The 141911-nt window shown below is 43.4% G+C and overlaps 8 protein-coding genes across 8 annotated transcripts in view; 5 read left to right on the top strand and 3 right to left on the bottom strand.

Moving 5' to 3' along the window:
• LOC137910124 (myoferlin-like) overlaps positions 1–7123 on the top strand; it is a 23863-nt gene extending 16740 nt beyond the window's left edge. The window contains exons 33-53 of the mRNA XM_068754550.1: positions 1–151; positions 341–442; positions 529–690; positions 798–963; positions 1049–1125; positions 2377–2388; positions 2480–2578; positions 2666–2794; positions 2916–3071; positions 3161–3252; positions 3325–3495; positions 3602–3750; positions 3925–4064; positions 4146–4234; positions 4349–4444; positions 4662–4803; positions 4910–5009; positions 5121–5314; positions 5912–6021; positions 6170–6317; positions 6539–7123. The exon at positions 1–151 is cut by the window's left edge and continues 8 nt beyond it. Of these exons, the coding sequence (XP_068610651.1) occupies positions 1–151; positions 341–442; positions 529–690; positions 798–963; positions 1049–1125; positions 2377–2388; positions 2480–2578; positions 2666–2794; positions 2916–3071; positions 3161–3252; positions 3325–3495; positions 3602–3750; positions 3925–4064; positions 4146–4234; positions 4349–4444; positions 4662–4803; positions 4910–5009; positions 5121–5314; positions 5912–6021; positions 6170–6317; positions 6539–6577 (2524 nt within the window). The 3' untranslated portion in view covers positions 6578–7123. The remainder of the gene's footprint in view (positions 152–340; positions 443–528; positions 691–797; positions 964–1048; positions 1126–2376; positions 2389–2479; positions 2579–2665; positions 2795–2915; positions 3072–3160; positions 3253–3324; positions 3496–3601; positions 3751–3924; positions 4065–4145; positions 4235–4348; positions 4445–4661; positions 4804–4909; positions 5010–5120; positions 5315–5911; positions 6022–6169; positions 6318–6538) is intronic.
• LOC137910126 (alanyl-tRNA editing protein Aarsd1-like) lies at positions 7005–12707 on the bottom strand. Its single transcript, XM_068754551.1, has 17 exons — positions 12588–12707; positions 12355–12468; positions 12079–12145; positions 11880–11978; positions 11467–11556; positions 11244–11306; positions 9684–9812; positions 9313–9472; positions 9154–9211; positions 8927–9077; positions 8674–8790; positions 8355–8485; positions 8187–8253; positions 7986–8077; positions 7837–7891; positions 7668–7762; positions 7005–7583 (listed from the first exon to the last, which is right to left on the bottom strand). The coding sequence occupies exons 1-17, from the start codon at positions 12620–12622 to the stop codon at positions 7445–7447; spliced, it is 1662 nt and encodes a 553-aa protein (XP_068610652.1). The 5' UTR covers positions 12623–12707; the 3' UTR covers positions 7005–7444.
• Positions 12708–13762: 1055 nt separating this feature from the next.
• Positions 13763–18458, top strand: kat7b (K(lysine) acetyltransferase 7b). The gene is made up of 15 exons (XM_068754463.1): positions 13763–13780; positions 14689–14839; positions 14919–15167; positions 15319–15401; positions 15491–15574; positions 15686–15784; positions 15882–15992; positions 16051–16062; positions 16111–16302; positions 16756–16845; positions 16924–17064; positions 17153–17246; positions 17541–17687; positions 17802–17908; positions 17991–18458. The coding sequence occupies exons 1-15, from the start codon at positions 13763–13765 to the stop codon at positions 18090–18092; spliced, it is 1680 nt and encodes a 559-aa protein (XP_068610564.1). The 3' UTR covers positions 18093–18458.
• A 51267-nt stretch (positions 18459–69725) lies between these two features.
• On the top strand, positions 69726–72808 carry dlx4b (distal-less homeobox 4b). The gene is made up of 4 exons (XM_068754473.1): positions 69726–69753; positions 69898–70263; positions 70973–71166; positions 72197–72808. Exons 2-4 carry the CDS (start codon positions 69951–69953, stop codon positions 72452–72454), a joined length of 765 nt encoding a protein of 254 aa, XP_068610574.1. The 5' UTR covers positions 69726–69753; positions 69898–69950; the 3' UTR covers positions 72455–72808.
• A 4757-nt stretch (positions 72809–77565) lies between these two features.
• Positions 77566–80188, bottom strand: dlx3b (distal-less homeobox 3b). Its single transcript, XM_068754428.1, has 3 exons — positions 79686–80188; positions 78773–78957; positions 77566–78463 (listed from the first exon to the last, which is right to left on the bottom strand). The coding sequence occupies exons 1-3, from the start codon at positions 80026–80028 to the stop codon at positions 78149–78151; spliced, it is 843 nt and encodes a 280-aa protein (XP_068610529.1). The 5' UTR covers positions 80029–80188; the 3' UTR covers positions 77566–78148.
• Positions 80189–93892: 13704 nt separating this feature from the next.
• Positions 93893–115492, top strand: itga3b (integrin, alpha 3b). The gene is made up of 25 exons (XM_068754955.1): positions 93893–94062; positions 103422–103546; positions 104481–104563; positions 104954–105203; positions 105400–105498; positions 105721–105925; positions 106740–106933; positions 107247–107335; positions 107424–107560; positions 107783–107869; positions 107959–108026; positions 108190–108335; positions 108726–108872; positions 108989–109086; positions 109210–109378; positions 109543–109617; positions 109711–109790; positions 109937–110014; positions 110140–110242; positions 110528–110704; positions 112086–112214; positions 112621–112734; positions 112961–113059; positions 113155–113280; positions 113984–115492. The coding sequence occupies exons 1-25, from the start codon at positions 93893–93895 to the stop codon at positions 114149–114151; spliced, it is 3216 nt and encodes a 1071-aa protein (XP_068611056.1). The 3' UTR covers positions 114152–115492.
• A 165-nt stretch (positions 115493–115657) lies between these two features.
• ace (angiotensin I converting enzyme (peptidyl-dipeptidase A) 1) lies at positions 115658–136779 on the bottom strand. The gene is made up of 26 exons (XM_068754954.1): positions 136770–136779; positions 129864–130087; positions 126173–126334; positions 125991–126078; positions 125039–125182; positions 124714–124905; positions 124214–124311; positions 123902–124071; positions 123353–123576; positions 123118–123262; positions 122462–122560; positions 121726–121848; positions 121429–121634; positions 121092–121228; positions 120816–120974; positions 120546–120633; positions 120169–120312; positions 119724–119915; positions 119037–119134; positions 118448–118617; positions 117989–118212; positions 117766–117910; positions 117501–117599; positions 117143–117265; positions 116785–116975; positions 115658–116189 (listed from the first exon to the last, which is right to left on the bottom strand). The coding sequence occupies exons 1-26, from the start codon at positions 136777–136779 to the stop codon at positions 115996–115998; spliced, it is 3849 nt and encodes a 1282-aa protein (XP_068611055.1). The 3' UTR covers positions 115658–115995.
• Positions 136780–137643: 864 nt separating this feature from the next.
• On the top strand, positions 137644–139847 carry abi3b (ABI family, member 3b). Its single transcript, XM_068754880.1, has 5 exons — positions 137644–137778; positions 138281–138448; positions 138564–138746; positions 139427–139490; positions 139525–139847. The coding sequence occupies exons 1-5, from the start codon at positions 137644–137646 to the stop codon at positions 139845–139847; spliced, it is 873 nt and encodes a 290-aa protein (XP_068610981.1).
• Positions 139848–141911: the final 2064 nt, after the last annotated feature.

The raw sequence follows: 141911 nt of genomic DNA, 5'->3' as shown, positions 1-141911 counted from the left end.
CGAGCTGCTGGGCCGCAGCCTCTGTGTGCCGATGGTGAAGTTGAACCCAGGCATAGATCAGACGCCCAAACTGCTGTGGCATCCCATAATACAGAAAGGTCTCAAGGCGGGGGAAGCTCTTGTGGCTGCAGAACTAATCCTCAGTGACAAGGTTTGTTCTGACATGCATCACGACCTTACCAGCCGATCATTGGTCGATTGACAGAGTGGGGTATATGATTTATTTTTCATGTCAATATATTAACGATCCCCTCACGTTTATCACAAACATGGATAGCCACACAGTCTTTTGGCCTTTCACTTAAATGTAAGCATAATCCATCCTCCCTTCTGTCTTTAGTCTGGTGAGTCCGAGCTCCCCCTGGTTCCCCCAAAGAGATCAGAGAACCTGTACATGGTCCCTCAGGGCATCCGGCCCGTGGTGCAACTTACGGCTGTGGAGGTAACACGGGACCCGTGAGGCTGTTGATCTGAACCGACACAAATGGTAACGTCTCTTAAAGTGTGTGTGTGTGTGTGTGTCTGCAGATTCTAGCATGGGGCTTGAGGAACATGAAGCCGTACCAGCTGGCATCGGTGTCTTCTCCCAGCCTTGTGGTGGAGTGTGGCGGCCAGAGGGTGGAGTCGGCCGTCATCAAGAACATGAAGAAGAGCCCGAACTTCCCCAGCTCTGTCCTCTTCATCAAAGTGGTAACAGCAAGTTGGGGAGTTTAACCTCGCAGAGCGGGGTTAGGGTAAAAGTAATACTGCTGAATATGCGCTACTCATAGTACTACTCCTTTACACCCTCCGTTCAGCTCCTTCCAAAGGATGAGATGTACACGCCTCCCATTGTGATCAAGGTGATTGACCACCGCCCATTTGGGAGGAAGCCTGTGGTTGGTCAGTGCACCATCACTCATCTGGAGGAGTTCAGATGTGACCCATATGTCATCACTGCAGAGGGGGCTATGTCTTCCAAAAGTAAGGAGGCTAAAGGGACGGTCTTCTTATCCAACTTGGGCAGAGACAAAAATCTCTGTTCTAATGTTGTCCTTAATCGACTTAGTGGCTCTGATGATGGCTTCGCCTTCCAAACATGTCGCCATTAATATGGAGGAGTCGAGGCCCCTGTTGGAGACGCAGGTAAACTCTCCCACTTCTCACTAAGAAGTGCAGGATTTGACAATTTCAGTCAAATTTGACAAACTTTATTACTCTGGCTTTCAGTTCATGTACAGCTTGTCAGCTGCTGTCAACAAACTGGCTTCCCCTGCCCCCCACTTTGTATGTATGGTTACTTGCTTGTATTTTAGCTCTCTAATTACAAAGCTTGGCACCAAAGAGACCAGAAGGCTAAGATCACTTGACCCACAATGCAGTTCTTGACCAACGTCTCTTACTGCTCCACTGCAATTAATCGACACTGAAATTGTCACAATAACTGCACTTGTTTCTAATTGCCTCAAAATTAATGAGCACACTTAATCATTCTTTTTTCTTTTCTTTTTTTTCACCACTGGGGTGTAACATGTAAATGGGAACTATTGGGTCCCCAGGATGGCAACAAGATTATAAATGTTTTAGCTGGTTTGTGCTTAGTTTATTTTCTGGCAAGATTTACCTGAGAAAATGTCATTCTGCATCCACAATGAATGTGAAGTTGCTGCTAGCAGCTAGTTAGCCTAACAGCCTGTATTTAAACGTGTGCAAAAGTCAAAGGGTAGAAACATGTTTAGCAGTAAAGGTGGCTGTGAGACAAATAAATAGAATCTTTCATGCACATTTCGAGCGTTAAGTAACTATTTGTTTGGCCTTTCATATAAACTCTGCTAACCAGCTGGCTGTAGCTTCATCTTCACTGCAGATGTGAATGAAACACATTTTCTTATTTAACTCGAGGTAAGAAAGGAAACAAGCCCAGAACTCTAACCCTTCCTAAATGTTTGCATTGTCTGGAAACAGTATTTATGAGGAATCATTTTTCTTTCTTTTTTCTCGATTGCCAAACCGTAAAAATCAATCACTTGATAACCAATGCAATGTTTCAAGAAAAGTAGATCTGAACCTCCTGAGTTATTATTACTAATGTCAACATTGAGATCAATACGTCGGTCACCATTCAAAGCGATGCCTCATGATACTGTAAGCGCATTAACCCTGAAGGTGCCAGAAGCACAGTTCTCTGCATCCCCTTTGTTTCGCTCTCGTTTGTTAGGTTTGCTGTCGATCCTCAAATTGCTGCTGAGACTTCCTTATCAACTGCCCGTTTATAATCGTTTGCCACCGTGCCAATATTCCTGATGGATTTGTTTGCTTGTGTGCATTAATGTTACTGCCGTGTGTATTGATCCTTCTCTTCATTTTGTGTTACACTTGCATCCTTTCTCTCCAAAGCAAGCAGAGAAGGTGAGAGCAAATTAAAGCATAAGACCAAGAAATGCTGAAATGCAGAGAACCGTTCTGCATGATGGTTAAAATGGTGCATTTCAATTTTAAGGAAAAAGAGACGGTTGATTGGTGGAGTAAATTCTACGCTTCAACTGGAAACCAGGAGAGATGTGGCCCTTATCTCAGGAAAGGATATGACACCCTCAAAGTAAGCTTGTTTTAAATCTGCCTCCATCCAGCGTATGTAACTTCATGCTTCTGTCCCAAGATGTTAATTTATGTTTTCTAATCTCAGGTGTACGACTGCGAGCTGGAGACGGTCCCAGAATTCAAAGGGCTGACTGATTTCTGCAACACTTTCAAACTGCAACGAGGCAAGAATGAGAGCGGTGACGACGACCCCACTATGGTCGGGGAGTTGAAGGTAATTCAGAACTCATAGAATATAATAATTCTTTATGGTCAAGATTTCATACTAGTATACGAGTAGATCTACTAAATTGTAAAATGAGCCAATTCTCTTGTGTGTCGTCTAATGTCTGCAGGGTTCATTCAAGGTGTATCCTCTTCCAGACGACCCGGGTGTCGCTCCTCCTCCTCGTCAGTTCAGGGAGCTCCCAGATAGCGGCCCTCAGGAGTGTTTAGTCAGGATTTATGTGGTCCGTGCCATAGACCTGCAGCCCAAAGACAACAATGGCAGCGTGAGAGACGCCCATATTACAGCACGTTTCAGCGCAGGCTGGTCCGGTCGGCCCGTTCTGCTTGAACATCCGTTTTCTCTCCTGCTCAGTGTGATCCGTATATTAAGATATCGCTAGGAAGGAATACGATTGACAGCAGAGATGAATACTTGCCCAACACCACCAACCCTGTGTTTGGAAGGTAAACGCTATGAAAGGAAAAATCTGAACGACGGAGAAAATGGAGACCTCAATTGTCTTTGCTTGTTTTCAGAATGTTTGAGACGACGTGCTTCCTGCCCCAGGACAAGGACCTGAAGATCTCTGTCTTGGACTACGATCTCCTGAGCAGTGATGAGAAGGTCGGCGAGACAGTGATTGACCTGGAGAACCGCTTCCTGTCCCGATATAACTCCTACTGTGGCCACCCTCAAACCTACTGCATGTATGGAACTCCTTGGGGGGGGGGGTCAACATTCTGAAAATGATGTGTATTTCTGAGATTTTTGCATGTGAGATGAATCGGTCTTTGATCTCTCTTGGCTTCTTAGCTCTGGTGTCAACCAGTGGCGGGACCAACTGAAGCCGTCTCAGATTCTGGAGAACCTGGCTCGTATGAAAGGCTTGTCCAAACCCAGGTCTGAAGACAATGGTGCATCGCTCTTCTTCAATGGCAAAGGGTACACGCTGGCTGAATTAGGTAATAAAGCAGTGGAAATGATCTGATTGATTTGCTGCGGCGACCCCTCACAGGACGAGCTGAATGAAGAAGAAGAGTGTAGTTGTTTCCAGGCTTGGCACACAGTGGATGTTGCTGCCATGTCTAATTTGACTGCTGCTGAGTCCAGCTAAGAGGATACGTTATCACTTTCAGAGAAAGACAAGGAAATCCATGAGCATTTGGGTCCGGCCTCGGAACGCCTCTGTCTGCATGTGCTCAGGAAGCAGGGGCTCGTCCCTGAACACGTGGAGACCCGAATCCTTTACAGCACCTTCCAGCCTACTCTCTCTCAGGTCAGCTCACGTTGAACATGCACACCCGCGTCCACGCCGACGCAGTTGTTCTGGGATGACCTCGGTATTGTGTTCATTTAGGGAAGCCTTCAAATGTGGGTGGACGTCTTCCCCAAATCCATTGGCATCCCTGGACCCCCTTTTGATATCACACCACGCAAGCCGAAGAAGTAAACGCTGAGTAGCTCTTTGGTGCTTCATTCCTGTGTCGCATTTGATACCCCCGAGTTAAAAGTGTGTATGTGTGTGTGTGTGTGTGTGTGTGTGCACGTGTGTGCGCTCAGGTATTTCCTGCGTGCCATCATCTGGAACACCACAGATGTGACTTTAGATGAGACCAGCATCACAGGAGAAAGCATGAGCGACATCTATGTCAAAGGGTACGACTCAAAGTGTCAAAATGACACTTTCAAAAAGAAAATATTTGAATTTTAGACTTTAATTTTGACGCGTTACTACCACGTTAAGGCCTAATTTTGTCTCTGATGTTGTTTCCCATTTGTAAAATCCTCTTGTCTCATTCACATTGACTTATTTAACTCTTTAAAAGCTGTATGGTAGAGGGTGAATGCTTACCGCTGCGGTTCCTCTTTCCAGCTGGATGACAGGAATGGAGGAGGACAAGCAGAAGACCGACGTCCACTACAGGTCTCTGGATGGAGACGGCAACTTTAACTGGAGGTTTGTCTACGACTTTGACTTCCTACCTGCCGAACAACTCTGCCTCGTGTCCATGAAGGTGAGGATTGTCTCAGCCAGTCGGGCCATTTTAATGCTGTTCAGATTGGAACAAAGAAAGGCCTGTTTGTTGCTATAACATTCTTACACGCGTTCTTTTTCGACAGGAGCGCTTTTGGAGTCTTGACAAGACGGAGTTTCGGGTTCCTCCCAAGTTCATTGTTCAGATATGGGATAATGACAAATTCTCGCTGGATGATTATCTAGGTGAGAAGTTTAATTTCAAATGAAACGAGGACAATATAACCTGCTTTGAGTGCTTGTCTTACCCGGAAACTAGAATTCTAAATCTTGACCATTCTAACTCTTTGATCTCAGGCACACTGGAGCTGGATTTGTGTAATCTTGTTGCTCCAGCGAAGACTCCGGAGAAGTGCTCTCTGAAAATGATGGATAATTTGGAACTGGTAGCGCCAAACAAGACTGATCACACAAAGTCTCTGTTTGCTCAGCATTCAGCCAGAGGCTGGTGGCCCTGCTCCATCGAAAAGGATGGAGAGAGGGCGCTTGGAGTAAGTGTGGCTGAAAGTATAGCCAGAAATAAGAGAACATTGACTTAAATTTGCAGCTTTCAGGACTAATTATCAGCTCCAGTTTACAAAGAATGACTCAAAAAAACGAGTCTGCATTTCCCCCTCAGATTTGTCTTTGTCTGTAGAATAACTCTAAAGGAGACATATTATGAAAAACCCGCATTTCCCATGTTTCTACACTATTATGGTGGTTTTGGGTCCTTATCAACCCAAAAACAGCTAAATAAACAATCAGGTCGATCCTGCATGGTTTGCGGAGTTCTGTAATCACCTACTGAAACGCGTCTGGCAGAAATCTCGCCCCCTGTGATGTCACAGAGGGAGACCATGCACATGTGTGCACGCAATGAACTTGGAAATGGTTAAACTCCCCACATTGCAATGCTAACAAAATCCATCCTTAAGTTTTATGGAAATTCATTCAGTAGCTTTTGCCTAATTCTACTGACAAGCATGGGTGAAAGCAAGGACCGCCATGGCAGGCCCAATCACATGGCGATTCTGAAAGTGTCTGCTCTTCATTTTGTCCATGTTGCTGTATTTTGCTGCTTAAAATTGTTGGTCTTGGGTTTTCAGGGAAAAGTGGAAATGACCCTCGAGATTATGAGTGAAGCAAGTGCAGAGGAGAGACCTGCAGGAAAAGGCAGGGACGAGCCAAACATGAACCCCAAACTGGACCTCCCCAAGTACGAACGCCTTATTTTACATTCTGCAGATTAGAGTTCTAAAAGCGTCCTTTTATATATTTAGATCAATGACAGTGAATGGAGGAATGTGCAGTTCTCAACCGCATGGACTGAAATGCGTCTTTCTTTTTCTCTCTCCAATTATCAGCCGCCCAGAAACATCCTTCTTCTGGTTCACCAATCCATGCAAGACCATGAAGTTTCTTGTATGGCGAAGATTCCGGTGCATCTTCATCGTACTCGTCATCCTCACCATAGTGATTCTCTTCCTCGCCATTCTGCTGTACTCTCTACCGGTAAGGGAAATCTAGGAATCTTGGTCACTGTGAAATTATTTACTAGTATGACCCTGAACTCAAAAAAGTTGGGACAAGTGATGAACTGAGAGCGCATGCGCTGGTTCCAAATACTGAAAGGTTGAGTAGATCCAATCATAGGAGAGCTGGTGACGGCAAATCCTGAGGCTGTGTGCTTTATGAGCTCTGATCCAGTCATGTCATTCTTTTGCTTTCTCCAGAACTACATCTCAATGAAGATCGTGAGGCCACTCCAATAACTGCAGAGGAGGAGCGGGAAAAGAACTACAATGACCACGAGATCACACTAAATGGACCCGACTGCCAGCCCGTCTAAATGTCTCCCTGTTGCTTTTGCTAGTCTACTTAAATGGGAAGGGGTGCTTGCATGTTTGCCACTATATGATCTCATTTTACCACACGCACCTTGGCTGCAGCGGAAAACCGCAGCACACTTGTAAGCGTAGATTTGCTTCTAAACCACCGCGTTGACACTCTGATAAGGAAATACTGACTCCCTGGAGAGCTTTGTACAATCCAGCGCGGAAGTGTTGTAATCTGAACACGTTTGTGGGTGAAGAAATGGGAGCTGTTGAAGCTGCAATTTCATGTTGGATTACAAATCATTCTAACAGGATTCTAATATTTTGACACGATGTATTTAAAGGAGTTAAGTCCCACAGTATGTATTACAGGGCTACTGTCCTTTATTGTATTTGTGTACAAGGGTTTCTATTTCTCTGGTCACTCAATGTGAATTGTGTCTTTTCTGTATATTACAAATATATTAAACGTGGATGAACGAGCGTTAGTGCCTGCTTGATCTAGGAGAATATACCTATGTTGACTGTAAAACAGAAGTGAAGATCTGAACAGCGGGTCCTTAAAAGGATGTCTTTATTTTAATGGGGCTGATTACAAAGTTTCCTATCAGCTGGGCACTCTGCAGCCTCCACAGAAAACAGCCACAAGTGATGCTGAATCGATTACAGTACATAGAATAAACGGTATGTACATCACATGATGAACCGAAGTCCAAACTATACATTTCCCCTTGTATTGATTTCTTGATCATGTACCACAGCATAGATTCCCACCATGTAGCAAGCATCAAATCGTTGCTGTGCTCATTGGTCCTCTGAGGCGAGCCGCTTGCAGCGCTGCCGCAGCAAAGCCTCTGCCTCCCCTCTTCGGGCCAGGCTGCCGGCTTTGCCTTGGAAACGTCCATTTTTTCCAGCGCCCTTTCCTTTGAGAATCTCCAACACCCTGTGGCGCCGGAGAGATGCGCGTGATCAATCCACCTTAACGGGTCGTACAGAAGAGGATAAATACGCAGCGGTCGCGTCTTACTGCGGTCCCAGTTCGGCCACGGGTCCGCTGGGTCCAGTCAGTAAAAACAAACCGGGTCCCTTCTCCTCTCCGACAGTCAGGAAAACCAAAGTCTCCTAAAGGGCAGCAACAAGCAGGCTTCACAAACAGTCATCCGCTAACACCAACAAAGCAGCCTGGTTAGACTCACCTCGGTGCTTAATTCGCTGGCGAGTATATTCATGAACTCATTGTCACCATCTTGTCTGTCGGGAGAAAGAGACCCCCCCCCATTGTCTTTCTATACAATGCGTTGATTCTAATGATAAGGTTGTAAAACGCTGTGATTGAGAGGCTTACTTGTGGAGGCTAAAAAAGTTGCCACTTTGGGGGTTGTTCTTAAAGTTCTGGGCGATGAGCGAGGCCGTGTCTCGTAGCAGGTTCAGGTTAGTCTGTCCGAGAGATTGACATGATGGTTAGAAGGAATCTGCAACGAGTTAGGCAGCAACAAACACACCGTAACGCATGCATGTCTGAGCATCACTGATGTAACGCTCTTACTTTCTGGAGGAGCTTCACAGATTTCAGCAACTTCTCAACAGCCTCGACGTGTTGATCTGGCCCAGTTCTGTCAAAGAGTGAAAATATATATATTTCCCCCCCCCCCTACTTCGAGTTCCGGGAAACAGCCGAACGTGCATTAGTGACATTTGGATGCTTCCGACTTACTGCAGGAGAGACACCAGACATCGCTCCGTGCCGTAGCTCTTCTCAGCGTACTTCATCACCCTGTTTCCCACCAAAAAGACGAGGTTGGTTTTGTTTTTCTTTCCTTTCTCGGTTCTCAGCAGCTTTATTACCTAAAGACCGGAATACGAGAAAGAAAACACGAAAGCAGCCATTTATTATAATCGCTTGAGATACATCTGATCTTCTGAACGGTGTCACGCATTGTCTGAATGCATTCGTGAATCCAGAAAAAAAAAAAAAAAAACCAAGCGTGTGCCCTGCTGACTTTAGTTCTATGAACTTGTGTGTGAAACTGAACCTGCAAGTCACTGAGGTTGGACACGTGTGTCCCGCAGCACATGTCGACATCTATACCCTCAATAGTAACGACGCGAATGGGCCCTGCATGGTCCTCTGGCAGCCCTCGACTCCTCACCTGGTTCACACACATACACACACACACACACACACCTGATGTGAAATCTCTTCTGATCAGGTGACTGCATTTCTGCGTCAATGCTCGCATAGCCAAATGACTATTTTAGCATCAGTAAATACGTCGGGACACGCACCTTATCCACATCCTCGATGGAGAGAAGCTCGACGGTGACTGGCACGTGAGCTCGGATCTTCTCATTTACGGCTTCCTCCAGCATCTGGAGCTGAGCAGGCTTTACGGAGGTCGTGTCAAGTTCAATGTTGCTTCTCTGACGGCCCATTTCCCTAAAGATTCAAAAGAAGAGGTATAAACACGCACATTTAATGCTCACAGGTGAAGTGCTCTGCAGAGGTGATATACCATGATGTGGTCTTGTATCCAAAGAATTCTTCTGCCAAAGCTGAGATCAAATGTTGGCCTAATTCAGGAAGAAATAAACACTTAGAACAAAGCATAAAATAATGATAGTCATGCATCCATTGTTCAAGCCTCCAACCCCATTTGTTCGCTGTTCCTCACCCGAGTGTTGCTGCATGTGGTCAAACCTCCTCTCCCAGTCCAGCTTCACGATCACCTCCTGACCCTCGTGCAGAGGTGAAGTCACAAAGTGCACGGCTTCGGCTCCCTGCCTGATCACCCTCAGAACCGGGGCATCCGCGATCAGCCCATGGTCATCCGGCTGAAGGAGGCCAACACAAGATCAGAGCAATAAAGATGTCTGAAAAGTACCCGATGGGATTATTAAAGCATTCTGATTGAGATGTGTGCTTCACTTGGGAGACAAATTATTACATCCATTCCTACCTTTCGTTACTCAACTGTTTTATTTCTAAACAGAGTTTATTTAATATATTTGAGTTATTCTCTCTCTCTCTCTCTCTGCAGCTTACTTGACCGCCGCCTTCGGGGAATAAGATGGTATCCTGGAGCCTAACGTTGAAGCCCTTGAGAGTTTCTTTCTTCCCGTTGACCTCCTGCGTGAGCTCAGCTGGGCAGCAGGTTGCCACCGAGGTAACGAACTAAGAGGAACGCAGGGAAACGCGTGAATAACCTTTGGGCGCCGCATTGTGACAATGGATTAGAAACATTAAGATGATTGGCTAAGATAAGTTTACACCACCGGCTACTCCGCTTCTGCACCGGAACAGCCCACATTAGAGTCGTGTTAGCTAACAGATAGCTAGCTAGCACTCCAGGCACAGTGAGCAACGTCCTAATAACTTCAGCCAATGGCGACCATGCGCAGCGATAATGAACTGCCTTCGAACAGTTTCGTACCTCTTTCATATAACAGTCTCGCTGGCATTGAAAAGCCATTCTGGAGAGTTTTTAAGAGATAAATCAGAAGAATAGCTTTATACGGAAGTACCGGCGCACGCCGACGCCATCTTAGTACGGCAAGCGACGCAGTCCAAACTAAAGTATTGTCGACTTTGAAGTTCAAACGTAGAATTTGTTTTTCGCAATACAACAAAACAGCTTTTACGTGTTTATTTTACAGTAATCTGTTGTTTGCATTAGATTAGACGTTTTCTTCCGGATCCAGGACGTTTTGAAAGGATTCTTTATCTTTCAGAGATGGGGCTATTTTTGCTATATGTACATGGAACTCCACAAAAAAATGGTAAGGGTGCTTGGAGAAGAAAAAAAATACAGTTTCTGACAGGATCACTGAGATATCAATGATTGATCCGGATTCTGTCTAAATTACGGATACTATGATCCAGGACAAGAAGAAATAGGGAACCTTTTGAATTTTGGTCACTGCAATGAAACAAATTAAGGTTCAAATATGCAAACAACGAAATATACTGAAGACACCATAGAGTCAGTAGAATGCCAACGGATATGTTATGGGCCTTCATCCAGAAGAAAACCAGCATTACCAAAAAAGTTTTTTTTTGTGAATAACTACTGAATTAATTATTTTCAGTCCACTTGCTAATGGTAGGTTATTCGTTAATGCTGATTTACTGCCATCTTCTTTAGTTGCTGAAATAAAAAGCCAAATGATTTCTGACTCACCACCTTGATCCATTATAATAAAGGTTTTCTGATTTTAAGTTTACCAATTAAGCCTCAAGGCTCCTAGCACCTTATCGTAAGATTGCAAACAAAAGTGTTAAAATATTTTTTATTAGAATCGACAATAACAAATGTCAGTATACAGTGTCAATAAAGAATCCCATAGAAAATATCACATACATTGAAACAATATATTGGACATAATCAAACCATCAGTAAATATCACACACGCTTCAGCAAACATAGCGATTCGGCATTCTGGGCAGTAATTTATTCTGGTGGCAACCACAAGACAGCGTCTTAGTCAGACTGCAGGTGAAGAAAGGAAGACAGGAAGGAAGAGAACAATTTCAGTATCCAAATGTTCAATAAAATGAGTTTTTTGTTTGTTTGTTTATTTAAGAGTAGCCAAAATCTACACTTACATCACTAAGATCGCACATGTCTGGCGCTTCTCCTTTATTACTGGCAGACATTTCTTGGATCATCTAAAAAAAAAAAGGAAAGCCAAGTGCACAGATATATGCATGAATCCAAACCCTCAAAGAAATAATGAGAATATCGCAAGGCAACAAATTACATGCAATTTTGTCCTAGAACATGATTGAAGTATGGCTGACCATTATTAAACACAATGTTTGTACTCACATCTACATATCTATCATACTCTTCCTTTCCGTCCTCTTCTTCATTCTCCCAGTCTCTCCAGTTATCAAAGTCCACTGCAATCCAGCTGGGCTGTAAAAGCAAAGAGAAACATTCCATCTTTTTAGGAAAGTAAAGATGAGAGGGGACGCAGCACCCACATGCGTTTACATTTTAAGATGCAGGATGTCAAAACTATTCTTTATTTATTATATTATTAGGTCTGTTTTTCCTTGTGCAAATGACATGATTAAAATGCCATAAGACTTTTCAAGCATATCACCATTGAGTTTGTGTACCAACATACACAACATAATATTAATAACGAGTCCTGAGATCATTTGAATTTCTAGAGATGAAATTGGGGTGCTGTAGCATTGTTGAAAATGTGTACACATACATACACACGAACGTACCTTAGCTTCATCCTTCTGCAGCCGAGGCCATGCATAATTGGGCTTCACCTTCCTCAGCAAGACATTGATGGTGCGTTCATAAACTCTCTCTCTGGAGTCCTTAAAATGTGTTAAAGGAATAAAGAACACATTTTAAAATGATCGTTTTATAGGAACACGTGTTCAATTGTTCTCATTGGGTCTAAAATTGGAAGCTTACATGGATCTGTACTTTGTCAAAGAAGTGCAGCTCATTGTAGAACACATCATCGGTGCTGTTTTTGCAGCTGTTAGAAGGGTAGGGCAGGGTTGTCAATGTAAAAAAAAATATCTTCAAACTAGAGACAATGTGCAATATTTTACAGTGCAGACAGATTATCAGGTCAGACCCTAAGAATTTCACATAAGTTTCATTAAGAGTGTAAAACAAAAGAGATTTACAGAGCAGGAGGTTTCAATAAGAGAGAAATAAAATACCTTTTGTGTTTAAACTCACCATAAAATCATTTTGTGTGGCTGGATATCCACCTGGACATCTTTTGGTTTCTGAACCACAAAGTTTATGGTGACATATTTCTTCCTGTCAAACCATATTGCGTGTGCCGGCTGGCTTTTATGACACAGAGAAATTGTCATGGTTATGAATGAAAGTCATGATGATTTATTTGTCTTCAAATGTGAAAATAACTGAAAGGATTAGGGGGAAAATGTATATAGGAAATTGCTTACCTTTCCTCAGGTCTGAGAATTTTGGGCTTGTTCATGTTGACTCCTGAAAGAAAAATTCTGATTTCTTTAACTACCAGACTGCAAACCACATGTGCCTTCCTTTGGGCGTGCTGTAATGCTGTGACCAGGACCCCGGGGCTATTTATAGAGCAGTTGGTATCAGCTGCTGGGAGATTTGCCTGCCACAGCCCCTTGTCCTGCCCGATATAGTTTGTCTGTGGAACTCTCGGGAAAACAGATGCATTTTCTGGGTTCTCCAAAACATTTCCATTTTGCACAGTGAATTTACCCAGTAACACTATTATGCTTATTATATCGGAAACAGATGAGGCCAAATTATCCCCATAAAAAATATGATGTAATGTAGCATTTTTAGTGAAATCCAATTTTTTATGTCTGACCAAAAATATTGTGATGCAGGGCATGAGTAAAATAAATTCTAAGGTTTCATCACTACCATTGCAGAAGGAGCATTGATTCACCTCTATTGGCAAACTGTATGCCAATTTTTGTTTTGTAATGTACAATATTTGAATGAAAGGTTTTTTTTATGTCTGGTTGTACTTGTGCTTAGATATCCCCATGGTATCTGTACATTTTGTTTCTATATTTGTTATCCTGTTCAATAAAAAAAATCCTCAAGTTTGACCCGGAAGTACCGGAAGTAAACAAATGGTTAGCACAGCAGCATTGCTAACAAAAAAATGACAGCATATTCTTATTCGACTCTTTGGGTTCTCCTCACTAAGGCATAGGGTCTCTCTAACATACGCTGCTTTAGCTTTGCATCTTAATGGCAGAACTCTCAATGAATCCCCCTGTTAAATCGCTACTGTTTGAGATATGCATGTAATTGAAACCGAGGCAGAATTTCGATTACAATTTCGAATGTAATTTATAATAGTAACCTCGCCAATCAAAAGGGTTTCAGAGTGCGGAACTACTGTTGCCCCCTGTTGTTGCAGGGTGCTCTTTTCACCACTGTACCACCGGAAATGCAATTCTCAGCTCGGTCTGTGCAGGCAATGTGGCGCGAGAGACCCTGGAAGCGCTTTGCTACTTTCAGCTAGAAAAAAATCAACTAATAGTTTCCTTTTAGATTTTTAGCAAGAATTTTGGACACGCTTTTGTTTGTGACATCGAGCACACAAGAGGCACCGCTAATCAAAGTAAAAATGCCTCGTCGAAGACAGGTAAGAACAATTATAGGTCAATGGTAACGTTAGCTTAGCACCGATGTCTCCCACACGACTGGGGAATGCTACACAATATGTCAGTCACTGATCCGACAAATTATCATGTCGATACTGTTCATACACCCAGCCTACCTAACAGCATTAATGACCAGATCTATTTTCAATTAGACGAGCCGTCATATTTTTGCTTTTATAAACATGGAAATATAAGTAAACAAACCCCGAGTGAGTAAACTTCACATTCGTTATTATGAAACATTAATACTTACAGGAGGTCCAATCTGTGCCGAATTTTCTCTAGAATCTTAACGGTTTGTATTTTGCGATAATGTTTGTAATGGACACAAGTAGAAAACCCAAAGCAATTAATTTGATCTTGAACTGTGTGAATTGCAAACGAATGTTGGTGCAACAGTCGATTAGCCGGTTAAACTGACAGGTTAGTTTAGGTACTGTAACACGCGAAGCAAACGACAACAACAACAACAACAACAACAATAATAATAATAGGCTGCCGAAGAGCTAGCCATGCTAGCTGCTTTGCATTGTAGCTACTGCGGTTTCTTGCAAATATCACACTGTTTGATGTGATGAAAACTACCAAATTCTCATCAATGACCGCTGTTAGCTGTTAGCAGAGCTCTGCTACTATTATCTCACCAGATAATCTCAAACTATGAGCTGTCTGCGGTCCCCGGCATGATCGGAGAGCTGGTTGTTAATCCAGTTAATAACAGCTCTTGTTTTAAGAGCATCGTGTTAAGCATTATTTTAGTATTATTATCATTATTGTAAAACATGAAATCTCTGATTTTTTTTGTATGTTGCTGACGCTCACTGTAACTATTTGTCACCTTGTGGAATGTTGTCCCGGGGTCATAGCTGTGTGATTTATTCCCTGACAGAGACATATGGCTGGGAGTGGTTCAGATGGAACAGAAGACTCTGACTCCTCTGCTGAGAGGGAACAGACCAATAGTTCAGAAAGTGATGGCAACATTACCAAGAGACAACGTCTCACCAGAGCCTCTACTCGCCTTAGTCAAAGTTCTCAGGGTGAGTCAACATGTAAGGGACATATGAAACATTTAGGGTGTCTAGGCTCAGCCGTGACCTTTGACACCTGTTATTTTAGATACTCCGGACTTGAAGCGCACGGCCGACCACGATGAATCGCCACCGTTGACGCCCACAGGAAATGCTCCCTCCTCTGAGTCTGAGCTGGACATCTCCAGCCCAAATGCCTCTCATGATGAGAGTCAGGCCAAAGATCAGACCAACAGAGACTCTGATAAGGACCTCTCCCACCGACCCAAACGCCGCCGCTGTCATGAAACCTACAACTTCAACATGAAATGTCCGACGCCAGGATGCAATTCACTTGGTGAGGAAATTTCTATGCACAATTCAAAGGGACCCCCCCGATTGATCATCTATTGCAACACAGAATCGAATAGTTGTCACTGACATTCTGTGCAATTATAATCCGTCATTGCGATGAGATAAATTTATGCCCCTTTCTAAATTTTTTCCAGGGCATCTTACAGGAAAACATGAACGTCATTTTGCCGTGTCTGGTTGCCCTCTTTACCACAATCTTTCTGCCGACGAATGCAAGGTGACTGTAAATGTTTCTATATTTTATGTAACAGTCTGCCATTAGGTGCGATAAGGAAAAACAACCTGGCTATTTACTCCTCTATTTAGGTTAAGGCCATCAGCCGTGAGAAACAAGAGGATGACATGAAGGGGCAGGAAGAAAGTAACTCCCGCCACGCAACTCGTCATCAGGTATTTGCTTTGTCTCGTGTTTGCAATATATGTACAGATTACAATTTCAGTTGGTATTGCGTAGATTTCTTATTGCCATTAAATATAGTAGTCTTGTGTTTTAAATTTCAGACACCAACTTCGAAACAGAGCAAATACAAAGAGCAGGTGGCTGAGCTGAGAAAGGGGCGGAACTCTGGCCTGCAGAAGGAGCAGAAGGAAAAGCACATGGTACATTTCTGGCTCCACAACTTGCAGTTGTTCATTTGCTGACATCCATTCTGCATGCAGCCTTTTGTATCTGTTTCTCTTTCTCTCCGGTCCGCAGGAGCATCGACAGACGCATGGCAACACCAGAGAGCCTTTGCTGGAGAACATTACGAGTGATTATGACCTGGAGCTCTTCAGAAAAGCCCAGGCCCGTGCCTCTGAAGATCTGGTAATGGGACTGCTCCATATCTCCATCGGTGTCACGCTTGCATTACATTTCTACATAGAAAAATAACAGTGTTGGCAGGATAATAACACACGCTACCACCTCGTGCTCCGTCCTGCAGGAGAAGTTACGTATCCAGGGTCAGATCACCGAGGGCAGCAACATGATCAAAACGATCCTGTTTGGCCGCTATGAGCTTGACACGTGGTACCACTCGCCCTATCCTGAGGAATATGCGCGCCTGGGCCGCCTCTACGTCTGCGAATTCTGCCTCAAATACATGAAGAGCCAGACCATCCTCAGGCGACATATGGTGAGAGTCTGCGTGTGATAAGCCATTCATTTAAAAGCAAAGATTTTGGATCCTTTTTAGAAGAATGTGGTGTTTTTTCCTGCCATATATGGCAGTAAAGGCGGAGTCTCTGGGTTTGGACCGAAGCTATTTGACGACGCCACATCGGATTGGTTTCATCAAAGAAATTGTGTTGAATTTATGGACTTTTAGTAGAGAATGTTTAGCAGATTTATTAAAAATAACTTTCTCTTTACTATTTACTATTATGTAATCTGTAGCCAATATGAGTTCATGATTACATTCTAGGAGTGGGTGCTGCTTAATTTAGTAATTATGAATTTGAGCTTGGCTTTTGCATAGAATCATGCATTATGTTCCTCAATTGTGTAAATGTAATATAATATTCATACCTACTGAGTGTTTTTCCTTTAAAGTAAAAGTGATGGGGGGTTTTTTTGTGTGTTTTTTCAGGCCAAGTGTGTGTGGAAGCATCCTCCAGGAGACGAGGTGTACAGAAAGGGGGCGATATCTGTGTTTGAAGTGGATGGCAAAAAGAATAAGGCAGGGAGAGCCACAGTAGGAATTCCTACTTCCTTTAAAGCAGCTGTACTAACATAATATGTCCTGTGTCATCCCCAGATCTACTGCCAGAACTTGTGTTTACTTGCCAAACTCTTCTTGGACCATAAAACCCTGTACTACGACGTGGAGCCGTTCCTCTTCTACGTCATGACTGAGGCCGACAACACGGGCTGTCATTTAGTGGGATACTTCTCCAAGGTAAAGAGGAAAACGGGATTAGGGGTATGTGTAGGTATGAGGATTCTATGTTCTGATCGTTGTTGATTGTATTCATTTATTTGTTAAGGAAAAGAATTCCTTTCTCAACTACAACGTTTCCTGTATCCTGACGATGCCACAGTACATGAGGCAGGGCTTCGGCAAAATGCTCATTGACTTCAGTATGTGTGAAGTTCTCTGATTCCTTTTCTTTATTCATTTATAAGTGATTAAACTGAGCATCGATAGTCGGATTCATCTCTGAAGCAGAATCTTAAACTTTTATTCTGCCCAGTTTTCTTGCGCTAAATGATCCTTCAGTTGATGCTTTTGTTTCTGGTCTTACATGAAATGCAGCTTATCTCCAATATAAGATTCAATTAAGTCATATTTTTCCAGGACTTGTTTGAAGATCATATAAAGTTTTTTTTTTTTTAAGTGGGCCCTAAACGTAGTTTTTTTACTGCTTTCTTGAGGCTACCTGCTGTCCAAAGTGGAGGAGAAGGTGGGCTCGCCAGAGAGGCCTCTGTCCGATCTGGGCCTCATCAGTTACCGTAGCTACTGGAAGGAAGTGTTACTCCGATACATGTACAATTTCCAAGGCAAGGAGATCTCCATCAAAGGTGAGTGAGAAGGCCGGAGTCAAGCAGGCTGCAGACTTGGTGGTGGAAATATATTAACGCATGAAAAGATTGAACGAAACAAAACACTGGCTTTTTGTTTTGCTCGGTTCTCAGAGATCAGCCAGGAAACCGCCGTCAATCCGGTGGACATTGTGAGCACCCTGCAGTCCCTGCAGATGCTGAAGTACTGGAAAGGAAAGCACTTGGTGTTAAAGCGGCAGGTAGGCCGCCGTTACTTTCTTTATTTTTGTTTGAAGGATGACTTGATATCTAAATGCTTTTTAACCTTTGTCTCCCTTCCAGGACTTGATTGATGAATGGAAGGCCAAGGAGATCAAGCGAGGCAACAGCAACAAAACCATCGAGCCAACCTCTCTGAAATGGACCCCTCCCAAAGGGACATGAGCGCCAAGACCCTCAGGCTACTGCATGAATTCACCTCCAGCCTCATTTAGCCACAAGTAGCCTTGACCTACAAACTGTCAATAAACAATAGTGTTTGTTCTCACGTCTTTTTACCCAGAATGCTTCTGACTTTACATTTCTCTTGCTTATATTTGTATCGCGTTCCACCTCCAGCGATTCTCGACTCTGTCGGACAATTAGCAGCTGAGAATCTGTTTTAGAACCATCTTAAGTCTGCTAATCGTTGAATGATTAACGTTTTGCTCAGTGTGTGGCGGATAACATGAAAGGTTTGCTTCCATTGTGCAAAAAAAACAAAACCCCCAAAAATATCTTGCAGCATTTTTTGTCTGTTTTTTATTAATTCAAGAAATGGGCATTATAAAGATGCCATATTGTTGGGAGGGGGGTGGGGGGGTTAATACAATAATCATTAGCATGAATTAAAAGCCACAACAGGGTGTGTTGAGTGAGAAATGGTAAGGCCTTTGATGTGACATTGTATAGATCTTAACATGTACTTTTCTCTTGCTCCGTCGGTACAGGCTCGGGACCCATTCCTTTGATGCATCTGCAAAATGACAGAATCAATCTTTTTAATTTGCTGAAAATATTTGACGACCACTGTAAGAATGCACATGGAATGAAAACAACCTCAGGTTTTTCTACCGGTAGTCGGGCCTTGCTTGGGGGGGTTTCTCTGAGACATCGATCGCATTGGCTGCGGGCGGAATGATCTCGGATAAATGTTCTGTAATAGAGTATTAGAAGTCAACATTTAATGGACTGTCTTTGTATTTTTACAATGTAGTTTTGTTGAATGTGTATTTGCAGGTTGATAATTTGAATATCAGTAAAGCTGCCTCGATATTTTGAAGCGAGTTATGCTTTTGTTTTCCTGGATGTTGTGCTTACCGTCGCTGGAAATGCTTTTTCCCATCAGGCCCACGAATGCCTCCCCCTTATTCTCTACAAATAAAGGAGCTGTTTCAGGGTTGTGATATCAGATATAGTAAAAATGTGGTGATACAGGAAACTGGAATTAACAATATCATATATTTTATACATATTATACTCTTTTAGGCATAGTAATTCAGAGACTTAGATTTCAAGTCATGCTACTTACCGGTGCACGACTATTTACTTGAAAGAGTTTCTTATTGTTTTGTTTCTGCGATAATACTTTATTCTTATGAATGCAGATATTCAGATTAATGATCACCAAAGCAAAAACATTTAAGCTGCGTGTCGGGGCCGGGTCAGAACAACCTGAGCGTTTCCCCATGAGTCCATAGAAGCGAAGGGCTTTAGATCTTTTCATCAGACTGGCCATCGGGTGTGTCAGACCCGTCTCCAGCGAATTGACCTGAGAAGAAAGAATCCACCATTTAAAAAGAAAGCATTGAATTTCATAATTTATATATATATAAATGCCTACATTTTCCTCACATTACAGCTTAAAGCTGCCATTTCTGCAGCAAATCCAAAGAATTAGGGTAGTTGTGAAAGATATTGGAATTCTGTGAAATACAATTCAGCTTGTTTTCTGCATCGTTGTTTTGTTCAAAAGCTTCATTTTACAGATTTTATTCAATTTTATTAGTTTATTTAGTTCATCATATATTTTATTTTATTTTATGCAATTTTCTGTTTAGAAAAGAAACCCCATTAAACATTAACTCTTTCAGTGCCAGCCATTTTCAGCTCAGCTCCATGCCACAGTTTTCGCCAATTTTGGCCGATTTTCCAATTCCCACAGAATATTATCTATGACTAAGCAAACACTGAACATATCAAATGAAAAAAATCAAAGTCTCTTCTTTCATTAGGAAACATAAGTGTGTTCCTACCTACCGTTCCGGAGTTATTGGCCGTTGAAGAGAGGCAGATTTCAATGTCAGGGTTGGCAGTAAATATTTGGGTTATAAAACGTCTTTAGACGTTATTGGCACTGAAAGAGTTAAACATAATAATAATAATCTGTCCACAGTGTGACTTCTGATGAAAACATTAAATCACAGGACCTTACCTGCCAGTCCAGAGGCAACCCACTCTCCTCCACCCCAGAAGAGGACAGAACCTGACAAGTTTGCACTAAAGCACAAACAATCACAACAACAAGTTGCATCTTCCAGGAATCCATTTTTGGGTTACAAGGTAATACTTCTTTTCTGTGTCGTTTCGGTCGAACTTGTATTTTGTTTTGCTGGAGGAAAAAAATCTGCTAATAATACCCTGCCGCTGTGGTCCGTTGTTACTCTGTTTATGCCCACCGTTTACAGGGTGTATTTATACCTCTTTAGACCCCTCCCCACCAGACAACATTATGTACTTGCATTTGAAAATGTATTTCATATTACACAGTGTAAGCCTTATTTCTCACCTGCCAGTCACATTAAATATCTGACAAACCTAAGGTTCAATCGCTTTCATTGATCATGATTTATTCCTTTGTCCTATGTTTAGACTTTGGATATTGTCCAAAGATTTACAAGCAGCGTCACAATATAAGAGAGTCTCTACATGTTCAAACAAAATTAAACCATAACTATTTACATTAGAGAAGGTCTCCTTCCATCTCCAGTTTTATTAGATATCTGATTAAAAATATTCTTTGATGTGCGCGTGCATCTTTGACATCACCGAGGGTGATGGGCGGGATGTGCGGGCGTATCAGGTGCCGGTGTGATGCTCTGCAAATATAAATCGAAATGTACACTTTGAAGATTGTGGTTTAATGGTTAGTTAGTGGGCTTGTTGTTTTTTTTTTTTTTTTTTTTTATCTAGGACAACACGAATGCGACCTTTGACCTTTGGTCCTAAATTAAAATACTGAATGTTAATAGCACTGATGGCCAGAAGTCATGGAGACGATGCAAAAAGAAAGTTAACCTCCAAAACGTAGTGAAATATTTTATGCAACCTAAACTGAAATATTGTGAAATTGTTAAAAAGTTATTTTCCTTATTTTTTTTCTATTAATATTTTACTTTTTTTATTACTCAATGTGTCAGTAGGGTCAATTATTTCCATCGTGTCAGATAAGCACACTGTTATTAAACCTTTTCATGATCTTAACTTGCTCAGCCATTTGAACGCTCTGTTTCATGGAAAGGGGATCTTTTCTCTCCCCGCTCACATTCTGGCTATAGAAATGTCTGGAGAGGTAATTACTTGGCAATCTGTGTGCTGTAAGGACGCCCCACTTGAAACAAAGCTGACACACATCAAATGCTTTGATGAATACACAGGTGCTTCTAAAAGCAAAGAAAAGCCGGGGACAATTACGCCTGAAAGGCAATTAGGCCTGAACAACATTATATGCACAGTCTGCGCCACAGCAAACGTGGAGTGCTGAATCAAAAGAAATCAGAGGCACAGCATCTGCATATGAAATGGTTCAATCACAAAGAGCTCGCCGTAATGACACGGCAGCTCCGCGTGATGCAGGATCTGCACATCTCAGCTCTGGCTGGGGTTGAGTCTGATGCATCAGACGATACGTCTCACTTCTAGCATCTTCCCAGGCTTGTCTGACACGTCGCACAAACATGGGTTCAGTTTGTTTTTGATTACTTTATAGCTATATAATGGAACATTTACTAGTCAGAATAATCTCCATCCATCCATCCATCCATCAATTACAAACTTGATTTGGGGGAAACTGCAGAATGTTGCAAAGGCGGGAATGTTGTACGTAATCGATTTGTGTTATGAAATAATAACAACAATGAATAATTGAACTCCTCATACATGCATGCATATATATTACACAGGGTGGCGCTAATTCACTAAATCTGGTGAGGATCTGTTGAGAGCTGAGGGCCTAATCTCCTGTTGACAGATTCTGTGTTATCAGATTGTGGTGAGTTCAGGCGAGACGCCCAATATCATCACCCTTTAGACTGACAGAGTGACTCTAAGCCCCCCCCCCCCCCCCTGTTAGACCTGCTATCCTCCTGTCATCTTAACATCTTAACGCTGACAAACGAGTCCATTCAAAGGACCAAGGAGGCTTTTTCTTTGGTGTTGAAGAAAAGTAAAGAAAAGAGAGTAAAGGTGTGTAAATACGTTGTTATGTAAGTGTTGGACACGAGATCTCCTCCAGACATGTTTAAAGATGCTTAGAAATACATGTCTGGTGTGTCTGATGGAGAATGTTAATGAAAATTCTAAATGTTAAACACGTTTTTGAACAGGCGAGGTTTTGAAATATTCGTGCCTTGACTGTGTTATATTATAAATTGACAGAGTTATAACTTTCAATTCAATTCATTTCATTTTTATTTCTGTAGCACCAGATCACAACAGAAAGTCATCTCAAGGCACTTTACAGGATTAGCAGAGAAAGACCTGCAGGGAAAGACAGAACCCAACTTGACCCACAAGAGCACTTTGGCAACAGAGGCAAGGAAAAACGTCCTTTTATTAGGCAATAACATTGGACAGAACCTAAGGCTCATGGTGGACGACCATCTGTCTGGACCGGCTGGGGTAGAGAGAGAGAGAAAGAGAGAGAGAGAGAGAGAGAATGACAGGTAGGAGGAGAGTCAAAAACAAGGAGATGGAGAGAGAGAGAGAGAGAGCAGGAACAGACAAAAACTAAATGAATAAAATGCCAGCGATATGGGCATCAGTGTTGAGGGCCACAGGTCCAGGTTCTGCAGCACCACGGACAGAAGGACCTGCAGAAAGACAGAAAGAGGGACAAAACTTTAAATGATTACTTAAATCTAACCATTGTCTGTAAACATTTGTTGCTTACTTTTCACCACCTCACATATGCCTTCCCTTCTTTTATTTTTGTGTCTATTGTGGGATTGCATCAAGTCGTTTTTTATTTTTACTGCGTGTGACAGGACGCATCTCATCCGACAGGAGGCGCTAGTGTCAAACTAATGAAATCCTCAGTGAAGATATTTGAAGCAGACTTCAGAGTCCTTCTTATGAATATGTACACTGGCTGGAATATCCAAAAAAAACCCAACACAAAGTTCATGTACGGCCTTGGGAAGGGGAAACATGACGCAGATTAGGATTTGTCTTTAATTGTTTATTCCTTCTCTGTTTTTGACTTGAAAACGTTGTTAAAGGGACAGCATGCAATATTTTAAACAGCTGTTGTGTACTTATGTGGCACACAGTGAATTGCTGAAGCTCTTTGTAATCAGTTCAAAATACAATCTGTGAAATTAGTAAATTCTTTTTGCATAAATCAAGAACACATTTGACGTTTTACTAACTTGAATTTGAAAAGCTTCGAATATTCATCGCACTGCTTCAAGCAAGTCGCTATTTACTCATTGTATTCAATAAGGTGACACGATTTGCATTCTCATTAAAGCTTTAGACACCAGAATAGCTCACAAATTGTGACACGGAAGGCACCATTGGTGCGACGGCAGGCGGCGTGAACTGGAGGACTATAGCGATGTAAATAATAAATCAGAATGCATTTCAGGGCTTTTCATTATTGCAGTGAGTCTGGATGCCTCCAAACGCTCTTGTCTTCTGAGTTGTTTTTCCCGTTTGGTTCCCTGTGGCTCTTTTGTGTGGTTTTCTCCAGAGTTTGTCAAGGCTCTCTGAAAATGAAATACTGCTGCCTGCTGTTGCATGCAAACTGGGCAGACTGGGGGCTTCAGGCGGCCGAGGCTGTCTCTGAGACTGACTGGTTTCAGGGCATTACCCACGCCATGCAGTTTTGGAACGAGAGCAGCACGGCATGTGTGTTTTGCATGCTTCCTCTTGACACGCATTGCCATGTTGACTCCAGTGGGAGTGCACTGCAGATCTTATTATATAAGTCACGTCCCTGCCCACACACTCAGATACTGGGAAGCTGTGTGGACGTCTTTTAACATCTTTTTAGGGGTGATGTCAGGTGGCTGCTTCCTCGAGCAAGGGCAGGGTGCCGGCGGACTTGCTTTGACAGGCCTGCGTTGCAGCAGCCGACTGTAGGTTGGGAAGCACATCACAATGTCTCGGGGCTTGTGAGTCAGTGCTAATGACTGTGGGACATGTATAGTAAATGAGCCTCATGTCCTCAGCTACTGTTCTGGCACTGATTTCTTTCAATTCATTTGCTAAAATTAGGTTGACTAAATTGCTCATTTGCTCTAGCTGACAGAGCGATCCCTTTCCTCTCGGCTCAGTCTTCGTGCTCAGCTACATTAGCTATAGCTGCGTGTTATAGCTTCATATTTGTTGCACAGACGTAAATCTTTTCAATTAAATCTGTGATTTAAGTGTTTCTACAATGATCTAAAAACATTTTGTTTTTAGTGGTAAGCAGTTTGATGGTTGGATCCATCTATTGCTTGCATTATTGCTTCTGTTGGTTCTTCGGTCAAAACCCACTGATCCCCAGAGGCGCATAACTGACTCCTGTTGAAGACGTTCCTGTTTGCTGGGCTCTTGTGGCTTTGTTGACACCCTCAGCCAATGGCGAGGCCCAGTTTGGTGAGACGTGCTTACTTTGTCGAAGAGCCAATCACCAAATTCATTCCCAAAGCCTCAGAGGTCCAAAAGCCAAGTGCATAATTGCTCCTTAAATCAATCTACACATTTTGTGGTATCCATGCACGCAGCAAAAAGTCAGCCTGGAACCATTTATTCACATGAAACGTCTGTCCGTGGCGTGTATTCAGAGGCGGATAAATGCTATAGTGTCCCGTCGGAGATTCCGGTGGAATAAGAGTCGATGCATTAAATTATGGGCCTGTGGTTTACATACATTTTACATTCGGCCTCGTTCAATTCATCCAATTTGTTCTGCCTTTATGTGTATTGTTGTGTTTTGTGGCTCTGAGGCCACACAGCTAGAACTGTGTCTGTGTCCCGGCTGTGTGTGTGTGTGTGTGTGTGTGTGTGTGCCGCGCCCCCCCCCCCAGGACTTTACGAGTCCTCTTTAATATATATACTTCTCTTCTCACTGTGTCTCTCTATTTGGACTTCTCTGTCCTTATCGCCTTCCTCTTTCCCTCACCCATTCTGTCTTTCTCTCAAAGTCTCCTCTCCTCCTCCTCCTCCTCTCCCTGCTGTATTTGCAGGCAGCTTTAGTGCCAGACACCCTGAGGCAGCGGTAGCGCCAGCGAGTCTTCCCACCTCTGTTTTTGTGGTGGGAGATGACATGTCAAAGCTTTGAAGGGCAGGGGAAGGGAGGGAGAAGGGGAGGAAACAGGAAGGGAGGGAGGGAGCACATCACTCGGCGTGGAGGAAAAGCAAGGGACTCAGAGAGAATGTCATGTGGCCTGCAGTCTGCCCAGATATTCTCTCTCTCTTTCTTTCTATGTGGGCTGGCAGACATGGCAACAGGAAGCAACCCCCTTTCCTTCCTCCCTTCATCCTCTTCTACACTCACTCGCTCACTCACTCACTCACTCACTCACTCACTCACTCACTCACTCCTCCGCCTCCCCCTCCACACACACACACACACCTACATACACACACGCACACACACCCTCGCCCTCTTTTCTGGTCTCTCTGTCTTACCCACAGGCGTACCCAAGCATCATAACTCCCTCAGGTCTGAAGTGTGTTGAGGTGTGTTCAGGTGTGTTCAGGTGTAAACTTTGAGTGAGGAGCAGGCAGAACGTGTTTGAGATCAGCTCCTTGTGTATTACTCACCTGAGGAAGGAAAGCGGTTGCATTTCTATACATATACTTAAAGTACGCATGCCCGATGCCTCTGAACTAAATGCTCTACAAACACTCAACACTTATTTGGGCTGGTCTGCAGGTATTTAACATTTATTTTTCCTCTAATGCCGGGTTTGCGTCCTAAGCTGTGTATCTGTGCCGTGGGATAAACACTGAGACAGACAGGAAGGGGCCACAGAGAAATGATTCCCCGCGCTGCTGACTGTACGGGTATAGTATTTAAGGCTCACAGAGAAAACTAAAGACTCACTGCCGGTCAAAATAAAATGATGAAAGGAAAGTAAAAGCCTTCACAGGGGCATCAAAAAGGTTTCCGCCGTCTTTGAAATGAGCGTCTGACGGCGCTTCAACCGTACCTGCCTTTTCTTATGTGGTTGTGCTTTCCTCACTCGTGCGCTCTGAAAAGGAGACAGGGACTTTGTAGGTGTTTTTCAAAGCGGTAGACGATATGCCATCCTGTAACCAAAGAGCACACAAGCCACAATTTATGTCATCTTAAATTAGTGCGTGAGTTTGTTCTGCTTCCAAATCAACAAAGTCAACGCAGGATCAGACAAGGGTAAATAAGTTGTAAATAAAAAAGGGTAAGTTGCCATTTCTGGCTCAGATGAGCTCACTAGAAGCTGTGTATATGTGTGTGTGTGTGTGTGTGTGTGTGTGTGCTTGTGCTGCTATATGACGCCGTATATCTCTGTGTCTGCATGGATTGTATCACTGCAGGCCGGTTTGATATTTCAAGTCATTACCAGCGTCAGAAAGGGAATAGATTACAGGGTACAGCAGGAATAACACACTCTATTAGTGAGACAAGGTGTTATTATGCCTCTGGTGTCAGGTGAGATGTCGGCGTGAGTCGTCTGTGTCATGCTCGTATTTGCTAGATCAGCACGCCTTACACTGTCACACATGAGTATACAGTAATTCAAAACACATTAACAAAGAGGCATCGATACATTTTTTTGCAGTGTGATTATCTTGTTTGCACTTTTAGAAATCTTGGACTTTACTGATCAATTTCAAGAGTTTCAGTAAAATAAAGTGCACAAAAAGGCATTTCGATGCATGTGGGCGTGGAGCTTGTCATCACAGCGCAACATGTAATCTTGCTATTGTTTCGATGGACTCACAAACCACTGCTAGACATCATTCCACCCCCCCCCTTCCCATTCAGATTAGAAAATGTCTCTCAGAACTCCTCGTTGTAGAGTTAGTGTGTTAAAAGCATTAAGAAAAGGCTCGCAGCCGCAAAACGTGAATGAGCACATAAAATTTGCCTTCCTTTTTTTTCTCCCCCCCCTTGCTCTTTCTTGTTGCATCTAAATTTTCCATGCCTGGCCTCCCCACTGCTGAGAGTGCTGTTCCTTGAAGCCGCAGTGTATTTTGAAGCAAGGTCGGGAGAGAGCCCGTGGCTCCAACATCAGGCACAAGACTCCCAGTGTTCCACTGTTCGGCTTGCTCTGGCACCGGCTCCTGACCAGAGAGGTCTAGCAAGCCACAGTCACAGTGTGTGTGTATGTGTGTGAACATATATAGCCCTCATCCCCCACTCCTAACTTCTGAGCCTATGTAGAAATAGCATTAGTTGCCTCTTTTATGGGCTCTCCCATATAGAAACTGTACCTAGGTGTGAGTCAGAGAGAGGCTCGAGCAGTTTCTTTAGGAGGAATTGTCTTTTTTTTGTGTGTCTTTTGTCATAACCCCTAATCCTTACCCGTCTCATATGCACACAATAAAATACACATGGAAATGAAGAGGAGGAGGGCGCAGGGGAGTTTGACAAATCTGAACACACAAGCAATTCAGGGGAGCTCCTCTAAATTGGTTCCATACCTCGGCTGACAGTGGTGAGGTCATGCCTGATAGAACGCGTATAAGCTGGTGATTCTGACAATGCTCAAATTTCCTACTTTGCCTGCTGCTGTCATTACAGGCCGTCGCATAAAATGTCAAGTCTTCTTGGGGCGTATATCTTCAACCATAGCCTGCTCTGAAAGACGGACCTACAGCGTTTCACTTGAGCAGTTAGAAAAAGGTGGAACGGATTAGACCTCGCATCGAAACCTCACACTCAATTAACACATATGGATCTGCCATTTCATCCTGAAGGCTCTATGCATGTCAATGGAAAGTCCTTCGCCTGTCTTCATCCTCAGACGGAATATCCACCCGGGGTCTGGAAGTCTAGGACGCAACATGCAAAACCGCAGCGAGTATAAATAAATGGCTTTATTCCTCTCCGTTCTTTTGTCTGGTCAGGACGCTCCGTGGAGCGCCTGCCAAGTTGAGCATCTACATTTGGGTTTGGCTGTTCCCCTCTCCCGACAGCTCAGCCCCGGCCAAACCACAGGAAAAGGAAGCGAAAGGTCCTCTGTGAAGGGCTTATAAAATATTGTCCCGGGTAAAAGTGGCTGATGTGAATGAGAACAGTCAGGCTCTCCACTCCAAACAAAAGACCTTTGAAGGAGAAACGTGGGGTTTTCTCTGTTGCTTTTACGACCTTTGCTTCCCAAACCCTGATGGTGCTGTACTTTAGTTTAGTCATACGTGCTTTGAGTTTTCTGGCAAAAAAGTGTTGTGCATGAATGGCCGTAATAACCTCTGAGAAAAGCCCTTGTCGTGGGCGTCCATCCGTCTTGACCCGGTTGGGTTGCGAAGGAGAGACAGAGACAAGGACAGGTAGGAGGAGAGTCAAAAAACAAAGAGAGGGAGATACAGTTGCTACTGCTGTTGTGCCCCTGAGCAGGACATCTAGCGGCACCACTGAGACGGGAACGGCTGAGTTGCTTAGTGCGTAACTAATATGTGGTTTATATGGACATTTCTGGAAGATATTCAGGAGAGCATTAGTAGATGAAGAAAATGCTAAATGTCCATCTCCAAAATTTTGCCTCCTTGAAGGATGGTTAACAGTGTGCCTATTCCAGCAGTCACTTTTCTTTCAATTAAACATTCATCTAAATAATTACAAAAGCCCTCATATACATGTACACAACCTCATTTAAGTCAACGCCAAAATTCTACCTTTCCATTTTTGTACATGCTCCAGTCTTCTACCAATGGTTGAAAATATAACAACAACAACAACAACAACAAACAAACAAACACCAATCTCACAATGCTCATAGAAAGTAAACAAAAACAAAAACTCAAATCCATCTTTTGTCGAGATTCATGGGAAAATGAATATTTCCTTTGTGTATAAGGACAGAAATGAGGAAATCATGAGTCCAGCCCTTCACTCTAAACCCATTCTGGTTTTACTGGGTTCTTTCCTGTCACAGAAGCAACCTTCCCAACACTATCTGTCAAGTCGTTTTTGTGCAATGCGTCTTGCAGACAGATAAGCAGACCAATACTGGTGAAACATTACCACCATGGCAAAGATAACACGTTCTTTACAGCATCAGTAATGAGATACAGTCGTCTTATTGACTTTGTCGCTGAGAGCCTGACAAGATGGAAGGAAGGTGGGAAGTTAAACAGCAAGTCAAAACTAAGACTTCTTCTCTTTCAGAATTTGTTCATCAACCTCCCAACAAACACGCATATTAAAATCAAACAAGGTCATTTAAACTTTAAATCAAACAGTAACACAAACCAATCTCCTCCTCCACACACACAGATGCAAACCAAACACACAAACATGCGCCACACACGCCTTCCCACCCACTGTCTCCTGACAGTGTCTGTGACACGAAACAGTTGCACAGTCTCGTGTGTTGATCAGCATTTATCTCCTTGTGAGCGTGAATAAACGTGCACGTACCTACACACCCGTGTGAGGAGCAGATGGGGAGGCGCATTGGATGAATGGCTAAATGTACTGGTGCATGCGGTGTATGCACGCACAAGGTGTGTGCGAGCCAGGGCTCGGTGTGCCATTGCGATGTTTGCAGAGGGCCATCTGGTCACCCCTGCCATGCCGTCGTCCCTCTGAAGTGCTGTCAGCGTGGCCGCTGTGGTCTCCCGTGGCGACTGAAGGCTTGCTGCACAGCACTTTCGGCCTAGGCAGTCGACCTCAGAAAAGGAAATTTGGGTTGTTCAAATGGAGGGGTTGCTCCCAAGCTATTTACAGAGCCCTTTACCGGTCCAGCGCCACCCACGATATTCCATATGAGAGCCTAGTGTGTGTGTGGTGCCTGTGGCGTAGTGTGTTGGGGCCTGAGGGGGTTTGGCAGGGTTAGTGTGTGTGTGAATGCAAAGTGCATTTATGAGGAAATGCAGCCTTCGTATTTATGTCTGCGGACATGTGTGGCATGTCATTACATACAAATACATGTCTTAAATGCTCCAATAAAACGCATGTCAATTACAACCTGCAGCCAATAAAATAATTAGCAACTGAAACAAATAATCTGCATCGTCTTTGCCAGATGAAGTTGAGAGCGAGACTCTCTCCTTCCTGCTGCCTCGAAATAAGAACTTAAAACTGTAAGTGCATATTCGGTGAATCACAAATCATCAATCACCTGTTCAACGTATGGCTTCTGTATCTCTCAATGGTGCATTCTGAAGTTGTGAGTGAGCCAAAGCTCTTCTAGCCTTGCCTCTTTAAACATCTGGGCTGAAATGGTTTACTGATCGCGAGCGGAGCCTCAGATTAATGAGAAACCTGCCTGTAGGAAACTTTGGTTCAAGTGAGATCATGGGCATTTCTCTTCCGATGCCCATCAAATGAGCTCAGCGGTTTCCTGGCTGCGCCTCGCAGATGTGGGGAATAATGCTGAAACGGGGCTGCGGGTCGAGACAGAGACAATCAGTGTTGTCTCAATAAACCCCAAGTCGTCTACTGGATAGAAACACGACTGCATTCATTGATAATTAGGAGAGTCAGTAGATGGGAACACGTTCACAGAGACATCGTGGGCTATGAGGGCCAATTTGAAATCAAGGCGAGGAAATGTGTGTCATCTTGTTGATGTATCTAAGGAAGGTAAGCAGATACACAAACTCAAACACGCCCACAGGCTGTGGACGGTCCAGCGCCACCCAAGGGGAGACCTCCGGCATTTCTCTAAGTCTCCCTATGTCCTGAAAATTAGGTTAAGGTTATTTTAGGCCGACCCGCTCCAAAAGCAAATTACAGTGCAAGAAGATGGGGTGGGGGTGTTGGGGGGGCTGTCTACCATGTAATTTTCCTGTTTCTCTTTCAAAGGATGAGGTATTCCTCGAGGAAGCCCTGTTAAATGAACAAGCCGTGACCCTACCTCTGCAGCACTCTTTTCTGACGGAGCACGGCACGGATGGGGCTTTAAGGTTTTAATGCTGGGGACTGGATGGAGCTGCGTCGCATCGTGCACCGGTTCAGAAGTGGCTTGGTTCCGCGTTCAAAGGGAAACAGCAAAAAACACTTTTGATAATGCGTTGCATACCAGATTTAGATGGCATACGATTCCCGGGCAAGTCGCTCTGCCTGATCGAAAGAAACCTCATCTTGAATGAAGGCCTTTCCTGTCTGAACAAGAGAGCTGCCTTTTGAAGAATGAAGATGATCACTGCTTACTCCTAAACTGTTCCTCCAGACGTCTCAACCATAATTATGCCATTCTGGGAGAATTACAGGTACCCTGGCATTACTTATAATGCACACTTATACACGCTCACCTATTCTTTATCAAACTGCTGCAATCCTGTCTCCTCTTGTTTAAAGTCTGTAAACTGTTCAGAAAGCCATGAAAGTTTGCGACTTTGAACTTTGCCAGCAGCGCCTTTCTGGCTACAACTGTGCATTGAGCGCTCACGCTCACGCTCACTTACAACCATAGAGGTTGAGGCCAATGATTGACTATTGACACTTATTGTACTACTGTCCAATGATAACTCCCCCTGTTGAGTCTCCCAGCGCATCCTCATCTACAAGATCCAGGACGGGGCTGTATATCCTTCCTCCGAGTTTCCAAAGGGCCCATGCAGTCGTGTGGAGAGGGGGGGGGAGGCGTATGAGCTGCAGTGCGGCTTGCTGGTTAATTATGGGTCGTCGAGCTGCAGCTCGGCTGGCCTGGGCGGGTGTTGGAGCCAGTGGGTCTGGCACAGGGAGGTCTGGCCACAGACCCCGGCGGTGACGGCATGAAGTCTGGGACGAGTCAGAACACCAGCCCAGGGTTTGGAGCATTCCTCGCATTCCCTCCTCCCATGGCTGCCTGCCCGTGTGCGTATGTGTAGATGTGGATGAGACAGAGACACAGGGAAGGAAACGTGTGACGGATGCAGTATGTGCATGCTGTAAAGGACACGAGTGGATGCTCTAGTCTACATGCTGGCTCTGTGGAGTGTGCATCCCAGCTCATAAACAAGGAACAAGAGGTCTTATGATATTTGACTGTGCAAAGAGAAGCTTGAAATGACTGGCAAAGAAACAAACACAATTATTTGATGAGCAATCCTGGAATATATTTTACAACCAGTCTGCCATACCTATGATAATATCTTATAGGCTTGCTTAAAGCAGCACAGGGCTCAGTTTCATAGATAGTATTCCCCATTTGAGGAATAACCCAGCAGAGAAAACAAGGGACAGACACAGTATTTATAATGACATTAATACACATTTAAAAGAATGACTTCCTGCAATGTGATCTTTGCTCAATAAGCAAGCTCCAGCACACCCTTATGCCCTGAAACTCACGTAGATTCACATGAGCTGAAGTTACTTTGACATGACGTGACAGATTATATATATATATATATATATATATATATAAAATCACTTCAAATATCTGACTGTGTTGCAGGATGTATTTTCATGTTGTCGCATGAAATCAGGGTAATGAGCTGGTCAAATGAAGACGTATGATAGATTAAAAAAAAGTGACTTTTATAGCACACAGATGCTCATTTTTGTTGTTAGAGTAAAATACACAAGCACTGTGAACATTTGTGTGTGTGTGTGTGTGTTTGTGTTACTCTATCTGTGCGTGTCAGACAGACAGAGACAGAGCGGTAGTCAAGACAAACACAAAATGTACATATTCTGAGAAACAAATAAGGGCTGATGCATCACTAACTTTTGTTTTATTTGAATGACCCACTTTTGGTGTGACAAAAGAAAAAAGCAGCAAACTGCATCTTCTTTGAAATCAGGTTTGAGGAATTTATCAGTTGAGGCGAGTGATGAGGTCGAGTCTTATTCTAGTGGAGTGCTTCTCCCAGCAGGTGTTTAAAAGCACTTTTAAAGCATTTTTATGTGTGTTCAGAGAAACCAAGACACAGACAGCTACGACAACACGGAAGTCTCCACACAAAGAACGCACAGATCAAAGGTGGCTGCATGTCAACGGCTGTGTGTGCACAACTGGGCTAATTCTTTACATTCAGCCATTTCTAACTCGGTCCTGTCAGCTCACCTGCACGCATGTAATAAACATGCCATGTCAAATGTATCACAGTGTCATTGTCAACGCATTGGCGTGTTGGCATTGTTTCATTCATCTGGAAGTTTCACAACTTAAAGACAGTCGTGTTCTTATTTTTTTTAGCTCCTTTGATATTGCTTAAAAAAGCATTAACAATGAAGGAACCTCCTCGGAGTGTCTTCATGCATCAAATTCGAATCCGTGCCGCTCGACCCAAAGGTAAAGGGTTTGTTCAAAAATAGCTCCAAAGTCGGGGAGAGGGCCACCAAAATAAGTCCTTTTCCTTTCCCCCCCCACACAACCTTTATTTTGACAAGGCTGGGAGAATAGGGTATTTATATATGGGACTGTGCGCTGTGGTTTCTCCACAATTACAGAGTGGCAGTGCTTAGACTGGGAGGCGTGCTGGAGGTTTATGGAGGGGGGGGGGGGGCATGAGGGGACCAGCTTTCTTGATCGCTGACAATCTGACGTATGAAATACCAAACATGCAGAAGCACAATTCAGAACACAAAGAATGAGCACGTGAAGACAGACAAACTGCGCCGTCATCAGATGCCCCCGACGAGGAGCGGCATGCAGACGTATTTTTATTGGAATTAAAAGAATAAAGTGGATTTTTCAAGGTTGAGCCAAACCTACATAGCCCCAAAGCTTTGCATTGCAATGAGGCTCAGTTTCAGTGTTTAGAAGGTGGTCAGTAATGTTTTGAGTGGTTCTGGCGTGGGCCCGAGCCTCTCTTTGTAGATTGGTTGTGATATAAACAGGGATCTTCTACCAAACGTCTTGCACAACCGCTGCTAGTCACGTGGGAGTTTGTGTTTGTTTCACAGATGCCGTGCTGAATCAGGCTTCAGCCTCTGCGGGGGTGAGACAAGGGGGGGGGGGAGCAGGGGGTTTGTGGTTTCACCAGGGAGTCTGGTAAAACCAGGGCGGTGGCTGAACCTCCTTCCTTCCACACAACATCCACCCGACTCCCCCAAAACTCACGTGACCGGAGCACAAAAATAAAATCACCTCCTTTTCTTATCTCAAACTTGCCAGAGGTGTTGATTGAGGAAGATGGCGCTTCAGGCAGGAAACAGGGATGGCTAGATGACCTTGTGTACAAGGAGAGCGTGTGATCTCACAAGCAGTTACATGCGTATACGAGAACGACGGCAGCCGAGAGAGAGCGGGATTAATTAAACACCTCTTTAACCGTCTGCAGCGAAACGAACTGGAGTCCTTTTGATGAGGACTTAGACTTTTATTTTCCCTGAACATCATGATTCTTCAGACTTGCTCATACCTGCCTATATGTCAAGCTTGGCTTTGAAATGCAATACATCTGCGGGGCTGTGAACGCTCTCGTCAGCAGGCAGTGCTGAGCTTGTTGTGTCCCGGCGCCAGAATGACAGATAGGTACAAATGGAAAACAAACAAGCAGAGCTGGTGCTGACAGATTCCTTTATATTGTTCTCAGGGCACTGACACACATTTCATAGTTCGGTACAGTGGGCTCAGTGCGTGTCGGCCGTGTTCGGCCTTATCCGGTTGACTCTTAATCATGCTTTGAATATTCGGGCTTCCAGGCTCGTTCTTGTTCCCTCCTACACCTTGGTAGTCGTCATGGTGACAAAACAAATAAATTCTTCAAATGTGGTATATCAAACACAAAGCATTGCATGTTTCTCCACTTTGAAGGATGACATGCCCCCCCCCCCCCCCCCCCCCCCTTAAGTGGAGACAACGTTGTGTATTGTGGGTTTGTTTGCATTTGTGGTTGATAGTCTTAGGGAATATTGTGATGTACACAGTGTGGTTTCAAGCATAATAGGGAATACATGGGAGAATGCTGTGATGTCACAGGCGCAGTGAAATGTTAAAATGCTACCGGCTAGCCAGTGAATGGCTTATCCCTAATAGTTGTCGACAACCATACCCACACATCTGCATAAATGTTCTCAAGGAACTCCAGGATCAGTTTTCACTCTTTTTGACGCACAACAGTGTTTCAAAGTCACCCAATACAGAAGAACGTTGTTTATGTCATTCCCAATTACAGGAAGCTTTCAAATCCTTTCCTTAAGGGAAAATTCCAACACAAACACAATGGAAATACTCTGGGGCAAGTCAAATTCCTTCATTGATAATGATACTTAAAGGCATTGAGACAGGATTTTGGGGTTTCTCTTTGTAAATTCATGTAAGTGTAATTCATGTGTGCCTGTTGGGTCACATTCCAAGGAGAAGGCGTTCTGATAGATTTACTTTGAGCAAAACTATTTAAGTAAAACAGAAAATATATTATGCTAGAAAACGAATTAGCCTCTAGGACTGATATATAATCACTCATTCATTTTCTTAATCGCTTTATTCGAAATCTGGGTCCCGGGATCTACTGGAGCCTCCCAGCAGGCTACGGGTGAGAGGCGGAGCAAACCGTGGACAATCTGCCGGTTCATCGCACAAGGACAGACAACCATTCCCACGCACACTCACGCCTGTGGGCAATTTAGTGTAACCAATTCACCTAATTTGCATGCTATTGGTGGTGGGAGGAAGCCGGAGAAACCCGGAGAGAACCCACACAGACACAGGGAGAACGTGCAAATTCCTTAGACAAAGGCCCCAAGTTGGATTTAAACCTGTGACCTTGCTGTGAGGCAGCCTCATGGGTACCACGGGTAGTGCGGTTAGCAAGAGCTAATGTAGCATTGCCAGTTTCTCCCTCAAGACCGGATACATTCTGTGTTGCATCAGGAATGGCATCCGGCGTAAACATTTAGCAAAATGAAAAATGAAAATCAAAGAAAATAGATATAGACAGGGACTATATCGGTAGAAGGATGCTGAGGATGGAACTGCCAGGGAACAGGGTTAGAGGTCGACCCAGGAGAAGATACATGGACGTAGTGAGGGAGGACATGAGAGTGGCTGGTGTTGGGGAGGACGATGCAAAGGACTGGGTGAAGTGGAGAACGCTGATTTGCTGTGGCGACCGCTCACGGGACAAGAAGTAAGTACAGTAGTAGTAGTAGTAGTAGTAGTAGTAGACCTTCTTGCTTATAGATAAGTATTATTTATTTTATTTTCTCCATTGATTGATTGGATATTAAAAATTCAGACAATAAAGAAAAATGCTGTCACAATCACCCATAACTGCTTTAACACATGAAGCAAAGTACTGTAAAAGAGTAATCCATTACAAGAAAACTGATTACAGTATGCAAATTATCAACAATATTTGCGCTAATAGGACCTTTTTAAAATAAACCTTTGAATTTTTTGGTGTAAATTGTAATTAGGGCATTAAAATAATAGAATCATTCTTGTCTATATTGTCAAATAATGTCTGGTGGTAAAATGTAAACTATTTGTTTCTCTGAAATGTAGTGGAGCAGAACTATAGAAACGAGTTCAGTGCTTGTCTCAGTTTTTGGGAAAGATTCTGACACTTATATCACCATCTTCATCAGCATTGGTTCTGCTGCTTTCTGCTTTGTCACCGGAGACGCATTTAAAACATTTTTATTTTCTCTGCCTCTTCCTCTTCTCTCTGCACCCAGTGGCAGATCAAATAAGAGCTGCTCCCATCACCTGTCAGAGGAATGCGCCAGCACTCCCATCCATCACCAGCTCGACTCGAACAGGCAGGGCTGCGGAGCAGTGCAGGCCCCTGAGAGCCCCAGGGCCAGAAGCACCTTATGGGTGAGTCCACCGGGATGTGCGTGTGCGTGCGTTTTAGTGCGCACGCACAGATCAGCACGCAGCTCTGCGCTCATGCATGTTTACGAGGCATCGACGCAGCCAGTGGCCTCATCACATGACCCAACATGTTGTGCCCTGTGATGTCTGCGGGTTAGACTGGGCGTTCCGGCAACGTTTGCCGCCAACCTGGGAGAAAGAGGAGGATTTGGGCATGTGTCAACAGGCATACCTGTAACCTGGGAGATGTGCCCCGCAGGCACCTAGTGATTTTCTCATGATTGTAATGGCCAGACGCAGACGACAGAGCTTGCAAAAGTAGACTCCTCAGCAGGCCTGAGGTGGCTTAGCATGGCGTCAGACACGCACACAACTGCATTCCAGCGTGATGCCCTTCACGCAAAGGAGGGGACGTGCACCTACTGTATGTGTGTGTGTGTGTGCTTATGAGCAAGTTTGTGTTAGTCTATCAGAATTACTGTTTGTGTTTGTGGCCACTGAGGACCAGTGTCATGGTAGCGATCAGGGAACAGAACACAGGTCCAACCCTGAGAACCGGAGGAACCCGTGTAGACGTTAGGGGCCTAACGGAGTCTAAGGGGCTTAGGCCTGACCCGACACAAACACTTACCCACTGTGTCTGCTGTCTCTGTCGCTGTGTACTGGAAAACAAGAGCTTTGGTGGAGACGCTGGATGGGGGGGGGGGGGGGGGGGCTAGGCTGCTCCCCACGCCGGAGCTTTTTGTGCTCAAGTTCACATCGAAACGAAACGATAGCACATTACTCACAATATTCCTCTTGTATTTTCTCTCTCCCCTGTCCTCTCCTTGTCTTTTCTCTGAAGTGCGCCCTAACTCAAAGCAACAACAAGGTGGCCCTAAATGTGAGGTGAAGGGGTGTGTCTGTGTGTGTGTGTGATAAAATCTCTGTCAGGCTGGAGACAAAAGACAAGCCTCGCGTGTGAGACTACAGGAGTTCTTCAGGTGGCGCCTGGCTCTTCATCACGACTCAAGCAAACGACTGCCATCACCTGTCACGAGGCGCAAGATGAAATGCGCAAGATGACGAGAGCAACTCCTACGGTTGCATTTCTAACGCCGCCACACCCGAAGCCTTCTCTGTTTGATCTCTGTTGCCGCTGTTACCTGTGTGAGCTGCGGTGACAGCCGAGCGGCGCTAGCATATTTCCTTTGTTTGTCAGTCTGTGCGTGCGAAGACACGATGACATACTTGTAGCTGTCGTCATAGGACGCACAATGTAGTCCGGCCAGTCAGCGTATTTTGTAACAATTCAGAGTCCGATTAGCAATAGCATCTTGCTATAATTGCCCACTTTCTCCTGCCTTTAATCTACATTAGCGCTGCCTTAGCGCTTCCATATCGGCTCGTGCCAAACTGAGGCACGCACATATGATAATTAAGATTAGCTGCTTGCAGACCCTAGGTTGTCTCTTCTTGACCGAGTTGTGTAACAGTAATAGCAGGGTTCCTCCACAACTAGAGATAGTAAAGAGAGGAACCTCTAATTGCCCAATTATCAAGGGAAACCTGCATTCCAGCAGGTGGTGAAGTGAGCAGGGATCCACTAACTGTCACGATGTTAACTGAGCCATGAGCCACTCATTAGCTTCTGACACTACAGTACAAATGACTGGAGCTCAATTTCACACCATCATGTGCATGAATGAAACTCTGAAAATAGGAAACAAGAAAGTTGCAGGATTCATTTACCGTCCAATTGTTTTGGGTGTTGTTGTTTGTTTGTTTGTTCATTATATTACAACAGCATCATACTTACAAATGCTCTGGCACACAGGAGCAGCACCCTGGTTCCTCTTGCACAGTGGAAAGAAAACCAACACCTGCCATCCCAACAAGGTGCAGCCAGTTGGAATGTGTGTGTTTGCAGCTTATACTGATCAATATAAGAATATTGCATGTCTGTTGGGCTTATTATATTGATTGAGGGAGGGAGGGAAGTACATCAGGTGATAAATGTATTTTCGTGTGACCAGTTTTACATTACGCGTCATCTATTAATGTAAAAATATTCCTGTATGAGCTGTATAAAATATGTTAAGGATGGGGGTTTTAGTCATGACAGCTAACTTGTTACTTCTGCCAAAGAGGTTATGTTTTTTATGTGATCCCAAGAAAGAACACCACACATTTTAAATCAGAATTTGATTCAGTATTTTTTTTTTCTGATTTCTTTAAAATGTCTACATTTTTAAATATTTTCCCTCATCGCTGTAAAAAAGTTACGAGAATGAATTCCAAGAAAGTATGGGAACAAGATTCACAGGAGTTAAACCGCTGTGTAGGACTGTGTGTTCTACAGGGATGACAAATTAAAAAGGATTTTGTGAATGTGCACAGCCAAGTGCTTGATTTAATCATTTAATTAAACATGTGTTAATGTCAGTGTGATAATCTACATGTACTGGCTGGTGTATAAACACATTTATATGTGTCACGTGAGCTTTTAGAAAGCGCTCAAACCAGTTTTCCTAACAAGCATTTTGAATTATTCAGCCACCTTTTCCTACAGTATCCCGTCAGGCCATGCGGTGCGATGGGCCCCCTCAGCTCTTGTTTCCAGCCCATTGCTAACTACCTCTACATTTTCACAGCATGCCTGTCTCCGTGAAAACCACTAATGAAGTACTATCTATTAGGATAACAGCAAGAGCAGGATGCTCTAAAACACTGAAGCACATTGTTATTTCCAAACTTCTCACGGGTGACCTGGTGTGCAAATGTGTCCGAGAAGATTGCCTGCCGCAATGCCACTTCTGTCATTACCGTTCTCTTTTGGTTAACTCCCCTAGCATGTGATGGATTCAGTTTCATGAATAGTTTTCAGTTGTGCCTGTTTCATTCGTATAATCAATCAATCAACAGTAGCACCTTCAGATGCCGGTTTTCCATCAAAGTCCACCATCAGTTCTTTTCACTGTTTTCTGCAAGAGGCCGGCTAGATGGCATTACCATTGAACTGACCATCGTTAAATTGTCCTGGGAACAAATAAAAACCACACCTCTGATACATTTTGAATTACATCACAGCAGTATGGAAGCACAAGATGAATATTTATCTTTTCATTGCTTCTTTATTCCCATAATGTGTGTGTTGTAAAATGCACTGTAACATCCGTGTAACTGCCCTTTCCATCCCTTTGATGTGTGTTTGACAGACGTCTTTGTGAGCTTGCTGCACTAGCTTACTCCTTCTGTCATATTTTAAATCTGATATTTTGTTAAATCAAAGACTCTTGACAAAGTCCATATTTCCCCGAGTATGCATTTGGATCTGAAGCCGGGAGTGCTATCTCATAGCTATGCCTATTGCAATGGATGATAGGGATAGTGTTTGGGTGACAGGATCTAACACAACTTTGTTCTAGATCACAGGTCGTGCAGAGATCCAACCCTCTGCCTTTATTCAGTCATGCATTTAAAAGCTGTGCGCGGGGAAGAGACAGCTCTGCTTCCACTGTTATGGATGTCGCATTTATGATGGAGGGAAAAAAAGAACCTTCTGATGACCATGGAGGAAACGTGGAAAAGTCAAATAAAAAGCACATTTTCACTCAAAATTCTTCACTGCAATGATTCCTGCTGACCACATCATGGTGCCGTTTATGAAGGTGGGGCATGCCTAATTAAGTGTGAAATAGAAGATACCATACCATCCTGTTTCGTGTATTTCCCGGACAGTGAACTCACACTCTTGATCAAATCTCAGGCCCCTTAATGGAGCCTGCTGACTATTTCTCTGTGTACCATCACTAGGGGGCAGTGTTGAGCCAGCAAGCTGATAGAGGAGAGTGGTGAGGGGTGAAATGAATTCTGTCCATGCAGGATGTGCAATACCGGCTGGATGTACATACAAAACATTATCCCCCCCCAAAAAAGCAGACATGAGTCAGCTTACTGTATGCATCTGTTTTTTTTTTGTTTTTTTTTGCCTGAACGTTCTCAATTTATCATATAAAAGCAGCCATGCAGGAATCCGTGTTCCCCTCACACATCCCAGCCTTTCCAGAATGAGTGAGCCCATTGTTCCCTTGGGCCTCACAAGTGACTGGGGTCACTGTGTGTTGCTCCCGATCTCCGAGGCTTACCTGTCACCAGGTATAGCCCAAAGGACAGGCCCCTGTTTCTGGTATAGCGGTGACAGGGGGACAAGGGAATACCTCCAGCAGGACCTTGTTTCATGATCAGATGATGACGAATCGGCTTGGTCTGGATTCACAAGTGTCGATGGAGGCTGTCAGCTCTTTTTTTTTTTGATGGGTGGCAGACCCTCAAAAAACGCATGGGAAATGATTAACATCAGAAATCAGGGACAGAGCAAACATCCAAAGGTTTCCTTATTATGTTATGCAATATTGTTCGTATCGTGCCTGTGAATGTGCAGCGCGCGTGCTGTTTGTAAGATGTCTTTAAACAGTTTGAAATGTTCTGACCTTTTGCACACGTTCTGTAAACCGTTCTGTCTCAGTCATTCTGGAGTGGAGACATACCCGGCTCTTCTTAATGGCCCTTTGTTCAACCTGCGGGCTTACAGGTCAAAGGTCAACTGCACCTGAGGCCGATTCCCACAAACAAAAGCTCTGTGTTTACTGGCACCCGGCCACCACTTCCCGGTCTCCTGCAGGGGTGGAGGGGCGGTGGGTGCGTGTACGCAGCACAGAGGCGATGACATATGATATGAACACCAGGCATCTTTGTGTTTACATGTGCAGTTGCGTGTTCGTTAATACACAACTTCTAAAAGCTCACAGAAGAATCCAAAACAACACAACTCATGTTTTCACGTTAGTACAGTGCAGCCTGAGCTCACAGGAAAGCTTTTGTTGTTGTTGTTGTTGTTGTTGTTTGAAAGTGTTTGCTTTCTTGTCTGATATATATACAAAGAGGCACCCTGTGGGGGTTCCACTCGGGTGGTGTGTTTTAGTAAAGAAAGCAAAAGCAGGTTTTAAACATTATGCTCCCGCCACCTCATTATTTAAAAAAGAAATCAACAAATCAACCCAGAGATTTGAATAAAATCTGGAAAGATAGGATAGCATTTTCAAAAGATTAAAAAACCGGTGTAAGTTTTGCTGCAATCTCCAAAGGAAATTTGCTACATTGAGCACACATATGGCAAAGAAATAATCATAACCATTCTAATTAACATCTGTGACTGCTAAAATGATAAAAGGAAGCAAAGCCTCAACAATTCCCTGCTCTTCCTGCGTCAGAGGCGGCCATTCCGAACTCCTCTGGCACCGAGTAAAAGACAGCAGATGGGAATCTAAGCCGCCACATATCCGCCCACGGACGGGAGCATAAGGAGACTGCGCTGACCAGATTGAACGCTGAGATGGAATAAAGGAACTGTCGGGTGTTACGCGGGACCGGGCGGCGGCGGCTTAGCTGGGAGGCACGACTGTTGGTACAGGGGGGAGGGGGTCCTACCTGTCAGGACATGAGCAGGAACAGGTGAACCCCTGTCCCCAAGGCCTTACACACACACACACTCAGGTCGGCCCCCTCCACCTGTCACTCTGTCACTAACACTGGGAACCAGCAGGGTGCCTCCCATCATCCCTCCCTCCCTCCTTCACTTCCTCAGTCCCTGTTACACCCACTATTTCTGTCCCATCCTACAAGCTGCTTATTTTCATCAGCTGATGGCCACAACTTGATTTTTTTATTTACAGTTTAACAGATAAAGGCAGAGCTAAAGTAATTCAAATCAAGAAAAGGAAATTCTACCTCTGTGATGCAATAGTCACGTCAGTTCTTCTGCCCAGTGCGTATCACGTTCTATTTCTTAGTGGTTTGTTTGGGGCGAGTTGGAAGAGCCGCTTTGTTTGCCTGAGAGGTGACATATGTCGCCTTTCAGCAGAGTGAACCGACAGATAAACGGCGACGACTCATCTCCAAAGGAGGGAAAAAATGTGGCAAAAATAATCTTCTGGAACAAAACATAAAGAAAGAAAGGATTTAACAAAAAAAAGAAAAAAACAAAGCAAGCGACATTCAAAATATCAGATGTCAGGAAGAATAGCTGCAGTGCATCATCAATCATTGTCTTTAGCTTTCAGCGCTACGTGTGTGCAAGATCTCTGAGAACTATTTACAACCTGATTTTGATTTAACAGAAAGAGTTAGTCTGTTAGGTTCCGAACTGTGTGACTTAATGTCTGAAGTCAATATTCTCTAGATGAATATTGGCCCACCATTCTTTTAGCTTGTGTAGTTTACTTTGATTCAAGTGCTCTTGGAGCACTATCCATAGTGATAGTAAAGCAGCTTAACAAGGACACATGTACCTTGCATGGATTTCATGCAAGCCAATCTATATTATAGACAGTAAAAGCAACAACAGGATCTTAATGGCTTGAGTCTCTGAAGCAAATGCGTAAATAAAAACACATACTGTATAGAATTGTACACACTGGATGAAATCTAATGTATTAGATAGAAGGTTAAGAAGGTTTTCATTCGAAAGATAAAACCGATACTAGCCTCATATCTTTTCCCTTGATCACTTCAGGCTGGATTGCATTTCCCATTTGGCAATGTGAAACTCAAAAACCGCATGGCACTTAATCAATGATGCATCTGCTCTATAGCCAACAGTTAATGACTGAGGTTAGCCTCAGTCATAGGTGTGAAGGGGTGCAGCTTATAGGTGTGAATTTGTGTAACTATGTCAGCCCTAAGAAAAAGAAAGCATGCTTGGTTAAGTTTTACCGGATGAATACTTATTCAACTAGTAAATAATGCCTTGGTGGAGAGACGACAAGCAGTGAGTCACTCTGTATTACAATGTCTGAATCACAGACGGCTGCTGAAGCCTGTTGTGATGAGTAACGGCCGAGGCTGTTAGCTGCATGCAAAACATCTCAAACTTCAACGCTCAGCCACCAAGTGCAGCCTGGATAAGCTGGAGTTTTCTTTGCCAAAATTGCAGAAAGGATACTGTCTTTACACTTTTTGACAGAGTGGCTTTGAACCTTCTCACAGCATTATGATAATGCCTGCGTGCTTTGTGCAGCTATACCTGTGGGGCATGCTGTTTTACACGGCCTTCCAAAAAATAAAAAATAAAAAGCTTCTGTGGGATTAAAACAGGTTGGATGCACACAACACGCTGCTATTCCCCTCGGGCTAGAGAAGAACGTTTTCCACTCTCTGCTCACACTCCACACTAGTCACGCAAGCAACGTCAGCGATAGGTGCACACACACGACACGCACTCACACACATGAAAGCACACAAGATGAAGAACTCACGCTTAATAAAATGAGTCAGAGGAGCAGCTCAGGGCAATGAAGTCACATGTTGTGCAAGGCTGTGCTTGTGGTGTGTGCTGTTGTTTCGTATTCAAAGGAATTCTTGCGATCTTTTGAGCTCTTGACTTTTTGGATTTGAACGTGCACTCTGCTGTCAAAGGTTCTGAGAGCCGGTGACAACTTTGAATTAATTGGCAAGTGTGTATTTTCATTGCAAAATTAAGCAATGCTGTATTGGTGCAACGATCAGTTGACACAGATATTAGAAAGACATAGTAGCACACCAACAATGACTTTTCACTTCTGTGCCTTCTACTTCGGCTAATGGAGGTGGTGTAAGAGCGCTGCAGAGTATTAATAAGTGTGTGAGAGACAAAGGCAGAGAGGAGGGCCTATTCAAGCATGCGTGATGAATGCTTCAAAACAGGCTGCAGGGCATTGCTGAATGACTGAAAGCAGAGACCTTCACATGCACACACTCGACAGTACACATACAATCCAGAATGAATAGATGCAAGCGCTCCACAAATCCTCCCCCGTCCGTCTCCTCGTCCCGTTATGACATTGTTTTTTTCAGGGGGGAACCTCTTGACAAATACAGTCGACTGCAACAACTCTGTTTCCAACCCATCACTCAGACACAAAGTGTCAGCCTTTTTTTTTTGCATCCACCCACTGCCACTATTCAATCTGTCATAGACTTTTTCCAGGATGTGTGTGTATGTGCTCAGCATGTGTGTGTGTGTTCGGCTAACTAGACATGAAGTAGAGGTTTGGGTGGAGGTCAGGATACTGTCTTCTCTAAGTCTAAATGGCCTTGGTTGCACATCTTATTTTCAGCTGCCAGGTGTGGGCCTCAGCCCATCTGAATTCCCCAGCAGTGTAAATGCTCTCAGATGCATGGGCATGGCATTTTAAATATCCAGGGGGTAGGATGTGCTGCACGGGGTCTTGCAGTCGGGGTGTTTGTGCATCTGTGAGGGAGACAGGCAGAAAGAAGGAGCCAGATGGAAAAAACAGAACCAAGGACAGACTGTATGTGAGAGTCACAGTTTGATAACTCACAGTGAGGGCGGAGACTTTTCTCACAACAATAGAGATTTTGTTCTATGATGGCAGCAAACTGTCACTGCCACTCAAAACACGCGGTGTGGTCTTCGAGTCAGGGACGATTCTGGGAAGGCGTTTTGGGGCCTCAGCCCCGAATGACAATATGACACGTACGAACGCAGAGCCTTACAGAAGTGTTCAGCCCCAAAGTGAAATCACTGTTAAACTGATTAGATATGAAACATCTACTATTTTTTAACATTGCTAGGTTTAAACAGGATTAATTATATCATGATGTAGCTGCAAAAGACAGATTAAATTGGAGAAAAGTATGCAATGTAATAAATTAATATCTGTTCTACATGCTTCATATATATCCAGTACCATGAATTAAGAATGGACTGATAGCAATTAAGAAATGGTATGACACATAATCAAATCTTTCCCAGCCTGTTCCAGTAGATAGCACGGTTGCCTCACAGCAAGAAGGTCACGGGTTCAAATCCAGCTTTGGGCCTCTCTGAGGAGTTTGCATGTTCTCCCCGTGTCTGCGTGGGTTCTCTCCGGGTTCCTCCCACCACCAAAAACATGCAACTTAGGTTCAGGTCGTTATTGGAAAAGATAATTAGTTCTCAATTAACTTAACTGGTTAAATAAAGGTAAAAAAAAAAAAAAAGGTTAAGGCTTTGTTTGAAGCATAAATTATAGATGCAAGGGGCTATAATGTCATTAAGTCCAGCAAGGTTGTGTATAATCTGTTTAACTCCTTAGCTGGCATGCTAATATCAGATAGCTGCTTTTTGATTCAGAGACTGCTGCAATGTGGAGCTCTGTGGGTTTGACGATGAAGAAACAACAGAAAGATCAAAATAGAGTGAAATTAAAATCATGACGGTGAGAAGTGAAAGCACAGAAACAATGCTTAAGCATTAAAGCTGATTTTACCTGCAGTGTGTGTGTGACTGCTGACTGTTCAGGATTCACTTTTCCTATGGTGATAATATTAATTAATTATGACTATTATTATGTTCAAGGCTGCCGGGACCATTTCGATGAGTTTGGGTGTCTCTAAAAAGGTTCTAAAATCAGACAGGCTTTGAACATCACGCTCTCGTAATCTTGAGCACTTGCAAACACTCTGGAACTCTGCTGGTTCTGATGCCCCACACCATCTCTTCAGTTCTAGTCAATGTGAAGAGACAATTCTCAGCTCTGAAGTGCAGAATTTGGGTTCCCAGTGGTTAGAATATTTATGGCATGATTGATGAAAAGTGATGTGTTTTCACTATTCGGGCCTTCTGTCTCTCCCATTATAGTTACCGTATTTTTTGGATTATACGTCGCTCCGGATTGTAGGTCGCACCAGCCAAAAAATGCATAATTAAGAAGAAAAAACCATATATAGGTTGCACTGGAGGATAAGTCGCATTTTTGGGGAAAATTTATTTGATAAAATCCAACACCAAACAACATATAGCACAAAGAACATGTTAACACGTTTACCAAAATATCAGGTTTTATTCCGAATCACGAAATCCAAGGAAATCTTCATCCTCGGTGTCACTTTTGAACAACTCCCCCAACTCGGCAGGTAGACAAGACGCCGCTTCCTCTTCTACGTCGCTTACATCAGACTCATCGTCAGTTGCAGTTCCAATTATTCCAGCCTTTCTGAATCCCGACAGGATGGTTGCGGTTGTCACTGAAGCCCATGCTTTGTCGATCCATTCAATGACTTCCAGGAAAGTTGCATGGCGCATTCTCCCGGTTGCCGTGAAGCTGTGCTCTCCATCCGTCATCCACTGCTCCCACAGGTTACGCAAAACTGCCTTAAAGCTCCTATTCACGGAGATATCAAGTGGCTGGAGTATTTTGGTTAAGCCTCCAGGGATGATGGCAGGTATGGAGTTGAGAACTTTTTATTTATTTTTTAACTGTGGTGTGATGTGCGCTCTCATGCTATCCATCACAAGCAGAGCTTTGCGTGCTCTAAAGAAGCCATCCGGTCGCTTATTGTAGCACTTTGTGAGCCACAAGTTCATCATTTCTTGATCAATCCACCCTTTCGCGTTCACGGCGACTTCAACTGAGGAGGATTGGATTTTTGGCATGGTTTTTCGTTTGAAAATGACCATCGGTGGCAGTTTTGATCCGTCTCCACAACATGCCAGCACCACTGTGAAGTGTGATCTCTCATGACCAGTTGTAACGATATTCACACTTTTTTGCCCTTTCTCTGCAACACTTCGGCCCATGGGGATGTCAAAAGTGAGGGGGACCTCGTCCATGTTAATAATATGATCCGGTGTCACGTTGTGATCACTTACATGCTTTTCAATGAACGCGCGGAAACTGTCAACCTTGGCTTGGAAGTCCGCTGGCAGTTTTTGGGACAGTGTCGTCCTAGCTCTGATAGAGAGGCGTTTGCGCTGCATGAAGCGGTAACACCAAGAAGGTCCTCCCGCAAAGCCGTTTATATTCACCTCCCTGGCAACCACTTGGGCGTGGAGACGCAACTGCACCGTTGACAAACCTCTCCCAGCAGCACGTTGTTCAAGCACCCATGCGTGAACTCGTTCCTCCAACTGCGGCCACCTAGCTTGTCGCCCGCGATTAGCTTTCTTTGTTTTCTTCCTTTCAGTAAGCGTAACCTCCGCTTTTCGCCAGTCCCCTACAAGTTTTTCGCTCACTCCAAACTTTCTTTCTGCTGCTCGATTGCCGTTTTCGGCTCCATATTTCACTATCTGAAGCTTGTAAGCCGCGGAATATGACTTTCTTTTCGGCGCCATTTTCAATCAGCCCTTCTAATTTGTGTTTTTAGATAACAGGTGTGACAGATAACTCTGAACCTCCAGAAACCGCGACAGATTCTGACGGGTCACAGAGTTCCCTGTAACACCTGTTATAGAAATGTGTAGGCTACTGTCTCTGCGCTCACAGATTTTGTAAAAAAAGCATATATAAGTCGCTCCGATTTATAAGTCGCACCCCCGACCAAACTATGAAAAAAACCGCGACTTATAATCCGGAAAATACGGTAATTCCAAAATAGTTACGTCCAGCTCAACCAGTGTCGCACGTGAGTAGAGCCACTGCAATACAGAGCAGCTTGGTTCATATACAGTGTGCAGGAAGTGATTAATAGTGAGAGATCAAAGGCTGTGGACAGGATAAACACTCCCTCCCGGGACCCTACTCCTCCGGGGCAAACAGCACCACTTCCTCTTTTTACAGATTGACTGCTGCCTCCACGGCCACAGCACAGCGCACACATTGTCACCACATGAGGCTCCGACTCACAATTCAGACACTGTGTCTGTGCAACAAGAAAGAGAGAGAGAGAGAGAGAGAGAGATATACAGAGATAGAGCGAGAGAGAGGAGGGGTGATATGTTTATATGTTGTGTGGGGGGTGCGTGCGTGAGTCTTGGGAGCTGAGGCAACATCTAAGCTAGAATTCAGAGTTAGAAAATGATTATGTTGTCCAGACGCACCAATCAGTTGAGAGGCTTGGATCCAACTAATTAATCCGCACCGTGTTCTCACTGGTGCACAGCTGCTGCAGCGAAGGGCTGCCAGTGGGAGCTGATTGTATGACCCGAGCAGCTGCAGGTGTTACCAGAGGAGAGTGAGGACAGGAAGGGAAGGAGACTATCATTGATGGAATCAATCAGATGATGGAAAGCTTTATTTGTCATTGTCAACACAGTACAAGTACAGTGCAACATTGAAACACGATAATATCTGGTAACTTATGCGAATATGACTAAAATACTACATGCAATGCATTTTTGTAGCATGTGTGCACTGGGCAAGGACTGCAGGCGATGAGATATGTTTCTGTCCGTGCAAAAGTAAGAAAAGAGGAGAAACAGATATGTCATGCAAGCGTTGCAGATTATGCTTTGGACAGTATTGCATGGCAGTGACCCTAAACCCGAATAACCTCTTTTAATTACTGAAATATCTTGATTATACGTGTCAGACGACACATGTCAAAAAAAAGGCCTGCACCGCTTATGAAGGCACTTTCATTTAAAATCTGGTCTATCTATGTCAATATCAAGGCATTCCTTGATGAATCAGGGACTATCATGCCCCCCACCCAAGCTTACGGTGAAACGTAACCTACTTTTGGGCTCAATGGATGGCAGATCACAGCCCCTCAAGATTTAAAGGAGTCAATTATCCTCAATTGAAGCCTGACAGGAAGAACAAATACTTCATAAGTGGTGCAGGGGTCTTTCTTCTCTTGGGGGTGGGGGGATTGATCCATTGACAGGGGTCCGCTGGAATGGCAAGCTCGTTCCATAGGCAGGTAAAGGAGCCTACAGCCCATTCTTTGAATAACAGGACGATGGGTGAGTGATCATAGGTTGTGCATGCAGAGAACCAGTGAGTAAAAATAAAGGCTCTGACCTTTGAAGCTCTTGTTTCAGGGACGATGTCTTTGTGTTGTGTTTGATGACGGCTCCGGCAGCCTTCGCTGCAGAGGTATAATTGAACGCCCAATTCAATGTGCGGATGTGTTGCTCTTTATGTTGGCGCTATCGGGTTGGAAGATATTACCCATAATTATTATCATATATAGAGATATATACACAATTCCATGTTCTTTCGGCCTGCCAGGTTTTCCTCATAGTCACTCAAATTTGTAATGTGTTGATGATGGAGTGATTTTGACAAGAAGAAATAATTTGTTACACAGATTTTATGTGCATGTTGTCCCTGACACAACAAACGAGACTTTTTCCACCACACGTCTGCCAGAGTCCAGCCTCTCATCCACATATCGGTTACAAATGAGTCTCATTTAGAATGATAACCAGAAAAATGCACATGTGGCTTCTAGAGAGAGACCCACGTTTGGCCCCTCTGTCTGCCATTAAAAAACATTTAATCTGATAGAATCATTTGTCTTTGTATCTGAGGCCAGGCAAGTCCAAGGGCAGCTTCTAGCATCTAATTGGTTGTCACATCAAAAGAGGTGAAAGGTCAATCTGGGACAACCTTTGCAGGTTCTTTGGTGCCAAGTTCTGTTTGAGAGTTGCCAGGTGTGAAAAGCTTTTTCTTGTTGTTCTTGGGCTTGAACATCTGCACCGGACTTCAAGTCAGTGCAGAGACACAGATTTGTGCTGATGCATGGGACTTTCTCCTGAAAACACACAGTAAAGTATAAAAAAAACACGTTCATGGTGAGGAGGGGGGGACAGCAATCAACCATTTCTAGGCTTTGCACCAAGGGTTTGGCAGCATTCTTTTTGAAACATGTGTGTATTATTCAATCTTGCCAAGTGGACAGCAACTAACATATTTTGTTTGCTGAAGCATATATACAGTTTACTTCTTGGGCTACACAAACTATATATAGAGCTGCCATTGATAACTTTATGTAGAGTTCTACCTAAATTCTTTACAAGAACTTATGTTCCCTTATGTTCACCATTGTTCTTGAGTAGTAATGTTAAACCTGTTGCGTTAGTAGAAACCACAGAGGTAGGCTGTAGGTAATGGGTTCCTACTTTCAAACTTAGGCTGCACTATAGATATATATATATATATTTATTTATTTTTTATTTTAAAAAAAAGATTATTATCTCGTCCACCCGCACGGTGTCTCCTTCAAGCTCGGCCCCTCTACCAGCGGCCCGGGAGTTCGAGGCTTCCTAGGACTGCATTCTTCTGGATGGAGATGCCGGACGTTGTTTCTGGTATCTGCTGGAGCCGTTCACCCAGCTTGGGGGTTACTGCCCCTAGTGCCCCGATCACTACTATCACCACTGTTGCCTTCACGTGCCACATTTTCTCCAGCTCTTCCTTTAGTCCTTGGTATTTCTCGAGCCTCACATAGTGGCGATGGATAAACGTCAGAAGACAGCAGTAGTGATAGAGATGTAGCAATCCCGAGCGATAGCAACATCAGGAAGAAAGAACACAAAAAGTTTTATATATATATATATATAGTAAATGCATGCTAAGATTTAAAGATTTATCTTACAAACAGCTGTATGGTGGCGATTAAACCACAGCCAATATTTAGGCTCCTCTTATGATATAAATAGACAATATTTGCTCACCCTTCAAGAGCCTACCTCTGTGCCTGACCCCTAACATAAACATATCATGGCCCCTTTCCCCACTGGCCCAAAGGGGTGCAGGTGGTCCACGTGGACACCTCTATACGGGCTCTGACCCAGGTTCATAGGTCAGGCCCCTGAAATGACGGCCTTCCTCGCCGCCCATAATTGCCATGTTTATTTTTAGTCCACACTGGGCCGTGTTGAGCTATTAAAAGAAACATGAACATGAGGCCGTTTGCTAATTACTGTTGGGCCAGCAGACCCTCACTTTCCCTGATTGCTGCCATATGCTAGCCCACTCAGAGAGGAGAGTCTCATCTGTCACCTTCCCTGTCTCTCAGTGGTTTCGCTGTTTATGTAGTGGAACTGGACGGCACTTTGCTCAAAGTGCGTGTTAATAGAAGCACATGCTTTTACAGCTCAAAAGTGTAAAAGTTCACTTTTAATGGAAAATCTTCTCCACAAAGCCGCTATATATGGGATAGATGGTCTGAAACAGAAGTCAGTCTCAGAGCGTTGATTTCTGTCGTTGCTCCGAGTTCATTTAATGGGCCAAACAATCATTTCACAGGATACACAATCAGAAGAAGCAGATAGTTCTCAGGCAGCCATTGCTGGCAAGTATCAGTACATCTGGTTCAAACGGTCGAGGGAGCATAAGTAATTGGGTCGATTTAGACCTATTTGTGGTCAAAGGGAGGTTAAAATAAAACAGCAGAGGTAGCCACCATGTTGAAGCTGTGAAGTTTACAAAAATCGGGAATTGAAGGAGGAAGCTTTTTGGGTGGATTAGCAGATGGGTTTGGACAAAGCGAGTGCATGCTTATGTTCATTCTTTGAAACTGTTGAGGGAATGTTGACATTTGATATGGCGATTAGAGCTCTGTTAGTGAGCTTGTGCAGGTAAACGTTCCATTTTTTACTTAAAAATGTAAATTAACAGTGAACTATTAGCTGCCAATGCATTAACTTTGACTCTGTGTTTGTTGATTGTTTTGGTTGAAGGTGCGAGAATGACACTCCAGTTGATATCCTTCTTTTTCATGCTCTACTAAACTAAACATCTCCTTCAGTTGGACCTTTCCTGATTTCTAGCTTCTTGTTTCTCACTGCTCTCTTGTCCCTCAATGCCAGCTAATGTTGCTGGTAACACATGTCAGTGATGAAGCCGAGGCTGTCATTGAAGGTGTCTGGATAATGTCACGCACTACAGGCCCGCCCGCCTCGTTCTTCATTGATGGATTGAGTTTCCGCCCCACATAGATGCACACAAACCTGCAACTTCCTGCAGAAATAAATCACCTACTAGAGAAAAATTGGTTTTTCGCAGGAGAGCAATGCATTATGTTACTCAGGCATTTTAGGTTGAGATGATGTCATATCATGTTTCTTGCGCAAATAAATAACTTAAGGAATGTTAACGTGAACTCAAGGTTGTTTGTGCTCAATAACCCAAAGAAAGCTTGCATTGTGGAAATAGGCCTCTTATTCATCAACAGATCCAATTCATTGTCACGAGTGTTAGTAGTAATGCACTATGAAAATAACATGTTGCAGCGGTGTTATTAACCGTTACAAAGAAGTATCATTTTAGGATTTCGTTTGCAGATTCACATTTACTATATCAACTAACATCACTCAACCACCCAACCACAAATCAACTATATTTAATCATCAAATGATTTACGAGAATTACCCGAACAGCTGCAGGTTACAGTCTTACAGATAAGAGACAATGCGTTGAGGGTAGCAAGTATAGGGAAGGTCAGAAGGAGCTGCATTGTGTCTTTGTAGATCTAGAGAAAGCCTATGACAGGGTGCCCAGAGAGGAACTGCGGTACTGCTTGAGGAAGTCTGGAGTGGAAGAGAAGTATGTCAGAGTAGTTCAGGACATGTATGACAGTTGTACGACAGCAGAGATGGGTGCAGTAGGAGTGACAAGGCAGTTTAGTGTAGAGATGGGATGCACCAGGGATCAGCTCTGAGCCCCTTTTGGTTTGCCATGGTGATGTTTAGACTAACAGAGGAGGTGAGACAGGAAGCTCCTTGGAATATGATGTTTGCAGATGACATTGTGATCTGCATTGAGAGCGGGGAGCGGGTAGAGGAGAATGTAGAGAAGTGGAGGTCTGCTCTAGAAAAGAGAGGAATGAAGGTGAGCAGGAGTGAAACAGAGTACATGTGTGTAAATGAGAAGGTCCCTGCAGGGGGGGACAGTGAGGTTACAAGGAATAGACGTAAAGAAGGTCGAGGACTTCAGGTACCTCGGGTCAACAGTGCAGAGTGATGGAGAGAATGTGGAGAGAATGTGGAAAGGAAGTGAAGAATCGTGTGCAGGCAGGCTGGAACGGGTGGAGGAAAGTATCGGGTGTGCTCTGTGATAGGAGAGTGTCAGAGAGGATGAAGGGAAAGGTCTACAAGACGGTGGTGAGGACAGCCATGATGGACGGCTGAGAGACAGTGGCTCTGAGGAAAAGACAGGAAGCGGAGTTAGAAGTGGAGGAGATGACTTTATCCACTCTGTTCTTCTTCTTTGACTCATGCACGAGCCACAGGTAGAGGACGTACGGAGCGCAGACACAGGGAGAGTGAACGTGCCCCTGATGTGACGTCACAACACTGGGAGATTCAATACTTTCAATACTTGATTACAGAACTACGCAAACTATGCAGGATTGACTGGATGGTTTAATTTCACAGTTTTTGGGTCGGGAATGACCAGAAACCATCAAAATATGAGTGTAGAAACTTGGGAAAAGTGATTTTATTTTCATAATATGTCCTTTTTAAAGTATAGTGTTTTATATTATATGTCTTCGATTTTTACATCATATTTAGGAACTGTATATATTTGTTACAAACTTTTTGCACATTCAGACCAAGCTGATTGCAATCGATCATAAAGGGATATGATGCGAGCTGAGATTTCATTACCTGGACTTTGTAATAACGGCTGCTAACCTGTGTTGTTATCAGGACTGTGAAACGTGGATTTGTTTTCCATCTCAGTGCTGGAATCTCAGCCTTTCTGCTTTGTGAAAGTTTAATTGTGGAGATTTCACAGCTTGTTATGTTTTGGTTTGGTCTGCTCAAGTGATGTTGATCGCCTAAGAAGATTTTGTTTCTGCTTTTGCTGCTGTTTGTCTTTTCACTCCTGTGGAACACGATGATATTTTACACGGTTGAGTTAGCTCTGAAATGTGCGGTACAGCTGTACAGCAGAACTTTCATTACATAACTTTTTTTCCCTCTTTACATGGGGTGTTTTATATTTGAATATGTCAATCCTCTGCACATATATATTCATTTCTTCTTCTTTTTTTTTTTTATGAAAAAAAGCTAACTTAATTAGGTTCATGGTTTGTTATTTCAAATATATACTATTCAGACTAGTTTTAATTTATTGCAACAAGGAACAAATGTCTTTGAATAGCGATGTGTAGATGAACACAGCATGAAAACACAATGACATTTCAGGCTTGCTGATGTTGAGCAAGCCTGTGTTCTTCCATGTTTACAATCATTAAACCAAAATATTGAACACAATTATATTTTGGCCTGATGATGGCGCTAGATGAAAAGTCTGCTACTTTTGAAGTAAACCGAGACCACCAAGGAGCACGATGGAACACCATGGAAAGTTTTTCCAACTTACAGCTACTGAAGTCTTAAACTCCTCCCCCTTCTGCAAGAAGGACAATGTAATAACTGGATGCCCATAACAGCACCAAGGCCTTCATCATGGGGTGGGATAGTATATTAGTTTTCCATATTGCTGCCAATATTACGCTCGAGGTCATTCTCAGTGCTACTTTTATTTTACTTTACTCTCCTACTTAATTTATTTTATTTTCTATTATTATTCTGTTGGGCACTGTTTTTTGTTTTTTGTTTTACTACTGATGCGCTTTCTCTTTCATTTTCACCTATACCTTATAAAGATTTTTTATTTTGCATTGTACTGCGACTATTATTTTAGGCAATCTCTTCTGCAAGAATTTCTTTCAGGATTAATATAGTTCTAGCTTATTTCTTTGTTGAAAACAGATCCGTGTGTCATTATTGTGCATGCTAATATTCAAAAACAACAACAAGACTCTTGAGGCTTCAGTAAAAATGTCGTGCTCCCCTTGGGAAAGGTTCATGCCGTGCGATTTGGGCAGTAGCTGATCCACTGTTACCACCCTGACAGCTGTTGCAGCGCGGCAGACCATCTGATGAGCACCTCAGCAGCGTGAACGCACCTGATGGCGCTCCCTGTGGGTCTGTTCTCCCCGTGGAGCCTAGCAGGCGGCTGGAACAGTGGTTTCGGGACGGGCTCCAAGAGCAATACGGAAGTTTACGGAAACCGAGTTTGAAGGCGAGGCTCATAAAATCACCAGAATCACACTATATGCTGGCTAACAGTCTGCAACCACTGAGGAGAAGCCTCTTTAATGAGGCTGAGCTCAGTTATTCATAATGGACGGCTCAGTAATAGAAAACCGCTGTGGTGCAGTTGCATCGGTTTCACATTGTTGAATAATAGCCAAAGCAGTGAATCACAAAAAAAAGCATTCAAGGTTGTTGCAGTGCAGCAAGAAATTCAAGACCTCAGGTTTCCAAATCCAGTTCCTTTATAAAAAGAAAAAAGAAAAAACTTAGACTCCCATCCAACTGGGATATACAGCCTATTCCAGTGGACACTCCCAGTTTCTCTTTCACCTCTTAATCTTCCTGAGAATCCAAGGTAGGTAGGACTCTTGGGTGAAGAAGGTCACTATGACCCAGCATTCTCAGCTTGGCAGGGGGGCAATGGTGGGGTTGTAATGGAGGCAGGGTGAGCTAAGTCCAGGGGAGGTAACCGAGGCCGGTTTCGTCTTTAGCTTTTTGTTGTCATTGTTGGCCGGACTTAATACTGCATTCCTTGTGGCTCTGCAGCGAGTGTGTACCAGAGAACGGGAGCAGTGAGGGGCAGAAACGACAAATCTCGAGCGAAACAATAGAAAGTGACGCCCCTGAGCTCTGTTTGGGACTCGAGGCCTTCAGGGCTTTCAGCAGAAAACTGCATGACAATGACAGTAAATAGACAAAGGACAGGTGAGCGACCCGAGGAGACAGATGCAGCAAACTCTGAACTTACCTCTGATTGTTGTTGAAGCAAAATATGAGTGAAAGAAAATAAAAAATCCATTTAATATGTTTATTTATTGTGGAAGTGAAATTTTCCTTGAGATAAATTTGTCAGGGTTAACATGATTATTTTGATAGCTCATCATTTAAATGCTCACATCCCAGATGTTAAACCTTTTATCTGGTCATCTTAAAGCACCTGTTGAGCAGTAGCCTCTGAAAAATGCATTTGTTTGCCTGACACATCTTATGCAGAGGTAATGGGGTCAAGCATTGGGGATCTGATGCCTCACTTATACCTCCCTGTCTTTTGATTTGTCAGCTGTGATGCAGAGACAGCGTTCCCATCAGTACAGGCCTACCTTCCTCGTCCGAGGCTGCTTTTTAAACAGGTTACGGGTAAATGGCTTGTTTTTCCCCCGAAGCGTTCAGTCACTAAAATATGGCTGAGTTTGAAGTGTCAGCCGCTACGCGGCCAGAGAAAACGATACATGATTGGATATGAGCGTTACCAGTCACACTGGATTAGGTAAACTCTTAAAAGAGAAAGAGAAACAGTTACTCGGCAGCCTGGCTGCTCTTAAAAACCTAGACCAACCCCAAAGATTTCAGGCGTTTGTTATCAGAAGCTGCAGAGGAGGAGACTTTCTGCCTCATTCAAAAAGGGAGAATTGGACGTCGTATCCATCAGATAACTCTTTTTAGTTTTAAGGGTCAAATCGCAGAAGCATTTGGCTCTGCGTGCTTCCCGACAGGGGGATTTCAAGGCTGGCCCGAGGGAGCAGATGTGGAACGAGATCCAAGTTAAAGTGACCAGCAGAGGAGGCGGACCAGGAACAGAGCCCAGCTTCAAACTCTATCATGAGATCTCGTCACGGACTAGACTGAGGGACAAACCCACAGGAAGTACTTCAGCGCAGATGGCAGTCATGTCGACCACAAATGAGCTGCAGCGACTTATAAGGAAATCTTAGAGCAGACAAGACATTTGGGTCAAGCTCACTGCTTCATCTGAACATTTGAACAAGCAATTCAGTTTCAGGCACAATTTCACAGAAATGTGATTATGTGTGATGGATGTTACTGATTTATTGATTCACCCAAACATGCCTTCAGCACTTCCGTGGTCTGATATTGAGCCTGTGTGCTGTAGCGCAGATATTTCTCCCAGTGTGCCTACAAATAATGTGACAGATGTGCTTATGGCAGATAGAAATGTGGATTTGTTTATCTCAACAGATGAGGGGACGCACCGTTTATACAGGACCGTTCCACAGTCCTTTGTGGTCACCGTTTTACATCATACGTTACTCATATGGGATGACTAAGAAGTGATGGTGTTTGATTTAAAAAGAATATATGAACTCTTACGTTTTACATCTATCCGTGATAGAGAAAGAAAATACATTCAATCCAATCTACAAACCTCTAACTGCTGTTCCAGTTTTTCCAGTGTGATTTCTGGTCCCACGTGAGGAGTTTTACTTCACCCCTGCTGCTTTATTGAAACCCCTGCTGTCATAGCTCACAAGCAGAAATAAGTGATCAGTAATTGTTTTGTGGTTCTGGGGCCCATAGAATCAATATTATGCCTCCCCAGCAATAATTTCCCTGGTTGATTTAAGCACAAGTTCCCCCTAGGCGAGTCATCAGGGCCAATTGAGACCTGGGGAGGGCCAGCGCAGGATAAGGTTGGTTTTTAAATGGGTTGTGGTGCAACAAATTCCCCACTGAACGCTTTCGACATGAAACAAATGGCAGCAACATAGAAATTACCATGGTAACTAATCTAAAACCATCTTCTATCAGACATTTTTATATATATATATAGTGTATACACAAAACATACAATCAGATAGCCGTCACCTGTTTACTTCCTCTTAGTAAACAGTGAGAGCAGCCGGTGTGGGAATGATCTGAAGCCTGTGTGAATGCCCTGGGCTCCCATTCACTCTGCTTTCTCACCTGTCATTCAGGGTGTCCCAGCGGCTGAAGAGGAGCAGAGGAGCAGCTCAATTATGACATTATGGTGGGGTGGGTGAACAGCAGTCCCAGTTGTTGAGATAAAGAAAGGAAGAGAGCAACAATTCCCAATGGGAAGCAATCCACCACATACAGAGACTATATTCCGTCTCAAGCAGGGAGGGACGTCTAAGATGGCAAACACTATAGGGAATAATTGTTTTAAGATCTGTTCCAACGGTGAATACATGTTGTAAAAGGTTGTTTTTATCCTGTGATTTGATTCAGTTGGATTAATGTTTTCAAAACCTTGAGGTCCCAAAATGTAAATTGAGCTTTAATTCTTCTTTTGTGCTCGTTATTGCCAGCAAAAGTCATTTTTGAGGACATTTTCTTGATGCTACTTAGCAGTATGGAGCTAGTTGATCCTGATAGTGAGTCAGTGGACGCTTGGGAAACTTAATGGAAATGTGGGATTGAGGGCGGATTGACCTCTGATCATATAATAATCACCATAATATGCCTTTGACAGTTTTCTTGTTAATGTTTTATGGTACACCCACCAGAAACATTGCTCATTTCTGACATGTTATATAATGAAATTGAGGCTTTGTGTTGACTTTCTGGTGACGTATTTAGGAGAACATGACAACGGATGCATGTCTGTGCAAGTGGGGACGCCACGACTATGAATGATCACCAATGGCTTGTAGCAACGCATGAAAACAGTAACAAACAACAGACCAATATCGCATCGAGAGTAGCTCTGTGAAGCTTCTTGATAAACAGTGATGTACATCAGCACACTAGTATAAACACGGGGCCAATGCATGCTGCCGCTACGTAGATAGAATAGCATGAATGTCAGAATATTACTGTAGAAGCTGAATATGTTGAGGATGTCTTTTCATAAACCCAGCATTGGACAAATGCAAGATTTTGTTTTAGGATTCTGTACCAACTGTCATTACTTCCAAACCACAGAAGTCCCCCCCCCTCCCAAACTCAAAGTGACACCACAGGAGGTCAGATGATGATGAACGTCAGGGGAATTCATTCTCTGAGATTGCCAGAGACTCAGCGTGTCCGGACCAAAGAATAGATCCGCATCGACAGGGGCGTAATATCTTTGTTTTTAATGTGGGCTTAGATTGATAAAGATGAAGGTCTGGTTTTTGCAGGCCAGTGTATTTGATAAGACAACCTACTGTGCCACATTTGACACGATTGCTGACTATTCACTATTACAGGTATACCAGTGTTGCGTCCAGCCGAGGAGAACCTGAGCATTCATTAAGACTCCTCTCTTTGCTAAGTCCGAAAGACAACCACAGCATGAGCAGTGCCAGATGCATTCATTTAATGTTCTTGTGTGTAAAGGTCTGCATGGTCAAAAAAACAAAAAAAAGCAAGCAAAGTTATTTAATCATTAAAAGTACAGGAAAGAAAATATAGAAAAGTTGCTAACTTCCCAACATAAAATGGGAGAAATAGGGAATAACAAAAAGGGCGTCCCATCATCTCAACTGTGGCATTATGTGTATAAAAATAAAATTAAATCTAATGATTATTATTTACATGCATATATGTAATATGTTATATTCAAATTCCACACGTGACTTCTGCTCCTCCTCCGGCTGGGCAGAATTCCTGTTTAGTTCCACTCCATCCAGGTGTTTGTGTCTCTCGCGCCGTTGCCTCATCCTCTTAACCTGACATCAAAGCATAGGTGTGTTGCTCCCTCTCCACGCTGAGGGGAATGTCATGGGAGAGTGACCCTTGTGAGAGGTTGGGCCGGCCCCAGGACGAAGTGGGGCCACCTGAGAGGGCTGGCCAGTGCATTCCTCCCTTTCTGTAAAGGCTGAGTGGCCTGATGCACTGTGAGAGACAAGAAGGCGTACGTCACAAAAGTTAAATCCACGTGTGCCTCCAAAGAATATTTGAATATTTTTTTAAGGAGCAGGACATTTTAAAAGGAAAAGCTAGACAGGAAGACAGAAAACACACATATCCACGTTAGCTACTGTTAGGACAGGTCATCCAAACCGAGATGTGTATGCCGTGTCCTCATTCGGTAAATGTTGTTACCATGGAGTTCTTCATGTGGATAACAATAATAAGCCTGTCTCTGTCAGGACAGTCAGTTCAAGTCCTTTTATTTAAGGGTCAGCTTGCCTGGCCTCTGCTCTGTCCAGTTGCATACCTGAACTGATGCGGTAAGTAATAAAGTAGGACCTCTTTTGATCTGATGCCCCACCCAGAGGCTTCTCCCTCTGAGGAGACAATACTCTAATTCATTACTGGACCTGCCTCTTCAAAGCTCAGCGACTCTGCACTGGGAAACTCTAAACGTCGGTCCCAGACAGGCTATTTTAAACGCCCACTCGGCCCCTGGGCACGTAGGTGTTGGCTGGATGAGTCCACCTAAGTTACGGTAGCCTGCACATACCCCCCTCCCTCGCCCTGCAGCACCACACCTATCCCCCTCAGGTAACCGGTGGATTATTGGACACAGGTATTTCTGCATGTTGATCATAGGAAACGTCAGCCCAGATCTGCAGAGACACTCCAGTTTTCCATCAGTTGCTTGCTGCATGGTGGCCGTTTGTGTTTTCTAAGGTGAACTTCAAAAAGATGACAGCATTTATGGAATAACATGGAAATACAAATTAAACTGAATTCACTGCATCAGAGTGTCTTTCATCCTTTTATCTCGTGTATTCAAAGCATCACTTTACACTGGCATGTGTTTGTTGTTGCGGCGTAATCCCTTGTTATGACTTCAAATGGCCTGAATGGTTGGTTGGCCACTCAGGAGGCCATTGAGCCACTTGACTAAAGACCATGTAGTCGGACTTATTTGGGAACGTGGATCTGTTGTCGGCGTTTGCGTTTCTTGCTGATCCCTGACTTAATCCTTGTTGCCCATAGATATTGTTTCGGCATTCACTTCAAGGCTGCAACAAATAAACGGCTTTGTGTGTTTTCATTCCTTTAAGGTTTTTTTTATTTGTTTCCAAACTATACAGTTAAAATTTGTCCAAGAACACCAAAGATGAAGCCCCCTATATATATATAATGAAGTGCCCTTAATAAAACTTGATACGCTGAAGATCAGATCACCCGCCCTGGGTGGGAAGAAGCATAAAGTCACAAAACCCTAAACGTCTCAACATCTCATTTTTCTTCTCCGCTCTTCCAGTCGCTGTCTCGCCCCCCTCTGACGCTGCAGACTCACCACTTGCCAAGTCTGATGTCAGCCCACTGCACACACAGGGTCCCCGAGCGAGTGTACGGTTTCTGTTTTGACACCCGTTCTTAATTACACATGTAAATGATTGATCACTTGGACTTGGCAGCTGCAGCAGAGGTGGAAGTCCTTGTTACATGATGGCGTTTGCGATTATGTCCAAGTTCAGGACAGTATCTGTGGCCAGGAACAGAGGAAACAGACACCTGCAATGGCCCGAGAGCTGGGAGATTAAGTTCTGAACACCCGCCATTTGGACCGAAGGCTCTTCCTAGTAGCTGTCCTTGAGGAGCAAATTGCACAGGTGCAGCTTGGATATCTGTGGCTCTTTGTTTGGTCTAATCCCACGCAATTTAAAGCAAAGCTCGCTGCCCGCGCCTTCAACTGACTCTGTGACACCCCAGGGCCCTGGCTGCTGAAAACAGAGCTCAGCTACTTTTGTGAAATGTGATTTGGCTAATTGATTTTGGAGTGGCCGGTCTACCTTGCCTGGGGAGGTGGGGGGGGGGGGGGACGACACCACAGGAATGGACTGTGCTGGAAGCTGAGGGTGCTTCCTTTATGCGTACAGGTGGCGAAATCAACCTGCTGCTCCTATTGCACCGTCCTTTGAGGTGCAAAATGATGCTAAATACAAAACACGGACTTTTCAGTTCAAATCGCTAATAAAATAAACCGCCACCTAAAGCCAGAAGCCGTCTAATGCTTTCACAGATGGGGCAAGAACCTTTTTTTCCCGGTTCTGCCTGGCGACAGCTGCTGGTTCGACCGTGCTTTGACTCAGGTATGGAGCCAATCTGAAGGCCAGGAGGGTTTTAACCCCAATCTTCTCTTCACAGCCTGGCACACATGGACTGTGCAGCTGCAGTCGCCATTGATCTACAAGGTTCGCCTGGATGGCTGACTGGAGGGAGATAGATTGGCGGGGAAATGGCTTAATTGTTCTCACTCTCGCTGCTGGAATGCAAATAGCCCTCCACTGCTGCCCTCCTCTGAGAGGAGAGCCCCACGATGAGAAACCAGGGCCCTACTCGTGGTGGCGAAGGCTAAAATAATAGATAAAACAGTCGGCTGAAATACAGGGAATCACCTTGGCATGGTTTTCTATTATTTTGCCATGTCCTCTGCAACAGGTCATTTTCATTTTTAATAATTTTGCATTGTCTGTTTTGTCTTTGTCAAATTTAAGAAAGATTGCAACCGTGCAGCATGCCTTATACCATTCATCAGCCACAGGTCAAACAGCGACACAGGTGATGACTCATGTAGAAAAGGCGGGAGATGAAAGATTTAAATGCTGAGGCATATGTATCCTGTCTGACTTTGGTCACCGCCTAAGGTCGCTCTTTCATAGCGATCAATCGCGGCCAGGATCTGATGGGAGGCTGTTGCCTCCGACGACGGGCTTGCTCAGACTGAGACTGTCTCCTCATCTTGACAGAGCACTCATATGTCTCGCCAGACATCCATGCTGCAAGTCCATGTAAAAATTCTATTTGGGTGTTTCGCCTGCTTTTATTCCTGTTGTACTTTTAATTTAGAATTGAAAGTTATGATGCAGGGCAAAATATGCAAACAAGCAGGGAGGTGGAGAGGGTGTGTTCTGGTGCAGTTCAAAGACAACATAAGCGACTCTCTGAGACTTTGATGTTTCTTGGCAGGCTTCAGACAGCAACTGACAATCTGATGATCTGGGAGGCCTTTCAAAAATCCCCGGCCCATCCTGGCCCCAGTTGTCTAGCCCTGCAGTGACAAACGCTTTAATATGACAAGGTTAAACACCTGAAGCAGTGAAGCAAAATGGTCATGACGAGGGTGGGGTCAAGGGAGCACACTTAAAACGCTCGGCGGCTTCGGAGCTCTTCTGTGACTGTTTGCTTATTCATGCTTACACAACAGGTATAAGCTCCTTGTTTATGAATTTACTCAAAGAAGCAAACATTTAAAAGTCTGTATGGATTGAAGCAGAAATTAAAGCTGCTGTAATCAATATTTTCATGCCAACAGAGCATTTGTATTGTTCTCTAAACCCCATACAGGGACTTCTCTGCTGTTCCCTCCAGCTCTACGGGCACTTTTCCTCTCTTTTCAGTCATTAATTTGTTTTTGTGGTGCACGTCTTTACTGTTTTGTTTCAGTCTCACGTCTTTTATAGACCACTAACAGGTCTTCAGGGGGGACGCGGGGGGTATACAGAGAACTTAAACACAACTGCAAACAGTCCTGAGCACTTTGGGCTATATATAATGAGGGACAATGAAATTACAGCCCTCAGCAGGTCAAATCATGAGAAAAATGAAAAAAATAATTTCCTTTCCATATACATATATATATATATATATATATATATATATATATCCTGAAAACTCAAATCCTTCTTCTTTTTTTTTTTTTACATTTCTCTAGTATAGGATTAAGCTAATTGTCACATGTTCATAGTCCCACGCTTTATGCTGCACAGATAAACACACACAGTGTACACATTTCTTAATATGAGTTTTACAATCATCAATCAGGCTGAGTGCTACTGGGACACTGTGTTCAGTTGTCATTCACAATGGAATTTAACACTTGTTGGCATATAAACGAAACTAATTTGTGCCAATTTGATCCTGCAGGGAGGAGCTGTAAAGACAGCGGTGTGGCATTATCATTCTGTCACCTTTGGCATCTCAAACCTTTGCTTACTGCTGTTAGCCTGCACAACCTAAAAGGGTGTTGCCAATATACCCAAAGGGCAGGTAACTTCAGATGGATAATCCCTGGGCCTGGTATACCGGTCTTTTCAGGATCATCTTAAACTGGCAACCCTGAGCCATGCGTCATTGTGTGTTGATTGGCTGTGCATGTGCAGGTGTGACCCCCCATAAGCGTGTCATTGTCCGGTATGTTTGGCATTTCTACCACCGCCTGTCATCTTATATTCCGCCAAGACGGAGGGAAACCAACGTTTACAAATTGGATATACCTTGAACTCTACCACATGTCATTTTCTCCCCAACCTCCAAGCATTTTAAATATGCATTCTCGTTCTCGTTAAATCATGTAGCCTTCCCACTGGCTTCACAGCCACTGTGAATCTGGTTATTTCATTGTGCTTGAGAAGAATTATTGCATGAATGCATTGTCTTTGCAAACTTTACCCTTCATTTTAAACGGCCTCATTAAATTCCCATTTAAATCCTGCAACTAAATAACATAAGCTTCCTCTGATGCCTGTAAATACATTTTCTGGCAGTGGATGATGCCCCTCCCTCTGGCTTTGAACTTCAAGCTCCCCTACATCTCAGCCAGCCGGCTGGGCAGGATTCTCGGAGACAACTGTCTGCTTGGCTCTCCTCTCGTCATCCGTGCCTGCTTGTTGTTTTTCTTCGCACCTCCTCTGACATTGGGCAGTGGGCACAACTTTAATAGTGGAAAATCTACAATATTTTTCTCTCCCCCCCCCATGTTGAGCTGGTAAGTCTGGAATGTGTGTTTGGGCAAGACACTGAGGAGTGTGAAAAAACAACAGAGCTGTAAACACCATAGGCCCAGACTGGCTTCTTTGTTCCAGATGTGGCGCAGACGCTCTTTATTAAAGCCGCTCCAGCTAAAGCTCTTGCATGGCTGCACCCAATTCACTGTCCCACTGCTTGTCTATCAGCTGGACTCTGGCTACATATTTATGAACGGACTGCTGCGTGACTCTTCACGCGTAAGTGCGCATGTTCGATTTGGTACCGAACGCGCATTTTAACCAAAACCATGATCAGGGGGGAGAAAAGTCAAAAATGCAACCTTTTAAAAGTATGAATCCGCCTCTATAAATAAATCCGCCTCTATAAATGGCGGATTTATTTAAATCCCCCCCCCCCCCCCCCCCCCCCCCCACACGTGAAGTTCAGGTTACACCAGAATAGCTTCTGCGCTTTTTACAGTTTAAGGATTCCAGACGGGTGAGCTCCTCCTGCCAAGGCCCAAACATTCAACCAATCAATTACAGTTAAGTCTAACAGTCGGCGGCAGGAGGTGATGTGCTGTCATCCGCTGTCTGGTAACGATCATGCCATCGATGAATTGAAAGCCAAAAGAGCAGAAACATTTTCCACGCATTCGCGATCCGATCTTTTTTTTTGTTGTTGTTGTTGTTGTCCCTGGATTTATTGTTTTTCCCCGCCTGCCACAACCAGTTCTCTAAACATGGTGTGGAAAATGCGCCAATACACGTGGACAAATGTTTGCTTTTAAGTCAGTATAGTCTGATTACATATTCTAAATAGCCAGTGTAAATGATATTCCATATGGTAGCATGTTGGTAATGAAAGATCATCCAAGAAAAATATTTATATTTAACTCTGAAAATAAATATTTCAAACTGGAATAAAAAAGGCAATTTTAACAGAAACGTTTTACTCAATGAATGCGTATAGTTATACTTTTACTATAGATGTACAGAATTCTGATTTTCCTTCATTTAAAATTATTCTAAAACGTTTTTATAATGGATGATGATGATGATGATGATGATAAAGATGAACATGAAGATGAAGAAGTTGAGGATGATGATAATGATATTGCTTTAATTTCGATTTATTTTCTTTACTATTAATCAAACTCTGAACACAATCAAAAAGAGAATGAAACAGAATTTAAACAAATAAAATTACGAACATAAAGCTCAATATTTTCACACAATTTTTAAAATATCAGTTGTAGCCTATATTTCAATAGAGAATAAAATTAAAGTTAAATACATTTCTGGAAGTGGAAAAATAGAATTATAATGAATTAAATCTTAATTACAATTAGCATTAGAAATAGAGAAATGTGGTTGAATTCCTGTAAATCATCACGAGAAATCAGTTGAATTTACAGTATATCTATGCAATAATATTTGTTTTTTTTATCTTATTTAAAAAAAAGTCATGAACGCAACTGTTTAAACTGCTGGATTAAAAGCATAAACAAAAAGAATGAATTAAACAATTCAGTCAGTTTATTTGACATAAATCAGATATTAGCATATCATAGAAACAGAAATTAGAAGAATAGGAGCCATCGTAATTTATCCAAAATAAATGATTGACAATGAAAATTGCTTTTTTTTTCTTATTTACATTAAGACACATTTGTCGGTATGTCTCAGAGACTTCACATACATGAGTGATGCTGATCATGTAAACCGGGTGAACTCCTTTGACTCCCAGAGTCTGCCAGAACTAGTACATCCCACACATATCAGCAACAACAAGGCTGCACTTGAGGAATGAGATGCCGACCCAACAGATATTTTTTTCCCTGATGGCGCCTTGAGGAAAGATTAGTCTGTTCATTCTAAGCATTGCTCAGGCTTTGCTTTGGATCCCCTGTCTTCCCTAAGGCAGAAAAAGTCACAGAAAAAATATAGATCCCAACGTTTGCTTTAGCTCTGCTGACTCAAAGGAACTGAAAAAACAGCCACATGAGGTAACAGACACCAGTTTTGGGTTCATAACGATATCAACTTAATCCGAATTCCCATGTAAACGCAGCGACGAAGTACAGCGTGGGCTGAATATCACATCTCAAAGTACAAAGACATACATAAAAAGTCCATATGCATCATTGAACCTATTATGTGGTTTGCATCTGGTTCTAAATTAGCAAAAGATGATTTTCTTCAATATTTCCCTGTATATCACGCATGGCTTTGATTCTGCGATGAATTTCCGGTGGGATAGTTATGCGAAACCACAGCTCAGCCTCAGACCCATCACAGGGTGCTGCAGAAATTGGACATGTGGGTCTTTATTCGTATATCTATTATGTCGTGAGCTGAGCCCCACGGTAATAAATCCTGGCATCTTGTCAGAGTTGTGGACTGTCAGTGGAAGTCAGGCCTCAGCGTGGGCCCCAGGAACAGAGGGTTACTTGTGCAGCATGAGAGGATCACAGCTGCAGCATTTGCATGCATATGTGCTCCTGGCGTGTGTAGCTGCCCAGTAAGCTTGGCGGATTCACCTGGAGTGTGTGCTAATGTGCCAAAGAGAGAGAAAGAGAACACGTCAAGAACACGCACCTTTGTCAGACACGCCTCTTGCAAACGCATGCTCCAGGTGCAGACGCCAGTAAGTCTGGGCTCCTTTCAGGACTGTGGCTGTTTTCGAACATCGCCCGTACTTCGCGTGTGTTTAAGGACAGCCGCAGCGAGGACTCATCCCAGCCTCATGACTGCAGGGCTCTCCTTTGTTCTTTACCCGTAACACAGACATAATTACAAGCCTTAAAGTGCCTCCTTGTACTGCTTTCTCTCACCCTCACCCTTTCCTCACACACCTCTTCTGCACAAACCATGGATTTGCATGGTCTCAGTCTTCTGTGTTCAGCTCCTGAAGTGTTTGCAAGAGTGCTTCACATATAGTCATCGGCCTCTGTGACTTCAAAGCCTTGCATTTTGTGTCTACCTTAATCCGGGCCACCCTTCTCATGTTTATCTGCCCAAAAAGTGCAGCATTTGTCCACTGCTGTCGTGGAGGTTGTTTTCCCACTCAACAAGGATTCTTAAAGCAACACCTGTTCCGATTGCAACCAAAGTATCAATGAGTGACAACTTCAATTACCATATTGGCCATTGCTATAATGTTGCAGTAAATTCCTCATATAGTGCTACTTTCTGTCATGTCACAATTTCCTGGTGAGGATTTCCAGCTGCGTGGTCTCATGTGTAAAGTCAGACATTTTCCCAAATATGAAACTGAGCTCACGTTTTTTAATTGTTTTTATGGAATTTCATTTTTTTGTATGATAATAATTTGTGGCTTTGTTATGGTCAGATGTTCTGCTGAAGCCTTTGGGGAATTGAGCAGCCATACAAAGGACTCCTGGCTTCCCAGTAGTTGCAAGCAGGATATGGGACATGACCAAAATGACAGGGTTGGACAACAACTCAGCACAAGTCCCTGCCCATCAAACACTTATTCAACTCAAGCGGAATCTGCATCAAGCCATATACTCTTACACACTATCTTACATTTCATTTTGAAAAAATGACATTACTTTTTTTTTTTATTCACTCTTTTCTCCTGTAATGTTTCCCTCCACCTGCAGAAGCGTACGGGACAGCTTTGTTTGACCTGCGGTCACCATTTCCTCCCCCACTGCCTTTATCCCACATGGCCCTTGTGAGTTCTTCTGACTCTACAGTCTGCACCCAACCACTTCCTCTTTTGGCAGGTTTATGCTTGCTTCATTTTACAACATTTAGTCAGAAATAATATGAGTGGCATGTGTACTGAGTATTTCTGCTTCATATGAGAGTAAAAATAAAGGATCTTCCTTCAGGTTCACTGAAAATGTTATTCTTATATAAGAACACTTATTCACCCTTGTGTGTACAATACAGTAGAATACAGTAGAATACAGTATAGTCTTTAAAACGGGAATTATAACGTGTTAGACAGAATGCTTAACACTGCATGAAAAAAAGCCTCTCGATGTACAATTTAAAATATATTTCATTTGTGTGTGTGTGCGTGTGTGTAAGACGGCATTAAAGCAGCAGCATTTTAAATAGGCAATAGAAATGGCCTATTATATATTTGCCTTATTTAATAGCCTGCAGGATTGAGAACAAACAGATTACTGAACAGACGAATTAGAAATTGTGTGTATTATTAGAACATAATTAATGTTACATCTGACTTTATTTGCGCTACGGATAAGATTCTGCTATTGGGTCAAACCTCTATTCAAACTGCGTTTGTCGCACTAACAGCCGCGTCACGCGCGCAATTCCTTTTATTAGGCTTCATCTGTAAAGTTATCAATATTCTTCCCAAGAACACACACAGAACTCAATTATTTTATAAAATAATAATAATAACACTAATAATAATAATAATCTATAGATTATTCATTCTCCTTTTAGATATTGTTATGAAAATGAAAATAATTTATATTCTGCTATTTTAAACCTTTTAATTCCGTGATAGACGGAGGCCATTCTAACACCAGCAGCAATCGAATGAGGGATTCTTTCAGTATTCGTGGAAGGAGGTTCACGGTCCCGGAGCTTATGTTAATGAGGCTCCGGTTGAGCTCCGCTGACAGCTGTGCTGCTGACGACCAATCACAGAGCTCGGAGATAGAAACCGGTTCGCTTGACGCGCTGCAGGCGGGAGGTGTTAGAGGAAGACATGTCAACTCCTCCAGTGATGTAAAGAAGGATCCAGTTCGCTTTTATTCGAGGTTTGCCTCCTTAACGATTGTGAACATGCTGCGACTTTGATACTAATTCTTGCGTGAAGACGTTTTTTCCTCCTTTTTTTTTTTAAAACGAGAAATGCGTTGGACTTAATTGTGATTGATTTTGTTTTCCTCGCTGCCCGACAGAACTCATGAGCCCCTCTTCAGAGCGACGGGTTGATGGGATCGCGCATTAGCTAATGATGTCTATGGGTTTTACGCATGACAGCCTGAATGCCTCAGATCCCTCCAAATCGGCCTTTCTCGAGTTTGGCCACGGACATCCGGCGCACCAGCAGCATTCCTCCGGACTCGCTCACATTTACCCGGTCCACGCCTTGCACGGTGCTGGACATTCCCAGCACGAAAGTCCCTTTGCAGGCAGCGCGTCCTATGGCCGCTCCCTGGGCTACGCCTACCCCGGCGCAGTGCACACTCACCCCCCGTCTGCCTACATGTCCTACCATCACAGCAACAGCAGCAGTCTGGCCCACAGCAGATTAGAACAATCAGGTATGTGCATGGGAACATTTAAAAGAGTTAAGCTTTTGTATAAGTAATAGCAATACATGTCTAATTTTCCACCATGTTCAAGCGCAATTATAGAAGTTTAATGCGGTTTCGGCCCTAAAACCTCTGCGTTCTGTCAGAGATGTTCCCTCTGATGTTCTATAATGAGGGCAGATTGCCTCATTAGTTTTATTAACCATAATTTTCTGTGGCTGAATCAAGTCATGGCCCGTTGTATAGCCCGAGCCCATGTGTTAGGGACTCGATCTTTTTTTTTTTTTTCTGCCTTGATTTTACGCACAATAACAAAACGGTTCCAGAACAAACCAGTCCTTTCATGTGTGGGAGTTGTCTCACTTTTTTAATGCGGCCTTTGTTATTAAAACCTTGATGATAATATGAATTAGTGCTGGTGTCTTCAATGACACGTGAAATGAGAGTTAGTTTAATAAACCTAATCAGAATGTTAAGGTTTGATTAAACGTATTATGATAAAAACGCATAAGTTACATTCTGTCTTTGAGGCCCTGACACTCTGCTCTGGCCTCCACACTATAGTTCTAATTATTAACGGAACCATTTATTCTGTCGATTTAAAATGGATAAATTCTGCTGTAACAAAACATCATTTTGTGTTGACCTTCAACCTCAAGGGATAAAAAAAAATATGTCATGCCTTTAATTTTTTGTTGTTGTTTGGTCGATCTGCAAGGTCGCGAAAAGTCAATGGTGATTGAGAACAGGAACCCGCGCGTAAATGGCAAAGGGAAGAAAGTCCGGAAGCCTCGGACTATCTACTCCAGCTTGCAGCTGCAGGCTCTGCACCAGCGCTTCCAGCAGACCCAGTACCTGGCCTTACCCGAACGCGCCGACCTGGCGGCCAAACTGGGACTCACCCAGACTCAGGTGGGTCGACAATTGTCCCAGCAGTTCTGAATGGAGCAAGGGAAGCGTGCTGGGTCTAAGATCCACACACTCGATCATTATTATAGTTGTGCACAATCATTTTAAAGTTATTCATTAAAACGCGCATGTCATCCATATCAGTGGCTTTTCATTTAGAACTACAGAATTATTAGGTTTTTTTTTTTACTTAATTTAATCACAAAACAGATTGTAGGTATATATGACCATAGAAAATGAAACCTCTTATCAGCTGTGTTATTAAGGATTTCGTCTCATGTGACAGGCCAAATATGTAATTCGACCCTTTAATGAACGGTTTATTTGCTGTATTCATTCATTTCATGAAAGTATTTCCTATGATGGCTCGAAGGACTCTCGACGAATGAAGCGTGGCTGCGGTATCAATATTATTCTGAAAAATAAAGCAGAAGTCAAAAATATTTTGGGGGTATTTTCACTTGTATGTGTCCAGATATTTCAGAGACAAACAGTTGCGTGTCGGTAAAAACGTAATCTCAAATGAGGAGAGAATGAAGCTTTAGACAAAAACAGAGGAACCAATAGATCGGATCTGTCGTCGTGTAACGCACCCACGCACTCTTCTCCTAATCCCCGACATGCGCTGCGTGTTTATAGAAGGATCCGTTAGGCTTTGTCATTCATTTTATGAATAGTCATTATGAGTTTTCCCGTCTTAAAACATCTGATATTATTTGAAATCAACAGGAATTAGTGAACCCAAAGGGAACGCGCTTTATTTCTATATTTTTTAGTCTTTGAATTGTTGCTGTCACGCTCAGCCTGCAGAGATCTATCTTTTAATTGATCACTCATGAGAGGCTGGATGGCAACGCGCCAGTCAGAGTTATGAGGAGTTTTCTCTTTTATTGCTCCCAAATGTACCTCGGGCAAACAATGAAAAGCATTTGATTATTAAGGTATAATGTCGCATTAAATGCCCTTCATTATCTTAATCGTTGCATTCGAATGTTAACCGCACATGACATTTATTTACATTTTTCCTTTTTAGGTCAAGATATGGTTCCAGAATAAGCGATCCAAGTATAAAAAGATTATGAAACATGGCAGCGGATCAGAGGGAGAACATCTCCACAGCACCAGCTCCATCTCCCCTGGCTCGCCCGGGTTGCAGCAGCTCTGGGAGGTCTCCATGGCGACCAAAGGAGGCCAACTGCCCCCAAACAGTTACGTGAACAGTTTTGGTCACTGGTATCCAAACCACCATCCTCATCAGGACGTGATGCCCAGCAGGCCTCAGATGATGTGAGTGGATTGCAGCGGCACGGCGTCGTGCATGAGAAGCGCACTCGCAGACGACACTGAACTTGGTCTCAAGGCGTCTTGTCAGAACTGATTTGTGTTTAAGTTTTTTTTTTAATGTGGGACTTTCATATATTTTTATGTGAGTTTTTAATTCAGCTGTCACTGTAAAGTTCGCCCATGCATCAAGATTGCTTTTAGATCCGCACCTCACGGACCTGCAGTTTAACAAGACACTCCGGATAAAGGCATTTATAAAGAATGTTTTGTGTGCGTGTTCATTAGAAAACGAATTTCAGCTCAGATTATTTGACATTTGAAACATTTAGAACTGATTTATTTCTCCAGATTGCTGCTCTATCAGGTAAACATTTTCATTGTTAAATATTTTTTAAAGACGAATACGTGATTTTCTCTTTTTTTTTTTTATTACACTGTGAACAGGCCAACATGGAAATCAATGACACCAGAAATCGACTGGTAAATGTGAACGCTTTCCCGATCAGCATACGATTTACAATTTTATTCAAAATATTATTATTATTTTTTCACATGATTAGAATGGTACCTTGGAATTTATTTGCAGAACACGCTCATCCATTTCAGAGAAAAAGGATAACATGGTGCACAAGGGCATGCGGGAAAGCGCATTTACGCACGTGGCGGTGAGGTTCAGTGTAACTTTTACGCATATAAGCGAGTACACCACGTATACTTCCCAATTAATTCATTGAATATTAAAGGAAAATATGTGTAATTTAACCAAATAATCATTTCTAATCATGTCTACAATTATCTGCATTCTGTAAACGTTTTTAACTTCAAAAACGGACAGCATCGAAAAGTGTTTGACGCAACACATCTCTCTCTCTTTCTCTTCCGACGCATGCTCTGGGGAAAAAGGACGTGCAAGTCCGATCCCGTCATGAGCCGCTCGACACTGGAAGATGACAAATGACCGCACATTTCCTGTAGCAAACTGCGACTGATTTATAGTTTGTCTGCCCTGATTTTGGTGCTTACACGGGTTAAACACACAGAAACAGTCGTGGCACAAACTTGGCTGATGCTCTTGGTTCAATTATTTGCTGGTGTCTGATTAATGAAAGCGAATCACGCGTTATATCATCCACTGACTCCACTTTTCCCCTTTTCACGCGTCACCCGGCAGAGCATGGTTGTCTGGCAAACATTAGGGTACAATTTGTCTGATGTCACACACAAGGGATAGAAAAACGACATTTAGTATTTTGGTGGAGGCAAGTTCTCCTATAACCAATTACACATTTTAAATAAAATACAACATGCTTCTTTGGCAGGTGCGATGTAATCTTTAAAGGTGGAATCTTCACCGCAGACTTAAGCAGAGGTTATAGCACACATGCAAAAAATAATAATAATACGCCGAATACCAATTCATTACTTTTTGGAATGAATGGATGAATCGGGGATTTCCCTTCTTGCTTACAATTTTCATTGCTGCTGCTTCCAAAATGTTAGAAAAGACACTCTGGCTGCACCTTTTACTAGTAATTCAAGTTTCCATGGCCCCCGCAACACCAACGCACAGTCATACAGGCTACAGTCAGTCCTGACTTACCTCATTCAGAGATGTTCCGCCATATTAAGAGGCTTTGCAGTGGTGTTTCTCTGAAGAACAGAGACACACCAGAGCCTCTGGTTTTCATTCCCCCAAGATGATCTTGTTGGAGACATGGCTTTGTATTGAATTAGCATTCCCTTCTTTAAATATAAATGTATACATGTATCTGCAGTCTTGTGCCCTTTTGTTCATTCCTGGTGATTATGTGCTTTGTTAAAAATGAAAACCCTGGGAAAGAGGATGCAAGAATTGCTCAACCATGTGACGAGGCATCAGGGAAAATTATAGGCAATTAGATTAGAATAATGGCTGGAGGTGTTGGACAGACAGGAAGACCTTTTAAATAATGGCTAATTATCATGCAAGCAGATTGAAGGGAACGTGAAAAGGCTTCCAGTGTGATGGACAAGCGGAAAGGAGTGGACGGAAGGACGGGAGATGGGTTGAAGGATAATGATAAAGGCAAGTCTGACTGTATCAATGGCGAGGATCATTGTAGCTATCAGAAATGAGACGTCTGATGGGTTTTAATTGCAGGATAGCAAATATGAAGGAGAATAGCTTGTTATTAAATCCCACTTGGTTTGAATGAGCAAGCAGGTCTCTGGGGTGATTATTGTTATTAACTTGAGTGCGCTGACGTCTCAGATAATCGTGAGTCGCTTCTCTCTTAAAGAGAATGAATGCATGATTTGGTTTCATTTGAAGGAAGGCTTGGCTTAGTTTTGAGAATCATGCATGTAGACACACACACACACACACGCACTTAAAAGGTTGAATGAACTGACATTAAAATGAAAACAACACATTTAAGAAGACTTTCTTTTTGTTTTGTTTTGTTGCCAGTCACAGTTTCACCGTTTTCTTTCTGATGATCCACCTGCATGCAGAATCGTTCATTTTATCGGTCAAAAAGAACTTCTGCAGCACCAAAGCGCTAAAACGATTTCCAGGATGTGATGACTATACTGAAGCTCCACAGCCCGGTCCGGCCCTGGCCTGAGGTCATCCAGGGTTCACAAGTCCACAGCTGTCAAGGATGCCTTTATCCCTTCAGGTCATCCCTGCAGTTTACAGCGAAATGGAGAGCCTGAGTGATCCCTAATGCAGCTGAAGCTGGGCCCAGACCAGGGCAGAGTGTAAGACAGCTGCTGGAGGTCTTTGCATGGGTTCAGTTCTCCGACCTTCTTTTCAACTCATACTCCTGCACCCCAGAGACAAGTTCACTGTTGATTGCTGTAGGGGAAACAGAGAGGGTCTTATAAAGGCCTGGACACCAGCTCTATCTGGGGTGCTGTGATGTTGTGCCATGCAGGATCACATTCAAGTTCAACAGTTCACCTCCATGGCTACTTAAGCTTGTTGATGTTTCAAGACGACATATATGGACACATCGGACAGCCCACACACACAAGAGTTGCCTGTAGCAAACATACGTTTGTCTTCGGCCTGAGTGTTTCCCCTGACAACCACAAGCAAGGGCCACACATGCTGAGGGAGCCTCCGAGGAGCTGACATGCTCTCTTGATGAGATTTCATTGATATTAAAAGACAGTTGTAATCGCGTTGCTTTAGTCGAATCAGCACAGCGCACTGAAATGATGAGTGATGCCATGGACAACTGGTGTTGAGTTCAGGGAAATAAACTTAAAGGGACGTGAGGTGACGCTGAAACACGTTTAATGTTATGTGGTAAAATGGGAGTAAAAGAGCCTTTTAATTAAATGCCACAGGTGTCAAAGAAAGCATTTAAACAGCAACAAAAGAAAGGAAAAATGTGATCTTAATTGGCACAAACTGAAAAGTGAATTATTTAAGTAAATAATTCACTTTTCAGTTCATTCTGTGTGCACATAATTATGATAATAAATTATTTAATTTATTATCAGATTATCATGTCATTTGACAGATATGGCCCCCCCAAAAAATCCAACTGAATTTATTTTAAATAAATCAAATACTTAGAAAACATTTTAATTTGCTCATTTTAATTTGGGTCCCTCAAACAGGTCTGTCAGGCATGTATGAATTTATATTCTAAATACTAAAATAAAAGAGGGTGAAAATATTTGAACACAAAAACACATAAAATAAATACATATTCCAAAGAATTTGCAGGATTTAAATTTCACCTCCCAAAAGCATTTGGGCCAATTAATCTATTGAATATATTTGATGCTAATGCCATTGATTTTATATACCTGTATATCAAATATTTCACAATCGGTATATATTTATGGATGATTGTGACATATTTGTGACATATTTGTTACATATTTGATGCAAATCAATTGGAAGATGAGTCAAAATATCCATTTACGTCAGATGAACTCACACTTGACACATTAAGTCTTGAGATGAACATTTTCACTGAGCCAATGGCGCAGTAAAGTTTTACACTGTAACACCTTCAGTCCTTAGCGCATACCATTCTGGTTACTAAAAGCACCAGAAAGGCCTATAAAACGCTATGAGAGGGGCCGTGGGTGCATTTTCTCTCAGTGCGTAATAACGCTTTGGTGGTCCATGTGGACGAGATCATCATTCCCAGTCTGTATCAAGTATTTCTGCAGCATATAACACTGCCATTAGTTAATACAGTAGTTAAGGTGAAGATTGGTTGCTGTTTACATTTTAGTTCATATAAATTCAGGATCGCGTCTCCAGGTTTCACGTGAGTCTGTTCGATTAACCGCAATTAAAAAGAAAAGGTGTATTTTATATCGCACATAATGGAACATTGTGAAATATTGGGTAAATGGTATCGAGCGCAAATGTAAAAGCTGATAAAACGTTGACTAAAATGAAACACATTATGAATAAATTAAGAAAAACATAACAAACGTGAATGTTTTCCTACATGCAATGTGCACGCGAGATCCCCTCCGACTGCGCCTGGATGTAGAGTCAACACCCCTCTGGGTGTGCGTGAGTTTGTGCATGCGCGCTGAATTGTCTCTCGCTATCAGGCAACTGAATGGTAATAAATCCGAGAGACTCCAGCACGTCTGTTTGTTTGCCATGCACCTCTTACTGCAGTGCTTTGCACGCGGCGCGTGGAAACAAACCACATGGCGTCAGTTGAACCTGCTCCACTAAAAATATTTTTTTAGACAGTAGTGAGTTAAATAATCATTTGATAGTTAAGTAATGACCTTAACAAAACAATGTCTTACAAGAGAAAACTGGCTAAGACGCGCCGTTGTTCCAGGTTTCCAAGTTTCTCCAGGTTTTGTGGACTAAAATTCTAAAGAAATCATTGGAATAAACAATGAAACAACATAAATATAGTGGTTATTATCACAATATTATATATTCAATCAGACGAGTCATTAATTTGAATATGTAATTAGTACGCATTACGAATAAAGCTGCTTCTAGTGAAAGAAAACTTTATTCAAGACATTTTCAGGCAGCAGGATTTTAATCCTCTACATTTGGTCGCGCAATTCAAAGAGTCGACTGAAGAGTGTTTAAAAATAGGATGGACACACAACATGCAAGTAACACCTTTATTCAATTGACAAAAAGGCAACAAGTGGACTAATTACATGAATATGATGCAGATTGTTTTGGAAGCGCATGTCGTCGTCTCGTTTCAAACAGATATGATCATAGTGGTTCTGTATATAAACACATATTTACAGCCTTCGACGCTTTGTACAAATCCATATAAATATGACCTGAGTTTTTCCTTGACGCGCTCCCCACTAGCCCGCGTGCGTAATTTGAATGTAGCATGGATCAACTGCACAGTTTCAATGTCTGGTTCGCGGTTAGGCTACGAATTCTAAAAAAGAAAAAGAAGAAAAAAAAAATCTTTGCATATTCATTTAGGAAAGGAGTTAAGAAAATACAACAGAAGCGATAAATAATAATAACACAAACAAACAAAACAAAAAACACGCGCCAGATGTCCGTTATGCTGCAAACAAGTGATCAGAAATCCCGTATGTGCTTCGAGAATGGAAACCCCAGTTCTGAAACGTTTCTTGATCATCCAAAAACCAGGAACAACGTTTCACTTCAGGCCTGCTGGTCCACTCAGCCGTAGCGCAGTAGAGTCAATGCGCAGAGACCCCGTTTGGATCAACAGTGTTAATACACGGCTCCCACGCTTTGCTGTGGGACTGGGTGGTGTACGGTTCCCGGAAGCTGTAGATGCGATCCCTGCTGGTACCAGTGGTTGTTATAATCCTCCAGGTATGGCGGCGACGAGCTGTGCGTCGGCTGCGGTGCTTGAGGTCTGTTCATCGAGGTGTTTTGAGGGGTGCTGTTCTCCCACACTGCGGGGGAGGCCGGGGAATTGCAGGCCATTGAGTCGCTGGCGTTTGGACTGTGATCCAGGGGAAGCTCGCCGTTTTTGTACAGTTTCTTGAACTTAGATCTCCGGTTCTGGAACCATATTTTTACCTGGGAGAATTAGAAAGTGGACATTAAATCAACGGTCTAAATGTATGTGCGCAATGTCGTTAAAAATATATCCTGCATGCGAGTTGAAAACACAGACTTAAAGAAGTATATTGCAACAACACATTTGCGTATTTATAATGTTCATTTAATTTAAATCGTATAATCACATTAATCAAACAGAGAAAAAACAGAATCTACTGTGCGTAATTACGCATTGGCGACTATTTTTTATTTTATTATTTGTCATATTGGAGTGGCCTGCAAAAAAAACACTTGTCCGTTACCAAATTACCAGGTCAGGCAGCTCACCTGTGTCTGAGTGAGGCCAAGCTGAGCCGCCAGCTCCGCTCTCTCGGGAAGCGCCAGATACTGCGCCTTTTGGAAGCGCCTCTGCAAAGCGGCGAGCTGGTAGCTGGAATAGATCGTCCTCGGCTTGCGAATCTTTTTTGGCTTTCCATTTACCATGCGCACCTCAGGCTCTGGCTCTTCTTTCACTAAAAAATGACAGCATATTAATACACCATAGAAGGAAACACTGGATGAATAACGAGTTTAACAAAATAAAAGTGACATCGTAATGACAAAAAAAAAAGATCAAATGGAAATTGTGTTTACAAATGTTTAGCCATTCAAATGGAGAGAGAAGGCTGAAGAAATATATGACTTTTCACTCCAAAACCGTCCGGCAGGATCATTTAATTTAGCCGGATTTTCCAGCAATTGTAAGGTTTTGATAAGAGGAGTAATATTAGCTGAAACATTATCAAACCATGATTGTTTGTAAGTATAGCTGTTAATGGTCGGCCTCCTCCCATACGGCCTGTTAACGCACAACCACCGTAGCTTCGTCTGAAGAAACAATATTATGTTTTATTGATATCTACATAATAATAATTATTATTATAATAATTATAATAAATAAAATATACAGACGGATGAATGATCTCTTGTAACCGAGACGCGTTTATGAACACACAGATGCAGTAAAGATGCAAGTTGAAGCCAACACGTCACATTGCAATTTGTTTTTTCCTCCAATTTGTGTCACAAATTCTCCCCAAAAGCAAAATAAAAACCTGCACATATGTTCAATCCATTAGTAAATGCCCGCGTTGTGCTGTCAGGGCTCTTTGTGACACTTTATCAGTCTTTATCTCGAGGCGCAGGTAACATTGCCCCCAAACAGGACTACAGCTTCCCTGGTGATGATCTCATCATTTACCTGAGTTTGGAGGCGAGGCCTGCAGGTGATCTCTGTTGTAATGTCCGAACTGTCTGTAGCTGTTCGTGTAGCTGTATTCGGACTTGGTGACGTACGCTCCAGCGGCTCCCATGCCGTTCAGATTGAACTGATGGTGGTAAGAGTTCATGGGCTGTCCGTACGCTTGGCTCTGGTAGTATTCGTGCTGGCCGTGGGCCGTCTGTCCGCTGTAGTAGCCCATGTCTGTCACCGAAGATTCGGGAAGAGTTGGAGAGTCCTTGGAGTTCGGATGGCAACTCATAGATCCTGGAAGATCGGTCAAGATACACGCAACTTTCTTTTCATAAATCTGTCCGGTGCTCATGGTGAAAGCAGCACCTCCAGAATAAAATAAAAATAATAATAAAAAGCTCCACCGGCGGATTGTTTGTGGAGCGCACAAAACAAAAGGACTAATGCGTGTGAGTGCTCTTTGGACGCACAGCTTTGGAAGACCTGTAATCCCGTGAAGCTCTCCCGGCTGCAGACTCTTGCATGTGGCACCGGTGGGGCTCAGTGGCACATAGTTATAGAGCGCTGGGATGGACTCTGGCTCCTCATTGGCTCCACGTCCACGCCACTGCACCCCCTCCCTCTAACACCCCCCCCCCCCCCCCCCCCCCCCCTTGCGCTCCAGGCAAAGTCGCGGTGAAACCCTTGTCGCCAGTCAAGAAGCGCACGCACGCACGCACGCATACCTCAGCGCTCAGGGTGTTCTCTCTTTATATTTGCATTTACCTGTTCACTGCGTAAACACGCGGCGCTGACGGCATCCGGGGACTGTCTGTCCAAAACACGACAGCTTTCAGGTCCGGTTATTATCAAACGGCTCCGGTCACGGTCTGGAACTGGGATCAGCATAGGTCACTTAATGCAGATCTAGTGAGATCCCACGATGCATTTTACGCAGCGTTTTTTCCACCGGTGCCCACAGCGCCCACTCCATTCAGCCAGTTGAAACGTTGCCAGCCCAGCCTCCCACAGACTCCTGTTGTCATTCAAATGTGATTGAAGAGGGGAACTTCACGTGAAAGAGATGGAATCGATAGGTTAAAAAAAAGAAAAAAGAAAAAAGACTCGTTAAACTGAAATAGCCAGCGGGTGAATTCTGCTCCACGGTCTCTATGCGCGTGTGCGTGAGTGCAAATTCTGTCGACACAGTAAATAAGTTATAGAAACGTAGCAGAAAAAGTCTGCTGGATGTAAAACATTCCGTTGTGAGTATTTTATCGTGAAAAGTTGTTATTGAACATTTTAAATAAAATTGTCTTCAACAAAACACGGCTTGCAGCGCCCCCTGTCGTATTTATCGCACATCAAACTTTATACCAGAACAATACAATAATAAAAATGTACACAAAGGAAGACATGTAGCCCACTTTTTATTGTTTACTTGAAATTATTTAGATTTGACTCCTTTTTTATTGTGTAACGTTTCACATCTTTTAAACGAGACTATTAAAGTTGCACATTTTCCTCAGTAGATGCTCATGTTTGACAGACGAGCGCCCTCTTGGGGAAGATTACTGTAAGCACGATCATGAAGTTTGAAAGAGACAGTTAACCACTTTCTTTAGGGGGGAAAAATTAGCTTATTGTGCTTGAATATATGTTTAAAACTGAAATAAATAAAACTATTCTAATGCAGATGATAACTGAGGAAATAGGCATTAAATCACTAAATGAGTAAACACACACAACCAAAATGAATGAACAAATGAACGAATGAACGAATTTTATTGCGGTTCACTTACAATAACTTGCCCAAAACTTTTCATTTTCTCCCTTCTCTTCAGGACTATGTCAGTAAACAATACATTTTTATAGCAATCCAATTCTTTAGGAAATTACGATATATATATATATATATAAACTGAAAATACATACATACACACATATTATCTTCTAACCTTATAAACAATATTTCCCTATTATAATTTGATTTTACATTTTTTCCAAAACATTCACAGAACTATTTGTTTTAATTTTCTATGAACTGTCGTTCCACCCTTTAACACTCTTTACTGACACATGGTGATTTTTTTTTTTTACATTTGTTCTTTCTCACGAAAATGGTTGAAATCATTATTTTTTTTATTGATTTCAGTACTGTCGTTTTGAAAACGGCTTTCATAAAGCAATGAAATCTGTCCTCAGCCATAATAGTGTAGGCGTTTCTGCTGGTATGACATGATTTAAAAGGGATCATTAGTTATAATTCTGTAGAAGCCGTAATGAACAGCAGATGGCGCACACTGTACGTGTTAAATCTCAACGCTTGTGTGGACAGAAAAACTCTACTGACACACAGCCAGAAAGGGGGAAATGCATGAAATTGGGCAGAGGAAATAAAATTAACTTTCTGTTGTTAGTCTATGATACCGATTTTTGCACGATTTTCATTCCATGTTAATGATAGTAATCGTCTTTATGATGAGATTTCATAATCCCCTGAAAATGCAGAAAGGATTCAATTATTGTGCCCATGTAAACATTCAAACAGGCAAAGTTTGAGACATCAATATGAATGAAGCGACTGTTTCAACATATCTTTAATCAGATTTAACACATAGTTTGTGTGGATTGTTTGCTTTCAGGCTGCACCCATGAAAATCCTCCATGTTACTGCAAAGACCAGACTTGCTATTTGTCTTTGATCCACACATTTCTTTCCACACCCCAGACAGAGACTCTCAATTGTAACCTTTATGAACAAACCCATAAACATATGGTTTATAGTCTGATATAGTCGCTCCTCTGAATCCCTAAAGTGGCTCACATTCGGGGGGGTTTCCATCCGAGAATTTGTCATTTATCTCTGAGTGTAAATCAAACCTGCATGCATTCAAATGAAGCCCTACAGTCCGCACCTATGAACAATCAAACCCTCACAACACAGCAACACGAGGCCGATTTCAGTATCAGGGTTTGTGCCTTTCTAATGCATTCTGTAAAAGTGGAACAGCTGGCTCAGTTCCAGCTCGGGACAAAAGCTCAGACTGCTGAAAAGCTTTGATAATTACTAACAAGGAATCCATCCATCTGATCGCTGTGAAGGGGAAAAAAAGTGCATGTATATCTCTTGCTTACAGACGGAGGTGTGTTTCCTCAGGGAAACTAATGGTCTTCCCATTTTTAACATCTAAAATCCTCGTAAGAGCCATCAGTGTGATTGCGGAGCCACTTCGGGTCAACAAGAGCAACAATTTCACTGCTTTGATGGGACTTCAACGTATGAATCTCCGCCGCCGGTATGAGATGCACTTCCCTACATATTTCTCCCTGCGGCTGTTTTTTTTCAATTTCAAATGACCTGCTTCAACATTCCAGATTGAATTGACTCTAACCTACGTTCTCTTGTCCTGTTACAGAGTCAACATATGTGCAAGTTGTGGAGATATTACTGATAGGAATCCAGATTGTGTGGAAAGCTGTTCCAGGCTGTAAAAGAGATGGAAAAGAGATGGAAAAGAGTCACGTTTCTGCAAGACTGCAGACAAAATCCTATGACTAGCCATTTCATTTGAACCTGCCTGCCTGTGAGGACATCAACAGTGAAGCCTCCACACATTTAATCCAGTTCTGGGAATCCCCATAACTCTGCATAGCATTTAATTAGGAGGCCACCATTCACATCGCACACAACTGCTTCCTATACTCCCTCCTTCGCCATCAATGCAATTTAATCTCACTTTGAAAACTTCAAGGCAGCAGCGTGGAGATCCTCGAGATAATGAAGCGCCACTGGCTAGTTTGTCCAGATCTGATTGAATGGCCGGCTCACTCAGGGAGCTAGGACTTTCTCACGAGTGGGGGAGCTGGAAGTGCAGTGTAATTCTCTCTCTCTCTCTCTCTCTCTCTCTCTCTCTCTCTCTCTCTCTCCGATCCTCGCTACGTTCTTTCTTCTTCTACTTGTCTTTTCATGAGTAAGCTCTTGCTGGATTATAAAGGGACATTATATTTACGATGCATTATCCAAACAATGGGTTAAAAGTACAATATCATAGCACAGAAGAAAAAGTCAAAGTGAAAAAATTACAGAGAAAGACCTCCTCTAAAAATGGCCAAAAGCTCAGCGCTCCCATCCCTCCAAACTAAAAATACTGGACCTGATCTGGGATTTCTCTGGAACAAATTATTCCTCTCAGCTCCCAGCAGTGTTGTAAGTTGGCCCAGCAACATGGAATCGAGACATGGCTGTTCTCAGGCTGCCTCACATCAGGACAGTGTGTGGTGCAGACATGGTGAAGGTGTGTGTGTGTGTGTGTGTTTTTGTTCACTTCAGGGGACCAGAGAAAAGAGACCAGGTAAGGCCTGAGTAATGTTCCCAAAGGTCCACAGCTGTCAAAGAATTCAAAAAACTAATGGAAGACACATGTTGCCAGATGTTAAAGGGCATGCCCTCCCACATGCATGCACTCATGCACAGAAACATATATTCAAAACACCTTCTAAACCTAAATGCTCCCCTGCAGGTCTGTTTCCGCTCACATATGACCTGAAGAACTCCCTGGGTCTAGCACAGTTGGCCATCTGCTGCTTTAAATGGAACAGCAATGATGCGTCTCTGTCCCTAGTCACGGCCAACAGCCTTCATTTGCATCCTAGTAGGTGTAAAATATAGTTCATCTTTAATGTGGATTTCTATTTTTGTGCTCGCTTGCGTTTGTTCTGTGGCTGGCATTGCACGTATGTTTTCTATCATTTTAGCATCAGCTGCTGTTCTCGTCCTCTGCACCAAAAACAAGGTGAATTCCTCTCTGATGCCATGAAGAATCTGATTTGCAGCCTACATTGCATTATTTCAGATGGAATAGCAAAATATGATGAGGATTAAATTCAGTAATGAGTAGTTTTTTAGCCATAAGTGCTGGACAAATCTATGGCATGGTGGTGTGATTGCTATCACTGTCATTTCACAGCTTAAATGTTCTGGGTTCTAATTCCTTTCTATGTGAAACTTGCATGTTCTCCATATGTCTGCATAGGAACCCTCGGGTGTTCCTTCCAGTCTAGAAATATGGAATTGAAGAGAATTAGAAACTATAATTTTTCCAAAATGTGGACATGAATTAGTGGTTTGTTGGTCTTTCTTTTGTTGGCCCTGTGAAGAACTGGTGAACTGGTGAACTGTCCAGTGTGAACCCTGCCTCGTTCCCAAAGTCAGCTGGGATACGATCCAGACCCTCGTGACCTGCAAATATAAACAGACAATGAATGGGGCGGATGGTTTAAATCACTAACAGATAAAGACTTCAAACATTTAAGGTAAGTGGTAAACGGTAATGGTGAGTTAAAACATACAAGTCTAAATAAATTAAGTGATGGAGAAATGTTAAACGTGCTTATTGCTTAACAATAAACTGATAAGGAAACTATAACCATCAAGTCTGTGATATGAAGTCATTGGATAATGCTGGATAATGGGAATGCAATAGAATTCTTTAAAACGCATAGAAAGACACAATGGAGATTCCATGCATCCTCCATCAAAAGCTGTGTCCCATAATCGCTGGTCTGCAGTCTGTTTCTGCACTCCCTTGGTATCCACACCACCCGACACCGTCTGCTGGTCCTCTCCATCTCGTCCACTCAGCTGGCACACACAGCGCACACAGCACAGGGGCATCCCTACAAGTGTCTCGTCCTGGCAACCCCTAGTGGAACTGACAAGGAGGCGGCTATTCTCCAGCTCCGCTTTGCCAAGAGTGAATGAGCAAGAGCGGCCGGTGGAAACGGCTGTGCAGGGAGCGATCGAGAGAAAGAGGCTTCTTTCATTACGACCTCTTTGTTGGCCCTGCACTCAAATGTTGGTGTTCGCTATATGGCCACTCTCTGTGTGGGCCTCAAAGCCAATGGTAAGCGCCAGGCATGCTGATTAGAGAGATCATATGCCTGTATCTATCTAAAATGTAAAGTAGTCCGAAGCAAAATTAACAACAGATGATTATGATATTTGCAAATAGCTCAGTATCCAAAGACCTTGATGGAGTCCCTGCTATCCCACACTTTGTCTTTACCCTTTGTTGCCATGTCTTTTGGTCTTATCACTGAAGAGCGTCTACGTAGCCGCGGTTACAGCTGGAGTCTCCTTGAATTTGTTGGGCTGAGATGTCGTCTCTCAGGATTCCAGCAGGAAGCTCCACCCTGATCGTGTTTGTTTAGGCTCGGACTAAACTGTACAGAGGACTAGATGAAACTATCCTATCTGGTGATTACCTCTAAGTCTGTAGGAAGGATGACACCCGTTTTCATCCCAATATTATCGAAGGGATTTCCTCAGGGTTCTAGCGAAATGGTCACAGTCAGCGCCAAAAGGCTTTAACGCTAACTGTGTGGCTTTAGCACTGTCTCTGTTTCATACAAGAACCATAAAGATCTTTATTCCCACTGAATTGATTGTGAATCTCCTTTGTATAGGTCTAATTTAAATGTAGTCAGATGCCTTTGACTGGAAATCTTTAGTCAGCAGGAAAATCACAGGAGTCTTGTGTAAGACATCCGCCTAGTTATTAGGTGGGCTTGTTAACAAAGCGTAGTGAGCTGTCATTTTTCTAGGCATGCCTGAGCACGGCAAATTCTGGGAGTTTCCATCCTTCCCCGTTTTGCTCCTAAGTTTACACAAAATCTCCACCGTGGTCTCTCTTTTCGATCTCATAACCGTGCAGTCATAACGCTAAAATCAAATCAGGACGAACGAGTCAATCAGATTGTGAACATCAACATTTGGCCCCAGGAGGAGATTGTCCACCTTACGTCCTCTGATACGGATGTACTTACCGTATCAGTGACAGCCCCACCAACAGATTCAGAACCAGTAGAAGCCTACTTGTACGAGTTCCAAATGCTCGAGGAGTATGCAGATTGTGTAGTATTGTGCTTTACGCAGTGAAAAATAGTCATCCATCACATAGTTACAGATATTTATGGGTAAATTGCTAACAGAAGTTAGCAAAGGAGATGGGTAAACCCTTAAAATAGGATGGACTAGAGCAACTAGGAACATCTCAGGTGCAATACCTACGTTTTTTTCGCCCACTGTGTTACAGACCACCGTGTGCAGGACGGTGCCCCCCCCCTCCGGAGAGGCCCCTTGGGATTTGCCTTACTGTTGAGTCCCTACCAGTGTTCCTTTGCTAATGAATGGGCATCTAATGATCTGAGAGGGCCATTCAGTTGAGTGGAAAATGTGCAGGTCTGTAGAGCACAGCTCCATTTATTGTAGGAAACAAAGAGCTTGGCTCTGAATTCACACACAATGAGGAGGGGGGCGCACACACTCCGGAATGAGAGCTGGCTGAACACACACATGCAGCATGGATGGCCTCAGTAGTATCCCCATGGTCTAACACCAGTCCCTTAATGAAGGGCTACCTGTTGCTGCTTCAGTAAACAGTGACCTTTAGAACACATGCAGAAGCCTAAACTGTACAATGTGTTGTTTTTCTACCACCAATCCGGTCTGAACCATCTGCCACACTCACAACAAACATCGACATGGACCACAGCTTAGGCTGCTGAAAACCAACACACATGCCTTTAATATAAACCATCCTTTATGTTCCTGCACTCATTTTTGTTTTGGGGGGGGGGGGGGGGGGTCATGCAAGCTCAGTAATAAACAAAAGGGCACCATGTGGTTTCAGAGGATCTGCTGCAAACAACCGATCAAATGGAGACAGGAAAAGAAATCCTCCAAGTGTTTATAGGAAGTCTACGGGACGGCTGGTGAAGATGCAGGGGCCGGGCAACCAGACAGGCCATACGTTACACAGACAGGAAGGAGGCTCTATGAGGAGCGCTGTAAGTCATATCAACTCCGTTTACCACAGGAGGGAGGACGAGTGATTGCATTGTGTTTGCTGGTTAGATTTACTGCAGTTACCCTTCAGATTGTGTCATCATTCAATGGTCTGTCCACCTGATTACATTAGACTTGGTGATGCACCAACATGCATCAGATTTACTGCCTTATATGTGCAGGGTGAGGAATAGGGGGGCTCCTAATAACTAGATTAGGTGATGTAAATTGGAATAGGATCACTCGGCTTGTCAATGCAGCAACATGACACTCATAGCGGCAATTGTAAACCAATATTCCCGATCCGTTCATAGTATTCCATCTCCAAAGACAATACCGTTCTGTTAGATACACTAAAGTGTGGCCTTCAGTGTGTGTTTTCTGCTGCGCGCACATCAAGGCCGTGCAGCTTGTGTTCCACAGACAGAGACCTGCTGCTTTAGTAAACAGTGTAGACAAGTGATGGTGTGAGCTTCACTAGCTTGTTAAGTATCACGTTCTGAGTTAATGTGTCTTGACTAAAGGTGAAATGCACTCCTGACCTTTAGAACACATGCGGCAGCCAATCGCAGACGAGTGTGGTCCGAGGGATAAACACAGGGAGAGTCCTGCTGTGATTGAGCTCCAGATAAAGGTCAAGCATGTGTTATTCCCCAGAGATACCCCCCCCCGCCACTCCCCTAGAGACCTGTAGTGGACTTATATGCTGCACTGAATGAATAATAATCATTTAACCATTTTTGGTTGGTTGGAGCAGCTCTATCTTTCAGACCAAGAGCTTACGCCCAAGGTTATCAGTCTTCTAGGCTCACAGCCAGATCAAACCCAACCTCCCTTCAAACGTTTCCTTCTTTACCTTTGACTCCTCTGCACAGAAGTGTTCATTTTGAACAAAAGCGTCTCTACAGGCGGAGAATGGAATGCTTCATGGACTGACTCCCCTTCTTAATGATTAAACATTGAGATGGCACCATTGTACAGAAAGTGGTTTCATTTTATTTTATCACGTCATTTATCACGTCATTGTCACTGTGAATGCAATGTTTCAGGACTTCAGCAGACGCGTCTGGAAAGGTTGGCTTTTAATCACTCTTTGTTTCTTTGCTTCCAGTGATCCAGTCCAATATTAACATTAACCCAGTCATTAAAATCCTCCAGATAGTCTGTGTGTAGATCAGTGGTTCCTATCCACCGGGCCGCGGCCCGGTACCGGTCCGATACCGGTTACCGGGCCGCACAGAAAGAATAACTAATGTGTACAATTTCCGTTGTATCGATTATTAGCATCGAAAAGGTGTTTTATTTTGAAAAACGACCGGATTTTCGCCAACGTCATTCGCCTGTGAATTTTCATGCTTTTTATTTAATTACCCCCCGCCCCCCCCGGTCCGCGAAAAAATTGCCCGCCATGAAACCGGTCCGTGGCAGGAAAAAGGTTGGGGACCACTGGTGTAGATGGAAAAGTTGAAAAAAATGCTTGTCACAAACTGATGAAGAAAGAGGGGGAAACCATCCGTCATTAATTTTCTTGTAGACAAGAAGCTGCAGCCGCTTTTCCGCTGTGTTTTCCCGGGAGTTGCTGGAGCCTATCACAGCGAGAGGCGGGGTACACCTCGGACGCGTCGCCAGCGCATCGTGGGGGGCCACACAGAAACAGACTAACCATTCATGCGCCCACTCATACACTATTGATTTGGAGTAATCAATTCACCTAATTGCATGTTTTTGGAGGTGGGAGGAAACCGGAGGACCCGGAGAGAACCCATGTGGACACGGGCAGAACGTACAAACTCTGCACAGATAGGGGGAAATCCTTGATTTCTGTGACTCTGCACGCAAAGTATTGTAATGTAAAATGTAATGTAATGGGTTCTTGATGGAGGTAAATGACGGTCCTCAATGTACACAACAAACACGCTTGCTTTATAAAGACTCTTCAGAGTTGAGCGTTAGTGTGCTTAGCTTAGCATAAACACCTGAAGCAAGGGCAAACAGCTAGCCTGAAGGTATGAGTGCAACAGAATGTATGTTCCTCTGTGACCTGTGGAGCTGCTTTTAGGTGGATTCAGCATAAAGCCACATCGACCACATCTCAGCGAGAAAGCTCGAAACGTTTTCTTTCTCAAAATAAAAGACAGGCCATGAACACGTCACGGCTATTCTGTGATAAGACAAGTTCCAATAACAGCTGTTTTGTTTCCATAACACAGTGGCTGTGTCCTGCAGTCTACTGTTGTCCTGTGTCTGCCTGAAAGCTAAGCCGAGAAACAGGTGGACAGTAAGGGAGTGCTGGGAGCCACGCCTTCCTCCTCAGGCTATGCATTCCTACACTCAGGACGGACTGGAGACCTGAAGAACAGCGAGGCCTTGTCTGGGTCGCAAACTCCTGCTGCACTTCCTCCCTCCCTCCCACACACACACACACATATGTATACTGTACGCATGCATGCAAACACTCCCTCACAAACCAACACACAGCTGCCCCACAGAGAAGTCATAAAACACAATTCCCCCCACGCAGAGACATTGTACAAAGACATATCATATAACATCAGGCCAGTTGTTCCATGTTAGATGTATGGTAAGAACAGATGTGGTCCAATGGGAGCGGTGTTAATGGAAATCCCATCAAGCGTTACAGGTTGAATGCAAAGATTTGTGTGTGTATCGAATGCATTTGTGGTGAATTTGATACGGCATGGCATGTGGATGGTAAATGCCACACATTAGAATAATGTGTAAATGTTTTTATTGCATCTCCTCCCTTAATGTAAAAACTGTTCCACTGCTCTGTGGAAAGAGAAGCTGAGAATTAAGTGGATCGTTAAGGCAAAAGCTCTGTAAAAAAATAAAATAAAAAGAAGACCAAATATTATCATATTATTTGTTATGTGTTATTAATATTTTGTTCTAAAATTAAGATTCAATTATGCCAGATGTTTATATTTAAAGCAGGAAAATATGTTTCTCATTATGTTTTTGTCCCCAGAAGCAATGCAAAAGTTCACTTGATGCTCTGCAGTTTAGCCAGGGCCAAGAACCAACCAATGTGTCTATGTTTCTGTCGTAAATCCCTTGTTTTTGTGGACGGGAACAAGAAATAGATCATGTTTTATTCCTGAGAAAGGTCATCCGAGCCCAAATAGAGTCCAGCCGGAGTTTAAACAGACCACACTCTCTTTCCTGCCGCTGCTCAGAACACACTGGCTTCAATGCTTCTTCCAGCTCCATGGCAACGACTGGCGCTCCGTGCAGTGATGACCCGGTGTAAGGGCGTGCTGAGTTTCATATTAAGCTAATCTCCTGCACTGAATGTTATGTTCACCAGCCTGGATGATGTGGATTAATATTCATGCGTATTCAGCAGGAGCCTGACGTCTGAGGCCTCTTTTGAATCCAGTTTAGGCCTTAATGTGGCGTTCTCACCTCTTTTGCACAAAGCCTGCTGAGGGAACACGACCACAGCACCAAGAATAATAGGATGAGAGTTCAGCACAGTCGTGTAGCCGGTGCTTATGTTTGGTCTGCTCTGTAACAGTCAGTACATTTCTATTATCACATGTTCGCATCAGGAGTTCCGTACAGCCTCGCACTCACCCACCACGTCCCATCATCGCCACTGTTTCAAAGGACGCCTTGAGGACTCTGTAAGCCTACCGGGGATTGTTCGGCAAAACACAAAGCAACAGGAACATGTCATGTGCACGCAGGCTTGACCTCCTCAATTAAATGGTTATTATGAGGCAGAAAGAAAAACAGGAATAATGAGAAGAGGAGGAAACTGCTTCCCCCCCCCCCCCCCCCCCCCACTGCAATGTTATGATGACGGGAGGATGGTGGTCGGTTTGTGGAGGGGAAAAAAACAGGAAACTGTGAGATAAACTGCAAATTATTTTCCATGTGTTTCGTGTGGCTTTGGTCTATGGGACTCAGGGGGCAGCAGCAGCTTCATGTGGGTCTTCATCCCATGGCTCACAGAGGCTGGTGTTGGCTTCCAGTCGGGTCTGGGGAATACACATTTAAATAGCGGAACTCCCTCTGCTCTCTGTGCCGGGCCTGTGAGTGAACTCTCTGCTCCTCAGCCAGAATCGATCGAAAAATAGTTTTTTAAAATGCTCATAAGCAGCCATGGTTACTTAATCAGTGGTAGCAATGAATAACAGCCGGCTGTCAGCGCAATTACACTCATTTTACCAGACCATATTGTTTTCTGCCAATAAAGAAGGACACAATTTGTCAATATCTGCTGTCACTGTCACCCAGAGTGATTCTATTCACCTGTTTAAAGTTGGGTGTAAGACCCGGAGGGGTGAGGGATCAGGTGAGCTCCCGTCAGCAAGCATTGTAATCGATCACATGGAGAAAAATAGAGGGGGAGGTCAGGTTTAAATTCCCATCCACTAATTTCTCTCTCAAGACGTTTGTCTTGCGTCAAGATGGGGATTATTTGCACGCTTGCATGCATCTGCTCAACGTCAGTGCTGTGCCAGATGCATGACTTAATAAGGTTACAGCAGGATGTTGACACTGTACACACCGGCATGCTGTGCACTAACCTTTGGGATGTGCATTGAGACAAAGGGTAAACGCGGATGAATACATGTCCAATTGTTATATTGCATTATAATCTGCAGGATGTACCTTAACCCGTTGACTAAAGTGACTATTCCTTAGTGTTTAATTTACAGGCAGCACAAACAAACCTTCAGGAATGTGCACAGTGCACTACATTCTCCACAGGGGCATTATTCCGCTGGCGGTGGGTAAGAGATAAACCTCTGGGTGAGAGAAACTCCTGGAGTAGGAGGAGGTGCAGAGTGGGAGCTTACCTCATCAATTAGAGGAGGTCAACGAAGTCCGATTTATGGTGGGAGTCAGCAAATACAAATCACACATGATGAAAGATCGCACGTTGCTGCGAGGACACAGGGAAATGAAGAGGAGCTGCCGCTTTAGTGGCGGTATCGGCAGACGGGACTGAATGGAGGGGTGGTGGAAGGGGGTTCGTGGAAGGGAAAGGATGCTTTCAAAAGTGTGACCTGCTCGGTGAACCCTCTGAGTGGATTAAGGGTTTAATAAACTGCCTGTTGGACGTCAGGAGTTTGGGCAGTAGGCAGTGGAGCAAGGCAGCAACCGGCTGTTACAGGAGCGCTCAGCTACGTCTGTTAGCTGCCAGCAGGCCTGACTCTCAACATAGTCCTGCACAGAACATGCTACTCTGGGATAATGTTATTACCGGTTTATACATCCAGCAGGCTCGAAATGAAATAGCTTTTGAACATGCACAGGTGGGGTTTCTGGTCTATGTGTTGAAAAGCATTTATACTAACTACTGCAATAATCAGCTTGTCTGTCTGTCTGTCTGTCTGTCGGTCAGATTACTCGAACAGTTCAGCATGTGCTTTAACTAAATGTTTTCCTGAGGCAGGCTGTTCCCTTGAAACGTCATGGTTAGCGTTTAGAATGCTTCAACTAAAATGACGCATGCAGACTTCCCCGTGCGTTCTGCAGCGCCGCACATCAGAGTGTTCTGGATCCAAGTAATTCATGTTCCACATCTGATGTAGAATCATCAAATTCATAGGGCTCACGGATAATCCAACACTCTGAGAAAGTCAAATCTGCTAGTTTATGTTACATATTTCTATCCATCCATCGATTTTGGTGTAAAGCCGCTTTATCCTTCCTCCTCGCAGGTCACGAGTGTTGCTGAAGCCTATCCCAGTTGACTATGGGCAGAGGCGGGGTACACCCCAGGCGCGTCGCCAGGGCATGGCGGGCCACAGGAAATACAAACTACCACTCCCTCACACAAACACTCACACCTAAGTACAATTTGGAGTGATCAATTTACCAAAATTGCCTGTTTTTTGAGGTGGGAGGAAACTGGAGAACCCGGAGAAAACCCACGCAGATACGGGGAGAACATACAAAACTCCGCAGAGATAGGATTTCTTTCCCTAATTAGACAGAAAGTACTCAACCAAATTCCACAATACACGAGGGGCGTGGCTACGTGCAAATGTTAGGACTGTGCGCAATACTGATACTGCGTTCCTGTTTATTTCTGTTCAATCACTTTCTTTCTTATAAATGCATCTGCTACTTTAGTGTTGAGGCGCAGGCGCAAAAGACTGCGTCAGACAGACTTCAACTCAGCCAAACGCGCTCCGAAGTTTGAGAACGCAATGCACTTGTTTCACAAAGGAAGGAAGGGGGAGGGATGGAGGGAGAGAGAGGGGGGGGGGGGGTCAGAGGGAGGCAGACACCGACACCTAGGCAGTAGCTCTGAATGCGAGAGCGAAAAGGAGCCACTCAATGGGGAAGTCTCTGTGACGCGCAGCCTACCCTCGGAGCGCAGTGCCGGCTCCACGCTGCTCCACCGAACATGTCTAAGAGCTTACTGATCTGCGCCGTGTTGGCTGCGTGCACGTCAACGTGCAGCGGATTTAATATCGATGAGCGCTTCCCCGTGATCAAAGAGGGCAAAACTAAAGGGAGCTTCTTCGGATTCTCAGTGGCCCTGCATCAACAGTCCGAGGGCTCCGCGAAGTACCTGTAAGTCACCGCTGACGTGCGCGTCTCTGGTTCTCTCTGCTTTAGAAGCGCGTCTGCTCTGAAAGAGGTAAACGGCACCTGCTTTGGATCGGGAGGCGCCGAGAAATCATCCGGTTTTAATTAATCCGAGAGATGCGCGAAACCCGCGACGCGGCGGTGGAGTCTCCAGCGTCCTGCGTGTTTACAGCGCAGGTGGTGCGCGTCCACGGACACTTCCACTGCTTTCCCTCGCAACGCACTTTCATTTTTTTTTGGGGGGGGGGGTTCCTTTCAAATCAGCCACCTGATAAGGAGCGCGTTGACCTGTCTAGTCTGCTCGGAATGAATTATTCACGGCTCCTCTAACAGGATGTCACGAATGTCTCCAACAGGTGTTTTGCGCCCGCGTCCTGATTAAACAGGGACTTCGTGAAATTCTTGTGTTATTCATTATAAAATAAATGCGTGTCTTGCATTTCAGTCGTGGAAGATGCATCAAACTGGGATCACAGCAGATTAAAAAAACACGCGAGTCATGGATTTACATGAATGTATGTTTATAAGAGGAAATTCTCCATTTCTATTTTTGTTTATTCTTTTAATTCTTATTTATTACATTAAACTGTGACACGCTAGTGTTTGTGATTTATAAGAAAGGTGATCCTTGGCCTGGGACACCTGTGGGCTGTTATTAGGTTCGCAGTGCTTGTGAAGATTTGCGTTGAAGTAAATGCCTTTTCTTGTTTCAGTATTTGTGTTCCAGTCCCCGGCCCTTCTCCTCGGCCCCTACAGCTCTGTCACTGTTAAGCGTAGGATTTCCCTCGGACAATTACAGCGGGCCCCCCCTCATCCGCCCGTGTCCGTGATCACACAGTGTTTTCACAACCCACTCTTATCTGTGTGTTCATTCTGCTTTGAAGCACAAAGTATAGGAAGAAAATGTGCAAACCAGGGGGCCACTTCCTCAGCGTTATCCCCGGTGGCGTGAACCCGAGTGTAAAGTCTAATCTCCGAGCAAATCGGTGGGAATCCATGCGTGCAGGGATGCAGAGATTTTTACCCCAGTTTGCATAGCTGATAGCAGTGCCCAGCTAACACTTGATCAATGTGCCGTATATTGGTCCCATCCTCAGAGGGATGGAGTCTCCACACAAGGCAACCTTAGAAGGGGACCACATGGCTGGAGTAATAAGACTCAAGGTCTGTAAGGACAAAGAGTCTATGAAGCAGGTCATTAGTCTCCTGCTGGGGGGGAGACACTCAGCTCTTTGTTACTCTCTGTTGGTTAGGATAGATCAATAACACTAACATGAACTGACCAGGATGTCCAAACGATGCCTCTAGTTTTCCAACGATAACAAAATCTGCATGTCGGAATCTGTTTAATGTAATAATAATTAAGTGTTCTTTAAAACATTTTTTAACCCATCCTCTGAATTTGAATAAAGGCTTTCAACTCTTATATGGGCTTCATGAAGTGTTGTGTCTCCTAATATGAGATGCCAGATGTTACAAAGATGGCTGCATGTGTTTACTTTTCCCATGGTTTGTCAGTACGGTCTTGTCTCTGAATTTCAAAGGGAGATTCCAACAGTTAAACCCTGGCTGTAACCCGCGATTCAAAAGAGGAGTGTGAAATTAACATACCTGCAAAAACAAAAATCTCATTTGGAGTTTTCTATGAAAACTGATCCGTGCTCGGCATCAGTTCGCGTGTTTAGTATGTTGATAGATCCCGTTTGTAATCTGCACACCAACGCTGCAGAATAAAGGCTCACAGTTGTCAGAACCGGGTTTTGTATGGGCTGTTTGGCGAGGGCTTTTTTTTACAGTCCTGTCTGTTGCCACTTGTCCCGTGGACCCACATCATCGAGCCGTTTATTCCATTCCCTCATTATTGAGGGAGCGAGAATGAGCCAGAACAAAGTGATGTACACCTGTACCTGTAAAGACATGTGCACTGCTTGAGTGGCAGGTCTATAAGAATGAGTCAAAACTCGAAGCCAAACGAAAGACAAAGGCTTTCCACTCCCAGAACTTTCCCTTCTTAAGACGTAGGCTGTTAACTGATTAACTGTGTGGGGGGGGGGGGGGGGGGGGGGGGGGCTGCACGACCAATTAGATCAGCATTGCTTCTTGTTGGGGAAGGGCTGTGCCTGGATCATTTAAAAGCTACCTGAGGGTACAGGGTATTCACCTCCTCCCACTTTCTATTTGAGTCACTCATTTTGAGATATTTCCGGAGAGGGCTTTATTTGTTCTCTGCTGCAGCAAGGAGGAGGGATTGGGCAGTCAGCTGGCCACCTATTGGCTCTTCCAGTCCCCTGACCCCATGGTATGCGTGGAATGTATTACCCCTTCTCTTGCACAGTCACGGCCTGCCAGGTTTCAGGTTGAGACAAGACAGGGGATGGAAGGATGTTTCAGGGGACTATTAGAGCGCACACGAACCAGGCAACATTTGAACTCCATTCATCCTTCAGCAGGAAAAACATCCTTAATTTTACTGTTGAGAAACTCTTTGACCTGAGGAGAAGAATTTAGTTTCTCCCACTGATGAATATTAATCAGCGTTGAAGCGCCTTTGCTTTTCCAGCTAATCTCTATTTGGCCCGAGGCTGCGGAAATCAACCTTTTAATTTAACGGGAAGCTTCTGTTGTGATGCAGGGATGATGAGGGTTGACTTACTGTAAGAGTTTCAGACACAAACAGTCTTAAACTCAATTTGAACACGTACCGGTTAACTTCCTGTGTTTTATTAGACCCTTATGTATTTATTAGATGAGCGCCAGCTGGAACGGTTTTCCTAAAACGTCTTTCTGAAAATGATTTTTTACGATATCTATGAAATCAAATAGCACTTAGAAGAATTCTTTATTACCAGCAGATTAAAAGATTTTACCAAACATTGTTTTTACTCTTTAGATGTTCCGATTGTTAAGCCTTATAAACCTTTGAGTCCTGACTCCATGTTTTAAGTAGTTTCTATATATTCCAAGTGAAGGGGAAGCCACCGCAGCTGGAAAAGGCCTCGTCGACTGGCCTTAATCTCATTATTCGTTATTTTATGACCATGAGAATGAGCGACAGCTTCCCATAACACGCTGAAACGAATCCCAGCGGGACCGAGAGCCTCCTGCTAATCTCCACAGAGAAGATGCTCTGTGCTGGAGCTTTCATTGGAAATACCTGCAGTGAAGTGTTTCTGTCTTTACAAAAGTGTAAGAGATCCCCCCCCCCCATTTTTTTTTCTTCTTCTTCTTTTAGTTGAACAAATGCCCTCAAACAGTGTGGAGAGGAATCTGGTTAAGACGGCCTCCGGGCTAATGAGGGCTACCTGGAGCTTGGAAAACTATATGCCTCAATGCTCTTCCCTCCTCATGCCATTTTATTTTATCTTTGGAGTGGAAATGATACCCAAGTATTGGTTTACACTTGGTATATGGTCATTTTCTTTGTATGCAGTAACCTGTCATCCATCCATCCTCCCATCCATCCATCATCCACTGCTTATCTGTCCACAAAAGAGAATGAGCTGAATATACTTGACCCAACGCTGCTCCTTGTACAAAGTATTTATAAAAGGGAGTATATGAACAAATATCCGCGCCGGTGCTCTTTGTTAGACGTTTGCTGAGCCTCAACAAGAATAAGATGCTTCAGGTGTTTCATGCACGTACTTGCACTGCATTTAACTTAGGTGATATGAGAATGAATACTGTGGTGCTCCACCGGCCAGCTAACGACGCTCCACTGGGATCCTTGTTCTCTGTGCATATAACTGAGGCCAGCATCTTAATGGGAAAGCTGTTACTGACACCGCAAGTCTCTCCTGAATGGTTGTATGGTGGAAGCTTGCAGGACAGATGTGTGTGTGGATCAATGTGAAGGAAGTCTGTATTTTTGTTTGAACGTATATTTCGTGTACGTGTGTGTGTGTGTGTGTGTGTGCGCGTTTGGTGCTGTCTGCCTCTGCAGCATCCGGGGAACCAGTGACACCAGACACCGACTGGGTGGGCCTTGTTAGCAGAGCAACCAGCAGACATGAGATGAAATCATATCGCGGTCCTTGATAGACACGGTTTTACTCTTTGCTAATGAAATGCGAGTTAGTTTATTATCAGGGGACGGCCTGCCATGTTTCATTTGTCACAGCGGGTGCAAATGAGTTTGCTCTCTTGTTACTGTTTCACCGGTGGCAGATGGTGGTCTTCAAAAAGGATGTTTGTCCAGCTGAGAATAACCTGTTAGACTGGTGTGTGTGTGTGTGTGTTTAGGTCCAGATTATTTAAATCGATACAGTTCTTCCATACCATTAATTCTCTTGATCAACGTTTGCATCATATTTCAGCCTCAGCAAATCTTTTCACGAATAAATTACCGTTTATCACAGCCAGTGTCAGCTTTTTCCATTTCCTCTGTTCCCTATTTTTATTAATTCTTAGTCTCCATAAGATCCCAAGGCTGAAGACAAACAGGTAAAAAGGTCACTTCTCCTCACTAACTGTCGTGACGATTCACTGCAGCCCTCTTTTCTCTGTGTGCTTGCTCTGTTAATAAGTTACACCATTGACAGTTATACTGTAGAGCTGTGCTCCGTACTGCTGTTACTATACTCACACCAGGGTTTGCTGCATGTGAGTATAATTATTTACTGAGTGGGTGAACTTCAACAGTGTAGTGTTGCCTCAGACTGGATTGGTGTACCGACCTGAAATCACAGCCAATTACATTTCACCACAAATAGAAACTCATTTTCAAAATGCATGCCGGCTTTTTTAAATTCATTTTTGTTCATTTTATTTTTCGTGCCACACAGCCCCTCCCCTTCCTGTCACAAAGTCAAGATGGCAGTCACAGAGAGCTCATCATTTTCATCGTTCTGCACATCCAGACAGTCATACTTAGCGTTTGATTGATTTTGCAGCCCACGCTTTAATATTATTATGATTTTCACACAATGAACAAAAGACGTGTTGTAAAATGCTCTTATTAATATATGAGTCATTTTTCCCTACACCTGAAATTAAATTATGAAATTCCCATGATTCACCTGTGCTTTGAGGGCAGGCCTGTGTGACCAGCACTTTCTTGCTTGCAAGCACGTTGGTGAGTCACTGTTTGTCCAGAGAGGACTCAACCGTTAGCCACGTCCTGTATGTGCAGGTCCATAACCAGTGAGTTAACAACTGGGCAAGCGATGTGTGAGTAGTTTGACAGCGACGTGCGCGCTCACGCTCACACCTATGGCTTTGTGGGTAATTTTCCTGAGATTAAAAAGAGCATCTTTCTATCTGCCATCCCCTCGCCTCTTGGTGAAGTCGTCTCATCTTTGCCAGAGCATGAATCCGTCTCAGCCCTTCGCTGCCCATGCACTCGTGCTTAATTCAATCTGCAAAAACTGAGTCACTCCATTCAATGTTATCTCCATTTATCTGCTTCATGGGTCCGTAATGTTTGTCTGGGATCAATGACTTGTCTTTTGCGTAACACGGAAATACTGAGGAAGCAGCGTAGGTGAGTGTGCGCAGGCTCCATGTGCACTTAAAGAGAGAGGATTAACGTCACCTTGTGCTCCTGTTCACCTGTGGCAGTGAGGTAGCGTAGCCGTGGGAACACTGTCGATTCAAAGTCCCGATTTAAAAGCCACAAAATGCAACGGGTCCATCAGACCCATGAACACTGGCTGAGTAACAACAATATGAACACCACACAAGGGTTGAAGTGCACTGCAGTCTTGTGTGCCTTCGTATTCATGGGGGTATTTAAAAAAAAATCCTTTTCAGACCTATGTATATACGTCTGTAAAATCACCCCACCCTCTCTTCTATACTGCTTGTTTCAACTTCACTGTCTCCATTACTTCAAAAATCTAGTATTTTACAAAAGGCCAGAACTGATTGTGCTGTGAAAGTTGATCAATTGAAAGGGAAAACTTGGGTGTAATTAGATGCGTCTGACGGCAGATGGATGACGTTGAAACAATATAGAAGAGAGGGTGGGGCAGTATAAGAATCACAGAGACGGTTTTAATTAGCCACACCTTCTGAATTTGACATTTGCTGCATTTTCATTCATAGTATTCATAGTGCAACTTGTAGAAGGAGGACTTTTGGTACTTTGTCAATGATCAGTATGAGGTCAGGGTCAAGGTGTAAGACAGTGAGCTGCAAGGCATGATGAAAAATGTGAACATTTGATGTACAACATAAAATAAGCATTAAAGTTCTAGACAAATGAAAGAGGTCAACCAAAATAGCAATTTCATTATTGGTGTGGCTTTTTGTGTCAAATGATAGACCCTAAAAGCTGTTAGAATGCAGCCTTGTTTATTTTGTGTGGCTGAAAAGCAAGCCCACGGGGTTCGCTGGTGTGGACGTTGTATCGCCTTGAGCCCCGACGTACTCAAACAAACTCCCAGCAGCCACAGCTTTAACAGAATGTCTCGTTTGGTCATTTTGGTGCCAACTTCCCCCCCACTCTCATCTCTTTTGGACTATGTTCTCTTGATCTCATTTGATACAAGAGGCAGCGGTATAAACGTATATCGCTCATAAGAATTTGCAGCAGTTCATCTGAATCCCTCAGTTCCACGAAGCAGGAACGTGCCAATGCTCTCGCCTGCCTGGGTGTGTTTCTAGTACCGTTCAGATCACTCGTTAGGCACAGGGGGGCGAATTTCAACATGTCCTCAGATGAGGAATGTTGCTGCCAGTCGCCCCCCCCCCTTCACCTTTTTGCAACTTTGACAGCCTGTTTATGAGGAGGCGATGAGCAGGGATGGGAGAGCACACAGTGCGGCAGCAGCCGGAGCAGGACAGGATATGAGCCGTGTTTTCACGGATGAGTCAATGCTTTTAGAACTTGACTGATTTTTATCCGAGAGTTAAGAATTCTTGAGATGTGCTTTTAAATCTGCACACACAAAATTAAGAATTTGACATTTTTTAGACAGTCTTAAAACATTTGTATGACTCACGAGAAATAATCTATTGCTTCCTATTTAAAGTTTTATTTCAACACTTTGGGAAATGCAGTTATTTCCACTTTTTAGTCCGAACTGAAGCCACTTTAGTACATGAACAGTAATATCACCAATTACCGGATTGGGAGGAAACAGCTGCTCTTTAGCCAAAGTCTAAAATGGTGCAATAAGCTTCTGTGAGTTTACCATAGATTCTGCATTGGACTATATCTTGGTTGGGCCCAGTTAACATCCTGGAGTCTTGCCCACTCTGTGATCTGCACCAAACAATCATAGGAGACATGTCCCTTCTGACAATACACATAATTACACGGTAATTAATGAGCTTTAGAGGTGCCTGCTGGCAGACTTACCTCTGAACAGGCCAAAGCTACGGTATATCGAACAATTTAAAATCTCTCATATAAATAAATGATTCACCACATGGCCTATCTGATGAGGCATTTAGTGTGTCATAACTGGAAGTATTTTCTTCCTGCTTGCTATCAGGCGAGCCAAGCTGCTGTAAGACGTGTGTGATTATCACTGGACTCTGTGCCCCAATCCTTCTCTGTGTACACATTAACCTCCTCGTGGTTATTCTCTGCACTGACCTCTTTTCCTAAATGCTTTGCATAATTTGTCAGGTTTTCCCACCGGAATGGTTTACCTTGTGATGTGGAATGTTTTGAGACGCTCAATGCCATTCACTAAGAAACCGCCGCCAGACTCTCTGGATTCTCATGTAGCATCTGCATTGCTGACAAGAAGAAAGAGACCTTGGCTCAGGAACCTGCTGGTCCTCAGAGGTCATCCTGGCTCTTCCTGGCTACCATCGCTACGATAGATATTTGATTGCTGACAATGCTCACGTGGCAACAGAAAGACTTTTATGTCTGAGACGATGACAATGCGGCTGAACTTCTTCTTCCTCTTCCGGCTTGTCCCATCAGGGGTCGCCACAGCAAATCAACCTTCTCGTCGATTGCATGCATCATCCCCGGATGCCATTCCTGCCGCAAACCTTTATCCGGGCTTGGGGCCGGCTCTAGGGAGACACTGCCCGTTGCTACCGATGAGGCTGCATTGACGATGTGGCTGAACAATGTCAGTTTTTGATGCATTAAAGAAAAGCAGCATAAAACATGTGCAGAAGAAGCCGTGTGGTCATTTTCTTTTGGAGAAGTTCTTGACCAAAGGACTTTACAACCTGTACGGTTGAAATTCATGGACAGGTTTCAAATCCGTAATGGGATAATTAGATCTAAGATCAGCGCCAGAAGACCCACGTTACTGATTTAAAAGCAAACACAAATAGTTTTTGAATCTGTTCACAATCAGGTGACCCAGCAACGAGATTATTTTGACTGGGCCCTTGAGATGATTAGATTGTAAGCATGTTTGCGCCTGCCGACATTTTGTCTAGGTAAGAGTGGTTTTGCGGATACAGAGGGCTGCAGTGTGGCGGTAGAGCCTGGTGCTCAGTCGTTCTGTGTTTCCATGCAAACCTGTCAGCGACGTGCGAGCAGGAAGCAGGGTTTTAGAAATACTGTGTAATATTTGTGTTATGGCTCAGACATGAAGTAGCTGGCAAGTATTAGGCCTCCTTCATCCTTCAATGTTTTATTTCTGAGGACATACTATTGTTTCCTTCAGCTGGAACAATTCAGATTTGGTTCATTTTACTGCCAGGGCTCAGCAACCTTACTGCAAAAGTCTAAGTTTCTGTCTGCACCCATTATCTGTATTTATTCTTTTTTTATCAGTGTGTGTAACGGAAGTGCCCGGAAGCTGGACTCACTGTTCTCCACTTTCTACTGCTCATCCTTGCTGGTAACGTCAGTGTCCAGAAACTCTTTAAAGAAACGTTGAATGACAATAAGCTTGAAATGCGCTCCTCTATATGCTTTTGTTTCACCCCCCCGTGTCACACCCAATGTACACAAGACTGTCGGCACGTTCCGCCTACAAAGTGGAGCTAATAAATCTCTTGCTGACAGTAAACAGGGTGTCCCCTTTGCCGACCACGTCGAGTTAGTGATCCCTCCGCTTCAAAGATCTGCGGCGTGGCTAAACGGTGCTGATGCAGGGAGTGTCTGGGCGAGTGGACAAAAAGATCAGGCTCTGGGTGTGTCTGGTGCTCAGACTCGTCACGGGTCACGCTCTGACTGGCCCACTCACTCTTCATTTATTCATAGGTCTCACGAACTGCCTTGCTCTGTGTGTGTGTGTGTGTGTATTAAAGAATATTGCTGAAATGTGGAAACAAAGTGATATTCAAATGTGGGTTAAACCCTGTTAGTTTTAGACTATGTCGATTAGCTTTTCACATAGCTGTTACTCTGTTTTATTGTCCAACACATATAAAAAAATATATATATATATCTTTACCTTGTCCTTTCTGTCTGTATTCAGGCTTCTTGCAGGAGCGCCCAAAGAGAAAGCCTCTCTTCAGAATGTCAATGAAACAGGTGCCGTCTACTCCTGCCCCATTACAACAGACACCGCCGACTGCTCCAGGATGGACCTGGTCACGACAAGTAAGCAGAGCACTCATCATCTTTTTGCTTGATGCACACAGCGGCCCGAAATGAGCTTCCTCCGTAGGGTGGCTGGGCTCTCCCTTAGAGATCGGGTGAGACGCTCCGTCATCCGGGAGGAGCTCGGAGTAGAGCCGCTGCTCCTCCGCGTTGAGAGGAGCATCTATTACGATGCCTCCCGGACGCCTCCCTGGAGAGGTGTTCAGGGCACGTCCCACCGGTAGGAGACCAGGGGGAAGACCCAGGACACGTTGGAGAGACGATGTCTCTCGCCTGGCCTGGGAACCCGGCCCCGGATAAGCGGTTGAAGATGGATGGATGGATGATGCACACAGTGTGTTACCTGCAGTCATGCAGCCTATGCTGATCAGGGAGAATGTGATTCATGTTACTGATGAGGACTGATTATTATTATGCCTAACGATGCCAGTTACCCCTCATGACACAAATTAGACCACAGGCTCTCTCTAGCTGAGATTTGAAAAAGAATGCTGCTTATTGATGTTTTATAATTGCCCAGTGAGCGACTCTAAATAATAAACTGCTTATGATAACTTTGTTTACTTAGATTAGTTAGCTTCCTCTCTTCATACTAGGAATAGAGTGTGTCAAAAATCTCAGGACTTGATTCCCAGCATGCTCTGTAGCATAATCTTCACAAAAATGTGCCTTTCCTGCAAGATAATCTCCAGGATATTTAAGTGTATCCCTACATAATTAAAGGTTATTAATTTATAGACTTAGTCACCTCCTGCCTGGAGGTGAATCAGCCCACCGGAGGCTAAAAGAAAGAATCATAATGCGAGTATTCCGCATCACTTTTGATGCTGTGGTTGGAGTGATTGATGCAACATGTTTTGTGGTTAACATTTGTCGGGGCATGATCCAGGATGTATTTGCCACACCTGACCCGATTTGTGTCGCCCATCCACAGCAAGCCCATCTGAGATGGTGGAGGGCATGTGGCTGGGTGTGACCGTGGCCAGTCAGAGGAGCCAGCCGGCAGGACGCGTGCTGGTGAGATGACATCTCATCATATTTGTTTGTGTATCTCAGGTGGCATATTATGCACTTACATGATTTGTAGCATGTTAGTGTTTGCTGGGTGTGATAAACTCCTTCGTATTGCAATATTTATTGACTCCAATAAAACAATATTTGCCTCATTCACACAGCAAAATGGACTATTTAACCCAGAGGTGTACTTGAATTTTTTCGTATTATGCAAAATATATTTTTTGCATAATACAAAAATGAGCCAAATATGATTAATATCAACAATAAAAAGAAATAAAAATGCGAAAAATTATTTTAATCTCACAATTGGAACCTTTTCAGAGAAGGCTGTACTGATCATGGAGCATTTTAAATTTCAATCAAATAAACACACTAATCTCTGGTGCCCAGGCATGTGGGCATCGCTATGTGAAGATCATCCACAGTGTGTCGGGGGAGCAGCGGCGGATGATCGGAAAGTGCTTCATCAGGAGTAACGACCTGTCCTTTGACCCCAACGATGACTGGCAGACCTACAGCTACGAGGTCTGCAACCCCAACTTCGACATGACTCTTGAGGGCATGTGCAACATGGGCATCTCGGGCGGAATGACAGAAAATGATGTTTACGTCGGCGCGACAGGGAGCTACGTATGGCAAGGTGAAAAAAAAACATGTGTTTTGCTGTTTAGTGTTGAAATAATGGGCTGGTTTCCCAGACAGGGATTAAACCCCATGTGAAGTCTGCTCAATTCTAGTGTTAGTCTGTCACTGGGATTATTCTCTGTCTGGGAACCCTGTTTGCTGCGAATGCAACAGATACAACATTGTTGTCTAATTCTGGCTTTGTTATGAAGGAAATGTTCATGTAATATGGAGAGATCCGGATCCAGCCAATGCCTGGGACTCTGTTGGCAAAGACTTTGGACAGATGTCAAAAAGATATACTTACATGGGTAAATATGTGATGCTGTATATGTTGTTGTATTGTGATTGTAAAACCATTGGGAGGATGTGTTTGACATCTCTACAGCCATTAGAAGCAAGATTTCAGTTCATGCCATCTGTGTCGCATCGCACCTGCCCCCCCCCCCGTTTGTACTCACAGTGGCCCATGTTCTATTCACAAAGGTCAGATTACAGTTTAACAAGCGAGTCTCAAATGCTTCCGTCTACAGGTTATTCAGTACTCGAGGAGAAAAAGCTGCTGAGCCATGATGATTATACGGTGGTGACGGGGTCTCCCAGGGATGAGGCCAAGGGCTCAGTGGTGCTCGGGACAAAGACGAACCAATACATCAAGCCCACGCTCATCATCCCGGGGGAACAAGTGGGCTCCTACTTTGGGAACAGCTTGGCTGTCACCGACCTCAACAATGACAAGTGCGTCCCTCAAAACAGAGAGCGGATCCCTTTTTGATGGATTTCAGTCATTTATAGTGCAGTTTAGACCATATTAATAAATGTTTGATGATGCTGCTGCTGATTATTACGAGAGCAATGATAAAGTTAGAAAGAATAACACCCCATCTATGCTAGTATTTAGACTTTCGTATCTATTATAGCCCTTGGTTTCTGTTTCAGATTAATGCAATTCAAACTCTGACAAATGAACAAAATGTTTCTCAAGTCATGGATCGGGAAGAAGAGCAAGATAAACCTTTTGTTAGCATGTGTTGGTGGACTGTAAATATAGCCTGTGCTTTTGAGCAGCTTCACGCTTGAATGCTCTACAGACATGATCCCCGCGTTATGCGGAGAATGCGTGAAGCTGCTGTATGTATGCATGTAACGGCTGAGACGAGAGGAGCAGACATGTCCTTTCAGCAGCCGACAGGGAGCATTTGTCATGACATCGCACACATAGGATCTTGATGAATGAATTGTCCATTGTCTAGGAGACGAGAGGACCTCAATCGATGACCTTGTGTTGCCCTGACATGCACACCAGCGGCTGCTTTTCTTAGGGCTTCGGCAGTGCTCCTCCTGTTCATCCTCACACAAAGGAGCAGCTCTCCGTTTTGCTGCTCTGTTAATGCCCTTCTATGGTCTTGTCCAGCTCTCCTCCTGTAATGGCCGACCGCCTGTATCTCCCTCCTTGCTCCTGAAGCTGTGCTGGGAGACCCAGTCAACCTTATCGCTACCTCGTGTGTTTGGTTACTTGCACACTAAGCTGTATTTCTGGATGTCCTTGCAGTTGGAATGACTTGATAGTGGGCGCTCCGTTCTATTTCGACCGTATGAAGGATGAGGGAGGAGCTGTGTATATCTTCATGAATGAGAATGGATCGTTCCAAAAAGCCGCTACCCTGGTGCTGAAGGGCCCATCGGCCTCTGGGTTCGGCTTTGCACTGGCTGCCATCGGTGACGTCAACCAAGATGGATTTCAAGGTACAAGTCTTTTAGTTTGTATACTCCAGAGTTCATGGCTGCATATGAAGCAATGGCTCCTGTTCTTTTGAGAAATGGTGTAAAGTTCTTGCAGAGGGAAAACTCTAGTTCAGCAATTATCTAAGCAGGGAGACATAAGGTCCTGCTGTGCATCTCATGCTACAAACCTGAATAAACCTACCGCTGGTCATCTATGAACCATGGAGTAGTGCTATGCTGCTCCCTAGAGACCAATCTGTCCTGGACACCTTCCTCACTGCTTCTTCTCTGCCTTTGTTTCTGTGCACTGCATGCTTTCATGCTTTGTTTACAGACTTTGCCGTGGGAGCGCCATTCCAGGACACAGGAAGGGTCTACATATGGATGGGAAGTAAAGAGGGAGTCTCACATGAGCCCAGTCAGGTAACATTTGGCCTTACTTTTAGGATAATAAAAAAAAAACTCACGTGTATTGTGTTGAATTCTCATGTGTCATCGCTGCCCCCTGTAGGTAATTGAGGGTAAGTCGTTTGTAAATGGGGGGTTCCGAACCTTTGGCTACTCCATCAATGGAGGGATGGACATGGACGACAACGGTTACCCTGACATCTTAGTTGGCTCCTTGGACGACCGCATGGCCCTGCTCAGGTAGAAACGAGACGGCGGCTGAAACATGTTGTCACATAAAATTTAATAATACTGATTAGACATTTTGTAATACAGTATACAGTATGATTTTGCTTAAAAAATACTTCTCTTTAAGGCAGTATTTTTAAGGCTCTTTTCCCCCCAAATATTTGTAGTATAATTTTATAATATACATAGATACATACGAATCCCCTGTCACTGCATTTTTTCTTTCTTCATCAGAGCTCGTCCAGTCATCCACTTGACTAAAGACTTCAAGGTTAAGCCAAAGATCGTGGACCCTAATCAGTGTCCTGGAAATACACCATGGTGAGCTGCCTCTGCAGAATATCGTCCTCTCAAACTGGCTTTTTCTGAAGTCTTTGTAAATAGACTCATCGTCCTCTCGGTTTTTGCAGCATTACAGCGACTCTGTGTATGTCTTTCACGCTCAGCAATGGAAACAAAGATTTCAAGAGGAACATCAGTAAGAACTTTACTCTATGCAATCAAAATAAATCAAAATATCAATAAAGCCTGCCGTTTTTAGACTGCTATATGTAACATACTATTCAAACTGTGTAGCTTCAGGTTTGATGGCAGCTTCCTGTTCCTTGTAACCGTAACACGCGTGTTTGTGCTTTGTGAAGCGGTGAGGTACACAGTGGAGGCCGACATGGAGAGAAGAAGAAGCCCCCGCGTTCGTTTTCAGGACAACAACGGCGACACGTATACCGGCCTCCTGAATCTGCCATCTTCAAAATCCAAGTGTTACACTCTGAAACTGTTTGTGGTGGTAAGGTTTCCACATGAATCCGCTTTTTATGCTGTTGAGTTAAAAAAAAAAAAGAATTCACACTGAGCGCTATAATCTAAGTGTATTTTAGCTCAATTATTCAGAGACATCTCCATTTGTCTCATATTTATCTGTACATCCATCCATTTTCTTGGAGAGGAGACCTGGAAATTAATCCTCTCCCAGGATTAATACTGATCACGATCATCTCTACAGCTCGCACCTAAATCATCTGGACGGATGAATAGCACTACGGCTTGGAGGAAAACAGTTTTTGATTCGGCGTGAACGGTCCCTTGTCTGTTCATTTTATTTGAGATGGGGCTGTTGCAGAATCACTATATGCTCGTACCCGTGAGACAAATATAAGAGCGTGAACTTATTCTACAGGCACCTGTAAAGGACAAACTGGAGCCGGTGGTCTTCTCTCTCAACGTCTCCTTACATGAACAAAAACCTAAATCCAGACGTTCCGTGCAGAATCTGGACTCCTTCCCGATTCTCAGCCACAAACAGAAACCATCTCAAAGAACTGAGGTATGGCGTGAAGGGTTTATATTTATATCCCATCAGTTATGTAGCTGCAGTGTGATATATACAGTATATATTTCCGCCAGTAAACTATGATGTATTACATGTTCCATTTCCGACAGATTAACTTCCAGAAGGAGTGTGGCTTGGACAACCGATGCAGCAGCAACCTGCAGGTGAAAGCGCAGTTTGTCAATGATGCGGAAAAGCCTTACCCAAGGTGAAATACAATTCTGCACCATAAAACTCTTTTTGATTTTTAAAGATAGTTAAAACCAGAAGCGATTTCTCTATTTAACAAGACAATACTTACCATGTGCTGTTTACACATCTCTGTGTGCAGGCTCGGCAAATTCCAGGTGCTTCAGTTTAACAGCAACATGAAGATAATAAGGCTGAGGGTGGAGGTGACAAACTCTCCTGGGCGGGGCAAGCTGGCTGAAGATGCCCACCAGGCCATGCTCAACGCCACCATTCCTGATTCACTGAGCTACTCTGGCGTCAGATCGTCGGTACGTCCACAAGGGGGTAGCACACGACTGAGAAATTATCGTTACTCGTTATTTCTTCATCTCGTGTATTCAATTACAGGTTGTTGGTTTTTTGCAGTTCTCTTTCTTGCTCATACATCTCAGGTCTATTAAATTGCTGTTGATTTATATCATGTTGCGTTCAGGACCACGATGTGGAATGCACTTTTCACGGCACGGTGATTTGTGAGTTGGGAAACCCGCTGAAAAGCAATGAAAAGGTAAGTTGGTAGTGACCGTGGTGCATTTTCTTTGCGTAGATTCAGACATTCACCTGCTGACAATGGCCTCGCACTTTACACGTTAATTATTAGGTGTCGCTTGTCCTGATGTTTGAGACGTCGGGGATAAATCTGTACACAAAAGCAGTGGAATCCCAGCTGCTCCTATCCACGTAAGTATTTATCCTAATGCATCATTGGATTCTTTACATCCAAGGTTTGCTCCCTCTTGGATTCCACTGTTTGTTTCAACATTTTGGGTCATTTTCTGTTGTTACCGAGGTGTTAACATTGTCTTATAATAATGCGTTTGTCTTAGTTTAAGTGAGCAGAGTGACCTGGATCCTGTGCCTGTAGTCCTGCTGATAGAAAACACCATCCTCCCCTCCTTTTCACTGTGAGTGATGCATCGTACTTCGAGTATAAGCCACGTACTGTAGTACTTAGCGTCACCTCACATGTCCTTCTTTGCAGTCTTTACCTGCACAACGAACAATCATTTTGATCTCTCCTCCTGCTTAGAGCGAACTCTGTGGTGCAGACTAAATTTGGTGGAGCAGTGATGGGCGAGTCGGCTATGGTCAACACTCGTGACGTTGGCAGTCTGGTGGAGTTCACTTTCAATGTGAGTCACTTCCAAATCGTTTATATTTACATCAACAGTATGTGTGGCGCTCACCCACTCGTCCCTCCTGTCCACCCAAAGCGTCTGTTCTTCACTTTAATATTTCATGGGGTGTTCTCAGATTGTTCTGTGAGCTATAGTTTGTGGTGCAAGCAGCACCATGGGTGGATACTATTTAGAAGTCGCAGTTGAATCCTGTCTGTCCTTCACATCCTACGTTTGATGTTTTCTTTTTTTTAAGATGGTGTCTTTTTTTTTGTGTGTTGCTGATTTTCTCTTCACTAGGTCGACATGAGAGGTCGTCCTCTGGGCGACTTGGGTGCGCTGGCTGTGGAGTTCGAGTGGCCCTATGAAGTATCCAATGGCAAGTGGCTGCTATACCTGACAAAGATTGTTGTCACAGGAGAATCAGAGGTGGAATGCAACCCTCCTGGAGAAGTTGTCAACCTGCTCAACCTCAATGTAAGACTCCTTTTTTAGAGCTATTGTGGAGTGACATTATCACGGTTTTACTGCAAGAGCCAGTATTTTATTCCCTCAAGCCCATATTTAGGGCGGCACGGTGGGTGTGTATGTACATATGCATGCACTCACTCATAACTACGCTGCTAGTGCATTACGCTCGTCGTAACAGCGATTTCTTGTCGCTAAACACGTACTTTTAAAATTCGGAAAGCCCCTCGTCACTTCGAGTCATCATTAAATGAATACGTCGGTAAGTGAGGACCATCTGTAACCTGTACATCTGAACATCTGACAATGTATACTGGGAACATAATAATTTGGATTTAAAAAAGGCATATGTACCAGAAACATACTAATTGCATGTTTAGTACATGTACAATATATAAAAATAATTAAGAAATGCATATGCAAAATGAAAAATATTGAAAGAAAGACCATAGTAAATCCTCTGCCAGAGTTCTTCGTTAAGTTATAATCAGTTACTCATCAAACATGTTCGCCTTCAAATGGCAGCTCTCTGGTTCCTCATTAAAGTAACTAAAAAAAACTAAAAATGATATATTATGTTAACTAGATGTAGGCAAACTCCAAAATACAGTTTTTGGCCAACACTTCCTCCCAGCCGACCTAATCTATCAAGAAGCTTATATGTAATCAATAAAAGTGACAAATGTGATATTAAATGAAAGAAAAATAAATAATTTAAAGTCCTCGATCTGCCCATTTATCTACTCTCCCTCTGAGCTTCAGGAAAATCCATCTTTAATCCTTCTAACAGGATTAAACTAAATGAAAACATGAAGTTCCTGCCAGAGGTAGTGCCTCAACCCGATAAAAAAATAATAAGTAAAACTAGCACATTAAAAAAACAAAACGGGGGAAGCAACAAAACCCAAAAGACACACACCAAATGTATCAGTGCATTAATGTTCCATTACTGTCAGCCCATTTAAGTGTGCTGACATTTAGCAGGTTTGCAGTTTGGCTTGTTAGCGTAGCAGGATGGTTTAATAATGTTGCTTACTGTTGTGCAGCGTTACGCTCACTGTGCTGCTGTTGAGTCTCTTGCTCAGAGGCTTCTTCCACTCGCTGTAATTCTGTCAATGAGTGAAAGCGGGCGGTAGAAAAGTGGTGTGAAAATAGTCTCCAAGCCAAACCACAGCTGTTCAAAAGTATCATTTAGAAAAACACGTGTGTGTCGCCGCGCCCCAAATAGAACGTAACAAGACAGAGCAGCCCGGATTTAGATGACAACGCTATTCTGAGAACAATTTGGAAATGTCTTTATCTAAACTAGTAATTACCAGGCCTCTGATGTCACGCCTCTGTCTCCTCTGCCTCTTCCTTTCGCTTCCTCTCTCCTCTTCTTGCCTCCCAGTTGTCGGAGAGCCGGCAAACGCGTGCTAAGCGGCAGGTTGCTGTGAGTGACAATGCCAACGAGCCAGGCATCATCGAGCCGCAAGCAGCCATCACGTTGCTCACGCCTCGCAAAGAGACGTACCTGCTGGTAAGATGAGGATCTACCCCCCCATCAAACACACCACATGCAAGTCTTTAAAGCATTATACATAAAAAAAAAAAAAAAAAGACCACCGATGTTCAGGAAGACCGTGAGTATCGTGACCAGGACCTTTGACCCATAATTATCCTGATGATGGGGCCAGAAGAGCAACAGAAACAGCTAAACACTGACTGACGAACTGTGTCAGGAAACCACCATTTAATACTGCACTGTAGTACAAAGCTACTTCTGCTGTACTCCCAAATACTGAACACTGACTTGAACTGCTTCTAGAATTGAAAATGCATAGAATAAAGACATTAATGGGCATTTTACAAAACGTTTAAATACTACCTGAGATTGTTTTTCTCATCGCTCAGTTGAACTTGAATCATTTCGCATTGTGTTGCAGGAATGCTCCAAGGGGACGGCGCGCTGCGTGACGTTCACCTGCCCGCTGCTCAACGTGACCGACGGCGCCACCATTCACGTCCGTTCCCGCCTGTGGAACGGCACGATGCTCGAGGTCAGCAGCAGCGAGATACACCTTCTGCCGGCTAACTGCTGTGTTCATCTCCAGTGTGCCTTCCTCTCAGCGTTGTTAGCATTTATGAGAAACTATTTTTTTGTTTTCCTGCATGTTTTTTCTGTGTCTTCTATGAGATGCGCTTTCATTTATTTCTAAGTATGGCATCAGTCTGGAGTCGGACTTCAATACGTGTGTGTGTGTGTGTGTGTGTGTGTGTGTGCAGGACTATGCTAATGCTCTGAGAGTTACAGTCAGAGGTCAAGCCACACTGAAGCTAATTACCGACGTACCAACCATCAAGATGGACAGTCAGACAAACATGGTGCGTGATGATGATGATGATGATGGTGGTGTTGATTGTGAAGTTTCTGATGATGACGATGAAAAGCGATTCACTTGACTGCTCCTCTCTTATAGTTCACCGTGGAAATAGAACCAGTGGAGGGGGTGGAGGTTCCCTATGAGCTCCCACTATGGGTCATCATCTCGGCAGCCGTAGCAGGAATCCTGCTGCTGGGAATAATCATTCTGATACTCTGGAAGGTGAGAAGAACGATCAAACTGATTGATTACACCCCGATAGCTATCAGTCAGACCGCGCTCGTCAGCAATCTGCTCCGAATCACATGACAGGCGTTGCCTCATCCGACTGATCTATCGCTGCCGTGTTGAGCCATTAGTCTAACCTTTGACTTACCTCCCATGAACCCACCTGCACCCCCCACCCCCCACCCTCCCAGTGTGGCTTCTTCCAGAGGGCTAACAGGAGGGAGATGTATGAGGCCAAGGCCCAGAAGGCTGAGATGAAGATCCAGCCCTCTGAGACAGAGAGGCTGACTGAAGACTACTGAAGCCCCATGGGCAGCACACATCAGGGGGGCTTTTGGTAACAACACCCCTAAAGATGGATGTTCTTTGGATGCTATTATTCACACCTGAGCTCGGGGTGTGATTCTACTTACCTCCCACTAAACTTCCACTTTCATGTCTCCTATTAGTCTCTACCTAACACTACCGCTACTTCTCCTCCAGGCTAACACTGGGCATTGTGCTGCTGGTGTGTACGTCATGTCTGACTCCCCAACCCCCGCCCCCCCCTCCTCTCCTGCTGTTATTTTTCTCGCCTAACTTTCCTCAGCCAATGAATCTTAAATCTCCCTCGCAGCATGTCATTAATCCCAGCTCTCCCGCTGTGTAAGTGCTCCCCCTTTAAGCTCTCCCTCTTCTCTTCCTCTCTCCCAACTAGCTCGGATTCTTCAAGCGCGCCATCTATTACCGGATAATGCCAAAGTACCAGGGGGTGAAAATCTGCAAGGCTGAGCGCTATCAGTTCAATCTCGGGTTTCAGCCGGAGGAGCCACAGAAGAAGTACTGGATCACAAACTGGACAGAGATGCAACGTTACCATTGCTGAGGCCCTTTCGCTCGGACCCTGAACCACTCTCTTGTCACACTGGTTTGGAAACGGGCCGAACAAAAAAACATTGGGCCCGAAAACACTTTGAAGTGCATGGACCAAATGTGGATAATGCATAATTATTATTGTATTTTGTTTTACATTTGTAGATTTAAACTTTTTTTCTGTGCAATATGCTGAACATATTTGTTTCAGAGATTGTAATTTGTTAAGTTTTTTTGATGAATGCAGTGTACATTGAAATCGGGGGTTGCATTCTAAAGTGAATTGTAAAGTGCATTGTGAGTTTGTATGTCCTGATCTCTGTTTGCTTACATGTTTGTTTGTTTTTTCTTCCTCTGAATCATCTGAACTGAGCTGCTCCTTATTCCTCATTTCACTTTTCATCACATGTTTTCTTCTCTGATCAGAGGAGCCTGCAGCATCTGTTTGTGTCCATCAGTCCCCAGGCATTGTTATGTGGATTTTAAACCTGCAGCAATTGTATTGGTCATCTGGCATCTACACTTAGAATACGCTGACCAACATTGGTGAACACACAACTTTAGTGAATGTCTTTGCAAGCTAATGTAGACTTATTTCAAATGCAGTTATTGTGAGAAAGAAAAAAAGTTGAGGCACTGAGATCCAAGGGAAAAAGTGACTAGTTTTCAGGCTACATAGAAAAGTGACGTCGCTGGTTTTCAGGGAATAAACACATAGAGGTACTGTTTCTATAGCCCAGCTGTACATGTTGCAATCACCCAATGTATTTCACAGAAATCGTTTAATCACTCCTGCAACTGTTTGAAAAGCAATAGCTGTTTTTCTGTATGTAGAAAGAACTATGTGTAGATGAAATGTTGGGAACTCTTTTGTATATTATTTATTATGCCGCCTTGTTTTATTGCAGTAACGATCTGGATCGCTTTGCAAATGTCAGACACAGGAAGTCATGGACACTGGATTAAATAATACATGATTTTTCGTATGTCTGGAGACTAAACGCTTACAGTTATAAATCATAAACTAGGAGACGCCGCTGGATTGACTAAATGAATGCCTACGCCATTGGCTTTCATCATCTCCCCTTTTCATGTTTGAACGTGATAGAAAATTGGCATTTGGATTGTTTCTGAAACAACATGATCTGACCGGCATCACCGAACAGAGACCGGACCCAAGGAAGACATTACCCAGCGGACTCTCCAGCCGCCGTTAAGAGTCCATGGGTTGGGACTTTTTTGCTGCAACAAAGGATCCATTGTGAGTACAGAGGGAAGGTCTAGAACAGTTGCACAAACACTCCTTGCTCTTAACTGTGCAGTTAAAATGTAATTAAACTGTTCATCAATCTTTGTGTAACTGCTGGTCTTCTGTATTTTTGTTGTGAGCGTGGCAGGATGATGCTGATTTATTTTTTATCTAATTTACCCTTATGTTCATTGGAGTGTGTTGAAACACTGATCGGTCTGTCTCAGATCATCTTGCGTGAAAAGGCAGAACACACATTTTAATGTCTTTATTGTACAAATGCAAGAGCGTCCAACATAAAAGAAAATCAAATGTTTCAAATTTCTTACACACTTTACTTTACAAACATTCATTTAAAAACAAATGCTCCCAAAGCATCAAATGTCGCAAATAAATTACAAAATTTAAATCTCTTTTTTGCATAGGCAAAAATTAAATGAAAGTATGTACAATTTTTTTTTTTTACAAGACTAGTTAAAAGAGGCAGACCAAAAAAAAAGATGTGCAAATTTGGTGAGATGCACTGCACAAAAACGGATGTTCACATTGGGTTTGGCACTGCTACATTCAGCCGGGCTTACTGGCGCCGTCACTGATGTCTAGTCCTGTTACTTGAGCTCCATCATGGATGAGGACTTCTTCATCTGCTTTTTTGTCTTCCTGTACTTGTGGACCAATAGGATAGTGGTTACCAAGAGGACCAAACCGAGCACCAGCAGGATCCACTGGCCGGCTGCAGCCGCTGAGCTGTTCATACTCATACCCAGGAAGTCGACTTTGTTAGTCTTAACTTCTGCAACTGCTGGACACACATGAGATAAAGAGTAAATGAGCGCTGGCCGGTTGTTCATCACTCAAATATACTCATTCACAGTTCACATATTTATCTACATATATATATGTATGAAAGTTCCAAGTTGAACATGTATGAAAATGCTGCTGGTGTAGATTTTAAATTGGATAATATTCAAGAAATGGGACCCTGTTTGGGATTTTCTGACAGCAGGGAAGTTTACCTTTTGTCACTACCTGAAGAAACAAAGATCAATTTCCACCCGTTATATTCTTTTCACACTTTTACCCATGTTTGCACTTATGCTCTCTCTCCCTTGCTTCTTGCAGAACCCCCACCCTCTCTTCCTCATGCTATCCATCGCCCTGTTGCTCACAATCCCACCAATCTAATCTGTATACTGTACATCCTTTCAGCAGGATCTCATCAGTAAAACAAGAAGTGCAGGAGATTGATTTCGATATAAGCCGCAGCAGGAGAGAATCAAAATGAGTTCCAGGTTTTTTTTTTTCTCTCTCTCTGAAGGAGCTCAAGACACATTTGTTTGGGAGATTTGAAAACTTATTTAAACACAGATCTACTATGCACAACTGCATTGACATACCAGGACTTGAAGGTGTCCAGTTGTATTCAGGCCACCCACGAATATCATTGTTCTTGTTGTTCTCTTCTTCCAGCCATTGAATGAGGGGTTGGAAATACTGCATGAGTGGCTGGGCACTCATTTTGGACTCGCCGGTGATCATGGCCATAGCCTCTGGCCAAGGCTTACTGAAGCCCAACTTCATCACATCACTGCAGACATTAATGCAGGTCAGAGGAGGTGGTCAGAGGAGAGAAAGATCAGAAGCAAGACTTAGAAACACAATATGAGATACGAATGATATATTAATGATATTTGTGGAAACACATTCAAAGGTTTGCATGTCGGATCTGTGCATCCTGTATTGATGCGTACTAACCCCATGAGCTTCCCAGCTTCTTTAGATTTGTAGATATCGCAGGTATGTAGAGGTCCTTCATGCTTGGCAGCGTCGCACAAGGCCTTGTGGAATTGGAACTGGATGATGAAGCTGACAAAGTACCTGATCGTAGATCAATAGACATAAGCAATCGCAACTCTTTTAGTCGAGAAAAAACAGCCCAGCACAAAAGAACGATGCACTTTGAAATTAACGCCTGATAAAGGCCATGTGAGTAAAAGCACAAGTTATAAAATATTTATCTAATCCATCCATAACGAATTGAAGCAGATATCAGTCTGGCTGTGCTCGTTTATCAGGTGTCCTGTTGGCTCGGACTGATAATGAATACATTTACCTGACATAAGGCACATTAGCAGGGATATGGAACTTTGCACCTGGGTCAAAGTCATCCTCAGTCCGGGCTACAGGTGGGCACAATCCTTGGTACTTCATTCTGAGAAGCAATAAAATCTAACTTTGTTTTCATTGAAGTCAATCATTTATAAGTGCAATTAACATTTGCACAATCAATACACATATTACTGATTAACTTTATTAACTGAGCTTCCGTTAATAACTATTTTACCTAGAATAATATGCATCACATTTGTAATCTTCACCTGAGGTTCCACCATTCTTTGTTGTACTCAGTCGATGGGATGCGGCCGTCGAAGACTTTCCACCTCCACTGGTCCATCAGGTAGCCAAAAGGTAGGAATGCGATCTTGTCAAGCGCCATGCTCATCAGAAAGTTGATGTCACTCTCTGGACACGTGAACAGGACCACGTAATTGTGGTATGGCATCACCTCTTTATATTTAACTCATGGGTGTGATCGCTCACCAGGGTTGTTCTCAACTTTGTCCAGAAGGCCAATGCTCAGTAGATGCTTGGGGGTGGCCACAGACAGGGCCAGCACGTCGCCGATGGCCTCATGGAAGCCTGGGTTGGCTCCGTCACGGAAGGACACAGGCTGGTCTTTGTACTGCAGGAAGTACTGCACATGGCCCATCTCGTGGTGCACCGTGATCAGATCGTCCATAGTGACGACAGTGCACTGTTTGATCCTGGAGACACAGACAAGCCTTGATTATTGAAAACTTGCAACTTCCTGGACTGCATTTTAATAGTTTGCTACTACAATGAATTAGAAAGAATATAATCTGAATTTCAATAGGTAACGTTTTTGGTGGTTTCCAGTACGTATGTGCTTTTGTGTCACAAAATTAGTTTTGTGTCATATTTTATTTAGCTGCTGCTACAGTCAAAGGTTCACTGAAGAGAACCAATAAAGACATTTACCTGAAGTCTTTCCGGTTATAGAAGTCCCAGGCTGAGGCGTGACACACAACCTGCCGCCCATCAGGTTTCTCCAGCATTGACTTGTTCCAGAACTCTGGTGGCATTGGCAGCAGGCCAAGAGAGGTGAAAAACTTGTCCGATTCCTGGAACATTTTAAGAGCGTTCCAGCCCTGAGCAGGAGAAGAGTAAAGTATTGCAGAAGCTGTAGATGAGTTTGTGTGTATATTAACATGTTTCCAGGAAATGTTATATTTCAACATTTGAAAAGATTTCTATTTCTATTTGAAAAGATAAAATAAAAAATGACTTCACATATTGTAAACAGACTGCAGTTCTGAAAGGGACAGCACGTACGCCTCAAAAATATGTATAGAGTGTATTCAAGAAGTATACTTTATGGCAGTTATGGATAACTTCTGCTTTCATATAGTGCCATTAACATCTTCTATATCCTCATTCTGCTTGATCCCTTCTACATTGAAACAAACTGATCCCTGAACTCTGATTGCATCAGCGTGTGTGCTTTGAGAGCGTGGTCATGTGTGCACCAGTGTTCTTTATGTAACAGCTGGACGAGGTGCTGATTCACCTGTGCTACCATGGCTGGCGTGGCATCGACCTGAGTGGCATCTGGATAGGGTATGACCAAATCCATTATTCCAGACCATGTCTGCGCCCACATATTGCCTGCAAGGACAGAAGGTGGCACACATTTTATTTTTATGCTTAAAAAATGTATGATTTCAACACATCCTCCACTCTGCCAGAGTGACTCGGGTGATTTACGACTGTAAGTCAGGCCGGTCCGAGTCGTATGGAACTGTCACATTCAATATCATGCTGGATGCCTCTGAAAGCAAATTAAATCCCTCCTAAATCCCAGTGAATCTCCAGCCGAGAACAGAATATCAATGGGGTCTCCTCTGCACATAAAAGGAGAGTTTGGGCCTGAGCGTTAGAATCTTTTAAATTCCATTGTGAAGATTCAGGATTCCTTTCTTATCAATTGAGCACGCAGGCGAAATGGAAAAAACTGTTTCCCTCTCTCGCTCTCTGAGAATAAACACAGCACACAGAAAGAAAAAAATTCTGTACTATGTATCGAAAAAAAATATAAGAACTCTAAAAGGCAAGAGATCAGTGCAAAAAATGTAAACACGTGTTTATAAGCACAGTGCAACATTTGGAACGTGCAAAAAGAAACAGGAAAGTGAGGTAGACTCGTCTGATGAGGCCTCAACTCCTGAAACGTTAGAACTTCCCTCTTGTCACTGACCCAGTAAATGAGCAGGAATGGGCCCCTTCAGGTTGATGTGCTCAGAGCCATACTTCTTGTGCAGAGCACGACGGACATACGTGTGCACATTCAGATAGAGGGGCTCCAGCTCCTTCCACAGAGACTCCAGGTCTTCCTCAAAGGTGGGGGTTTCATAAAGGGAGCGCCAGAAAGCACCGTTGTCAGCGTGACCTATGAAGAGCACCAGGGACAAAAGCATTCATCAGCAACTTGGAAGTTATTTCCAGTTCCTGTCTCCCAATAATATAAATCAGCCGTGCTCCATCATGATTAAATTTAAGATTCATTTGGTCTTCAAAACAGCCTTTTGTCTGAACAATGACATTCTTCTACTGCGCTCTTCTGCCCACTTTTTTATTCAGCTGATGAGTGAGGGAAGATGATTTTTTTTTGTGAGTGTAAAATTACTCTTAAAAGGTCATACCATTGAGTGTGGCCGCTTTGTTGGCTAGTTCAACATATCTCTTGTAATCCTGGCGAAGCACTTTGCCAGCAGAATCTCTCCATCCTTTCCAGGCAAACAGCAATTCGTCATAATCCCTGGATTGTGCCATGATCTTCTGCAGATCTGGAACACAGACGTTCTTTAATCACAACAATCGCAGCTGCAAGATATTTGTCAGTGTCACAGTGAATTCATTTTGACAGCGGCTTAGTTTCTCCTTTAGAAATTCAAGACCTAAGTTGACCTATTATAATTATTTAAGTTTTTCCCCACTTGCTTAATTTACCAAGAAATGCATTTTATGTGTTCATCAGGAGAAAAGCCCTTCCTATTAAGATAAAGGAATGCAGTCTTACCTGGATCCAGTGGGTGGCACGTCCCATTTTCTCTGCAGACCTCAGCAACGCTATAATTGCTTTCCATGTTGGACATTAGCGTGTTGTACTGCAAAAGAAAAGGCATCCATCAAACATCTGATACGAGTGAAAGGGTCAGCAGCCATCTGGTTCCGATATATTGTAAATATTTAGCTTGATTATCCCAGAATCATGTAGACGGACACACTGATAATGGCTGTAGTTGTTATTGAATGCATCAGAATTTTTCTCCCGGCTATTCCTCCACACCTCTTTCAGCTCCTCGGAGGGCAGAGCAGCTCGCTCAATATCTCTGAGCCTTTTGATGATGCGCTTCACCGAGCCATCCTGGAAGTCTGTGGTGTCGTACTGGCGGGCCTTCTCTCCATACTTCAGGCTGTGGTCTGACATCTCCAGGCTCTTCTCAAGCTAAAAAGTGAATTATTTCTGTTTATTTCTGTTATTTGGCGATCGAGTCAGTTCCATTTCATTTGAGAGACAGTGTTGATGAGGCGATCTTTGTGGACTCAGACAGTCAGACCTCACCATAGCTTGCTTATTGACGTCATTGATGTCGGTGTTGTAGTTCCAGGAGGCCTCCGTGTAGGCATTCCACACCACCTCTGCTGTGCTGTTGTACTCGTCCAGAAATGTCCGGGCATCCATCTCGTCTGTGTTCTTGTCTGGACAGACGAGGAGAAGGACTTCTTAAGTACAGTCCATTTACTGACAAAATTATGAGGTGCGAATCGTGATTACAATGTGAACTCTAACCATTTTTAACACATCTTCACTCTAGAACACTTTTTTTTTTTAATGCAGCCTAACTCTTATACTGCATTTCCTCCCACAGCATCCACTTTTACTCAGTGTCCACACTTACTAATGTCCTCAGGGTAGCCTTCAGGGACAGGGGGGACCCAGTTAAAGTCAGGCCATCCCAAGGTCTCATTCACATTTTGCGTGATCAGCCACTCGGTAATGGGGCGAAAATATTCCATCAGCGAGCTGGCATTCAAATTTCTGGTGCCGATAGCATCCAGGAGAACGTCGGCCCAAAGTCTGGAAGAACCAGCTTGAAGAATTTTCCTGGAAGGCGTAGAATGAGATCACTTCTTACTGATGCTGGTTTGGTCATGCATTGTGGAATAAACAATGGCGGTCCCAACAGATTACTAACTTCAAAATAGCCCCTGCTTCTTTAGATTGATAGATGTCACATCTGTGCAAAGGTCCGGTGTGACTGGCGGCCTGACACAGCTTCTCATGAAGCTGGAACTGCAGGATGAAGCTGACAAAATATCTGCAGGGGGGGGAACCATCCAAAAAAAGGGAGAGAGAGAATCGTCACGCCTTTGGGGATAGAACATTCAGTGGAAAATAATTAGACAGAAAATCTAGAATGTCTTGAAGTAACAAAAACAAAAGGTAATACTGCTGGTAAATTCTTTAAAGCAGGCAATGGCATTAAAGTAAGAGAAGACTGAATGCTTTCACATTTCACGACACCTACTGCACAACTACCAAGAACAATTGAGCCAACTGTGTAGAAGCATGCTTTTAACAACCACTGATCAGAATGTGTTTGCTGATTTAAATCAATCCCTTTCATCGTTAGCGAGGCTCAGAGGATTTTCCTACACTCCTGTGACAAACTTCCTACTATTGTGGAGTAACAGGATTGTTAACACAACACCAGTAATTCACTGTGGAATAGAGCAGACAATGACTTAATTCCTAGTTCAATAGCCATTATTGCATTTTAAATTCCCTTTATCTTGTTATAATACCCTTGACTCCCTCTTACACAAACAGCCCTTCATCAGAACAGCACACCAAATAGCTCCTGCTCCCACGTCACATGATTTAACTCTTTATATTGCTAATATTTTTTGCATATATGCATTTTTACATACCTGATGTATGGGGTGTTTCCAGGGATGTGGTACTTTGCTCCAGGATCAAAATGCTCCTCTGTGCGCCTGGTGGCTGGGCAGATGCCTTGATATTTTGTCCTTTACAATTAAACATAAAGGAGAAAAAGATTGTTTTATGTGTCCCATAAAAATGTCAACTGGACATTAATAATAATAATAATAATAATGCGTTGGCTTTATATAGCGCTTCTCTGGGCACCCAAAGACGCTTTACGTTGTGCATTATTCATTCACTCCATACTTGGTGGTTGTAAGCTGCTAGCCACAGCTGCCCTGGGGCAGACTGACATTAGCGCTCTCCTTCATTCTCAGCGTGGCTTGATATTCAAACAGCAGATTAAATGTTGCCAGTTGATTAGATTAGAATAGCATAAAAAAACAGGAAATGGCTAGTTAGGAGGTTAGTGTAAATTTAGCAAACTCTGGGTCTCCACCTTAGAGACACATCTAGCACTTAAAATCTAGTTGTTTGTACATTTTATTTTTTTAATCGATTAAAGATGTAGAAAGTTACTTATTGAACATTTAAGGCGCTGGCAGGTTGATTTTAGTTTCATTGCTGCATGGACATGAAAGGGAATAATGATGTTTGCCAAGCTGCCCTGAATATGTTGGACCTGTGTATGAAAGGCTACCTGAGGTACCACCAGTCGGCGTTGTACCGATCCGGAGGTGTACGTCCGCTGAAGACGCCCCATCTCCACTGGTCAATGAGGTAGCCAAAGGGAAGGAAGGCTATCTTCTCCAGAGCCATCTTTAACAGGTAGTTAGTATCAGTTTCTGGAAGAACATCACAAAAATCCGATGCTGAAAAAGTTTGACTTGAAACATCCACATCTGATCAGTGGGAGGGCGTGAACGGGGCCTTACCAATGTCATCGGTCACTTTGTCCAGCAGACCAATAGAGCTCAAATGCTTGGGTGTGGAAACTGAGAGAGACATAACATCCCCAATGGCCTCATGAAAGCCAGGGTTGGCCCCACGACGGAAGCCGACAGGCAGGTCCTTGTACTGCAGGTAGTACTGGACGTGCCCCATCTCATGGTGCACAGTAAAGAGCTGCTCCATCGTCACTGTGGTGCACTGCTTGATTCTGCAGAGGATGACCCATCAATGCAATCAATTAATGAATCTGACTTTAAGATTACCACTCAATGAACTAAGTCTTAGTTTATTGGTTTTCAGATTTAATTCAAGGGGTTTATCATCAAAAATGCTCTACCAAAACCAGAAGAAGAAAAACCCCTACTTACACATACAATGAATTTAAACTTCCACAAGATCTACCTTGAAAGATCGAAATCCAGAATGCTATCTACACTGGAGTCTCTTGTAAATGGTTAATTCATTTGTGTTGGCCTCTAATTTATCAAGTAATTACCTTATTAAACTAGACTAAACGTCTTTGTTCTCGCTACCTGAAGTCTTTGCGGTTGTAAAAGTCCCAGGCGGATGCATGGCACACTACTTCACGACCTTCAGGCTTCTCCAGCATGGATCCACTCCAGAATTCCTCGGGCATCGTCTCTAAATTCAGCGAGGCAAAGAACGCCTCGGATACACGGAACATGTGCGTGGCATTATAGCCCTGCAAGGAGGAAACAATCACACTCCGTTTAGTGATGCATGGCAGAACTATAATCATGTTAAAACACAGATCATTGAATTTTCTGGATGAAATATCCCCCCCCCCCCCCCCCCCCCACACACACACACACACACACACTTACTTGTTTGACCATTTCATCAGTCACATCCATGTTGGGTTTGTTAGGAAATGGGATCATCATACTATAAATATTGTTCCACGTCTGGGACCACATATTTCCTGCGATTGAAGAAAGCACACGGGCAAAAACTTATGGGATGCTATAATAATGGGATACGCACACCAAATGACGTGACGTTGATGTCTCAGTCTCAGAGCTTGTATTGTTCCAGGCGTGTGATTACATCTTTGAAGGTTTTTACAAGTCAATGATAAATGTTTATGTCGGGGAGTGCTGTGTCAGGAATGTGCTCTAATAGCACAAGTTCCTCAAACAATTAAAATCTGCTAATTGTTGCACAAACTCATGCATTAAGCTCATGTGTCCACTCAACCTTGCTCAGGACTCAGAGTTGCATCCTGTGTTTGTGGGGAAAATCCACTAGAACCCCCCCCCCCCCGCCGTCGCCTCTTATGGATCTTGTCAAAGAATTATAGCAGTGTAACAATGGTTGGCCTTACCTAGCAGGTGAGCGGGGATGGGTCCTTTAAGATTGATGTATTTGGGACCATACTTGTTGTAAAGCTGGCGACGTACAAAGGCATGCAGGTTCTGGTAGAGGGGTTCAATGGTTCTGTACAGGCCCTCAAGATCCTCCTCAAAAGTCGGACTGTCATACCAAGAGCGCCATTCATCTCCAGTGTCCGCAAATCCTAAACAGGACAAAATGTTTCCCATTGCTTTGTCAGTCATTTCCATTCCTTTGTTCCCCTGGCATTCCGGAATGTCGGTTAGCTGACAGAAACTTTCATGCTTTCGCGGTCAGAAACGAAGAAACGTTCTCACCATCAGCCTGAGATGCCTTGTTGCTGAGCTCCACAAACGCTGGGTAGAGCGTCTTGAGCGGTACGCCCGACGCATTGTGCCAGCCCTCCCAGGCGTAGAGCAGCTTCTTGTAGCTCCTGGACGTGGCCATGATGTCAGTGAGCTCTGGAAACAAAATCAAGAAAAGCGAAACTGATCTGATCTGGCATCACAAATAAATAACTCGAGACGTATTGATGTTTGGATGACTTCATTCCCTCTCAGCCGGAAAAAGGGCGGCGAAACACATTATCCAAGATATTTTGTATGAATTTGACAATTCCACACTATTCTGAGTGTCATGTAAAACGTTTATCTTCACAATTGCAGGATGTAGAAAGGGGGAAGGAAAGAACACTGAACACCACGAGAGATTTGGAATGGTGGAAAAAGGTAAGCGTTTGTTTTGATGACCTCTGTGAACGTATAAAAGTGTCCTGCTCTCTGGTCTCTGTTCCGCCTTTTCTTTTAAGAGCGCAATAATCCTTAAAGAGCTTTCAGGATAATGAAGGCAAGCGATCTTTATGTTCACAAGGTGACTCTATTCATACACAAACTATTGTTTTTGCCCATGTTGTGGTGTTATTGGCAAGGATTTCTATCAATTACCCATCAATTAACACAGAGCCATTGTTCAGAAATCCCGCTGCCAGCCTTAAGAGCTGCTTACACGCCGTTTCTACGGCTTTTCACTCAATGCTCTTGGGCACATCCATAACACTTCCTTTGGAGACCTCTCTGAAGTAATTTGCGCATCCTGTTACTTTTCCAAGAGGAGATAAGATCTCAACCACTTACAACTGTTTTTCTTCCTCGACTTCCCACCCATGTTGCTCTTGTGTTCCTTATTCCTGCACATTGCCACGTTGCTTCGTCTTTTTCCTAATAGCTCGAAAACGTCCACATCACATATATCTCGTCCATATTTACTCACCAGGTTCCAGACTCCAGCTTATGTTTGGCTCTGGATACACCTTTGCTGTTGAATAGATACTATCCATAGTGCTGAGAATTGTGTTATACTGGGGGGTGGAAAAAAAGAAATTTTAAGTCAATCTCTGGGGGGGGGGGGGGAGGGATCAGCACAGAAACAGAAAATATGAAAGAGAATCAAACCTTTTCTCTTTCCACTAGAGGCAGGTTGGCAACTCCCAGCAGCTTGATCTTTTCCATCAGTTTAATGTCTTGAGGGTCAGTGAGCAGGTCTGGAGTGAAGACGTCCTTGGCTTTTAACCCCCACGCTGATGAAAAGGCCTGCTCCTCCAGAGAAGCATTTACCTAAAGATGAGGAGGAGGATGTGAGTGAAAGCGATTCAGTGATTCCTACTTCAAGTGTGTCAATATGGGCTAATAAACACGATGGAGCTTCAATTATTTCACTTCTTTACACATTAAAACAGTATTTTCTGACAAGTTGCTCAGTGAAGAGGACAAGGACGTTATTTCCCAGTCATTCGGTCACATCTTTGCCATGCAGATGCGTGTCAGGAAGAAAGGCTGTGTCTTCATCTTTATCTGAGACATCTGCCCTTTGTCAAACGAGCACTCCTCAATATTTATAGGGATCAAGGACTGAAGTGGAATAACCCAACCACGAGGATCATATTTAAAATAAAACTTCCTCTATTGCTTAAGTACATTTATACCCGACCTTGCTTTATGGCGCTCTGGTCACGCATCCACTATAGGTGTTCTCAACATGTATAATGGAGATGGTTTGGAGTCAAGGTGGTGGACCATTATGCAGATAATTTATTTTAATCAAAGGCGCCTTCATATTTTATCGGCCTCATAATTTTTGCAGCATGTGAAAGCCGAGAGACGCTCCAGTAACGCAAGCGTTGTCATACTTGTAGAAATATGTGCAGTATTGCTGATGTAACAACAGAGCAAGCAATTATTGCTCCCAGCTCAACACGCATCCCGATCAAACCGACGGTACAGTAGAACCATTCCAGTGACGTTTTTGGAAGAAAATGGGTGCCGATTACTCGAGGCATTAATCACTTTCTGATTCTTTTTTTTTTCTTCCACTATGCCTCCACCTGTGCAGGCATCCAATCACATTTTCAACCGAAGGCACAGTAACGATAAGGCTGTCATGTGTTTCTACTATGGGTGCACCGATTGCAGTTCTCTGGCCGATCACTGACAGCATACACCTTCAATGTTCCAATGTTCTTATTTGATTGAAAACAAATAAAACCTGTGCCACAGGTCACACTGTAGAGCCTCTCACCAAAAATAAAATGCACAGCAGTATTTTGCTTTTACAAATAAAAGGAAATCACAAGGTTTGAGGTAGTAAATAAAATAACTATCGACAGGGCAAACTAAAATAAATAAATAACCGAAACCACCAATAAGGTGTCCTGGGTTTTAGGTTTTCTTTCTTGTAGTGTAAAATAGAAAAAAATGCCCAAATGCAGCAGCTTTGAGTCTATTTCAGAAAATATTCTAATAACTTGCAATAACTTACAGGAAAACTGCATGTCCAGCCAAGCTAAACAGGCACTCGCTTTCAATGCTGCAGGGGGCGGCGCAATAGGCTGGGGCAAGTAATCGGGCCTGTCAGTGACCTCATGGCAGAGCAGAAGGAGACAGCGGCTGACTTTCAGACCTTTGCAGAGGTTTCATATAGGAATGGGCCGATCGCCGGTCCCCCCAAAATTAAGGAAATCGTTACCAATTGATCGGTGCATATTTAGTTTCTACTGATTTCTATTCCCTCAACGTCTAAACTGTAATCTGTGTTGTAATTGGTTAACTTCTCTATTAACAGATACTCATGATCTGTAATTATTTAAATGGTAAATCTATATTTGTTTAGTTATCTTAAACCAAATGCTACTGTGAGTGATTATTCCCAGAATGAGACAGAGTTTAACTTAAATGAAAAAAAGTTAAACATTATTATCGGATTGTTTTCTGCAATAATCTGATTGGATTGGAAAATGTTTCAAACATTAATGAAAACTCTTTGAAAGTCAAACCACAAGTGAAGTGCACGAGAAAGCGGCGGCGGCGGCGTGCAGCGAGATGAATGACTGAGCCTCAGGTCTCATGACACTTGAAGGCAGCTGGTATTCCATCCTGGAGTCATTGATATCTACTCGCTTCACTTGGTATTCTTTAGAATACTCCTGAGCCAATCCTCATTCTGTTTTATCCTTGACCTAAGCCTCATTTGCAGAGAGACTGAATTGCCCCCATCTCTAAAGTTGCATGGGCCAAAAAGGATGTGTGTGTGTGTGTGTGTGTGTGTGTAAATACGCTTGCTTTACATGGAGAACAAGGACGCAGATGCTGGAGTCTAATCTGTTTGTTTATTGTAACGATTCCAACAATTTACAGTGCAGAGTAAGTGGAATGCTAATACTCTCTGTCAGGCTGAGTATTCCTGCTCCCCCCCTGAGTGCCGGATCAGATGGAGCTCAGTGCTCTGATCCACTTTGATCCCATCTTTCATCCACCCAGAGAAGAAGAAAAAAAATCCACATGGCAACTAACAAGCTGGCTCATTTTTCACCTCAAATCCCAAACACATCTTGGAAAACTGAGCACATTCTGCAGCCTGACCCCACTGACACTGGTGAGGCGGGGGCCACATCTACACCTGTTCAGTGTGTGTGGAGACCACTGCTCAACGCCTGAACAGTGCACTGAAATCCTGCTGTGACAGCTGTCCAAGCACAAGAAACAGGCTTTGTCTCCAGTGTGTCGCTTGGATCATTTGCTTTCATTAGTTTATGTCTGTGTGAGTTTATGTCGTCTGCATGCATCCATAAAGAGGAGCCGGACTGCCTGAAGGCAAGTCAGCACTCTTTCAGAACCCTGCAGTCTCATTGGCTCCTGCAGCCTTGTGCCTGGATGAATATATCCCCTGCTTTATTGCTACTATCCTGGTCTCTCATGACTTCAATGTTTATGCAAATAATTCTCAGGCATATGGTTGGGTGAACCTCCAAAACCATTGCAACCTGCTATTAATATAATGTCTCATAGTTTGCATCTAAATAGCCCCATTTTGAAATTCCCCACAAAGGTTTTATTGGCTACAAGTATTACCACATTGAAACATAAACACTACCCATGTGTGTAAAATTATCTTGCAGCAGGTACAGCCATCTGGGGAAAGTTTATTGAGCAGTTAAAATAATGAATCGCTGAGATAATAGCGTGGAGACCCTAACCCAGGGATGGGCAAACTGAGGCCCGCGGGCCATATGCGGCCCGTTGGGCTTTTTAATCCGGCCTGCCGAATTATATCATTAAATAAAATGTTATTATAATTAAACCTCATTCATTTGACCTTTCCCCTGTAATGCTACATGTAAAAGGCCAAATCCTTTCATGTGATGGCTTTTACATGTCATTTATATTAGTTCACACAAACACTCCATCCATCTGTTCCTGGCCCGGCCCCTCTATCAAATTTTAGAACCCATTGTGACCCGCGAGTCAAAACGTTTGCCCACCCCTGCCCTAACGCTAGGAATTAATTTTAAACCTAAAGTCATTCTCACCACAGGCGGACAGATCTGTTTCATGTCGACAGTAACACACAGGCTGAGTTGGCTGAGCTGGGAGGAAACCGAGCATGCACTTCTGGAGAGAAAGACAAATCGAGACCCAAACCATGCAGGGCACAGCTCCACAGAAACATTTGACCATGCATGCATTTACAGTGGCAAGGTGCAAGCACTGGCATGAATTGACCTAATTGGGCTGACTTCATTCCAGCGGTTGGAGGAAGGTTCAGCTAACACCTCCTTCTCTAAGCTCGAGACCCGCTGAGATGTCCTACCTGGAGTGCAGAGTTGTGGTCCGTTAAGTTGGTGTTGTAGTCCCAGCTGGCAGAGACGCTGTAGAATAACACCTCCTCAGCAGTGCTGTTGTAGTCGCTGAGGAACCTTACTGCCTCGCTTGAGTTTCTGCCATACTCCCCCGGCTGCCAGCCGTCTCGCAGAGCCCCAGCGAGTCCCACGACTGGCAGCAGCAGCAGCAGCGTCCACAGAAACCTGCCCATGGCTCGCCTCCTCCCAGGAAAGAGTGGAAGAGAAAAGCAGCAAAATGAAGAGTTAGGAGGCTTGAAATGCTCTTGCTCCAATCAAGTCAGAGCAACACCTTCCCCCCCGCCCGGTGCTGTCGTTTCGTCCACTCCTTCACTGAGCCCCCTCCTAGCCTACCAGCCTGGCTGCTGGTTAAATGCACAAAAAGCAAAGCGAGCTGCTTTTTTAAATACCAGTTTAACCCAGCCCACACTTCTCTGCAGCCTTCCCTCTTACCACATTACAGCCCTGGAATTATTTATCCCAGTTCTCTTCCTCATTACTATCCATTCACCCTCCCTTCTATTTCTGGATTCAAACAGCTGACCACATTTTTTTTGATGATACTTAAGGAGATGAGAGATAAGCCACGACACACAGTGCATCTGTTTGCTTTTCAGCCTGCAGAGCAACTGATACTCAATAACCAGCACTAGTGAGTCTGGAAGAGACTCCACATACTTTCCCCTCAGTTCCCCCCTTCAGCTTAGTGATGGAGGGGGGGGAACGAAAGGCGGAGGGGAGTGAAACAGGAGGCTGTGATGGAATTGAAGGCTGAGGATTGAAAGGGTTAGAAGAGATAAATGGAAAAGTGGCAAAACAGTGAAAGAGGCTCACCTTGAGTTGTGTCGTTTATACAACTTGTTTTTAACGCTGCACAGCTTTCTCTCCTTTGATCAGATGAAATTAAGCATATTATTACAAACAGAACCAGTGGCTGTCCTCATGAGGCCAGGATTAAAATGCAAAAGTTACCCCATTAGTGATCAAAATGAGGAGGTTCATAGCTGTCCTGCAGCACAAAGGCTTTCAAGCCATCTGCATTCTTGTCATTTGTTAGGACAGCTGGGTCGAATAAAACCTGTTCTACATATGTATTTTTAAATATACCCTGTGCTTAAAGCCTCTCACGGCTGCTGTCGGCCCCGTGTCGGGGTGTGCTGAGTTTCATGTGGCCTTGGTTGATTGAGTGGAGGGGTGCAAGTGTTCCAGGAGCTGATGTCAAATCTCCACAAAATGATATTGTGTTTACTCTCTATCAGTGGCGGGCGGTCAGGGCATGCAAGGCCTTCTCTGCTTGCCTAACATAACCAGAAATCAAGAATACATGATCATATTTATGATAAAATCAATTTAATTTTATGTATATATATATATATATATATTCTTCACATTCATGTTATATTATATTACAGTGATGTATTTTTAGGTGAGAGTTTTTATCCAATCAGAATTCAGCTAGCTTGTGTTGCCAGGCGGATTTCATAGTACCAGTGGCAAGTACTATCCGTCCGAGACCTTCAGAATCAGCGCTGCTTGCCGTCTGTGTTGTGTGACTGAACGGGCTCGTAGAGTTGAGTTGATAGACAGTTGCGATAGCCAATCAGATCACGAGTTGGTGAAACAAGTCCTTCCTGCTTGTCTCACGTCACAACTCAATAACGCGTCCTGTGATTGGCTCTTAGAGTTGATAGACAGTTGCGATAGCCAATCAGATCACGAGTTGGTGAAAGTAAGGCCTTCCTGCCTGTGATTGGATACTCCGTGTGCGAGGGCAGCGCTAGGCATATTGCGTCATCGGCTAATCAGCTGGCACCGGTACGGCGCGACCCACCGAAGATAAAACTACAATTATTCCTGCGCTTTTAACCCACAATGGCCGAAGGAGGGGAAAGTGTGTATTTGGTTGTGGATATTCTTGAAAGGCCATTTTCAAGACGGACCTTTACAGAGAAGCTACTAGCTTCGGCTCACGAGAGCTAGCTTCAAGCTAGCTCCGGAGCTAGCTAACCTGTCCCGGGTGGGGAAAGGATTGGTACGCCGCTTCCAGGCTTCAAACTTTTGGCTTCCGGCTTCCGAGAGTCGCTGCAAATTGTTCTGCTGGGAATGCCTTTTGTTTGCAAGGGATCGATTTAATGTTTGGAGCAACACTGGATTTAGGAACTTTAAGAAAGGGGAATGGATTTTGTTTTCAAACGGGACAGCCGTTTTGGTGAGTACCAACATTTTATTTATTTAACATGATAACGAAATAAAATCACAGATATACTGTAAATGCAATGTGTGTAAATAATGTGGTGCGCCGGTGCAGCTGTGTGATTGTAGTGGAAGTACAACACGTTGTATTGCAGTCTTTCTTATATTAAACTGCAAGTTCGCAATTTAAAGCTTCATGGTGGACTTTAAAACGCTTTGGAAAAATTCCCTTTTATTTATAACTTTGATAGTACCACGTATAGTGGTAAGTTTTAATTGCTGATGCAGTTTATTGATTTTTAAATGCTCCGGAAAAAATATCCTGTGTTGTACACGATTGAGGTGATGCAGCACCCACTAGTGCGTAAGTGTGTGTTTGTACATTATTTCTAAAGCAGTGGTGTCATAAATGATGGTATTATTAGGGGTATTTATTCAAGTCGGACTAAGTAGGACTTCACTGAAGGCCTAGGTGTAAAATGCACCGCCCGCCACTGCTCTCTATATAGTGGTTTAATAATAAATGGTGGAGTCAGCCATCCCATGCTGCATGTAGACAACCCGCCTGACGGATTCACAGGAAAACAATGCATGCCTTTTATCCAATGTAATTTAGTCTCATCGATAGCACCATGGTTCCTGCTTCACTAACAGAAAAAGAACATTTTAGAAGCTGCTGCTGCACCTTAAAAATATTCAAAACACAATTTATTAAACTGGGTTTGCTGTTACAGCACAAATGCTTCTCCAGCACCATTTGAGGCCTCTGAATGTAATTGTAAATATTCAGTCTTTTCACTCTGTTTTGGCTTCAACAAACTCCTGAGGGACGTTTCGTGCTCTTTGAGTGCAAAAGACTTCACTTTCCTCACCATCTGGTTCTGGAACTGTGTCTGTCTGCCAGTTGTATGCTAGGTTACATCATTTCTTACTGCGAAAACAGCTGCAGCTGGAAAACAATGCCCATTACTGTTATTTGATCTGCAGTTCATCTTAAAACTTGTTTCAAATGAGTCAGTATGATTGATGTCTCCAACACTGCATTTGTACAAAGCCATTCTGGGGGTGCACTAACAGTTGTTATTCATTATAATAAATGCTGCATTCAATCAGAGACAGAGAGTGTTTTCCCAGATTTCACATTTCAGACTTAAACATAATGGTGCTCTTAATTTGAAAGGACACAGATACTTTAAAAGTTTAATCTGTTATTTTTTTTATTTCAAGACAGCATGCTCACTGGTAAAATCCACAATATAGAATACTGGAGTTAATTATTTGAATTAATTAAAATTGAGCAAGAATTTAAAAATCATTGTCCAATACAGATTCTGACAATAACATTAGACTATAACATTACTGTGGATATTAAGGCCTCAAATATGAACGTGCAAAACAAGGAAGTGTGACTCTGCTAAATGAGTCCACTCAGAATGAAGCAGTGACGGCCATAAAAGATAACGATGTTCACATGACTTTTCCACAAGGGAAAGATCATAAATTTTATGGCTTAAAAAGCCGAAAATTATTTTAGGAGTGTAAACGGATCTTTCTGCAGTGTGTGGCTTTTTATTTCATTTTGTATTATTACTTTTGATTTTTCTTTTTTCCTCTCCTCCATCTTACTTGTTGCTCTTTTCATGACTACGCCATAGATACAAATAGCTTTATAATATCAAATGCTTATCACATCAAATATGTCTTTGAATCACATATGAAACTATTCAATTGCGCTGATGACATTCAAATTATGTTACTGATAAGAAATGTCCTTCTGAGAGAGATAAAAAGTTAGATTTAATGATGCTGACATTTTACTTTGGAGATAAGAGGACTCTAAAAAACTAAGTGTCACGCTCATGAAGTTGAGCAATAACAGGCAATCATTTTAAATTAATTACTGAATTAACTCTGGATTAAATTAGAGTGCAGAGTGTTTTTCAGAAGTCATCATCACCTCACAGGGAGACAGGGACGGTGAATATGTGATCAGTTCAGAGCCAGTCTAATCAAACATGGATAAACTAACTGAGGCAATAATGCATTATATTTATGTGATGGTTTTTATTAGCTAGTAATCAAATCAAATTAATATTTTGATGCTGCATATGACCAACATTTATTTTATACAGAAAATTAATGTTAGTCATATAAATAGATTCAGCAATCTTCTGTGTTAACTTTTATGTAATTCTTTTTTTTAATGCACTTTAATGCAATTTACAGTCTACCGGTACTCTATTGGACGGACCTCTCTATGGAGTTTTTCACCTCATCTTATTTAGTTCAAAGCCATAGAGGGGAGATTATTGCCAAAGAGATAATGGATGTCATAATTATCCCCAAGGTTCTGCAAATACTTGCTGATACCGTTGGAAACCCAAAGCACATGTCAAAACCGCCTGGAGTGAGCAAGCTAATTATTGGCTGAGGGCATCCTGGCTGTGCTAATGCAGAAGATGGATCGCTGTGATCAGGTGAAGTTGTGTACGGCTGTGCATGCCGATGGTGTGATAGCATTAAAAAATATAGAATCTGTATGAAGAGTTTAAATTTTACTTTGCTTTTCTAAGCTAAGAGGCTTGAAAACTAATGAAAGGGAGAAAGGCAGCAGGTGCCTTATGTCTAATTGAAACAGAGTTCATAGTTGTGTGCGCACAAAGACAATAAAACTGTCCTCCAAGAGTGTTAACTGCTGCCTGGCTTAGTGAGTGTGTCTCCGACATTGTTGCTTTCCTGCAGTCTGCAATCTGGCCTCTCCTTTAATGGAAGTCTGTGAAGTGTGGAGAGGCGGTGATGGCCCCAAACACCCACTCTTCACAAACAGGTTTGCGTTACGTGCCACCGGACAAGGATGCTGCACTGCTGTGTGTGTGTGATTATGTCATGTCATGATGGCATTCTAACTGCTGCCCAGTGCATTTCCTTCACATATATGTTGAATGACACACATGCACACAATGATCTTTAATCTGGTTTAGTTTTGGCTATTTTGTATGGACAAAATCTAAAAATGGATCTGTATCACCATATTACATGAAAGTGCTGTTAACAGGCAACAAAATGACAGCAATTTGTCACTGTCAGATACCGAAAGGCTGCACGATACAAAAATCAATACGAGTCGATCCAGGGAATGTAGGATTCCTCCCGATAAATCAAACAGCACAAGAAAAAGATCATTATTTTCAATATCAATTTGCCACCAACTGATTCCTTCCACGCAATAAAAATACATGTTATCTTAATCATTTTTATATTTTTAATCATTAATCAATTTAATCTTTGGCACGATGATCTCAGATTGCGCCGAACAACACACAGCAGGGGAATGATCAATAAAGAAATAAAGTCATCCATAACCACGTATCAGCAGATAAGGATCGCTGTCAGAGGAGGACTGAGTTTCAAGGGAACAATTATAAGATCAAAAGGCCGTTAGCTAATAACTTATTGTATGCATCATTTATCTGTGAGGTGATTTAATGTCCACATTGAACGGAGCTGAAGATAATGGGAGAAAGGAAAGCATTGTTTTCTATACTTTCCTCAGTTTGATTATAACGTTACAGTAACTCATCAGGAAAGAATTAGAAGTTAGTCCAAATAATTAAATTAAATGGGAGAATATATATCACTCCAAGCAATACAATCGCACTTTACAAAACTATTCTGTTTCATTCTACTGTCTTTTTCTTTGCTTTTTGTGACACATCTTGCAATGTTGATAAAAAAGTGATAAATAAAATGTATTATTATTATTAATACTGTCAGATATGCATGTCTACAGTAGTTGAGGCTCTCTAAGACGTCATCGTTAATTACGTTCCATTATTGAAAATATAATGGCATATCCTCCTGGGACCCAGCTTTGGGTTAGCATGTCATCTGTAATGGACAAATGTCCACTACACAGGACATGCCAACTGGCTGGGTCTCAGGAGGACATATAAGCAAACGTCTATCAGGCCTCAGCCCTATTTTCTCCGTCTCCCCACTGCACCCACTCCCACCCTTGTCTTACTCACTTCAGCCTTCATCGTCCTCTCTACTCCTCAGATGTCACCACCTTCATGACTTCAGCAGCTTCTCCCCGACCTTCACCAGCACCGTGGGCCACTCCTTCACTAAGAACCCCTTTAATACAAACCAAAAAAAAGATCGGCGGTTAGTTTTTACTTACGAGACACCTACGAACATCAGACTCTCTAATGATACATGCCACGTAGTTCACAGGTATTTGGATAAACCAGTTAGTCTAGTTAGAATTTTGTGCTCAGAGTGCCGTCTAGTTCAACAATATTTCACTTAACTCTTTCAGTGCCAGCCATTTTCAGCTCTATGCTGAGTTCCCCAGTTTTCGCCCATGTCGCACGATTTTCCAATCCCCACAGAATATTATTTACAAAGACAAAGCAAACTGCGAACAAATGAAAGATCAAAGTCTCTTCTTTCATCCGGAAAAATAAGTGTGTTCCTACGATTTTCCATTCCGGAGTTATTGGCCGTTGAAGAGAGGCAGATTTCAATGTCAGGGTTGGCAGTGAATGTTTGGGTTATAAAAGACGGCTTTAGACGTTATTGGCACTGAAAGAGTTCAAATGAAACTTGATTTGAATGTGATTTAATATGTATGAGTGACCTTTTCACTGTATGGATCGCAGGGCTACAGTCATTATCCACACTGTCGAGCATCTCACCCAGGGGTGTCAAACATGTGCCGTGGAGGGCCGAGACGCTGCGGGTTCAAACGCCTATTCCAAAATAAATTTGGATGCTCTGTAAATCAATGCGTTGCAGCTGTGGATCTCCGTGCCCGACGCATTTAGGAGGGGCAAAGTCGGCGCCACTCCTTCACAGCTTTTTATTTTACACCTGTCATGTATCGTCTTTTTTTATCCATCACCTGTGTAATATATGTCTATATGTCCATGTGTTTACTTTTGTTTACTCTTTTCACAGTATCTTATATTTAAAACACTTTTCGTTGAACTGTACAGGTTTGATTTCAGTCTATAGAGCTCTTTGTAACTGTGCTTTGCAAAGTGCGACTATACAAATAAATATTCTGATTAATAAAACAAAGGGTGATGAACATCAACCTGTCCCAACTTCATTTTTAAAAACATATTTCAGACATCAAATTCAAAATGAGCATGACATTTTTTTTTTTATTGATTATGAGGTTTGCAATACCTGCAACTCTCAAAATGTATCCTGCACTGACCCCTAGTGGATTTTACAAATAACGCAGGCGCACCCATTAAATGTAATACCTACCTTGTGTCGTATATTATATACCTTATATAAGCATGAAATTGTCTTAAAACTTGTCATCTTTTACTTTTTACATCATCTCAGCCCTCCTGCAGGCGCGTGCACGGTGTTCCCTTACCTGTTGGACGAACACCTGCAGCAGCAGCTGCAGCCCTGCCCTGAAGCCTGCTGCTTTCAGACGCTGGAAATCTTTCCCCCGCGGTCATTCCGCCTTCTCTCCGCCGCTTGAGCGACCAGGCTGCTGAACAACACGTCTCTGCTGGGGTGGGGGGAGAAGAAGAAATGACGGAGCAAAAGAAATGCTGTGAAGTTATTTCTCAGATATTTAAAGAGGCGCCGGTGGCCAGGAAGCGTCTGGTCGACAACCACAGCAACCTGCTCAGAGTGGCGGAGTACTGCGAGAATAATTATTCCCAGGTGAGTGAGGCTCATTGAGAGAAGACAAAGTCGTTGTCTGCTGAAGGGCGAACGTTCTAGGAGCCCCAAGAAGCATTTTACTAGATGCTTGAGTAAAACACAGTTTCTATACTGTAAGCTTAGACTACAAATATTTTTACCAGCTTCAGCTTAAAGTTCTTCTCAGGTCAAGATATTTTTTTTTTACATGTACGTCTAAAGCTAATTGTAATCCGTGTTCAAAGCAGCCCCGAAGATGTGGCACATTCATATAGTTCAAATAACATCACATTAGATTATCGATTTTGATCATAAATCAATAATAATAGTCCATCAGAACATCTGTGCAATGCTGATTGGACTCATTCTGCATGAGAATTACTACTTTAACTTTCTACAGTATTCCCTTTTAGACTAGTCTGTCGCTACGTTTTCATTTGTGTACGATTCTAAAGGGTTTTTATCGGGAACCGCCTATAATACAAACGTGTCTAATGTATCCTGCTTTTATAAACCCCCGCAGGCGTCGGATCCAACCAAGGCCATTGAAGAAGCCAAGGCTTTGGCCGCACAGTCTCTGGCCAGCGTGACCTACCAGATCAACAGCCTGGCCAGCACCGTGCTGAGGCTGCTGGACTCGCAGGCCATGCAGATCAAAGACATGGAGTCCTCAGTCAATTTAGTGTCTCTGGTGAGGAACAACTCTCACCCAAAGGGCATGCGAGAGCTCCACGGGAAGCGTGCAAGTTCTGCAGGTGTTCCGGTGGTAGCTCAATGTTTATTCTTTGTGCTGTGTTGCGTCCCAGGCGGCCGCCATCCACTTTGAGAAGGTATCCAGGAGAGAGATCGGCGCTTTTACTACTCCCAAAGCCAAGAGTCGCTCCAAGCTTTTGGCTCCACCAGCATCAGGCAAGGAGCCGGAGAAAAGCTACTCAAGAGCGCCAATATCCTACTCCAGCTTGGACGCCGTTGGCCACTGTTTTCATCAGGTAAATCAAAGACGGAATTGTAAACGGCGCTTGAGCCTACATACTTTTGTTTTCAATAAAAAAAAGTATGGCACCCATGGCGTACGATGTATGCTTTACCATTTTTTTAACTTTCATTTTCTCCCAGCAGCTCATTGAGCAGCAGCCCAGAAAGAGGGCGGAGACTGGAGACAGCATCCAGAGCAGCAAAGACTTTGTTGTGTACGTAAACAAAGTCTCCCATTTTCTAGCAATATGTTTATTGTGCATGACTAAATTATTATAGTAAATGATGCATAAGCAAAATACTGCATGAATTTATTTAAGTTATAGAAATGTGATCCTTTTGATCCTCGTGGAGAGACAGATGAGATCGATGTCGCACTAATGGCTGCAGAATAAAATATAAACATTACGCCAATTAGCTTAGTGTAGCATCAATAGCTAGCCTGAATTTATCCAGATGTGTGTCCCGTTCAGCCGCCGCTGCCCTGCAGAGCCGATAAGGAGCGACCGGTGCGACCTTTAATTCTGCTCATTGTGCTAAAGTGATGACAATCATTTTGCATCCACCCTCGCTGAGCGGTTTCCTCCGTCACCCATGTGACCCCCTCCTGTCCAGCTGCAGAGAAATCGGGGTTCTCGTGTTTTGAACTCTTTCTGACAAGCAAACGTCTGATTGGTTTTTGTCTTGAATGCAGATCCAGTCTGGGCATCGCTGTGCCTCCGCCTTCAGTCCCCACCTTACCAACCGTCTCCAGCCTAAACACAGACACCCTGCCCCCCCCACCCCCTCCAGATGACAACTTCAACGCCAATATGCCCCCTCCTCCCCCTTCCTCTATGGATGCTGGCCTCCCTCCACCACCAAATGGCATGTACCCGCCTCCACCAGCGGGAGATGCCACTTTTCCTATTCCTCCTCCTCCTCCTCTGGTATCAGGAGCTGGCCCTCTTCCTCCCCCTCCGCCTCCTCCTCTAGTACCAGGAGCAGGCCCCCTTCCACCTCCTCCTCCTCCTGTGTCAGGAGCTGTGCCTCCTCCTCCACCCCTAGTATCAGGAGCAGGCCCTCTTCCTCCTCCTCCTCCTCCTCCTCCTCCTCCTCCTCCACCTCTACACTAACACATGCCCTCTTCCTCCTCCTCCTGTGTCAGGAGTTGTGCCTCCTCCTCCACCTCTAGTATCAGAAGCAGGCCCTACTCCTCCTCCTCCACCTCCACGCTAACACATTACAGCTCTTGTTGGATGGCTTCATTCTTTCCAGTATGACTCGTTTTGCTTGTTAAAACAGTTAAAGCTTGAATGGAGGTTCTGGTTTAGCATAAGGTGCTCCAGATGTAAGCAGCATGATAAACATTGTGTTGTATTTTACACTAAGCTTCGTTCGCTTTGTCCGTGTTGAACATCCGTTCATCTAACGACAGAATGAAAATCTGTCTTTAGCTGCTGCAGAGATTCTCCCAGCATGTTTCAACAACACCTCAACTGCATTCCTGAGCAACAAGCTGCAACAAGGACTCTTCTGTTTACCTGTCATCTGCTTTTTTTGTGGCTTTTATGTTATCTCATCATATTTTAAGCTTCTTTCTTTTTTTTTTTACAAACAGCCAGTGGCCTTGAGCTCCTTCTGCTGTGACTGAGCATCAATAAATAGTTGACGTCACTGCATGTAACCTCAAGGAGTGGTGCTCCTTTAAACAGATCCCCGAGGCTGTAAAATGTCTGTTGCATGTTTACACTCGACTTAACATGCGCTGCAAGACTTGTGCTCGAAGGTAAGCTTTATTTTCAAAAAAAAGTAAAGTATCAAATTGGAGACGAGCGCATTTGACGCTTTGTCAGCTGATTTGGATTTGTTTGGTTTGGGCTAAAGCTGGAAGAAAAGAAAAGAAATGTGCCACTGCCCTGCTTTTACTTGTATCAATTCAAATTCAAGTCTGCAATCCTTTGGCTACGTCCCGATAAAACTATACACGCTGAACAGTTTCGATTTCCAGACAGAGTTGAGAACAAATGTGTTAGATATGAATTTCCTTTTCCTTTTTCATTGCCATGAAATCTTTTTTTTTGTAAATGCTGTTTACGCCAATGCCGTTCAATGATTTGTAGAGATAAAGAGCTACCTTTGAACTGTCGTTCTATAAATGTCTTGTAATGCCAAACATAAAAAGGCTTCCACTCCAATGAAAAGGCCTCCTCATTTTCTTCCAGTGTGAATCTTAATCCAGAAAGTAAAACTGCCATGGTCTTATTTTATCCCTCGCTTCAGTGAGTATGTTCTGTTTTTAACGCGTTAAGACGCTGATGTGATTCACGTCTCATTGTGCGATGTACGGATATTAACCGGTCTGTTATTTCAGGATTCCCTTGTTCTTTATTGGCATCGCTCTGTGGATTTTTTGTTACTATTTTGCAAAGAAATACACGGAAACAGAAGACGACCCACTTGTGTCCGCCGGCGCTCCATCCGTGTATTTCATTCCCGTGTTTGAGGAGCAGCGGAGAAACGATGATCCTTTTTACTCCTCAGGAAGCGTCAGCCCACCTCCTCCTTACAGGGTAGAGCCCTGTGTTGTTTACAATCATACATTTGTCACATTTCATGATTAGGATATATTGATCGAGTGCGCAGTTCTGCTAAATTTCATCTTGATCAATTAGAGATTTCATCACGACTGCCTAACCAACAACATGAAACTCTTTTCCAGTGTGACCCACCGTCCTACTCCGGCCCACCGCCATCATATACAGATCCTCCAGCTTACTCGGAGAGACACTAATCCTCTTCAAACAGCCTCCCAGCCCAAACATGGTGCTGCATTTTCTTTTGGGGGGGGGGGGGGGGGTCAAGTCAAGAATCAGTCAATTATTTTGAAAAAATAAACATTAGCAGGGAAATCATATCCTTGAGAAGTTTATGAAAAAGAAAAAACTGAATATTCAAACACACCAACAAATAAATTTATATCTAGAATGTTCAGCTTTGATTTTACATCAGCAATCAGGACTATTGCTTTGAACCTAACCATACGCATATATTCCATGGTTGATATTTCTCAAAGGTCTTTTCCAGGGGAATTTTGCAATTTAAACTGGTGTAATCTGAACTCATAATATTTAACACACAGTATGTGATTAGGTGTGGACAGGATCCATAACCCTGTAAACACCATATGGTAAAGAAAA

This window comes from Brachionichthys hirsutus, chromosome 21 (genome assembly GCF_040956055.1).
Source record: "Brachionichthys hirsutus isolate HB-005 chromosome 21, CSIRO-AGI_Bhir_v1, whole genome shotgun sequence".
NCBI classification, from domain to species: domain Eukaryota; kingdom Metazoa; phylum Chordata; class Actinopteri; order Lophiiformes; family Brachionichthyidae; genus Brachionichthys; species Brachionichthys hirsutus.
The sequence above is the reverse complement of the archived record's forward strand: the minus strand, read 5'-3'. Positions and strand labels throughout refer to the sequence as shown.

What these genes read in the sequence shown, in the direction of transcription:
- LOC137910126 (XM_068754551.1), bottom strand. Translation starts at nt 12,622, where the DNA reads ATGAACAAGCCCAAAATTCTCAGACCTGAGGAAAG. An exon ending in AGTATGATAGATATGTAGAT is followed by an intron (nt 11,307 to 11,466) that starts GTGAGTACAAAC and finishes TTTTTTTTTTAG; the next exon opens with ATGATCCAAGAAATGTCTGC. An exon ending in TGTCTGGTGTCTCTCCTGCA is followed by an intron (nt 8,254 to 8,354) that starts GTAAGTCGGAAG and finishes ACTCTTTGACAG; the next exon opens with AACTGGGCCAGATCAACACG.
- kat7b (XM_068754463.1), top strand. An exon ending in GCCAGGATGCAATTCACTTG is followed by an intron (nt 15,168 to 15,318) that starts GTGAGGAAATTT and finishes AATTTTTTCCAG; the next exon opens with GGCATCTTACAGGAAAACAT. An exon ending in ACTTGGTGTTAAAGCGGCAG is followed by an intron (nt 17,909 to 17,990) that starts GTAGGCCGCCGT and finishes TCTCCCTTCCAG; the next exon opens with GACTTGATTGATGAATGGAA.
- dlx4b (XM_068754473.1), top strand. Translation starts at nt 69,951, where the DNA reads ATGATGTCTATGGGTTTTACGCATGACAGCCTGAATGCCTCAGATCCC. An exon ending in CAGCAGATTAGAACAATCAG is followed by an intron (nt 70,264 to 70,972) that starts GTATGTGCATGG and finishes TCGATCTGCAAG; the next exon opens with GTCGCGAAAAGTCAATGGTG. An exon ending in TGGGACTCACCCAGACTCAG is followed by an intron (nt 71,167 to 72,196) that starts GTGGGTCGACAA and finishes TTTCCTTTTTAG; the next exon opens with GTCAAGATATGGTTCCAGAA.
- dlx3b (XM_068754428.1), bottom strand. Translation starts at nt 80,028, where the DNA reads ATGAGCACCGGACAGATTTATGAAAAGAAAGTTGCGTGTATCTTGACC. An exon ending in GGCCTCGCCTCCAAACTCAG is followed by an intron (nt 78,958 to 79,685) that starts GTAAATGATGAG and finishes GTCATTTTTTAG; the next exon opens with TGAAAGAAGAGCCAGAGCCT. An exon ending in TTGGCCTCACTCAGACACAG is followed by an intron (nt 78,464 to 78,772) that starts GTGAGCTGCCTG and finishes TAATTCTCCCAG; the next exon opens with GTAAAAATATGGTTCCAGAA.
- itga3b (XM_068754955.1), top strand. Translation starts at nt 93,893, where the DNA reads ATGTCTAAGAGCTTACTGATCTGCGCCGTGTTGGCTGCGTGCACGTCA. An exon ending in GAGGGCTCCGCGAAGTACCT is followed by an intron (nt 94,063 to 103,421) that starts GTAAGTCACCGC and finishes GTCTGTATTCAG; the next exon opens with GCTTCTTGCAGGAGCGCCCA. An exon ending in GACCGCATGGCCCTGCTCAG is followed by an intron (nt 107,561 to 107,782) that starts GTAGAAACGAGA and finishes TTTCTTCATCAG; the next exon opens with AGCTCGTCCAGTCATCCACT.
- ace (XM_068754954.1), bottom strand. An exon ending in ACCACAACTCTGCACTCCAG is followed by an intron (nt 126,335 to 129,863) that starts GTAGGACATCTC and finishes CCTCATCTTTAG; the next exon opens with GTAAATGCTTCTCTGGAGGA. An exon ending in GGAAACACCCCATACATCAG is followed by an intron (nt 121,849 to 122,461) that starts GTATGTAAAAAT and finishes CCCCCCCTGCAG; the next exon opens with ATATTTTGTCAGCTTCATCC.
- abi3b (XM_068754880.1), top strand. Translation starts at nt 137,644, where the DNA reads ATGACGGAGCAAAAGAAATGCTGTGAAGTTATTTCTCAGATATTTAAA. An exon ending in GCGAGAATAATTATTCCCAG is followed by an intron (nt 137,779 to 138,280) that starts GTGAGTGAGGCT and finishes AAACCCCCGCAG; the next exon opens with GCGTCGGATCCAACCAAGGC. An exon ending in TTGGCCACTGTTTTCATCAG is followed by an intron (nt 138,747 to 139,426) that starts GTAAATCAAAGA and finishes TCTTGAATGCAG; the next exon opens with ATCCAGTCTGGGCATCGCTG.